Source organism: Passer domesticus, chromosome 4, assembly GCF_036417665.1.
Source record: "Passer domesticus isolate bPasDom1 chromosome 4, bPasDom1.hap1, whole genome shotgun sequence".
Lineage (NCBI taxonomy): Eukaryota > Metazoa > Chordata > Aves > Passeriformes > Passeridae > Passer > Passer domesticus.
Window position 1 is genome coordinate 38,255,481 of NC_087477.1, and position 144,179 is coordinate 38,399,659.

Genomic DNA, 144,179 nt, shown 5'->3' on the forward strand with positions numbered 1-144,179 from the left:
ATTCATTGCAAACTAATGATAGTCCCCGTGTTTATTTGAGTTGCTGTCATGTTTAGTCTCCATCAAGGCAGAGTGAGTGGCTGCATCACTGCCTCTCACTTACAAGCTTGTGTTAAATGTCATTTTCAGCATGTGTTATAAAACACCACATGGTGAAGGTAATCCATTTTGTTAGTTTTGAAACTTGAAACCCCTGTCACCAGATGCCAGAAGGAACCCCACATTGGTTGTATAAATGACTTTGTTATAGCCAGCCTGGATGCTGAACCCACAGATTTGTGCCATTGTTAACTGCTTAAGCAGAAGTGCCTGGCAGGAAAGTTCACACTGGCAACACAGCATAACTTGGTTTATTGTGAAGTCAGGTGGTAACAGCATTCCGTTTTGTCCAGCAAGCACCCACAGCTCTTCGCCCTCCTGCATGTTAAAAGGCTCTCCTGCTGTAGACAGCAGCTCATTGACAAAAGCCATATTGACTGATGTCCTAATGCATTATTGACCCTGGACAGGGTCATCCCTGGGTGCAGCTCAGATATTGGGCATGGCAATAGCAAGGAGAAGGGGCAGCTGGGAAGCTTTTGTTGGAGTCAAGATCAAGCTGAAAGTGGACAGCTCTCAATGATGGTGCTTATCCAAAGAGTCAGGTAGTCATAAGAATATATCAAAGGTAGCTGTGGAGTTCCTTTTTCTCCAGTGGCTCGTGAGTGAAGGGGACATAGACAACAGTCAGCTAAATTAGAGCAGGGAAGCCCGAGTGCAGCACATTCATTTCTTGCTCTCTCGGTACCGAGTAAAATTTATTTCTTTATCTCTTTAACACCATGTTCAGGAAAATAAAAATCTTTACTTTTGCTCCAGGACTTCTCTGATACTGAGTGATTTCAAGGTATCAGAGCAGTCTGCTCAATTCACTGGGACACTTCGGTTTCACTCTTCAACCTTCCAACATCTCTCCCAGTTTAGACGTTCCTCAGTATTAAGAGGATCCTCTCCATAAAGATGAAAGGATTGGCAGCACAAAACATCTCTTGGGGAATGGCATAAGGTAAGAGCTGCCTTGACAAGATATCAGGAAACAGTCTAAAGCTCAGGAGACCTCCACACTTGGGACAAAAGGCCTTCTGTGCACCTCACGTGTGGGACAGGTAAGGTGTGTGTTCATCCAGGCACGCTGTATTTTGGAAAACCACTCCTGTGACTGCACGGCATCAGCCAGGGAAAGGGCTCCCTGCAGGAGGGACAGCTGATGGAGAATTGCTTTGCTGACTGGCCCATTTCTGGGGAGGAAGTGGGATGATGAGGTGCTTTGATGCTGCACCGTTTCCAGCAGAGGGGGCTTTCACACAGAGGAGAGAGAGCCAACGCAGGGACCAGCGCTCCTGCCGCAGGACACAGCAGCCTGGCCAGAACCCACTTACAGTATCTCGGACGTAAACACAGCAGAGGGTTTTTTTTGCATTAAATTTGCCGTGCAGGAGACATTTCCCATTTTTATTTGTGCCTGGACCACTCACCCGGTGCAGTATTGTTATGTATGTAAACAAAATATTCCCCTGTCGTCACTCCACCTTCCCAGTCATAGGATGTTTCAAAAATTGCTATAAAATATGCTCACACTGATGAAAAGTAGGAGCAGTGATATGATCTTAGAAAAAGTAATTATATAAAACCTCAAAATGTTTTAGAATTACAGTCATGCAGCACCTAGAATTGAACCTTTATAACAAAACAAAAGCTGTATTTGTGGCTCTGACATGTCCTGTTTGATAGTTAAGTTAATTCCTACATATGGAAAATTAAAACCCCATGAAATAAAAGTTGGTTATTTCTGCAAGCAGGGCCTCAGTGAATAAACAAAACTTATGGCCTCATTTTTGACCACTAAGCCCCAGTCCTTGCTATTGAAAATCCATGTAAATTCTGCCATCATCACTGGCCAAGGGTGACCACTGGAAAAATACCAGTTGCTTTTAAAAGAGTTACAGTTTTTCTATCATTTGCTGTATATGACAGAAAGATTGATTATGCTTCTAATGCCATTTTGCCTAGTAGCTGCTTGAGGACTTCTTTTGTCCTTTTCCTGCAAGTTAAGTACAGTTTCTTGGCCATATATAATCCTCTGGAATAAAACCCATCTGTTTCTGTTTAGAAAGTGAACTCTTACAGCTTTACTACTGACCATACAACTTGGTAATTGTGAGTTTTATGTTTCTTAGCAAACACTTTGTACAGCTCTAGCTTGGAAAAAAATAATTGAGGAAAACCCATTGAGGATTGAATTAAAATCATAGCAGGACAGGGCTGAAAAGAAATCCAGTAGCTTGCCTGATTCTTTCTGCTCCAGGATAAGAACAACTACCTTTATAAAAATATTGTATTCTATTGTCATGTTGTATCTTCCTAATACATTCTTCAGTACTTCCAGTGATGGAAGCACCACAGCACAGCCATGCCTACAGTACACATTGCAGTACTCATCTCCTCTTCCCACTACCCTATGTCTCACCTTGAGACAGTGTGAGCTGTGAATCCTTCACTCAGCCTGTGGATGCTTTGAGATATTATAGATGAGCCCAAAGGTCAAGCCATGCATCTGTCTTAGAAAAGAACTTTCTTCCTCACAATGGTGGGTTTGCAAATCAGCATCACTGAAACTGTGGGGTTTTCTGATTTATGAAGAATCAGGATCAAGAAACATGATTTCATTTTAGCTTATGAGTGTGAGTGGAGAAAAATGTCCCCCCAAAAAGCCTTTGTACATGCCATGAAATGAACAGCCAAATAGCAACTTGCATATATGTGCATGTTTGTGTCTGAAAACAGGATTAGTTTCCTCCAGAGAAAGAGATGCTCTGTGGTTTGCATGCTTCAGAAAAAGCCATGTGAAGGATATTTCACAAGTTTTGAAATTATATGACAAAATGGACAAAGATGTTCTGCTGTGTCCAGTCATTTTCACTGAAAGACACTGAAATATTACAAGTTCTTGCTGCCCCTGAAAATTTCTGCTTATCCCCAGAACAAGTTTGTAAAGAATTAAAGGAAGTGGATCACTATTAAAAAAAAAATCAAATCTCAGCTGATACATAAGTAGTTAATCATTCAGAATTAATCTGTAACCTAGGGAGAGGAGCAAACCACTGATCCTTGTTTGCTCTTTATCACACTGAGTAGTGACTTTGCCAAGATTTCCTATAAGCTGTTTTTGTGGTTTGATACTCTAACGGAAAAATTATTCAGTGAATTAAGAGAAGAGCTCAGGCTGTGTTATGTCTTGGTGTGTTGACAAGGGGTAAAAAAAAAGGTGTTGAAAGGATGCAACTGTGAGAATGGCCTACCCTCAAAGTTTTATGTAAAACTACACAGCCTACATTTGGGCAACTAAAGACCTGACCACCTTGTAGCAAAGCCCAACCAACCCTACATCTTAGATGAGGCTTGCAAATGCTACTTCAATGCAGGCAGGAGGCATCTCCAGCACCTCAAGGTTTTCTGGCAGAGTGTGCCTAGGGCCAGAAAGTCCCTTTTGACTAAAGCCCCCACTGTGGCATTCACATTCTCTGAAAAATCCCTTCACCCAGGATTTTTCTCCTGAGAAGCCTCAGAGAAAAAGGAAAACAATTTTTATCTCATTTGTTTCTCCTCTGGTTTGCTCATGTGGAATGTGTTTGGAGATTGTTTGCCCATGGTGATTGTTTCATTGGATTCTGGTGTGAGTTGTTTGGACTCAATCGCCAATCAGTGCCAAGATGTGTCGGGACTCTGGAGAGAATCACGAGTTTTCATTATTATCTTTTTAGCATTCAGTAAGTATCCTTTCTGTATTCTTTAGTATAGTATTTTTTAGTATAATACAGTATTATAAAATAATAAATTAGCCTTCTGAGAACATGGAGTCTGACTCATCATTCTTCCCTGCCATGGGGATCCTGTAAATACAACACCCCCCTCCAGGCCTGCACTGAGAGCAAAGACACTGGCAGAGGAAGGATTGAGGAATACATGCCCAGAGCCTGGCTGAGCTGGTGCAGCCCTGCAGTGTGATGTTGCTCTGTGCTGCCTGGCTGGATTAAAATTGAAGCCCCCATTACCACTGCCCCAGATTACCCACCAAACTCCCACAGCAATGCACATCTGCTAGGAGTAATAGCAGGGAGTGGATAGCCCTTGGAGGCAGAGCTCCTCCTCTTTCTCACTCTTTCACTCTGCATTAAAAATAAAAGGATAACAAACCATTTAGTTTGCTGTGTTTTACACATAGATACTCTAGTTAATGCTGTGAATTTAGTTCTAGTAATGCTCTTTGATCTTTCTTGGCAAGATTTTTATAGTCTAAACTGCAATTGAGTGAATTGTCATAGGATTCTTTTGACAGTTTTTAGCATTGCCATTTAAAGCAATTTTTTGGATCAATAATGTAGTGCTTTGTTTTTTTTAGTGTAGATGCTGAAAATCCTTGTGGTAGTCAGGCTGTTAGGAAAGATATATTTGCTTCAATATACTTTATGTCAGATTCCTGGAAAATAAGTAACTGCATCATAAGAAAGAAAAAGAGGGCCTTCTATTCCCAAACAAGAGTCTGTCTTGTTGAAAGCTCTGAGCATCCACTTTGCTTTGATTGTGTATGTTCATTCTTTCTTTGATCACCTCATTAAAGACGAGGAAATGATTGATTTGCTCTACTTTGTTCTGGCCTTAACAACATTGCAAGATGTGTGAGACAAACAAAGACTCCTCAGAAAGGAGAAGAAGGAAAATGAGAAGGAAAGAAGATACTGAAAGGTCTCCTGGTTTTGTGAGTTGAAGCAAAAAAAAATTGATACTGACAGTTCTTCTTGGGGCAAAGCATAGACCTGCAGAAATTAAGTTTTTAACTTCTCAGGAGGTTGGTCTCCTGGCTGATGTATTGCCTAACAGCAATGCAAGCCATTCGTGCTAGTCCACGTGCTCACTGTGCTTGTACAGATCCTTTCTGCAGAGGGAAAGATCAAAGATCACTCTCCCAATTCAGAAAAAAATTATTTAATCCTGCTAAAATTCCTTACACCATTGCATAACTGCTCACCTCTGCTATAGAAAGCAAGGGAAACACAGGACAGCAATTTGTGCTAGCTGGTTCCCTGCTGCGAGATGAACTCATGCTCACTTGGAGGCCAAGTTCTAGTCAGAGCCTCTGTTTGCTCCTCACACTGCCCATCCCCACATTTATTCCAGCCTCAGTGGGTGTGCAGGATTACAGCCCCAGAGGATTAGACCACTTCTGTCTTCACCATTGCCTAAGGGCAACTCTGTCCCTTTGGGCTGCTGACTTTCTGGGTGGCTCCTTCAAGGACAAACCTTGACAAGCCCTTATTAACAGCTGTGTGTAACATTGATCAATGAAGTAATAAGAAGTCTAAAAAATTTTCTTAAGACACAAAGTGACACTGGAGCACTTAGTCCTAGTGAATGGAAACAAGATTAGCTTTTTGCCTCAATTTAATTTTGAGTCTTCTCGAGGGGATGCTGCCCATCTTTGCCAATTTGCATTGGGTGAGTAGTTCCCCACTGACTTTCTGGCCGGCCTGTATTATTTATGTGAACACCTCCTGCTGTGTCAAACATTCCCCCAAATCACATAAGCACCACATTTAATGTAGGTAAAACCCTGGGGCTAGTTCACAGTTTGTGGGTTAGGAAGATTAACTCAAAATCACAAGTGATGTCTGAAATGTTGTTTCACGCATCTGACAAAAGAAGAGAACTGCTGGGTTGACCCATCTACCATCCATGTGCAATCATCCCCTGCTCTGCTTGCCTGGGCCAGCGGGTAGGAGGAGTGAGAAGGGAGCAGGGAGGAAAGGGACAACAGGTGGGAGTGAGAATGTGCATCTGAAATGCACAGATTCAGCAGGAGTCACGGAGGGACCTGACTGACACACCTGAGACTGTTTCACCATGCTGCCAGCTCTAAGCTGATACAGCTTACCTTGGCTTGCAGTTGCTGGGGTCGGCTGCCAGTGGTCTCTGCCCAGCACGGGAAAAGGTGGTTCTGGGCAGGCCGCGCTTTGAAGAAGGAGTCTGGACTCTTGCTTTTGGTCTTCAGTTGAGTTTATTGTTCCTTATCTACAAAGTTTTTCTGTCTGTCCAGCCGAGGTCTGATCAGCAAGACAGCCAAGGGCACTCTCTCCCGCCCACGGGGCGGTTGTCTCTTTTATAGTAAAAACTACGTATAAGATATTTACCTTCTATTTCCAATACTTTTCACCCTTGTTGGCAAGTGCACTTTCTCTATGAACCAATCCACACATGCCAACATCATCCTGAACATGGATGCCAAGGAGAAGAAAGAAGAAGGACAGGGCACGCCCAAATCCCTCCATCTTGGGACTCGTGACCTATGCACAGAATTCTAGACCCCCCTGTACAACATATAAAACCCCCCTGTACAGTGCATTATAATTCAAATTTTATCAAGTGAATATTATCCCCTCACCATTCAGGCCTGAAATTCTCTCATTTCCTCACATTCAGGTGTCTTTGGCTTCCTGCCAGGGTCTCCGAGCCCCTGCCAGGGCTCTGAGACATCCAGGGCATCCAGAGATGTCCTGGGTCCCGACATGCAGTCATCCCTTTGGTGCTCTAAATGCTTGTGTTTGTCTCTGGAGAATGGTTTTATCAGCCCCCTTAGGGGCAAGCAGGCCACACTTTTTCCACGTCCTACTGCCCTTTTCCTTAATGGGCCAAGGATGCTGGCTGGGGTGGCACCAGGGGTGCTTCCCATGCCAGAGCTCTGCCAGGTGATCCATCTCCTCAGGGGCACCAGAGAGGAATTCTGGTACTCCCACCTGTCTGATCCATCTGTCAAAGAAAGGCAGCACAGGGCTGTTGGTGTGACTGAGCAGGGTGAGAGCATGGCTGTTGGGCTGGGCTTTCCCAAAGGTGTGGGAAATGCTGCTTCCACACCCTGCTCTCCTTGATTTATATCAGCATTGATAAGGGAAGGCCTCTCTTATCACCTGTTCATCAATCAGACCAGGTCTACTAATTGAAGAAACAGCAAACAGAGCAGGTTTTCTTCCCAGCTCCTGCCTTCCATTTTATATACAAAATATTTTTATGGGACCAGGAATGTGAACTATGGTCATTTACATGGGAAAACCAGATCCACCAGGCTCTCCATTGCAAATTCTCTCTAGTTTTCCTAGAATCAAATTAAACTATCCAGCAGGAAGCATCTAGTTAACATGTGTAAAAGAATGGAAATCAAAACTACTTAGGGGAACTGTGGGACAAGTAGCACTGAGCCAGCCCTCACCTGGTTCTGTTCTCTGAATTTGTCCTGTTCAGTGCTTGTCACCTTGTATTGTTACATGAAGATTTAGAGAGGGAAATCAGTTTAGTTACCCCTTTTTTTCCAGCAGAACATCTGATAACTCTGTTAAGAGAAGTCTGTAGACAGGAGGAGTAACATGACTTTTTTTTTTTAATTTGAAGGCTGTAAATTTTTATTCAAGGGACTGATGTTTTACTAGGTAGTGAAGCAGCCTGATTAGCAAATTCAGGAGTCTTGGACTTGTGGAAAACAACAACAGAGCAGCTGTGACTTTTCAGGCCCACATTACTTTTAGCAGGATCTCTACACACAGGCTGGTGTCCCACGGAGTATCCAAATTACTTTTGAGCTTTCTTTTGCATTTCAGACAGGTCAGACATGTGCTGCTGCGACAGAGCAGGGCTGTGGCTGCACTGCTGTTCAGATGGTGCTTCCCACCTTTCCTGGGGAGAGCCTTCAGGTGGCCACAAGGCTGTGTAAGGCAGGAGTCCAGAACTGCAGCGTACATCATCCATTGGTTTTCATTTTTAATTTCCATGGCAGGGTAAAATAAAGATTTTAAAGATCCTTTTCTCTTGAAATGTCCCCTGAGCTCATCTTGAGGGCTATGTATGTGGATGATTAAAGAAAGCTCCAGAGACATTCAGTTTCTTACCACGATATGTGTTTTGTCACGGATATTTGTTATTCACTCATTTGCAGTCATTTCCTAGTTCCAACCTGATCTCAGCTCTGTTGTTCAGAAAGCAGGAGTTTTTGGGACTGGGACGTTTTCCCCCTTATTAGAGTGACTGAGAGGGTTGTCAAACAGGTATTGTTACCCTGGAAGCTACACAGCATTAAGCAGCCAGGTACCCTGTCAGTCATTGTCTCTCCCAGTTTTTGCACATGCCTTACAGTGAGCTTTGCTCATGGGCCACAGGGAGCCATGGCTGCCTGGTGGACACCTGCTCAGAATTACACCTCACCCACACCCTCACAGGACAGCTTCATCAAATCCCAGTCCTGGTGGAAATTTGTTTCTTTTTCTTTCCTTCAGATTCTATGCAGAAAACCTCAGGTAGGCTTACATGTGAAGGAAGAAAAGGAACATATGAGAGAAAATACTCCTTCCCTGCTGTGCTCCCAGGGAGTATCCATATTTTCTTCCATCACGGCTGACTTTTCACACGAAAGTCCCTTTACCTACTTGAATGTTTGTACAAATGCAAACATATGACAATCTCTTTCCAGATCCTGAGGAAGTCTTTCCTCTGTCCTGTGACTGAGTATGATGAGACAGAGTAAGAAATTAGATCAGAGCAGACAAACTAAAGCCCATTTGATGCCTACTCCAGAGGCTTCTGCATGGGCTTGCTTGTCCCCCCTTGCAAGCTGGCCTGCTCAAGCCACTCCAATTCTCTCTCTATCTGCAAACCCTGACTCCTCCACGGCAACAACCCCCAGAGCTCAGCTGGATCTCCTCCTGAGCTGCAGCAGCGAAAACCCAGGCACAACGTGATTTTAGGATTGATGCTCTCTGCTTTTAGCCTGGCGTTTAGCAGCAAAATGCATTTCTAGGGAGAAGAAGCACTGGCTGATAAAACCAAGGGCTGCTATTCCAGCCCACAGTGACTCTCATGGCTGCGAGGGGCCCTGCTGCTGCTGCTGCTGCTGCCCTCCCTGCCCTGGGACTCAGTGACACAGGCTCTGCTTGCAGGCAGGGCACCAAGAAGCAAAGCTTCCAAGCACCAAGGCACATACTCGTGTTGACCTGCTCATCCAGGTCAGCACAATCCATGTGCTGCCAACAGGTGATGGAAGGCTGGCACAGGTTTCACCTTCATGCTGCCTGCCAAAAAGGAAGCTGAAGCTGGGAAGGGCATGGTATTTCTCAGTTGGAAAGCAACTCAGGAAAAAAAAAAGTCTTGGAGGCCAACTTCTTCCATGTATTTTTTGTTTGAAGTGAGTCCTTTGTCTACAGATCTGTCACCTCTCTGGTTATCCGATCACCCAGTCATGCTCTCTTTTGGCAAGAAAATCCCAGGAGCTACTTGATGGCTTCCTTCATGGGAATAAAGATTGTTCCAAGCAGGAGTAGAGACAGTTTTTCCTCGAATTTTAAACAAAGATTTTTTTTTCTAAGTTTCCTTTAAATTCTGATGCCAGAGGAAGGGGAAGAAGAGTTACCACAAAAACAAAAGTAAGCTTCTTGTAAACTTCAAGCTGAGAAAGTTGAAAACCTACTAGCTTAGGATCCAAGCTTGTGATGAAAGCTGGGAAGTATTTTTCCTGAAATGGCAGATTCCAGAAATTTTTAAGGTGAAAAAATTCTTTTACATACATTTTATTCTGTTATTCTTGTATTTTTCAGGTCCAGCTGGTAGGAGGACGGTAAATAATCCCTCATCCCTCAAAACACCTTCTCTGGAGAGAAGGAACTTGTGAAGAGCAACAGTCACTGGTCAGGCAGGTGCAATCCAAATGTGGGATCACAGGACATCGCAGCACCCACTGCCCTCTTGGCTAAGCATGTAAACAGGCAGATTGCAGCAGACACAGTGCCTTTGACCCTCCAATCCCATCCTTGGGAGGACTGGAAGAAACAGAGAAAGGCAGAGCAGTAGAGGGTCTGCAGATGGACAGTGCATCTGTGGTAATTTTGTATTTCAGAGCAGAGACTGCTAACACCAGCATGGCCTCTCATAAATCAGGAGAGGTTCTTTGAGGCATTTTTTGTGCACATCCTCTAACTTCTCTCCAATGGAGAGCTGTCAGCCTAAGTGAGGGCATTTGTATTCACATGAAACATGAGTAAAGTAATGAGTGCCAAGAACTTTGTTAAAAGATGGTTCATGCCTTGACAGTAGGTCACACAAATCCCCTGCCCTCTAATTATGACATCAAGATTTTCATTTTGTGTCTTTGAAAATATATTCAAGGGTCCTGATGCAATAATTACCCAAAAGCATAGAATTCATACCAGTCCTGCTGGTGAAATATCAATTTTTAAGAAAAACACTGGCTCCCATTCTACCATTGACATGACCAATGAGGAGATTAACTTCAGCTAAAATACAAAAGTATGTTTGCCTGGATCTTTCTTTATGTTTGTTTTGGAAGCTTTCCCATTTAATTATAGCAGCATTCAGCTCAAGCTGTAAATGTGGACATAAAGAAAGAACTGATGAGTCATTCTTTACTAATGCTACTCTCTAAATTTAAAGGTCTATAGTTTAACTTGATTTTTTAATTCTAACTATTCCACCCTCTACAGAGCTGTATTTATTGCTCAACAGCATAAATAGTCTTTGTGAATTCAAGAAGAACTATTTGTATTCCTCTTGCACAATTTATGACTATTGCTGTGGAACAGCTCAACCAAATAGCAAGCAGGCCTGGAAGGTTCACGTTTGCAGCTCTTGTGAAGGATTTTGAAAGGTGGTGGATAATATTATCTTACTTTTTGGAACCAGAGAAAGGGATCTAATTGGAGCATGCCAACAAAAAGAGTGACAAATGATGAAACAAAGAAATATCTTGTAGATACCTGGCCAGAACTTTGAGAAAGTTAAATAAGTAGCTTAAACTCTGGAGGCATGTGGAATGACTACCACTGCCTTACCCAGATAGTGTCTGTCTTATCTAGGCAATCTTAGCAAAAAATAGAAGTTTTGCCTGTCTAATTAACACTGATTGAGAGGGTAAAGATTGGGATCAGTACAAAACAGGACCATCAATGTTGCGAGCTCATCAGTAGCTGCACTTAAGCCCAGTGTAATCAGGGGGGAAATAGAAAGGAAAGAACTTATCAACAAACACAGTGTGGCTAACAGCAGGTTCACAACTGACCAGTCACGAGCACTTAGAGGCATCTCACCAAGCAGTCAGTCATTAAGCAATGGAAGGAAATAATCCTGAATGGAGAGTTTGGAAAAAGAACTGGTTCAGTACATCAGTACAATACCACAGTCACGTCTCCATAGGCTGCTGCATGTGCAAAGCCTGTCCTTGTTGTTATTCTTAGTGCTTCCATTTCTGTGGTTTGTTTGGGGACACACCTGAGACTCACATTTTCTAATTGCAGAAATTATGTCTTGCAGCAGAGAGGACACAAGTGCCCAGCCATCCCAAGCTTTTGGCAGACCTGGCATTGGTTGCAGCAAAGTGGCTGTGTTTCCTCAGACATGTGGTGAGTTAAAGTGACTCTTTCACCAGGCATCATTCTGGAAAAATAATTCATGTTCTTTCCCTCTTTTAGGCTTGCCAGTGTATTAGAGAGGAGCTACACAAGGAGAAGGATTTTCTCAGAGTAGTGGACTCAAAGCCAGAGTGACCGGTGTGCTTCACTCCAGCTCAGAAGGGGATGAGTCAGGAACAGGCTGCCCTGTGTGGAATTGCAGCAGGTAGGAATTTACAAAAACAAAGGTCCAAAATACATTACAGATCTTAAAGCCAGCGTGTCTACCATACTGAAGGACTGAGTTTATCAGTACAAGTAAAGAACAATTTGCTTCAAGCATTATTGCTTAATTTCAAAATGAAAAAGTGTCAGCTGCAGAATTACCAACTTGCTGGGGTCTGATATACACACTTCACTCTGCAGGCAGCTGTCAGCACTGTGGGCTTTTGACTGCTGAGAACTTTCCCACTGAAGAATGAATTCATGAAGAACTGGCAAGTGTACGCTGCATACAAAGTTATACAAGTCCTTTTTGAAGCCAGAATCAGGAACAAAACTGTATTCTCTGAACTTGCTTTATGGTTGGTTGCCATTTCACAGCACTGCTTGTAACACTGCAAGTTCAAAGTTTGCATGGGATACTTTCAAGCTGTGAGCTGTTATTCATAATGAAAGTTATATGTTCTTTTAAAAATCTCCTGATTTTAAGAAAAAAAGCTCAGTTGCTGTCTTTTAAGAAAATGACTCCAGGAAGTTCTATACATCAAATATTCACCTATGAGACCTTTGCAGTTAAAATGTTGGTATTTTATATATATAAATGCACACATACTTTTGCTGAGTTTTCTAGATTTCTACAGAATTTGAGCAGCAAAGTTAGCTCCTGGTTCCTCTTACTGCCACTATTATACACAGAGGGGTTTAAGAAAGAAAAAAAAAAAACAACCCCGCAAAAAAACAACCCCACAACAATTATAAAGACTCCACACAGTTGAGAGCAATAATTGAAAATTCAAGAGACACTTGTACAGTTTGGACTTACTGAAGCACATGTGTGGTGTTTGTGAGGGTCCCATGATGAGCGAAGAGATGAATCTGACTCCATCTTCTTAGAAGGCTGATTTATTATATTATTATATTATATTAAAAGAAATGTTATACTAAAACTATAATAAACTATAGAGAAAGGATACATCAGAAGGCTTAACAAGATTGAACAATAAAAACTCGTGACTGCTTGACACACAGCCTTGACACAACTGCTGTGATTGATCATTAAGAAAACACAATTCACATGGAACCAATCAAACATGCACCTGTTGCTAAACAATGTCCAGACAACATTCCAAAGTAGCAAACACAGGAGAAGAGAATTAGATAATTATTGTTTTCATTCTTTTCTGAGGCTTCTCAGCTTCCCAGGAGAAGAAATCCCAGTGAAGGGATTTTTCAGGAAATCTCATGGTGGCGTACATGGTTATAGTTCGCTTCTTTAAAAGAGTGGAAAGCTCTCCCTGCCAAGGAGCAATGCACATCCAGCAGCCCTGGGCAGGCAGAGAGCCCAGCTCAGGGACTGCCCAGCCTCTCTGGGACTCAGGTTTGAGCAGGTGGCTCTGGCTGTGCTGATGTACCAGAGACATCACGGCATGTCCTGGATTGCCAAGCTGTGGCAGAGGCTTTTGGTCATATGTGCAGTATCTGCAGTTATAAAAAACAGACCTGGGGAAATCTGGCTGGGTAATGATGATAACCAGCTTGTCCTGTTTCAAACGCCAGCAACTTTTTCTTTCTGTTTTACATCTGAAGTTAATTTTGTAGACATTAAGTGCTTTTATTTTCCAACCTAAGACCCTCCAGTCCATTAGCATTACCCTACTGAGGGAGGTGGAAGGGAAAGGAGCCTTTTTGTTGTCCAGTTTTTGCTGGCTCCTTCACCGAATCCTCCCTGTGGTGCTGTATGATTTTAGAAGACAGAGATGTCTTTGTTCCTGAGGATCCCAAGCAGAGTTGCCTTGCCAAGCTCGCTCTCTCTGAGCTATGCCATTTTGTGTGGTGGCCTGGAGCCCACACCAGTCCCATGGGCATCATGCAGGACCTGCCAGCGGCATTTCTGCTGCCCTCCAGGACAGTACACAGCCTTAAAACAGCAGCTACCTCCTCCCCTGCTAGAAATTAATAATTTCCTTTGCTCATGAAAAAGCCCTTTGCCTCATTTACTGATGCACACACCGAGGCCTCACCATGGGGTGGCAGAGCAGGGACTGAGAAGTATTTTGTCAAGGCAGTGCAAGAAGTGAGCAGCCCCTGAGTGTCAGAGTTTTGCTGTGTGTTGCACACCACCTCCCACAGCACCAGGAATGGACAATTAGTGAAGGGAGGTCAAAGTGGTTACAGAGTGGTTACCCAGTGCCAAGGCTGTGTAAGCCCATGGTAGCTGCCTGCTTGGGATTTCTGCATGGTTTCCTCACACGGAGCAAGCCAGGTGTTCCCAGCCTCTGGATGCAAATCTGTACAAGCCACCAACATTATGCATGCATGCAATGGTCCTGGCCAGCTGCCACACCTCATTTCTTGTGCTCTTCTTTTGCTTGAAGGAACAGGTGTCCTGATTTAATTCAAATAAGTCTGGGATAAAGCAGGGAAAAGAGCAGCTCAGAGGTGTTCTCTCAAAGAGGCATATATTGCATAGGAGCAGATATTCTGAAATTTTCATACTTAAAACCGGTGTAGTTCATACTTAAAACTCTCTAACTCATGCAAATTGTTCTCCTGGCCCACACAGCGTATTGCATTGGATGGCTTTGTACTGACAGGGCTGGCTGCAAAAGCAGGGTGGAAGTTCACAGAGGACCTCAGATAAGACCAAAACCTTAAGCTGGAGTCTTCTCTTGAATGTTCCATCAGCTAAAAGCAGCAGCTGTTTTTCAGAAGCCAAGTTTCCTGTGTGTTTTGTCCTTTTCTGATTTAAATTTGCCCTGTGAAGTTATTAGCGCTGTCCTTGTATGACTTTCATTAACAGCCACACACCCCAGACTGTATCTGCTAGCTCCAGGCACTGTGCATGGCTGGGCAAGGCCCTCTCCTGCCAACCTGAACCAGCAGCTGCCTGGGGCAAGCCGAGGGGCAGAAACCCCACCCAAGAGTAGCCCACAGACCGGGCCTTGTGGTCAGCCCATGGTCCAAGGCTGACTGGACCTTCTCCAAGCTCCCTGGGAGCACTGGCACCCCCTCTGTGGGAGACACTGCCCACAGACAGGGCCAGGAACCCCAAGGCGGGTATTTCTCACAGCTGGAGGATGCCAGGCCCAGCACACCTGCAGATTCACCCTCCAGCTTCTGTGTGTGGGTTCAAGCCCCATGCCTGCATCATGCTGATTGCCACATGGGACAAAGGAGTTCAGATCTGCTTGGGGCTTGCAAAAACTCCACCTGAAGCAACAGTTCCGTGAGATATGCTTGAAGCCTAAAACTCTATGGATGTCAATAGCTGTGAATTAAATACTGAAATGGTACAGAGTTGCCATCACAGAATGCACAAGTGATGGGTGTTATCACTCTGAAGTGATAACAGACCTGAACAGCTTTTATCTCCCTAGACAAAGACTCCATTACATAGCAGAAAAAACATTGCCAAACAGACAGTGCACCCCCAAACAGCCGTGACCTCACCTGTCCTACAGACAGATACCCTTAATGCTCATCAGCCTCTGTAGGCTAGTTTATCTTACATGGATAAAGCCATGTTGAAAGAAAAGCTGTAGTGAGAAAGCAGAAGAGGTGAACAGCAAAGTCTTTGTTAACTGTTTTTTTTTCTTTTTTTTTCTTGTTTTTTTTTTTTTTTTTTTTTTTTCTGGTTTTTTTTTGTTTTTTGCTGTCTCTAACAAATACTTAGGAAAAATGGTTTAAATGCTCTTATCAGTTCTATCAGTTCTTGTGGCACCATTTGTACCCAAGTGCCAGCATTGCATTGGACAAACCTCACATCCCTGGCACATCTAGTAAAATTTTTAAGGAAAAAATACTGACCAAAAAAATTCCTTTACACGTGACCTTTAAGGTCCTTTCAGCAAAAGTAAATTATTCTAATGTTCAAAAACCAGTATTTTCTATTACTGTTTCCTTTATTTTAACTTCACTGCCTGCCATTTCTGTGGTTAGATTTTCTTCACCACCCGCCCTGTGGAGGTGCCAGCCGTGCTGGGGGCAGCACCTGAGCTGCACTGGTGGTGCACGAAGAATATGAAGAAATACAGTGACCACCAGCAGCAGAAAGGATTTGAGCATTGGATTACAAACTGCAGCTGGCAACAATGGGATGGGGACTGGTGCAGGTGGACAGAAAATCCTCCTCTGTTATGCAAAGCAATGGATTTCAGCCTGGGCTGAACAGGCTGTCAAAATCGTTGAAGCATCAGGACCTGGAGCTGTGTAAAGCAGAGAGGAAATGTGAAGAGCAGCGTAGATGAGAGGCAAGACAGAGCACTGTGCCCCAGCAGAATTCATCTGGCTTCATCTGTCTCCCCCAGATCAGTAATTTAGGCAACAGAGCCTGCTCCATCGCTGTGAAAGCCAGTATAAATAGGCCCTTTTAAGCCTTCTCTGGTGAGCTTCTGACAGAGCAGCAGTGAGGGTTTGCTGCCTTACAAGTTCTCAGGCCTCCAAAGGGATGGAAGAGGGCAGAGCAAGCACAACTGAAGGCATTTATGTGGGGGTTTCTGGCAGGGATTTTCTGGGCACATCACTCTGAGGGAGCACAGAGGTCACCAAGCTACTTGGAGGAGAATGGATGAAGAATGTTTATTCAGCATCTTGACATTAAGCTATGTGGCAAAGACTCAAGAAGCTTCTTGGCCAAGTCCAGCATCACTGTAGAATCTGTGTTTGCTTGCATGGCCTTAATGTGAACTTTGTGAAGTGCTTCAGCCTTGTCTTCGAGGCAGTCACTGTGCACGAGGGACAGAGCATGGATCAGTGTGGGGCTGGACCCTGTTCCCTGCACAAGCTGTCAGGAGAGCATCAGCTACAGCTCCACGCTCCCCTCCACTGTGGCTGGCTCCTGCACGTGCTCAGCTTAGGAAAATGTTTCTTCTTGCTGGGATGACAATAAACAGAGCACTGCTAGAGCCATGTGGTGATGCATGCCTGCGTGTCCACTCAGTGCTGGACAAGCATGACACAATTTCTTTCATCCTGATATCATCTTTCTGGCTAAGCAGCAGCCCATGTTTAGTGGAATGTCAGGATGACTAATTCTGCTGGGGACTTCCAAGCACAAGCTCACTGTAAACCACAGCACCTTGACAGAAGAAAGGAAAGAAGAGCTGACTTTTGTGCTCGGGGGCACAGACACTGTCACAGGTACCTGTCAGAAGCACAGAGAGCTGGAGGAAAGAAAATGTAGTTTCTGCCATAAGCCTGAAGCAATCCTATACTGCTCAAATCCTGTTTTTTTTCTGCTTGGTTATTGAACCAGTTATTGAGCTGCACCTACCTTGTAAACCTCCTTCTGCTTTGCTACATGATTTGCCTTTTCACTCTCCCTGTGATAACACTGAAGATGGTGGGCAGCACTTCCCAGTCCATATGTGCAACTCCCTCTCCTTGCTGTTTCATTTTTAGACCCTCAGGAAGGTCACCAGGGTCTCTCACATCCCCACGTGTCCCCACTGTGGGCTTCCCACTTCACTCCACCTGCCTCCAACCTCTGCTCTCTTTACTCAGAAAGGTGCTGTGGGGCTGGAAGCCAGCAGGGAGTGGTGAGGGTTCAGCAGGGTGATGATGCAGCCCTAACATTTCTCCCTTTGGTTCTTGCCTCAGATTTTGGCTACTCCTGCAACAGATGTCAAGTCACTTCATTGATTTGTGTATACAGGACAACAAAGCTTTTCCTTTATAGCCTGCTTTAGCTTAAAGAGTAGGAGTAAAGCCCGCCATGAACTGCTCTTGCTGTGCAGAGCTGACTGTGTCCATCACTCAGCAGAGGTGCCTGTCTGCACAAGCTGGCAGAGGGATGGGGAACTGGGATGTTCAGGGAACATCAGACACAGGATTATCCAGAAAATGGCTGGTGAGAGCAGTCAGAGCTGCAGAGCAATCAGTGCCATCAGTGACAGCACAGTGCTGGCAGGGCTCACTGCAAGTGCTGCTCTGCTCCCATGGTCTCCCTGCACAGAAGGTACCATGGTGGACAGGGATTCTGTTTCTTACCACAGATGCAAAGATTAGGATTTCCAAAATGTAAGCATGTACAGTCAGGACATTTAAGCACCTGTATGTTATGCACTCTCATCACACGGATGCATGTGATGTACACAAAAAGAAAAAAAACCCAAGTGATACTTCTGTATCTTTGTGCACAAAAATATGAATTTGATAGGGATCTGCTGGGAGTGACACAGTAGTCATGCTGTAGTCTCATATCTGGAGAACCATTTCTCTTTTTCAATAGATGGATTTGGTGCCAGTAGAGAGAAAAAATGGATGTTACAGATTAATAAGACACAGAGACAGATTTTATTTTGAACCAAAAGTTAAAATTTATTTGGAATATCAATATACCCCCAAAAATAAAAATAAAAACTTCCTTTTATGTAATGAAATAGCCATTTGAAAATGGTAAAATAAAGATATTTATCATACTATTCTCTTCTAGTTATTGTACACATATTAAGGTTGTTTTTCTTTTTCTGAATATAAATCTAGCTTGAGCTTTAAGGCTCCAAAAAGCCTAAAGCATGTAGTGGCCCTTTTGAGAAAGCAGATAAGTCAATCAAAGCTGCATTTTTTCAGCAGACAGGCCTATTTGAAGCTGTCCAGGACTGGACAGAAGGGATATTTCTCAGTAAGGTCACTGTTTCAGGGAAGTATTATTTTATACGCATTGGGAAATACACTCTAACCCCTCTTCATGCAGCATTTTACATTATGATGTCCTGGGGAGGGCCCTGGTTACCCTTAGCTGTCAAGTTAATGTGCAGATCCAATCCTATTTGTGTTGGTACAGTTGATTCAATTTAAGAAATCAAATCCTACCCTGTGGTGTTTGCTCTGCTAGAAATTAAGTCAGTAACAAGATGCTGGTCCTGCCTTTACCCCTGTAAGCAAAAGCCTGTGTATGGTGCACTGGCTGCAATGGAGCATTCATGATAGCAGGATCAGGGACTCGTCCTTTAGCTTGCTTTTAATAAAATAAATGGAATGGAAAATGTATTGCAATAAAACAGTGGAAACCCACCGACAATTCTGAGTTACAATTCTTCCCTTCTAGAGGGCTCATTGATGCCAGGCTGGAAAATATGACTGAAGAGCCACGTCAGAGCTGAGTAATGCTCCAGATGGTTCATGTCAGCACTAAGGAAAAAGGGAATTTAGGTCTTACATCACCCTCTGCAACTGGGCTCCAGTGGGCTGAAGCAAAGCTGCCTGAAGTCATTGGACATCTCACCAACAATCTCACTTGAAGCAGGCATTGGAACAAGTCCTGAATTTATGCAGTATGATCTGAAATTGGTTTTGATTTCTTTCTTGATCAAAGCTATCTTCATTACTTTATGTCTGTGTTTATGGTTTCTATACAAAGATGCTATACTTCTGTTTCTGAAGTACACAATAGGCTACGCTACTGCAGGTGTTACTGCAGTGCCACTGCATTATATCTGGCAATGCTTACAAAGGCTGCTGTTTCACAATAATTGGTGTCTTATGCTCTTTGTTGCCTGAAGCCACCTGAATGTTGCCTGAACACTGAGGTACCATTGTTTTCAACTAAAATGTTCCCAGTTTTTACTTTCAGATGAAAAAAATAAAGTACACCCAGGACTCAAACAAGTTATCAAACTATGGATGTTCCTCCAAAAGAATCCACAGACCCATCTTTGCACTCAGGGAGTGACTGCCTAATTAACTTCTCCAGGAGGGACCCCTACATGGAAGCTTTATTCCACCAGCCACCCCATCCCGAGCACCTGGCACTGTGCAGCCCACCCTCCTTCCAGGTTGCCTCTCCTCATCTTGGAAAGGAGTGAGTGTTCACCCCGGGAATACTTTGTCCTGGGATATGGAATAGATCTCCCTCTGTGTCTCCTGCAACTTGTGTGCAGTATTTCATTCCTGCTACCATGCCTATTTCATTCCTGCCACCTTGCCTGACTCTTTTGAGTGATTCCTTTTGCACACCTCAGCCCTTATCTTGCAAAAAACTTGAATCATTTTACTGTGAGATGCTGGTGAGAGGTCTCTTTTGGAGCCAGGTGTTCCTAGCTGGGTGTGATCAGTGAGCCCAGACATAAATAATTTGTGACTGAGTTACAGAAGGTCTGTAAGAACCAGGGGTTTCCTTCTCATCACAGGCACAGTTTAAGGAGGCTGCAGAATTATCCAACCTTTTGTTCTTCCACAAATTAGTTTAAAATATTTTCCTTAATGTGTAGTACACAGAAGTAGTTTTAAGGAAAAGCCAAATTCTGCTGGCAGCTGCCTAAGCATAAATCCAAACCAACCTTTCTGGCTTTATTTCAGTACACTTCAGTACATCAAAACATAAAACGCAAGACTTTGACCCTGGGAGAGTGACCTCATCACCAGTGGAACGTTCCTGACTTTAACAGTGGATCCCATAACAGCATTTCTAGCATCTCTCACGGCTGTCACAGGTCCTATAAATTTATATAAAGTTTGAGTTCCCCATGGCATGTGTGAATGCAACAGAATTACAGCTTTCTTTAAAATAATTAGGGAAAAAAGAGTTCTGGCACTGGACAGAAAAATCTGAAAATATGACTCCAAGACTCAACCCAAGGGAAGTAATAGGAGACAATTAGATCTGTTTGTACCTTGTGGCTCAAAGGCTGGAGCAGCAGGAGTACTGTTGAGGTGTCACTGCATAAGAGTTGACAAGCTCAGTGTTTAAGAATATGCAAGTGGATTAAATGTGATGTTGAAATATGATGCATGTATGTTTTGGGGGAAGAAAAGAAGAACAGTGTCACCTGTATTTTGTCTTTTTGTCAAATTCTTTAATGCCATTTAGGCCATTTGGCCCCAGTGGAAAACCTCAGAGGAAAAGCCCAATGGTACAGTAGGGCCATAGGACCTGTATAAATGTGTGTGATGTTAGAATTTCCTGAAGCAAATGGCAGTGTCACAACCAGTTCCCAGCGTGACAACAAATGTTCCCTGTGCCTTACATGTCCGATCCTGCTGTCACATCCTTACAAGCATGCTTGCCTGCAGCCCAGTCACCAGCCAGGATGCCCCCTGCACTTGGTGCTCAGCTTCCCTGCACACCAGGGGTGCATCTGCACTGCCTGCTGAGGAGGTCACTGGAGCTGCTTCCCAGGCAGCAGGGAAGCTGCAGCAGGGAAGCTGCCTCCCCCACACCCAGCCTCGTGTGGGAGGGCAGTGGGCATGGTGAGGAGCAGATGCTGGGAACGCTGCAGAGGTACCCATGAGGGCTTTGGGAGATGGGGAAAGAGCAGGTGAATTTTTTGCTCTGCTGAAATCAGTGTTGGCATTGCCAGCATTGCCATCCAGGACCTAGGAATGTGGGGGCTTAATCCTATGCTCGGAAAACCGAGTATGAAACAGGGTAGATAGTTGTTGCTACCTACCCTGCTTCATGCCTGTGTTAAAGTTGGGCAGCAAGTTCTTGCCATGCTGTGATGTCACTCGCCATCAATAAAGGTTTTGAGTCATGAGCCATAAGCCCCAAATTAGCAGGAGTTAACGCAGGGCTCCTTCCCCTCTGCTCAGATAAAGGCAGTCAGGCACACTGGCTCTGTTCAAAGCACAGCAAAGCCTCCACTGACTTCAGAGAGTCCAAGAGGTCTGCTCCAGCTTCAACTCCAGACACTGGACTACTTCCAGCCCCTCTTGTTCTGTTTGACAGACTTAAGACACACGGGACTGAGGCTCTAAATGGCACAATGGTGGGCTTCTACTAACGCTTTATCAGCTAATTGCAGTTAACTTTAATTTTGCCTTTTCCACTCTTTACGGGTCACCTTAACCTGCTTTTCAGCCAGGGCAAAATTAAACATGAGGAAAAAGGCTTATTCAGCATTATAATTATCTACTCCCAAGCTGCATAACAAAATGGTTTACACATTTAATTGTTTTTGTCTAATATTTCCACGTATACAGTAGTCCTATTAATGAATATCATAGCTTCATTACTGCATATCACATTTTGCGATGGTTTGTACCATAAAATAATGTCAGCACATCAATAACTTAAATAACACAAATGTAAACTCATTTTCTGCTTGTTATAATTACGATTTGAGCCTGAAAAGGCCTTTGATTTGTAAGACCATTCACATAATATGGAATGTAACTTTATTTGTTTTTCTTCTGTATATAATGAGACACCGAAAGCCCTTGTCATCTCTTAACAGGATACTAAAGCAGCTCTGTTTCATGAATGACAGCACAATTAAAGCTAAAAATCATAATTAAAAAAACCCCTTTGTACTGTACAATCTCAAATTAAAGCAAGAAAGATAATGACAATCTTTTGCATTAGCCAGGAAATGTGATTCTCTGCCACTGGGCTGTTTTTTCTTGTTGACAATTCACAGAATGTGTATATGGGTGTAGTTATAGGTGTGTGTATATTCTATGCAGAACAGCAGTCCCTATTTTGTTGATCTAGTTCTTCTAATTGTTTAGTTAAACTACCTAGCTGTTACAATTTAGAATACTACATTAACACATTTAACATCAAGTTTACATACTTGCGTCTTTGAAATACTAGGAACTTTTACACATTTTATTTGGCTTTGTAAGGACTGGAATATCACAGATAATGCAATCTACTTGTCTTTGAAAGAATATGGCTGTTCTCAACTAACTCTCTAAGGTTCAGAGTGAAATACATTTCTCTTTATATCTGTAGCTGACTTCAGAGAAGAAAGAGTGTCTTCTTAAGCGGTCAGTCTGATGTTACAGTACAGATTCTGCAGAGATATATTTATTTAATGAAAGATTACTCTCTCTGGACTTTAGAGTCGAGCTGTTGCAGCAAAATTACTTCATTTAGACTAATTTTTTTTCTACACAAATCTCAAGAAAAGCCTATTCCAGGTATGTTTTGTAGTAGTATCTCCACATGACCAGAGGAGGGCACTTTGAACATCTTTGCACTGCCCAGGAGGCAGATGCAGAAGCACAGTGATACCCAATGTCACACAGCCCTGCCACCTCTCCCAACTCAGGCAGGCATCCTTGTGTCTGCAAAAACACTGAATCCAGACTGTACCACAGGGCTCTGTTCTGAAAACAGTGGGCAGATAAATCACTCTCTTCTCGCTAACTGCGATTTCTCCCGATTTCCCCCATTTGATTCGGCGTTGCTGCGGGCTAAATTAAGAGTAATGGATAATTCCTAAAAATCTTGCGAGGGGAGTTGTCTCCCTCTCCTTTCTGAACATCCCTCCGCTATTAGCCCCTGGTAATTTAGCAAATATTGATTGATTTAACCCTCTATGACTTATCCTGCTGCAGAAATTTCTTGCCTTTAACTGAAAAATGCACTTGGAAATGCACTCTCTGAGATATGTATTGCAACAGTGCATCTTTTCACATTAAACTCTTGTAAAAATACTGCTCCTTTCCACCTTCTGAGGGAGGTCACTCTGTATCCCAGATCTGCTCTCCTGGCAGAGTACATAGCAGAGAAATCAATCTCTTCTCTTTTCCATACATAACCACAGTGTGGAGTTCAGCCAGTTTCCATGCAGGAAACATCTTTTTGGGCTTCATTTTGGCTGAAGGTATTAACCTTCTATGGAAAAGATTTTAATTCTGCAATCTTGTTATTATAGACAGATTTTTTTGTCACCTCTGCTTTTTTCAGAGAAATTATTAGAAAGGATTTAGAAACCTTTTTTTTTTTTTTTTTTAAATAGAAGTCTCTCCTCCAACTTGGGGAAACACACTGCTTATTTAATGTACTTTTTTCTCCCCCCTTAACATTATTCCATTTCTCTTTTCTTCTCTCTTTTTTTCTTTCTTTTTCTTGATTTTTCTCTTCTTTTCTCCTTCTTTTCTAGAGCAGAGAGGTACAAGAAGGAAGTTGTCTTTCATCAGCAGTCCTTTGAGATAGAGTAGAATTCAGTGAGTCCTCACCATGATAGGATCATAAACTTACTGGGTTAAACCATGCTAACTTTCCCTAAGCTGCCAAGTTTTAGCTGCACCGTACATATATGTGTTTCCTTGTGCCTTTTTTTTTTTCTTATAATTTTGTTTTTCTTGATGACCCTGAGCTATGGCTTCTCGTTTCTACCACTACTCAACCTTCCTTTCTTTTCTGGTTTTGCCGATATAGGCCTCAAAGAAAAAATGGCAGAAGAGCACAAAGTAGCTGAGGTACATGAGAGAGGACCAGATGATGTTCTGCACGTGGGAATGGCACTGGCCGTGCTGCATCCAGGAGAAGACCAGGTAATTGATCACGCAACCGATCAACATCTGAGTGATCTGCGACAGGGTGATGAACATGGCAAACTTGCGCGAGACCCTGAAGCCAGCAGCCCGCAAGGCATAGTACGAGTACATGACGGCGTGTACTCCGTAGTTCATGGTCATGAACCAGCCACCGCCAGCCACCATGTCCTTGTAGGAGTACCAGGAGTAAAGTAACACAGTAATGTGATGGTACCAGTGTAAGAAGATGAGCTTCTGCTTCCTAAGAATAATGAATATTGTATCACCTGTAATGAAAACAAAACACAACAAAAAACAAAACAAGAAGAGGGGAGGAAATGAGAAATACATCAAACAATTCCATAATTAACACAGTGCCTTTGCTGTTGCTGGAGTATACACTGCTTTAGAGCATGAAATCCACCTCAGCTCTAGATCTGAGAGCCTGTCTGAAAGCCAGTTTGGCTCCTAATCTCTATGCAATCTTTAGCAAACCAATGCATCTACATTTTCCTGTATGGATAACCCCGTCTGGAAACTCCATAGGTTTACTTGGTAGCCCTTTGCTGCAAACATTATCCACAAAGTCTGGGGTGAAGTAGGTGGATGTACTTGTAGCGTCTCTTACTGTGAGACTACCCATTATATACTGTGACTGGAGAGAAATGCAGCTTGACAGAGAGCAGAAAACATAGAGGAAGCAGTACAGTGTCCTCTGAAATGTCTACGTGCAAATTGAACCTAGTAAAAATCTGTAGAGGTAATTTGCCTTTTGAGGTAATACACAAAAAAGCTGTTGCATATTCAACCTATCATACTGAAAGAGATGCTTCCAGAAACAAATCTGGGTTTTGTTGAAGCACACATCCCTTTTCTGCAAATCAATCTTACTATTGTAGGAAAGTAAGTATTATTCCTCTTTCTTGCTTTTTTTCTTCTGTCTGCTTGTTGTGATTGCAATGAGCATCTCAATTAGCTTTATGGATATATATGTATGCTACTTGTTTTGCACTGTTACAGACACAGTGTTTCCAAAAGGATCCCTGAGATTTGTACCTGGGGACTTAGTTTGATGTGTAAGTATCCCAGGAAATCTAAGCCCTGAATATTAGTCATGGATGGAAGAAAAACTGCACTGTCTTCACAAGGTCTATAATAAACCATAATGCTGCTGTTCACTTCATTAACTGCAAGATGTTGACTCATATTTTAATAAGTAATCATATGTTCAATTTATTGGTGCTCTGCAGCTCTAGCTGATGTTCCCTATTTTTAAGAACTAAATTTCTGTGGGTTTGCAGCAAATTAAGCAGCAGGAAATCCAGGGATTCTGACACAGCAAGGCAACTGGTGTTTGTCTCATTCTAGTTTTAATGCTGATGAATTGCTGTCCTCTAATTTGCCAAATTACATTACCTGCTGAAAGGTAAAGTCTCACTTTTGCTGTATACCTGAACACAGTGAGAGGTGCAGTCCTTTGGGGTTTAATAAGGGCATCCTCTGAAATGAAAGCTGGAGGGCTGCTCCTGTCCATTAAAACAATCCTTTCTTACACTAACAAGCCATGGATGAGAACATATGAAGCCTGACTTTCAAGTTGGCTTTCACATGGATATTGTAAGTACCCTTACCAAGAAACTGCTGGAGAGATATAAGTTCACAAAAATCAAGACTGGAAAATCTAGGGATATTATGGGAAATTGTTTCTACTTGGAGGAAGCAGGCAGCCACAGCTTTCATAGTCTAGGGAGGAAGCACCTTACTGCTCACAACTGTACACTTAAATGTGTATTAAAGAATGAAAGCTGCAGAATAGAGGCAGAGCCTGACTCAAAGCTTTCTGCTGACACAGCTGCTATAGCCCACCCTCCACTTCTGTAGCCACAGGGTGTGTGACTGCTGATTATGCCACTCCTATTTGCCTGCAAGTAGTTCAGGAAGAGCTATGGACCAGATTGCTTTTACTTCTTGACTGCCCTGCTGTGTATAATCACTGCAGTTTATTCCTGGGCTAAAATATGTAGTTTGGGCTTGGTTATGCTTACTCAGTTTTTCTGAGACTTAAATGGGATTTTGACAGTGATGAGACCCTTCTTGTGCTGTCTGCATGGACATTTCTTCTCTAAAAAACCACAAATGCATATGAGAGAAAGAGAGAGGGTACTCACCTAGTTCAGGTGCTTTGCTTAGCACAAATGCATATGCCCAGAATTTGCTGACAGGTCCAATGTAAAAACTCTGGTCACACACTGACTGTTTCAGGCCTTTGGTCATCAGAATGTACAGCATATAAGCACCAGTTCGAACAGCACCGAATATACTTTAAAACAAAAAGAGAAAATTAGGAAAGGTCAGTGCACATTTGAAATCACAATGCCATCACTTCAAATCATTACGAGGAAAAGGACATAACTGTGCTGAAATAGTAAGTTTGAGACAGCTTTCAAGTTGAAGAAGCTCTGCTGGCTTCTAGGAAGTTACTCTGAACTCAGACCTGTAAACTGGACTGCAGCCACATCCCCTGTGCAAGTCTGGAATGCTAACATCAGTGTTTTTTATTTCATTACCACAGGAATGATCCTTCAGCTCTCAGGAGCAGGGAAACATTCTATTTCAGCTCAAAACAACATGCAGAGTTTTGATGCTGATGGCTGGGAAACAACAAGGAATGGGTTCATAAAATGCTATATTAGCAATATAATCAGGACCAATTCACTCTTCTGGTTTCCTCAGAGTTTCCTCTCACTTCTCCCTGTATTTGTTACACCTACAGGAGCTCTGAACACAGCCATCCCCAGGTAGGGCACACAGATTTTGATGAGAAATCTCAGTCAGAGACAGTGTTTTGGTGCATATGCTTGACTTCATCCCTGAACAGGTCATTGCTAACAGAGGAAACGGGTAGTTAAATCAAGCTGTAAACAGCAGATTCACCTTCACCTCATCAAAGTGAGATGCAAGATAACAGTGTTCTGTAAATGAGAAACTTCAAGAGATTTGTAACACTATTAATTACTGCAATTACAGAGGGGATAGGTTGACATCCTGCTCATCTCAGGTACAAAGGCTTCTGTTTCACCAGCAAGGAGCTGTGCAGAAGGAGTTTTTTTCATTGTTTTATGGCAAGAACATGCCTGCCCATTGTTTACTACTGTAGCTTGGTGGCCCCGCATAAGCTGTGGTGAATACTGGGTGGAGGAAATAGCTTTCAAAAAGAAACTGAGCAAAGACAGACATAATCTATTTGGGGTTGAGTATATCTTACTTTATGTTCATCATACATCCTCATCCCCCTACCCAGCTCCATTGTATTTCCCCTCTAACTTCTTTGTGACCTTGACTAACCTGGTTCCCACTCTGCCTCACTGTCTTTCGTGACTACTGTTTTACAATCACCAAGGCAGCCTCAAAAGCTGAGTTTGGTGGCAATTTTTGTGCTTCTTGGTCAGACTAGATGGTTCTAGCAAGCCGACTGCACATAAAAACTGCTACCTAACTTATATATAATAAGCACAGAGTAGTCAGATTTCCAAATCTGCAGCATAGCTACCCCCAGTCAAATCTGCCTGCTGCTAAGGAACAATGCAGCCTGGTGTCCCCTGTCCATTGCGTGGAATCTGCAGCCCAGTGGAGTGCCAAAGTGCCTGCTGCTCTTTGGGCTCTCAGTGGCATCACAGATGGGGCTCTAAGCCAGGTCATACCCACAGAGGAGTGCTGCATCCTGGCTCCTGCACCACTGCCTTCTGATGCCTGAGGTTTCACTGCACCATGACTGTGAGCACTTACAAAGCCACTATTATTATCTGCTATTTGCACAGTGGTATTTGCTCATTGGCTCTGATGCCAGATGAGTCCTCTTGTGCTATGTGCAAGTAAAAAAACCACCCTGCTGTGGTTCTCAGGTGTGCTGAAGAAGTTTAGCTGAGTCTGTGTTTCCCATTAGCATTGCCCTAAGCAAAGCACATATTCCCAGGCTTAGGCAAGAGAGCCACTGCAGTCTCTCACCCACCCCTGCATGCAGAGGAGACAGTGCAGAGCTCTGAGCATCCACACAGCTCATAGTACATCCTCTCCATGTAGGTTGTTTCCTCCCAGAAATGTTCTCTCAACACACTTTTCTCACGTCTTTCAGGCATTGCTCATGTAAACTCAGCAGAGTGCCAAAACCTGCAGGAGGAGTTTTGAAATGAGGTGCAACTCATTCTGTGTCTTCTCTTTGGTGTTTAAAACATGCCCCCTTTTTTGTTTCTCAGAGCTGCATTTCTCATTCCCAAGAAGACAGGAGATCCTGACAGAGATGTGATCTGATCACTTCCTGAGGCAGTGAACTCCTCAGGCTAGCCAGGGCATGCTGCTGCCTGCTCCTATGTTTTGGGTGGTTGCAAAACTGGGTGGAGGAAGATCAGGCAGAATACCTAATGATACACTGGTTTTTCCCATTAGCAAGTATCTCAGCGCTGACATTAAAATGGGGGGAGAAAAGGAAATTTTAAATAATGAAATCAAATAGCTGCAAGCAATATGTCTTTCTCTATAAAGAAGCTGTATTGCTTTTCTAAAAAATTGTTTGCTACTAAGATTTTAAAACCAAAGCGAATTCTGTGCCATGAACACAAATGCAAATGAGAAGAACACTTGTTTGAACAACAGGCAAACAAGGATCCAACTGTGATTGGATCCTTGTTATGGACAGCCAGGGATCTAACCCAGACTGATAACAGAGCCACAGAGTCTGTGCCTCGGGGGATTACAGTGTCCCTGAGATTATATTGATGTAATTCTGCCTGTCTTTCCATTTAGCAGCTACTGCAGAGCTCTCCTTGGAGCACACACGCACTGATGCACACTCACACACTTTTCTGCAATTCCACAGGATGGTGGCTTACTCTAGTTCCATGACTCTAGAAGTGACCCCAATTACAGCTCTACACGGTGTGAGTCACACTAATCTGCATTTTTTTTCTCAACAGAAACCAAGTTACATTTTCACATAATTCACCAAGGAAAGCTTCATGCAAAAGAAGGATAGCAAACTCCAAGTAACTAATTCAATTACCTAAATAGACACCATGAGCAGGTAGAAGCTTATGAGAAGTGCTGCATGCCAAAACATTGCCTTGCCAACAAGTATGCACCACCCGAGACTGCAAAAGATCTAATGCATGCCTGCAAATGTGTCTTGGAGCCAGAGAAATAAGACTGCTTTCTGTGCCTCTGACACTTAATCTTGTTTGTTCTGTAAGGTAAAATCAACCAACAAATTTCTATTTTGCAAAGACATGATGTACAGCAGAGTGATGACATTGCTTACTCAGTAAATCACTTCTGCTTCATTCTGTCCTCGCCCTGCTCTCTGCTGTAGCTTTTGTGAGGTATTGAAATGAACTGCTTACTAAAGCAGTCTGTCTGGTGGGAATCATCTGCAGGGATTTTCAAAATAAGGTACCAGTGAATTACTGTACAATTACAGTCTTTTACAACTAGACAGACTGATCAGAAACTGCATCATCTAATGCAGCCCTCTTATCTATTCAGGCTCAAAATGCCCTACATTCTCCTCCCTTCAGGCAGTGACTTCTCTCTAAGTTGAAAAATGCCCAATTGATATTTTACTGTTTACAGTATTATCAAAATATCCATGAGTAAAATACAAACTAATATTTTTCCCTCTCCAGCTTGTTTTCAAACAGGGGCTGGTGGGTTCACCCTGGCTGCATGCCAGGTACCCACTAAAGCTGCTCTGGCAATCCCCTCCACAACTGGACAGGGGAGAGAAAATATATCAAAAGTTTCCTAGGCTGGAATAAAGGCACAGAGAGATCATTTACCAGTTACCATCAAGGGCAAAAGAGAGTCAACATGGGGAAATTACTTTATCACCAATCAAAAATAGGGTAGAATAATGAGAAATAAAAGCTAAATCTTAAAAACACCCCCTATCTTCTCTTCTTCCTGGGTTTAGCTTTACTCCTGAATCCTCTGCCACCTCTTCTCCAGTGGCGAGGGGAGGACTGGATGAGGAATGGTCCTCCTGCTACCAAAACCTGGCCACAGAAATCCAGTACTCAGAGGCCCTCAGAACACATCCCATGCATGGGTTAAGTGCAGAATTAAGAAGGGCTGGAGAGCTGGCTGATGGGAAGACAATGCAGGTGTTATTGTCTGAAGCCTATTGCTACTTTCTGCTGTCTCCATCCTACCTGCCAGTAGGGAGTGAAGTATGGTTTTGTCAAAAGTCCAAGTGAGTAGCAGGTACCTGAAGCCTTCACCTGCAATGTACCTGCAATGCCACAACCCCAGGTGGCATTGCAGCAGGCTCAGCTCCTCCTCACAGTGGAGGTCACTGCATATTTTTGCTAGGGCTGCTTTCTTTCCCTAGATAGACCCATCCCCACACTTGGCTCCTGACATCTCTGAACACCCCAGTCCCGGATGAACACTGCAGCAGGGAATGTGACTTCCAAATAAGAACACATTTAGAAGTGCAGCACAGAATATAGCAACATGTCCTAAAGGATAATCACAGAGGAAAGTCTCTGCTCTTGTTTTCACAAAAACGTAACCAAAGAAACCATGCAATCTGTATATGCAGTGCCCAGCTGGTTCAACCAGACTCTGAGGTGCTGCACTACAGTGTGCTGTGGGTGAGCTGGGCTAGTCCAGCAGTGAGCCAGCCGGCCACCCAGACAGAGCTCCCACAGCTCCAGCTCCCAGCCTGAGGCACAGCTGGAAAAGAGAAAAAATATTAATTCTGCCCTGACCTGCTTACATGGTGACTCACAGGAGTTCTGGCAGGTAAGTCTGTGCCCTGGAAGCACAAGGCTATGGCACAAAGCACAGCGTCCTCCTTTCTGGAAGCCACACTGAGCAGACAGTGGTCTGGGAAAGCAGCTGAGATGACCACACTGACTGCAGCCTGCTTGTACCATAACAGCAAGAAAAGCAGGGAAGCAGGTTCTTTAGTAGTTTGTTGACTCTTGTTCTTTTTTTTATTTTTTTTTTTTTTATTTTAGCATGTGAAATATTTACAGAGGGAACACTCTGAAATGTCTAAAGGGCAGCAGGTGAAGAATGCAGAGCTTCCCACACCCTCCTTCATGACAAATCAAACCATGTTCACCTTCCTGTTCTGGTCAGCAGCAGTACTTTGGCAGTCACTCCAAGCTTCCCTTCTGCTGCTGAAGAGCTAGTTATCTTGTAACACAATAAAATGGCCCTTCTGATTTAAATCCCACAGTCCTCAGGAAAGAGGAAGGGGTTACACTGCTTCAGCACAGGAGTGTGGGAAGTAGAGTGACCCCTCAGTCTGTCAGCTCCAAGCAGTAAGGCAGTCCTGAGAGCACACCTAGAGACAGCAGTACCTGTACAAAGGGCAGCAGAGTCCTTCTGTGATTAGCCAAGCAACAGAACACACACGAACTGTGAACTGATACTGAGAAAATGCAGGGAGGAAGCATGTGTCAGAAACAACTCTCAGAACTAATTTTCTTGACAAGTGCATCTTCATCAAACACTGCTGAACTCCCCAGCAGCACAGTAGTCAAAGGAGTAAAGAAACTCAGGAACTCCTGATATTACCAAGCACCACGTACCAAGGCGGGTGTTATCTCCATGTCAAAGAACACCTCACATCCTTCAGTAGTTCCCTTGCTGTGCTTTTAACTCATTCCTAAAAATAAGTTTGTAACAAAGCAATTTTTCAACATGAGTAGTAGGTTTGTTTTGCAGTTCTCTGGAAGTACTTAGAGTTTTTCTTCTCCACCTGGTAAGGGTGAGCTCTTTCCAATCACTCTCCTCTTCCATGGTCCCACAGCACCAGTCCATCAAAGATGTCCACCACAAAAATAACACAGCAGAGACAGGGCTAAGTGACAGATTTCTTATGAAACTGACAGATTTTGTTGCCGGAAATTAAGCTTTTTCTAGACGATTTCTATTGGTCTCCCATATGACCCTGCTTTGGCCATGTGAGAAATAACAGTAGTTTTGGCTGACTCCACAGACAGTGGGGTGCCTCCAGAGGATGCTGGCATTGAAGGGGGACTTTCCAACCAGCAGAGGAAAGGGTTTCTTGAAAGGGTTTTTTCCAAGTTTGTATTATTTTTTCCTAGGTGACTACAGATAAAGTGGGCAGACCAGTGCAGGGAAATTGCCTGTTCCAGGGAGGAAGGAGATGATGACGGGTCCTACCTAGCAAACAGAACAGGAGTTCTGGGAATGTGCATTTGTATGGCAGCCACATTCTAAATATATATTTACAGCTGTATTGTAGAAAGATAAACCTAAACTATTACCTGTGTAGACAGGTGAGGTAGTCAGATTACAGTGTGCTTGCTGTATTGCTATTTCTGTGGTGATTATACTATCAGCCCAGTGGGAAAGATGGAAGATTTAATGAACCATTGGCCTGCTCCCAATCTAAAATCTGTCTTTATATTTTGTGGTGGTTTCAGATCCCAGAGGAGCAGAGTACTCTGCAAAACTGCTAACCATAATGGCAAAAAGAGAAGGCAGTCAAACAAAATTTTAGCAGAATGCTTGTGGGAATCTGCCCTCATCATCTGAAAAAAAAAAAAAAAAGAAAAAAAAAAAAAGGAACTGCATTTTTTTTTTTTCAGTTCTCCCAGGATGTGGCTATAGAGAGGCTGGTTTCTTTTTAAAGTTGACCAATGCCAAAAGGGTTTAAGTGTTTATTTGGGTAACAACAAATGAGGAAAGGATACACTATGCCTTGGTTTCAGATGACCAGAATTATGGACCAACAGCCTACTGACTTTTACTGGTGCCTGGGTGCTTATTCAAGGACTATTGCTCCAAAACCTTTTGTGGGCAGATGTGCCAGCCTGTTTCAAGGCTGGGAAAGGAATTAAGACCACAAGAGTAGCCTCCTGAAGAGTTTGTCTGACAGAGACAGCATTCCTTCCTCCATTGATAAGGGATGGTGAAAAACCTGGTCACATACCAACCTTCCAGCATACTTAAGCAAAGGACAAGTGAGAAATATGTTTCCTGGCTAATTAAGTTTCCTTACACTTTTGTGTCCATGGGCACATGTTTACAGGGTATCACTGAGAGAGAATGTGGGTCCAGTGGGCCTAACTTTCTGGGGGGTTGATGTGTGCAGGAACATGGCAAAGGGGCAACACAACCCCTCAGAATTGAAACAATTGTAATTGTTTCAATCTGATTTCTGATACCCAGGTTGCTCCTGGGTGTTTGTGGATTGGTTAGATTTTATTGTAGCTGTTCCTCCACCTTTTTTTTTTTTTTAAATGAATTACATCTTAAGTCTTGTTGTTACTTTTTTCTACTGCTGGACATATTTGTCCGCATCTGGCCAGCTCTGCAGGGGGAAGGGAGGAGCAGCACCAACTTCACTGGACAATGTGCAATATGTGATGGTGCAGTACTAAAAAAAACCAAAAACCAAAAAACAAAAAAACAACCAAAAAAAAAAAGTTGGATTTTCCATATGGAACAAATCTTCTAAAAGAGAGAATGATTCAATTATGCCTATGAAAATCTTAATATATGAAAAGGTTGTCAGACCACCTAAAGGTTATCTCAGATGTGACTCCTGTCTTAGTTTGTCTTGAACGTATTCAATAAAATTTAGGTTACATAAATTCCATTAATTACCATAAGCCCTGGATCTTCCTGTATTTAAACTGGTGTAGAAACTATATGGTTTCTTTAGAATTACCTTTGATTGCAAAATATTGATATTTGTACTGTACGGTGAAAAGCCGATCATTAAGCACAAATTATATGTGACCAATGACTGAAAGCTATCATTTGACTGTTGTTCCATGTGATGACCTACACGGCTCTTATTTTGATTTCACGGAGTTAATGAGATCTGTTGTTAAGTCACTGCAAAATAATGGGTCCTCGAAACTCACAAAAAGCAGTCTGGAAATGGATCTGGCACCCAACATCCTAAAGGGTCAATGTGACACAAGGGCAGCCTATATGAAATATTCATTTGTATTAATAACTGACTAGAAGAACCAGCTTTGTAAGTCTGTGCCTAGTTATTAAATATATTTTGCTATGTTTGTGGGAGAGTGTTTAACTTTCCAAATTAAATTAATCAGTCTCTTGATCCATGAAGGATAAACAGCGATACTGTACTCACAAAAAAGTTTGAAAAATAATGGTACTAAATATGGATTTGGTCACTCTTAACTCTGAATGTAATATTTTTGAGGTATTTTAAAAGCATTTAAAAGACAGGACTTCTTAACAGTGATTTATGTTGGAATCCTAGAGAGACACTTGTTCAAATCACAGCTGATGAACTCAGCTCAACTGTTATTTTGTAAGAAAAATAACAAACAAAATGAATGCAATTAGACTGCTGTTTCAATGTCTTTCAACATTTCCAAAGTGCTTTCAAGCAATGCCAAGGTTAGTGATGAAGAGGGAGACCTGTTCCTGCAGAAAGACTGTTGTTTTAAGACATTTGTAAAGCACTTCTCTGTTTTACCTCCTAAAACTGATCCAGATACCTCTCCAGAAGGCTCTGCCTCCTTACTGAATTCACTTCAGATGAAAAGAGCATCTCCATTCTCTCCACAGAGCAGACCTTTCTCTGCCATTCGAAAAACTTGGTCTTCTCCACTTTCCAGCAGCCAAGACCTACCACCTCCAGCCTGGGTCATCCCAGAGTTACCAACCTAAATAATTTTCAGGCCACCAATTGCTTTAGGTCAGATGGTCCTGTGGAAGAACTGCTAGGTACAAAGCTGTTCATGAGCTGGGGTCTGTTCAGGCAACTTCCTTCAGACTTCTGTCTGTGTTGGCATCTCCAAGGCCTTTAACATTTTCCTCACAGAACTTTATGGCCTTTACTTATGTGATAGCCTTGTAAGGTGGTTAAGCATAAAACCCATTTCAAAGAGAGGTGAGGCAAACTGAATTTTAATTGTCCTGTCAAAAATCTGTATCCAAGTTGGGATGTGAGTCCAAGGTTGTGGGTTCAATCCCCATATGGGCCATTTACTTAAGAGTTAGACTTGATGATCCTTGTGGGTCCCTCCCAACTCAGGTTATGCTGTGAATCTGAGTTGTGGCGCAGTGCCCTACCCATGAGGTCTGTTTGATCTGACCTCACTCTGTATCACTGAAAACAGTACAGTTGAAATAACAGTAAACACACTCCAGTAGGAGGAATTTTCTTCAGAGTTCTTTGACCTATTGCAGATTTTCTTTTCATTTTTTGAAGTTGCTGTCTAAACCTTCAAGTCCAAAGTCCTTAATCTTAAATTACCCAAGGTACACCTATACCTTTCAAGATAAATAGTTTATAGACATAAAAGCTATTGGCACACCTCTTAACAACACTTCATTGCTTGTACATTTGATATTTTGGCAGCACACTTTCAAGATCTAAAAATACAGAGCGATGTGCAGAGACATACAGTGCATATTTACAAAGCTGTGCTGTCCTAGAAACACCAACAGCTGAAAACATTCTGACCTAGCCTGAACACCAGATGTGTCTTCCACAGAGGCAGTCAGACCCTTGCCTTCCCTGTTTTCCCTTAGGAAAGTATGTTAGGAAACACCAGGGTAGATTTGGCCTGACAGAGCCGGGCAGAAGTGAACCTACAAAATGAATTTCAAGGGCATCCATGCTTCTACCTCCTCCCCACAGTCACACCTCTTGAGTTTGCAAAGGAGCAGACTCAGCAACTGACCTTAACTGTAGCAGAAAATACTTAGATTTTCTCCCTTGTGGAAGTTCTGTATTTGTTTTAACTACTGTCATTGTTTTGCACCAGTCACCTCCTGAATAAAATCAGGTATGGATCAGAATCCATGATGGGGTGCTTAACTCCTTGTGACCCGAGCAGATACAAAAGTGAGGTGGAAAATTCAATGTCAATATTCTTAAAAACTCCTGTTCTCCTTTACTTATGCCTTCAATTGATAAAACTACAAAAATGGAGTTTTAATCCTATTCAGCAGCAATGGAGTATGTGGGAAATCCATTTTTATAAGGCTTCTATCCAGCCAAGTCTATGAAGGAAAAGCCTGAAGACACAAGCAGTGAGTCAACTATGGACAAAAACAAAATCCTAAATTTTCACTGTAAAATGAAAAAATCTGATTATTTCAATCTCAGTCTTTCAGAGGACTGCAACACTTCTTTTTGTATGTCTGGGATTTAGGACTATCATAACATTACTGAGCACCTAAGCCAAACTCCCCTCTGCTCTATATTATTTGCATTTCACTAGGGAAAAAAATCACACTGGCTATAATTTTCTCACATCTTCCTTTAAGAAAAATAATTTCAGGCACAGATGCGAAAAAATGTTACCAAGTTTTCTCTGCTGCTGATGAACTATGGTAACTATTTACATGCTCATTCTATATCTAGCAATTTTAGTGTAAAACTGTAAAAACAAAGAAGGAAGTTTTTGCCACCATATTTTAGCCCTTGTTAACCGTGTTTAGACAACACCTTATTAACTGTGTTTAAACAATGTACTCAGTTACTACAATTCAGTTGCAGCAGATAATTGAAAGCACAGGAACAACTCCCTCATCCCTGTGTCCTCCAAGGCCTTAGCCTATATATAAAATAATTTGGGACCATTATTTATTCTCTTACAACAAGGAGGAAAAAGAAAACAAAAACTGAATAAGCATCTTGGTTCCATGATACATTTTTCTCTTATGGTAACTGAACACCTTTAAAAGCACTTTTTCAAAAATTAACATAACAGTAATTTAAGAGCACTTATGTCAACCTCATTCTTTAAAAAGAACACAGTACTCATCCTCTTCATCCCATGTGTCTCAAAGGCTACAAGGTATCTATAAAATGACTAAACTATTGTAATTAAGAGCACTATTTTCACAAATGTTTCCGACTAGAAAATGTCTTTAACTTCCTAAACTGCCTAAAAGCTTGCAATGACTAATTCCTTTGTTCTCACTTGCAATTTTACCTCTCCAGCTGAGAGAGGAGAGGGAATGCACTATTTGGAAATGTTTGCTTTCTTTGGGGAGGTGAATGTGATTGCTAGCAATGGGCATTCTCTGTGGCTCTCCTCTGCTCTAAGCTCCTGTATCCATGCAGCCCACAGTGAGCTCCAGCCCTCTGCTTCTGGAGCTCTCCGACCCCTCCACCCATCGCTGCCCACCCCGCTGTGCTGCTCTGGCTGGCTCCATGGCCATGCCATTCACCTGGACTGGTGAATGATGCAGCTAAAATAGTCTCTCCTCACTTCTTAATGACATGACTTCATTGCTCTCACTGATCGTGGGGAGAACAAATATAGGGAAAGGCAGGAGCCTTTCCAGCCAGCCCTGGCACTAGAGTTCAAAATGTGGCGCCGTGCTCTGAGCAGCTCTCTGCTCTAGAAAGCCACTGAAAAGGAATTCAAGACAGTGGTTGGCATCTCTGCTGGATCTTGTTTCAAATATGCTCCTTTACAGGGTGACAGAAAATCCCAGGAGTGACTCAAAAGCTCAGAAATACACAGGCTACAGTTGAGAATGCAGCAGGAACTGTACCAGTGCTGTATTAGGTACCATTATGTTTATTACAGACTCATATCTCTATAATCCACTGCTCTGAAAAACAGAAATGGGTCCCTCCAAAACATACACGAATGCAAAGGCATGAGAACGCCAAGAATTTAGCAAGCCCCAACAGTGAAACCTTCCTTCTGATGTTTTGCAGCCCAGCTGCTCCTCAGCCTCTCCCCCTGACCACTTCCTAATTGGGAAGGAGAACAAATCAGTCTTGCAGTTCACCCACACAGTCCTCCTTTACCAGACTTGAAGGTGAAGGAGACTCATTCAGGGTGAAGTCCAAGCCAGAGTAATGTTAAGAAAAAAAAAAAAAAAAAAAAAAAAGAAAAGGTTGGAATAGGGGAAGATGGGGAATAACACTTTTTTTCAGTATAGTGCTTGCTTATCCTAAAACCTGCAGGTTAGCAGTACTGGAAGTACTTTATAATGAGCTTCTCTGGCTCTCAGGATCATGTGTGTGAGCACAACTTGTGCTGATCTTTGCAGTTATCATCAGTCTTTTTGGCAGAAAATTTCTAGTTGCATAAACTCACGCATACTTTGAGGTTTGGGCTCGGTCCTATCAAAATCCCAAAGCAAATTTGAGAGAATTCCCCTTCTATTTCTAAAAAAGACCCCTACCACTGAACCAAGCACACAAGCCTTGCTTTTCAGACCTGTCTACTGTAGTGATCCAGAAGCCTTTCTAGAAAGCTTTTCAATGAAAATCCATTCAGTTTTAAGTTGGGACCAAAACCTGAAGTCAGGCCAGCTCAGACTGATTTAGAAATTGTGCAAATATTTTGCACGGCTCCAAGAAATAATATATCATTTGTGCAGCTATATAGACCCATAAGCATATGCATGCATGCCTGGGTGGTGTTAGGATCCCATGTGATAAATTTTGAGAAGGTAATGAGGTCATCAAAGCGATGGCTCGCTCTGTGGTTTCCCAGTGAGGGCAGATACTGTGCATCTTGCATCAGCCTTTTTTTTCTTCTTGGCAGTAAATCCCTCAGTGTGGGGCCACTCCCTTCAGCCCTTCCCTCTTGTCGGCAGATTTCTTAGTCACAACTCACCTGGCTCCCCAATCCATTCTTTGTCCTTTTTATTGACAAACTGGAAGGAAAGCCAGACCTAACTTATTTCTTTCCCTCCCCAGGGACCTCATTAATCATACCCAAACAGTGACATCTCTGCAGGGCTCCCAATCAATGGACACAGTCATCTGGAGATTTTAATCACATTAACACTACAGCAGATGAAAATCCACCTGACTCTCCCCTGCTAAAGTGGCAACCTCAACAATTCTGCCAATTCTGCAACCATTACTTGTAAGGCTTATTTGTATTTGTGGAGAAAAATCAATCTACCACAGGTACTACCTTCTAGTCTCTCCTCATGGAGCCTGAATAAATGTAATTTGATTTTCCAGATCTGTCTTCCTTATGATTGGGAACAGCTATATTCAGGCAATCCCAAGAGCAGAGCACAAAACCAAAAAATCAATAAGTGAAGCTCTGTGAGTTGGTGGAAGAACTTGCGCTGCTTAAAAAACACAGTAGGAAAAAAAAAAAAGCTGGGTCCAGATCCCTACCAGTAGTCTGTGCAACAGAGGGGAAGATAACTGGTAAAAGTGAAGAGAGTTATTCTTGCATGGAGAGCCTTACCCAGAGCACTCGGCAGCTCTGCAAGGCCCGCTGGGTTTTGGCAGAGATAAGCAGGGAGCAATGGTCAGGCTGAAGGGCAGCTGCACTCAATCATCACATGAGTAACACCAGAGAGACACTCTTGTACCCATACACTGCCAAAAATCACATAACTCTTTTCTTACAAAGCATGAAAAATAATTTTACAGCTCTAACTATACATCCTTGCATCTCCTCTGATTTCCAAAGAGTCAGTTAGAAGCTAATCAATAGTAATTACCTATCACCTGATTTTACCCTGTTCAGTGTGCTGCTACCTGACATTGCTTCCTGGTGATCTAGCACATGGAGGGTGGGAACTTGCAGGAACAATATTTCTTGATGAAAGCTGTTACTTCTTGAGCAATGCCATCACAAAATAATAACTGGACCTTGCTGTAGCTGAAATTCTCTCACACCCTGTGAAGGCTGCATATTCAATGAGATATTTTTCTTTCAAGAAGTATTTCCTAATTCTTGGATATTTATTTCGACACGTTTGGACTGTGGCTCAACTGCTAAAAAGGAAAAAAAATCAATTTTCAACTTAAGTCTCATGTTTGGTGCAAAATCTCATAGGAATTAAGGAATCCATCTGAGGATTTCTAAAGTAGCCCATGAGGATTCATAAGCACAGTGTGCCTCTTAAGCAGTCCTTAATGAATGTGTCAGGGGCATTTGCACTTGTTCCTGTGTTGTTACTGAAATTATTCTCAGCATCCAACATCATCTCAAGGCAGTCTTAGAGTAAGTATAGAACTGCAGTGATTTAAATGACAATCCAAAAAAGTGGCATTATCTAGTTCTGCAGGATAAATTAAAGATACTTACAGGATCAAAAAGTATCAAGTTGGCAAAGTAACTGTCATGGGTAGCGCTGAAATTTATGTATTCAGGAGTTTGAAATTATCCTATGCAAATAAAGCCAAACAGTAATAAAGTAAAAGATTTAGCAAAGAATCAAGCCAGCCATCAGTAAAGCTTTAAAACTGGCAGATAACAAAGTAAGAAAAATCTAAGTTACAGGGAAGCATTAGCATTTGATAGAATAAAGGAGGCTTAAAGAAACTAGGAGTTATAATACAATTGTAATGAGCGGCTTGGATCCATAAATTTAATACCAACTGCTGGCCTGGAGCCACTGATCTTCTTTTGCATTCTGTCCTCAGTGGGTTGATGCTCCTGCAAGCACCTAAGGAAGTTCACACCTCAGGGATTCACCTACAGTTGGCAAATAATTTATTTTTCTTTTTTAATTCAGCAACCTGGGGGAAGGATACTGAACGGCACAGGCACAAGGAGACACATTTGTTTAGAAGAAGGTGAACTTGTGACAAAACCGTGACTCTGCCAAACCACGGGCCGACACCCGCGCGCAGCCAAGCCCCGCGTGCGAGCGCTGCTGGCTCTGGCGGTGTTTATTAACAGCCCGTCCGCACACAGAGCGCTGCCTTGGATGGGTCACGCAAGTTAACACCTCTCAGCGCTGCCTCCAACAAGCACAAGCTGTCAGGGACTTACTCAGAAGGAAATACATGGAGATACCAGTTCCACAGGGATTTCTGCATGCTCACGAGCCAAGTGTTGAGGCTGAGTAAAATGCAGAAGTGCTGCGACACGGGCAGAGAATTTGATTGATTGATTTGATTGATTCCTTTTGAATTAATTATACACTTTCTCTCTAGTACAGTTCCCTGCTTAAGCCACCAGACAGATGTTCTTTACTTCTCAAATGTGCACTTCAGTCTGATCCCTGTATAAAATTGAGAGTCAAGGTTTCACTCTCAGGGGCTTTGCTTTGGGTATTACTCATGCTGGGTGGTGGGTGACCTGTGAGGGCTCCTGTGGGCTGGGACAGGATGAGCTCACAAGACAGGTGTAATTCAAGGTGATACACTGAGTGTCAACACACTCATTAATTGTGAGAGAGGGGAAGGAACAGGGGAAAAATGAGCACAACAACAGTTTTTCAAGTGATGTACTGAATCCACTTTGCTAAGATGTTCATTTTCCAGCAATAAAGGCAAGCAAGCTAAGTCAGAGAAAAAGAAAAGGTCTTAAAGGAGGCCCAGCTTAGCACTGAGAAGAGAATTTTCACAATAGTTTTTAAACAGTCCTATACATATCTCCTGTAGAGTAGAATGACCCAGTTCTCACAGTTACTCCTTGGTTTACTTTTAATTAGGCCTGAGTAGGTAAAAACAGTAAAATCACCTTACATTCAAAATTACTTTGATGGACACAGGAGTCCACAGGAGTAACAGCAGAGTGAACAAAGGGGTGAGATTTTAGAAGATGGGCACAGCATTTTGTCATATGGCATCAGTTACAAATATGGGAATAAGGTTAGTTAGAATAAATAAGGTAGATATTGGAGATACATTTTCTTGACAGCTCCTTGTTTTGTGACAGTTTATTGTTCTTAGTCTGTATATTTTTATCACCCCTACACAGTTTTTTTAATGCCACCTATCATTTGTTGTGCACTGTATGAATTCGCTCTACACAATGCTGTTTCTCTTTTCCTACTGGAATTACAATGACTTATGGAAAAGAAAATTTTCTTCTTAAACTGTTAAATCTTATCCAATGGATTTTTGTCTTCTCTCCAATCATTCTGAATTTCTACTGTTCACCCAACATTCAACTTCATCTCCAAAGTGGTAACTAAAAAGATGTTTCTTTATCTGTCATGTGAGAAAATCAGGTAAGTACGTAAAGATGAACATGGTCCTATAAATTGTTAAGTAGGTGTATATTAAGCCTTTTACTGATTTGGGTTCTGAGAAATGTCCTGAGAATATGCATTACAAATGCTTTACAAATATAGGGAATGTTTCCCTTTGAATTAACTTCCTTTTAAATTTATACGTGTGAAGATTATTAATTCACCTTAAATGTGCTTATCAATTTTAATTTGGCAAACATTCCTCTTTTCAGTAATTAATTTTCTCTTTGAATGTACTGTCAGGACCTTATAAAATTTCAGAGTATTTTAAGATTTTGATGGGTTGCTCAGCAACATGTGAAATTAAGTTGTGTTTAAATCTCCACGGCAAGTATCTGTGAACAGCAGTTCTTATGATGGGACATAAATCTCAGTCATCTTTCATGGATTTTCCTACTTACAAGCATGATAACTAAAATGTATTTCGGAGTCACAAATCCAAGCAACGGAAATCTTTTCTTTAAATATATGTTTTGTCTTTTCTGTTTAATTCAGCTCAGAATTGAGCTCTTCACATAAAGGCATGTCTCAGACTCCCTTGTCAGGAGCCCTCTGTGGCTGCAAACCCCTCTACACGTGCTGCTGCGCCTTCAGTAGGAAATCAGTCAACACTCACTTCTGTAAAGTGAGTCACCTTCCTTTAGCATGTCTTTTTGGGTTTGTCTTTCAAGTATAACACCTGTTGCGGGAATTACTTTCCTTTTGAGGCTCTAGTTAGCTCTGTGGCAAGCAGGTAGCAACCTTTTAGCTACATTTGATACTATTTCTACTGCTTAGAGAAAGCGGAAGAAAGACATTTGGAAACCCTGTACTGACATTCACTCATTTCCACCACAGCTACAAAGCATACCTGGGTTTGGATTAGAATCTAAATGATCTCAGGAGATGATAAGAGAATTATTGTGGTGTAGCTTGGCTAGATGAAGAGATATTCTTCCTCTCACTGCACCCACCAGCCATAGCCAAGCTTAGCCTCTGCCTACAAATGATTGCATCACGTTAGATGTTTTAGTTTCTTTGCCTCCTGCATTGATGTGACAGCACTCCCTAGGGAAGACAACCTTTTACTATTATTAGTTAGAGCCTTGACCCTGAAACTTCTGTTGTCAGCCCCTTAAGGATGCATAGGAAAATGGTGCCATGCTGCTGTCCTCTGTGAAGACAAGGAGATCAAACACGTTTAAGCTCCTTTAAAGAAAAAATACCCATACACAGACTCCATGGCCTATAAAAGGAATTACAAAAATCCATCTGAGATGTAATGAAAACATGAACTAATGACTTTGTATCCTTCTGTGAGTCCTGGCCTCAGCTTTGATAGGCTCCAAGTAAAACATTCAACGAATGGTCCCGACTTTATGTTCAAAGTGTCATGAATATAAAACTGGCAATTCAGGTTTGATGTGTTCTGCCCCAAAAAAATATTCAAAAATACAGGACTGACTGTCACTTTAACTGTGTAGGTGAAACAGCAATGGTTTCCTTGGGGTCTTACAGGACTGAAAAAAGACCTTTTGTGTAGCTGCCTAACAGCAGGTTCCTGTTACCACAGAGCAACATGGTTCTGCTCCCGAATGACCTCAGTACACAACCAGGCTGGGTAAACACACTTAATTAAAGTGTAGAAAACAAATCAAAACAAAACAGAACAAATCTTCAACGACTGAAACAAGTCAACAAACCTGCTAGGGACCAAAAGACCAAACCAGCCCAGCAACCCCAGCATCTAAAAATGATTTCTCAGCAAAAGATTTCAGGAGATGATGGTTTCCAAACAAAACACAAGATTTACTGTCATTGCTCCTACTGAAGTTTTCAGTGACAAAATGTTCAAAACTAGGCAATGCTTTCAGAGAGAAATAAAGCTGCTTTTTCTCTCAGAAATCCTGCTGGCTGCCAATGTTGACACAAAACTCGCTCTTGACCAGGCTCCTGAATGCTCAGCAAGCTCAGCAGGATGGTGTAATTGTTTTGTTTATTTATAAGCGTGGCGAGTTTCCTACTGTAGCAGCTACCACATTTAAATGATCTTGGCAAGCACCAGGGCATACAGGATACCTTCTGAAGAAAGACCATGTGATTGTCTGGCAGGCAATTTCCTTTTCTTTTAAAGTCAAAAACACATATTTTCAGCCTCTGCTAAGTGTTACTATTTCTGAGGGTATTTGAAGCAGGTAAAATGGTAGGAGTGCTAAAAGGAAGATAAACAGGGAGTCCAGAAAAAAGCCTCACACTGACCTTGAGGCAGAATACTGAGGGCTCTCCAGGCAGGTTTTTCTTCCTCAGTACAACCACTCATGGCAGACAAATACATTACTTAGAATTTCTGCAAGGTATTGTAAAAGTCAGAGCATTTTAGCATCCCAGAAAAAGCCAAAGAGGAAGCCTTTTGAAATTTAAGGAGCATTTTCCTGGATTCATAGTAAGTCTACAGTCTTCTAAATATACCCGAATAGACCTTTGGAGGAAGCTGGAATGCCTTTCAGACCAAGCATATATAAATGCAACACCTAGTTACTACAGGAACCAGAAAAAAACCCAAATCCAAGTTACTTGGCAAGTTTACAGCATTTCAACAAGTGCTGCTTGCTAAGACAGTCAGTAAGGTTGTGACAGATGGCCCCAGAAAGGACACTGGTGCTGAAGCACCAGGTAATGGATGTACCAGTGAACACTTCTGTAAGTCTTTGTCTCATGTCTTCATGAATTCTTTGTCACCTCTCCTGTTTTCCAGGCAAGAAGTCACTTTTGTATGGGATTGCACGTTGCTATGGAAGCTACAAAGGTTTCACACTGTCTTACTGCAAACATTTGGGGTTGGTTTTCCCCTTTCCCTATTTTACTCTTCTGCACACTACTCAGCACCTCAGAAGAGCAAAACATAGTCATAATTTTCATAATCACCTGATGCCCATGGCAAATCCAGCAGGTTAAATGCACAGTGCTTCTGTGCAGGCCAAACATCTCACACACCCCCTCCGCTCTGCTGTCTCTTTTCCCAAAATACAGAGGAAAGGTGAGTTCTGCAGTGCTTTGGGAACCCTTGTCCCTGAATGCTGCTATTTGAGTTGACAGAGGAAGCAGACTGTGGAGTTGTGAATCCCTCTCCCAACTGTGTCCTGTCCAATGCTTCTCATCTGTACATGCAGAGCTCTCCTCAAGTGCCCGCCCTGAGGTGGTTCTGTGGCAGATTCGTCCTGGCAGCTTGCAGCTTCAAAACATGAAGTCCACAGTTTTATATCACCCAGCATCACTCAGCAGCTCATGCTGGCCATGAATTAGCTACTTCATATGATTATGATGGGAAACTCCAATCAGAAAGGAATATATCTGTTGATTTCAAAGTCCATCTAGGCAGTATAGTGTAAATTCATGCTATTCATTGATCAGTGCATTGATTACTTCAGATTTTGGGAGGAAATTAGCCAGTGAAATTGCTTTAAAACTCCACACTGTGAATGTCAGCCACATCTCAAAATAATTTGATTTTTAAATTCTCCCTAGACATCTTATGCAAAGGAGAGTTCCAAAATCATGCTTCCCCACCTCAGATTGAGAATTAACTACAAATGCTTTGTGTAAGCTATCCAGCTCCTACTGCCCGCATTCATTAAGAAAGTGCTAAGGACTGGGATCCTGCTGGCTGCAAACAACTTTACAAACTGATCCAAAACCAAAATGCCATCTAGGAACCAATTCAACAGCTGCTGAGATTCAGCCATTTGTGGAACAAACAATGACAATTGTTTACAGGGCCTTAAAGCAAAATGATTCTAGACATATAGCCAGAAATACAGCACCAAGTGCAATCAAATGGAAATTACAGATTTCCACAGTGTTAAACTTGCTTTCAAAGTTATCCAGACCACTGAAAGTTTTGTCTGCTCTGAGGTATTCTTTGATGTGTTGATGAACTATTAAAACCAAGCTAAATTAAAGTTCTTTTGTTAGCATGTATTACCTATTAGAAATACAATTTGTTTTCCCCTGCCAGAGTTTTGGAAAGTTTCAAGGTGATACAATCTTGGAGAACAAAAGGAAAAGCCATGAAAAAATCCAAACTTCCCCATTCCTGCTTTATTTGACTATAGAATCTCTCAGCAAAAACTATTCCCACCCTGTGAAAAGCAACGCACCATTCACACCTGCTCAGTAAGCAAATGTGTTTTATGTAGTTGTGAGTAATATAATCAGTAATTATTATATTGATATTAGAAAGGTACAAGTAGCAGTGTTTGATAATGGTTTGTGGATGGTGTGTATGTTGTTCAGTGAGCTCTGACTTACAGTCCCAATAGTCCCTGAAATGAAGGATACTCCTCAGGTCATCTGTGTGCTGTTACTAGTAATTTGTACCAAATCCATGTGTTGGTAAGGGCTATTTTTATAAGCATTTGTTTATTCATTCATTTATCTTCAGCCTCATTAAAAATTAGCATATTAAGCATATAAAGTGGAGTTCAGATTGGCCAATTTTACTTCTGACTTCAACAACTACCAACAATCCAAACATTACATTCCCCGTACTAAATATGGAGTCAACACACAGCCAAGAGATGTGTGCCACTAAAAACCAGCCCTTCCCTGTGGAGCCACCTTTTTGCTACAGTCACAAGCAATTTGTGATGGAATAACCAGAAGTCAGCTCCTGATGTCAGTTACAGTCATCTAATTTACCTGTCATCAAAGCAGTGACTTTTGTTTTACCTCACTGTAATGGAGATCAGAGTCCTGACTAAATATTCCATATATACACACCACATAAACATAACACTACTAGCAAGTGAGACAAGACTAACATCTTAATGTGTTTATTTCCATTTGTAGCTTGCATGGTAAATGTATTGCAATGGTAAGGGCTTTTTCTCATGTCTTTTCACCTTTGTTATTGATTTTTCCCCTCTTTAAAAGCTCTATAATCCGGTAAATCAAAGGGGATGATTTCAATATTAAGGAGTGGATCAGGACACAGCCCTAAGTAGCAGAAGCAAAGAAGTGACATTTCTGTGTGAGCCTGTTGTTGCATTAGCAGTGCTGCAGTAGGTGAAGAACCCCAAACCTCTTCAGGGCCTGGTGTCAAAGGCAGGTGGTGTGAAGAAGTGCCTACCTGAAGACGGCGAGGCTCAAAGACCAGAGCACTAGCGGCTTCCTCAGCTCAAATTTTGCTCGTTTGTTCATTAGGTGCCGACCACCAAATATAAAGGCAGCATATAGAGCTGAAAACAGGAATGATTTTTTCCTGCAAAACAAAACAAAAAAACACCTGTCAAATGTTTAATTAATATTAGATACACAGCAGAACCACATATGGACATCACTGCTAAGGGCTTGTGCGCTTCCTTGAAAGGAAACTCTTTTGGAGACATTCCTGCATCCCAGCTGAGCTTATCATTTCTGTATGAAACTACATGCCTGCACACACTCAGGGCTAGGTGCAGGCAAAACTGACCCTGGGGAAGTTCTGGAAAAGGACAGACAAATTTGCCTCCCATTCTCCACCAGTTTCAGAAGACTGAACTTCTGTGAGGAATAGAATAGAATAGATATGGCAGAGCCCAGACACACTTCTGCAAGCAAAACATGGCTGGTATTTGAACCAGCTGATCACATTCTGTGCCTCATTTATCTTTTTCATATAAATTTTTGTTTCCTGGAGGATCCTCCCTATGTGGCAATTTAGATTCCCACTGTTTCCCCTAAAAAGACACTTAAAGATCATCAGCACTGCAGCACACCATGATGAGCCTCACAAGAAGCAGAGAATCAGCAAGGAGAGGTCAACAGCCCCATTAAGCAGCAGGAAGGACCATGCTGGTTGGCACTGCCCTGTGGCATTGCCCTGCCTGTGAGTGCTGGTTCAGGAAATCCAGTGCATTTGCTGAAAGGTCAAGCAAAGCTCTCTAAAGGAACTTCAATTATACTCTTCAAATTGCAAATTTTATTTTTAAAACTGCCTGATCCTAGTCCAGCTCAGCAATAATCACCAAATATTTGAACTCTGCTACTGTAACTCATTTTAAATCAACCATTAGAGGTGAAAAATAGACTAAGCCTGGGATTCCTTCCCACACAGCACAACATTATATTGACTAAGGCTTAATGATGTACATCATTAATGGTGGCCTAACTGGAAGGGCATCTATTCAAGAATAGAATTTTCTCTACATAATTTATCATTACATTCACAAATATAGGGTGGACTACGGTTTTGAATCAGGAGTTTCTGGCTCCTATAGTACACCAAGAAAGAATGACAAATACTCTCAAGAAAGGTAACTACTTCATTAACATGACTGAAAAGACAGCAGCAGGCTACAAGACCTTTAGTTCTTTCTGACACTGGAGGGTAGCAGTAGCAGACAGCCCTATGATCAGGGCATGGCACACTGCCCAAGCTTCCCATTGGGAAAGAGGCTCACCCATATTGAGGTCTTCAGACTTTTCATAGGACTTTCAACTGGATGTTTAAATGACAGTATGCTGCTTCACCTCAAGATAAAAACAAGTATATGCCATGGTGTCACTACTGGTACCAAGTAGATGCCACCTCTGGGCTCTTCCATTGTGGCTGGCCAGCTGAGGTTACCCTGTGACAAGGAATCTGTCCAGCACAGCATGGTCCTGAGGCCCAAGCAGTGTGGCACAGCACAACATGTGCCTGTGTCTCCTCAGGGCAGCTCGTAATGGATCACGAGACCCTTGATGGCCAAGGGTCTTCCTTCCTGGAAGGTTCAGAAAAACTAAGAAAGCTGTAGCACATCTGACTGGAAATACAAAGAAAGCACATGCAACCTTCAATCAAGATAAATGAATTGAATTTTATGTAAGTTTGAAAGCTAAGTAAAAACTAACCCAAGAGAGACAGATGCATATCAGGAAGCATTCTGCAGCCAGCTATTTTCTGCCCACTGAGAAACTGTTTCTACTGATATATTTATAGCTCTGTGTTGTAAAATGCATGAAAATACACCTGATGCACTGAGAAGGGAGGACCCAGTGCCTGTAATCCATTGGGTGAGCTTTAGTATGCATGCTGAAAAAAGCCCCAGGAAGACCAGGATGACCACAGAGCCAGCACCCTCTCACATTGTGCACTGAGATGGTCTAATTGCCAGGGCAATGGTTATCATGACCAGGTTTTAAAAATGATAAAGTGTTGGCCCTTATTCATGTAATACAGAAAAAAAGCATTTATTTTTACTTCACTGGTCAGGGAAGGGACAGAATCACCAATTTGAAAGCATGACTGCACTTTAACTTGGCTGGAGATCAGTAAATATTTGTTAACCAGTCTGGGTAATGATGAACCACCTCAAGCTTGCTCGTCCTGAACCACCTACCTGTTTACACAAGATTTATGGGCTGAAAGATAGAAGCAGGCTCTCAGTGTGTCTGGACTACATTCCCATGTCCTCTCTCTGCAGCCTTTTCAGCAGCAGTATGAAGCCCAGCCCATTGCCACCCTGGGCATGGGTGAAGTCTGTCTTGCACTGATCTCCAAAGCAACTGAGAGCAGTGCAGGATGACATCCCAAGCAGTGCAGGGAAAAGACTGCCATGCAGTGCTGCCATGCAGCTGCCAACACAGCACAGGCCATGCAGGCTGGCACTGGAGGATGTCAGGATTCAAGAGCAGTAGCTAGAGACACTCTGCAGGAAGGCAAACTGAAAACAGTTCAGTTCTAGATCAAACACAGCCGAGATTTCAAAGTAATGGTTCAACTTCAGTTCCAGTTCAAGACAAAAAAAAGCAGTGTGGATGAGTTAGCAGTTCGGGTCTATGTTCTGTCTGTCTCCACCTCTTCCTGAGCCAGATAATCTACATATTTATATCAAGTAACATTTCATTTTGCTTCTTATTACTGAACCTATCTTTTGTGAGTTCAATCAATGTATTGAGGTCAATAATTATGTTACAGTAATTAGAATAGATAAATTTTAGGTCACTTTAAAGCTTTGTAATGAGTATAGCATTATTTACAATGATGGTAAATAGTACTCCCAGGGTATGCAGCTTTGTATCATGGCAACATTTGACTGCGCACATGAGGTGAACTGCAGAGAGCAGCTGTAAGACAAGGAGGGACACAGCAGTATTATCTCCTATCAGAGGTAAGCACAATACTGAATAATGATTAGGCTCATATTGAAATCATCCACTGTTTTGATCCCTGCTACTTTTTGCACTCAAAGGACTTTGAATTTCCCCCATTTTTTCAGCCTGACAATGGTTAAAAGAACTGGGCAGGCTAGGTGATAGAGTTACAAAGGGGTTGCAGAGGTATGTACTCTTAAGATAATCTGATAAACTCCATTAGACTGGTATTAACCAGTTTCCTACTGGTGTTTTTATGATAGATTTTTCCCAAAGGTTCATACAATAGTCTGGTCTTGGGCTAGTGACATAAAGGAATGTCAATCTGACAGAATTCAATTAGGTCTGGTATGATTTTAGCCAAAGGAGAGTAATATTGAACAAGCATTTTGAAAGACAGAGGTTTGGAGTTGTTCTGGAGCAATGTACCTTTTCAATACTATTACCTGAAGAGAAACTAAATAGAGCAGAATGGTGACTAAAAAAATTAACCTTGAAACTAAAAAAAATAAAATCCCTCAAAGTAATTCAGTAACAGGCTTGCATTCAATAACTTAAATGTTAGCACATTCATATGTTTGTCTTCAATTCTGTTCTGCAGGGTAACACAGTAGACATAAAGACAAGGCTGCCAAATCCTCCACATTTTTCCTGGCATTTCTGTTTCTCACAGTTGTCTCCCACCTTCCTACATTTTCAGACTTCAGGGACTAAGTACTATCTCTACTGAATACAACTCCATGTTCCTCTGACAAAAGTTGCCAGCTCTTTCCCCCTTTATAAGTTTCTGGAGAACCTATTAAAAGCTATATTTGGCTTACTACAAGAGAGGGAGGCAAGAGGGGCTATGGGATAAAGATGTGAGACAGATCTTCCAGAACAGTAGCAGAGAGATGGCTGTGTCAGGAGGCAAAGGGAGAGGAAAAAGCTGGGAGACATGATGTGAGAAAGAAAAAGGATGAACAGTAAGCATGGCAGCAAATGATGGGAGGTGGCAGCCATGAGATGGACATAAAGCTGGGACATCATGGAAGGCAAGGAGGCTTGAAGTCCTTTCAGTGCTGGAACGCCTGGAAGGATGCTTCCTGCATCCATGGGCATGCCTGTGCAGAGGCACAGAGACAGGAAAGAGGAAAAGTATAGTTGAGAAGAGGGAGGCAGAAACTGAGAATGATGAAGAAAGACAGAAACAAAGCTTCTCCTCATTTCCAGCCAGGGAGTCCCCCGCAGCAAAGCCCACTCAAGGCACCATGGAGTGACAAGAAGAGAACAGCCACCCAAGCCTCAGGCAGGAAAACACAACACTGGGAAGGGGCAGCAAATAATGCAAAGAGGAAAGCAGTTGTAAACAAATGGCTAAGGATTAAGAAATCCTGACTTCCACAGAAGCACTTTATGGATATTTATAAAATGCTGAAGATGTAAGAATTACCACAGTATTCTAAAATTAGGGACCAAAGCCTGAGGGTGAGCCTCATGTGCAACAGCGTGAGACGTCCCCCCTGTCTGCAATACAAAGTGAAATAGCCCTGAATATTGCAGTACTGCTGAAGGAGGTGGTTTCAAGCCCAGATGCACTGTTGCCATTTTCCCCGCTAAAAATAGCAGTCTGAGTCATTATTGTAGAGTTCTCTGATGTTAATGAGTAAACCGAAACAGATATATATATATATATATATATATATATATGTATGTGTGTGTGTGTGTGTGTGTGTTATAAAATTGACTATTTCCACAGGATTTTCCTTAAGGAAAGTCCTTACAGAAATGCCCAAAAGACAACCTTATCACAGATTGTTTAACTATCTTTTATCATGTAATACAGGATTATCTGCATAACAGCCTTCAGTAAAGGAGTAGTAAAGTGGTGTTAGCCCCCTCTTTCTACATTCCATAGGGTTTTAAAAGCTTTTTAAAATCAAGATGTATTTGCTTTGCACATTCAAGGCTCATTTTTAAATTCACTACCACTTCTTCATCTGTTTTAAAGGGAGCACAACAGATTAAAAACAAAAAAAAAACAAAACACTGCAGTTGCCAGAGCAGAGTGTTGCTGCAAAGTAAACAAGCATTTTCAGGTTCCTGACATTTTTCTCTTGGCCTCCTTCATCACCACTTTATTGATGTAAAAAAAAGACCCAACCAGATTTACTGGAAAAAAAACCAAACAACTGGCTACATGAAATATAAGGGAATTTTCCTACTGCTTTCTGCCAGCTTTCAACAGAAAATAACAACAATAACTTGTGTTTATAATTGAAGCTGCTAACTTGAGAGTCTAGCTCAAGTGCTTTAACCTGAACCCCTGCAAATCACACAACATACCATGTCCATGGATCAGGCAGCAGGGCTGGTAGTTACTTTCTCTCTGGTGCTTATTTAAAAATCACACATTTTGTATAAAAAAGGGTGTGAAAACGCTTCTCAGTCTCTGAGTGTTTCTACCTCAGGAATACTGTCAAAGCAAACCTTTCTCTCTCTTCACTGATACAATTTTGACAGAACCAGCAAGAAGAAATCCAATGTGTGGATATGACAGATCTGTGTATGAAAATATAACCTGTACTCCTGGCTTAGCTTTGAGTTCCTGCAGCTGCTTCCCATTGATAGCAGCCTTCATAACAGAGAGAGAAGGACACACACAAGAGGAAGGCCTGTCTGATACACACATGCCAAGAGAGTCTGATTTATTCCCGCAGCTCAATACTCTTTGACATTTATATTTAGCACAGCAATGATGGCAGTCACACACACACAGGTAGGTGATTCACTGATGACGGTCTTTGACGTAAAAAGCTATCAGAGAGTAACCACAGACGTATCTCATACCAGTCATCTGATCCCCGGATTTCTAAAGCCTGCGTCTCAGAGGCCATTCAGCCTCCTCGTGACAGGTACTCTTGGATGCACGAGTCTGTGCTTCCCCCAGGGCTGGAGCAACTCTCCAGGCACCTCTCTCTGGCCTGAGAGCAAGGGAAGAGGAGTCAGGGCCCTGGGAACACACATGGGCCAGGAACTGCTATTCCCCAACATGTGCCGTCTCTCTGCCATCACCCAGTTTGTGTCACTACTGCCACACAGTAGTTGTGTCACTGCACCGACTCCTTAATCCACACAAAGGAAAGAAACATAAGGCTGGGAGGCTGCCAGGAGGACTGCTGTGGGAACTGTCCCAAGCACAACATTGCTGAAAAGGATGGAAGATGAGGAAGACTTGTGTATGCGCTCTTGCTCTATGAGTGCCAGTGGCTGAGCTGAGGGGCAGCCTGAAGCCCAAGTCCCCACTGCCCAGATCACAGTGCCAAAGGTGAGAACTGCAGGGGCAGCAACCTCTGAAGAGCAGAGCCACTATTTTTTTGTGGTACATCACTGGTCCAGTGGAGGTAGCCCCAGTTCACCACCATCCAATTTGCAAGAGCGCTGTCCCAGGGAAGCAAGAGAGGCTGTGCCCAACTGAGCCTCTGCCCACACTGCATTCAGTCAGAGCCAGAGGCAGGAAACCACTCCTGCGTTGGCAGGGCAGCCAACAGCCCTAAAATTACAGAGAGGAGAAACAAGGGCACGGAAGTGTGGGGGCATGGGGGAAGGTGGCTCATGTCCTGCACCTCCCTGATGGTTGCATCCGTTTTGTTGAAATGTTTGCCAGTAATTTGTAACACTCATGTTTGTAAAACACACGTGTGACAGAGTATTAGCACACACTTAAAATGTGGGCAGCTAGGGACAAAAAAAAGCAGCAAACTTTTCTCTGTGAGTGGGAAAATGTAAGAAAAGCATAAGGGTGAGAAAACAAAGTTAAAATTCAGGAACAATTTGGGGTTTTTTTCAGATAGAAGGGGTAAACTCAGCTCTGAAGCATAGTCCACTGTTCTTTACAAGCCTCATATAAGCTTGATGGAACAAACTACAAATCTTTAAAAAACTCCTGTTACAATCCCAAATACAAGCCATGTGACAAGAGAAAATAACCTCACAAATAGAAAGCACTTCAGAAGAAGACGCCGAAACAAGTTCCAAAACTTTGGGTTTTGAAACCAATTTGCCAAAATTATCACTGAAGGAAAATCAGCTTCATCTCTGGCTCTGCCCCAGACAGAGCACTTCCTCCACTTAAGCTTTGAATGGGGACCCACCCAGCAGAGATGGCAGGTGAGTGTGCTTGCCATGACAACAGCCACTCCTGAAGTTGTCACCTGGCACAGACAGCAGTGGAAGTTGCAGCCCAGTGGGTTGGGTGACTGGGGTGAGCCACACCATACCCTCCTACCCAGTTGGCATCCCAAGTGACATGGTTCAGCCTAAGTCAAAGCCTGCGCCGCCCCATCCTCGGTGCCACCACTCATCCCAAGGATGGGCCACATCCCAGGGATGGCATCTGACCCCACTGTTACTGACACTGATCCTATGTAACAACCATTTTTGCACAACCCCCTGCAAGATTTACAGGGCCAGTGCTAAGATTTGAATCTAGCCCCACAGGACCCTCCTGGAAAAATGACGACCATCCCTGTCTCTGTAAAGAGCCTTTACAGAAGCTCAGGGTAGTCAGAGGAACTCCTTGACTGGGAGCCTCTGCTAAATCCATTGGCATCACTCTGACAACATACATAGTTCTTAAGATAAAGATTTGGGGTTATAACAGGTGACAAGTCAGGGTGTCCCAATTCCACTTGGTTTTTCCAGGCTTTGCTGAGACTTTCAGGCAGTTGGTGGAGAGATGGCAGAAAGCAGAGAAGCTAATGTAGGTCACAGGCACTGCAGTTCTGATGAAAAGCTACAATACTTTCACTTTTAATTTCATCAATGTAGATGTAAACCTCTGGCCTCCACCATAAAAACCTGGAGCTAGTAAACACAACTGCAAGTGAACTTGGGGACTACTAACCTACATCCTCCCAGTTGAAATCGTTCTGTTTGTTCCTACCTCTCACCTGAAAGCAGTTAATGAAGATGCCAAAGAGGTATGTCATACAGACATAGCATGAAAATAACTAGATTTCCAAACTGCCTTACTCCTTTGATCTGCTTTATCTGATCAAATTAATCAATGGTTATGACATTTCATCATTTTACACTTAAAGGAGTATGTCAATGTAAGTCCTTCAAATCCAGGAAGATCCCTGAAGAAACTCAAAATATTATTTACATAGACAGGTGCTGCTGTTTTAAACTGCTTAGAAGATAGATATTAGTTTATTAAACAGAACAAAACAGAATTCAACTAACAGATCAATAAGAATAATTAATTGAAGCTGCCTCTGCCCGTGCACCTGCAGAAAGCCTCAGCACCACAATGGCAAGTTCAGGTCCCTCCACCATTGCAAAAACAATTTGTAACTATTTTGGGAAAGTATCTGTTGGATCTCAAAAAACATTTAAATAAATAAAAGCAGTCATTCAAGATGAAGCATGGAAAATGGAGGGGTTGCAAGCAGTGTGTTATTTTTCTATCTATCCACCCTAAAAAACTTTCCAGCAGACATTGCTCACTTCCAGCCTTCTGCAATACAGCCTCAGAAAATGATGTTGCTACAACTGTCAGTGGATTGCAAAACACAAACAAATAAAACTGTTCTGATTTCCCTTAGAGCGTTCTCAGCCAAAGGAGTCATGCATGATTTTCCCATAGAGCAGAGAGCAATGGTAGAATCAGGACAGGAAAAAGTAATACACAATTAAGAACTTACAGCCAGGGCTTGTTGATCACCTTATAAAAAGCATCACCATATACTTTTTCAGTGCTAGAAAAAACATTAAATTATCCTGGAGGAAACCAAACTAAAGGGATGCCTGAAAAGCATAATAATTTAGAATACTGTCCTGGGTTTGGCCAGAAGAGGGTTAATTTTGCAGTAGCCAGGAGGGGGCATGGCTAGGACCCAGAGGTTATTCTGTACCACCACATGTCACTGCCAAGGTTGAAGGTAAGGGAGTCTCTTCTGGGAAGAAGGGATTCCTTTTGGTCAAGTGAGCATGGCAGGGGGAGCTGTCCAGTCCTGTTGGCTGCTGGGTGTGTGAATCCTTCCTTTCCTGTGCCCTCTGTCATTGCTGCTGCTATTGTTTGTTTTCTCTTCTCATTGCTCCTTCCAGCAAATTGTTCTTATTTCAACATGTGGTGCCTCCAATTCTCCTCTGAGTGGCCAGGAGTGAGTGAGAGGAGCATGGGTTTTAGCGGGAATTCTAAACTGGCACATACCATTCCTAAACCACATCAGATATACACTTACTCCGCTTTTCTTCCCAACCTAAAGACCTAAAGCCATACACACGGATGAGAGCAAGCCAGCAATATCATTTTGGGGCCTAGCTTTGATTAGAATGGGATACTGGTACCAGTGACATTGCAGTAATGGAACTGTGGAATAAAATGTCTTGCTTTCAAACTTTCTGAATGCCCAGGCAACCTGTGGAAGAGAAGGCAGTAAATGGAACTCATAAAAAAGGACATTTTGGTGGAGAAGCAAATGAAAGAATATCTTCCAGCATCCCCTACTGAAGAAAAATCAGGTCATCTTGAGAACAACTGACTGCTCTGACTGGTCCCACAGTACTTTTTGATGCATGATGTCAAGGACTGCTTGATGTGTATCTAATAGAATCTTCAAGGACATGTGATCTTTGTCTATGGGTGAGAGAACAAGTGACAAAGGATGCTATTGTACATGCTGCAGTGAAGCCAGACCTAACTCTTGACCAACTGGAAATTGGCAATATCCAGGAAAAAAAAAGGCGCAATCTTTTCATAATCTTTTCAATTGCCTCTCTAAAACAAAAAGCTCTGCCCAACAGCCATTCTGCTTCTTAATCAACTGGGAATCGGGTCAGAACAAACAAAAAGGTGTTTCAGCAGAGCTCAAAACTTGCAATAGAAAGCAGTTTGGAGTAGCTAGGAGGCAGGTTTACATGCTGCTACCTCCTTCCAGCACAATGCTTTGCCACTTGTCCAATGTGTCCACTGGCAGGGAAGGTAGCATTATCTGATTATGTTGTCACTACCAAATGGCATTTTCGTGAGCTAAACCTCACTACTACTTACTTAAGAGTTTCTTGCTTTTCATTCCCAGTGGAAGTGTTAATACCCAGAATAATCTGCTAATAAATTTCTGGGTACTTTGTTAATATCTGCTACTAAAAAATCTGCTAATACTCTGGATACTCAACCTGTCACAATTCCCATGTGATTGACTGTAACCTATAGCTTCTCCATTAAATCCAGAATTGTTTTACTTGAAATCAGTCAAGACAGTATCTTTAAAGCAGACCCTTTCAAATGCAAAGGTACAGGCAAACTGGCCTGAATCCAACTAATAAGTCTTTGAGGAGTATATTAAACACCATGAGAAATACTGCAAGCAATAAACCAGTGGAAATAATTTTCTAATTACTGTGAGAATTTTCAGGATCTGAGGTGCACAAAATTTAAGAAGCAGGAGGACATTCTGAAACCTGTAGTGGAAAAAATGGGACAAAGGAATGTAGCAAAAGCTGTACAATCATGAACACCTGTTCCTCAACTAAATATCACAGCCTGGCTGGTTTCTGGCCATTTCCCTCAGACAACCCACTTGCACTCCTGAACAAGTCCAAAACAATCGGCATAAACCAGCAGGAGTGGCACAAAGCAGTACAAAGTACAAGGCATTAATGTAGCTTATCTCCATCCTGTCAGCAATATAGTTGTGACAGCTTGTTCTGCCTTTCCACCTCTGCCTCCAGCATCATGCTTGGCACACGCCCCTCTGTCTCTCTCAACAGCTGGCAAGATACACTGGGTCTCCCAAACTAAAGAGTCTGAGTCTCTTTTTGCTTCCAGCCACGATGGTTTGACTGACTGCATTCTGCCCTTAGCCACCCCCTCACCTAATTAGATGGGATACTAAACTGCTTAGCCGTATTTCACTTTCCATCGCAGCACAAGAAGACCAGGTTACTGAAGGATTAGCAAGTATAACATGAAAGTGTTACATATACAAAGAGAGTTGCCTGTCCTAGTCTCTGCTAAATCTTGCTCAGAGGGGACCTGTTAAAAGACAGGAGATGTCAAAAGGAAAGAAATCACAAACAAGGTGATGAATCTGGACTAGGGTGGAAGTGGCTGACCCAAGAAAAGGAAAAGGAGCATTATGAGGAGAGAGCAGTGACTGATATCCAGCTCTTCTGGACAGGCAGACAAATGGAGCAAGCAAGGGCATAAATATGAATAAATTTTTAAACAATTCACATACATTAACAGTCAGAATTCAATGGCTGTGGTCACTAAGGGACAAAAAGCAGAACCAGATCATTGCAAATGAATAGCAGAGCTGTTAGCATGTCAGTGATCCTGCTTCAGATTCTTTTCAAACAGGAAGCAGCCTCCCATGAAAGTAAAGAACTTATTTAAGTTACCTGACCTTGGTTTGTTCTCAAAAGTCATATAACCAATATTTGTTTTACATCTCCTAACATATTCCATTTGCTGTTCTTTTCTTCATTGGATGGTACACCACTGTAACTTGTGGATGTTGCTCGAATTTCTCTCCATGTCAGGTTTACTAACTTATGGGTGGCCTATAAAGAGGTTAAAAAAAAATCTGTTCCAGTCAAAAGCCAGGCTAGTCCTACATTAATTTCTGTATCACACAGCTACCATAGTAGAATACTCTCCACTCTCATCACCTATGCTTACCACTTTTCTTTCGTGGGACTGTTGTAAAGTCAGCAGTAAATCTGCCTCCTGTATCTGCCCACTGTTTCCCTCATGCTATGATCAGATGACACACGAACCCATTTGCATCAGTATCTCATTCAAGGATGCTCTATTCCTTTTGCAAACAGAATACAAGAATCCCTTGGCTCCTGCATGCAGGATTTGGTGGGCAAGAGAAGGGGAAGAAAGTGATCTTCCCAAAGACATTGTTTTCTCAGAGGATGCCCTGAGTTGCCCCAGTGGTTTGCAACTCTTCCACCAGAGCCCACCAGCTGAACACAAGCAACACCCAGGCATTGGTCACCCTCACTGCCCCTGCACCTGGCGGCCCCATCACAAAACCCACACATGCAAGTGGGCAGTATCTGATGCTTTCTTGCTAAACCTGCACGATCCAAGCACCTACCACACTCTCCAGGGGTGGGGCACTCCAGTTTCTGGGCATTAAGTACACATTAACAGTAGCCTGCTTTTATGAGTCTCTCCTTGGGAAGGTAAATGCTATCTCTTTGAGGTTGGTAATGATCAACGCAACTGCACGTTTGCCACCCAGCTAACCTAACTGCCTAGGGAAAAAGTTGCACTGCTGTGTATTCAACAAGCCTTTCCACTTCCATGATACCCTAGAGCAAATGGCAGTTTGCTAATGTTTACTGCTTTTGGTTTTGCTTCTTCTGTTGCTGTAGCTTGCTTTGAGATTTATGAGTGTAAGCATGCTATAAATGTGTATTAGAGACTTACACAATTACTCTGCATCTAGACTGATACTTCACTCCAGCCTGTTTTCCAAAAGGCACATAGTCTTAGAATTGAAAGCACCAAGGGAAAAGAGTTCACTCACATTTTAGGGAGCTATGCCAATGATTCCTCTTGTGCCCCATTGCAAAGGGTTTTCTACTTTATCCAATTTCTCCAGACCACTGGGGCTCCAGCTCACTGAAAACAAAAACATTTGAGAGACCCCCGACCTGCACCACCACCAAGTGACCACCAACACAGACACGTGTCCCTGTGTTTGCCTGCATCCTGGCCATGGCTCTGCTGTGTTGCAGTCAGCCTGTACCTGCACTGCCAGCCAGCAGCAATGGTCTCAGGCACAAGCTCTGCTTTGCTTCTTTGGGGCTCCAGGCTGCTGCGTCCCCATGGTCAGTACAGGGGTGCACCAGCTCACGTGGACATGTCCAGTGCAGCCCTTCATTCTGGCCCTTCCCACTGGTCTGAATCACCAAGGTGACAGCAAGTACAGCAAGAGGGACAAGTGACAAAGAGAAACCTCTGAAGAAAAATATTCAAGTCCTCTATCTTTTGCCAAGAAGGAACAATATTCATGCTCAAAGTTTTGGTTTAGCAGTTTCAGTCCCATTGGTAGAACAGGTTGGGCCAAGCAACACAGTTAGTTTGTGATTCATTGCAAATTTTTTGATTTCAGCCGACAGTTTATGTTTTAGTTGCTCTACCTGTCGACTCTATCAGCAAAAACAATCAGCATCTCCCCGCCTTAGACATTTAGCAATCTCATGGGACCCTGGTGACTTGTTCAAAGATAAATCAAGCCTGTAGTTGCAGAAGTTTGTTATTTTGGGAACTGAATTCTCATAAATACAGCTTTGAGCTTTTCATCCACATTTCTGGAAAATGCTGGATGTGTGTTACAGTTGCCACTGCACCCATCCTGCCCCACCCCTGGTAGCTTTTGCTCTAAATAAAACAAGGATATTAGCATGGCTACAAAGCAGATAATGGACATAACTAGACTTTAGTCACAACTGTACCTGTTGTTAGTACTTAAATCAGACTGTGCTTCCTTGTTCTTCTATCTTGGTATTTAAACAATGTGCTGATATACACAAAATTCCCTATAGCACTATTACACACTATATTCATGTCTCAAATGCGCTTGTTTGCTTGGATGGTGGGAAGAATAAATCCCACTTCTACTCCTCACTCACTCTGGTTAAATAACACCAGCACTATGGAAAAAAATGAAATACTACTGATAATATTACTACTGGTAACATGCTAAATGAGCCTCTTAAATAATGATTAAAGAAAATGGATTTACTCACAGAAGAGGTAACTAGTTGAGAATGTGGCATCATGTAATTGAAATTTAACCCCATTTGCATTCACAGGACGACCATAAACTTTGAGTAAAACTGTATTCAAATAACTTGGCTAAATTTGGTGCTCACAGGCTGTGCTAGGCTGACACCTTTCTGAGAAGGCTCATGAATTGATTCCATTAGACCTTCTAAAACCTACTGATGACAGGATGTGTTAATAAGCAATGCTTTGGGAGCTCCTTGAGACCAAGAAAAAGCTGGTAATGTCTCTATGTGAATTTAGTGGTTGCATTGATCCAAAAGAGCAACAGTGCAAAAAACATTCTCAAGCAGCTGCGTCTCTTCCTCACCATTGTACATGAAGCACTCTAAACCATACAGTGTTTAAACTATAGGGGTGGCACATAAAGCACCTTTCTGGCATACATCCTGTAGCCAAAATGAAAATGTGAAAATCCTGGTACAAAACCTAATCATTCTGCAGCTAATGTAACTGGAAAGCAACAGAATGATGTCTAAATGTCCCTGCATGGCTTATTCTTATATGCTAATGCACACTGGAGAGAGTGAGCAGTCCTGGAAAAGTGTCTGCATCCAAAGCTCCATGAACCCACCAGGCCCAGGCCTCCTTCACAAAAGGGAGGCTCCTTCACTATTTAGTTGGTTTTCCAGCAAACTTTGTGAGGTTTCTGAATGCTGTCTCTGGGGGCAGAGTTTTAGACCTAGAGCTGCAGTTCTTTCCTTTCACTAGTCAAAAGCTTTTCATGAGATGTTCCAGTGACTTCAGGTCACCATTCTGCAAGGGCACTCATCCCAAGTGTTCCTACAGCCAGTGCCTCTTAGTCTGCCTGGAAAAAACACCTCTGCTTCCCCCAAATTAAGCATTTTACAGAGATATAAAATGGGCTGGGGAAGTGTTTGTCTCTGATGGGTCTGAGGAAGTCAGACAGGCAATGAGAAGGTTGGGAAATTCAAGTCCCTGCAGCTGCCTGCCAGCAATGGGCACGCATCGCTGCTCGCGTGGCTCCCTGGGCTGCAAGTGTGTGTCACAAGAAATAAATCCATACCTGACGATTAAATTTCTAAATCTGCATTTCCGTGTGGTGCCTGGGGACAAAATATAGGGCTGGGTCATCCTTCCTGGAGCTGTCAATACTGGATCAAAAACACTGGAGGAAAAATGTGGAAACAAAAAGCTGGAAGGAAACTAAATTCAGGTCATGGCTGTGAGTTGGATCAAGCAGCTACAGAGTGAAGGCAGGTCCTTTGCTTTCTTTCCCTGCTCAATGCCAGACTTGTTTAACAAGACTCTCCTTGGTGAATTTTCTTTTGTAAGTAACAAATGAAAAGGAAACATGCTTCTCTGCATTAAAAGAAAAAAGAAACAAACAATGTAGCTGCTTTTTGTAATCCATTTCCATTTTTAATACTAGGAAAAGGTTTTGCTGCCTCTCCTAAGCACAGTCTCACTTTTCAGCCTCCTTAGTTTGGGAGGGAGGGGGGAACAAGCGAGCATCTTAAATGATTGAGGATTTCTGCATACATATTAAATGATAAACACTAACAAAATAACAGTGAGAAACAGTTTCTAGCACAAAGGCTGGGCAAATCTATCACAATAGACATAGCTGGATGGCTGATCTCACAAGATCTAAAGGATTACCTTGCTCCTCGGCCTGCACTAACCACGCATGTTTTAATTTATTTATTTTTTAAATATCTTTTGATGCCTTACATAGGCTCACACAACTCTTCCCTGCTCCATGTCTATTAAAAATCCTGGCAGGTTGAGTTTGCTCTCATGCAAGAGGGAAGGTGAGGAAGGTATATAATCGCTTCAGTTTTCTTGGCAGCAGAACAAACCCACAGACGCCAGCCACCACTAAGTGTGGGCAGGAAGATGACTCCCAGTCATTAGAACATCCAGACTCTGGGAGACTCTGCTTTCCAAGTGCAAAAATGTTTGCATCTTCAAAGATGGGGCTTGGCAAGTTTGGGGAAAAAAATAATTAAAGACTAGGTGATGGGCTGCATGACCCTTCAGGTTCCTTACAAAATTAAACTGGGCTTGGGCACTCCTGCCTGCACCCAATCACCTCCTGCATGACTGTGCTGAAAGCGATCACTGGGAACACAGACACAGGAGAGGAAAAGCTCGGTGCTGCTGGGTACAGCTGGGTGTGACACACAAAGGTGGCAGCCAAGTCTCACCTCTACCCTACAACAGAGTCATTCTGCACACAGAAGCAGGCGAGCCTAGCACCTTTAATTTGCAAAAGCTTCTCCTTTGCCTTCCAGCACTTGCAGTGCCAACGCAAATCCCCCAGGCTGCAAGGCTGGGACTTGTTGAGCAAGATGTACACCGTGAAACTCTGACTGAGACTCCTGCACAGCACAGCAACATAAAAATTATATACAGCCCTCCTCTGGGCAGGAAACTACCTACAAGCCGCATACCTAGGCTGCAGAGATATCAGCAAGGAAGGCAAATCTAGAGAAGGAAAGAAGCAAAGGAAAAGTTAAGTTTGCAACATTAAGGGACACAAAGATCTGCTCTTGCACAGCCATATAGACTGCCAGCCTATCTGCTACATCACTCTTTGCATCCTTGTAGACCACTGACAAAGGATGGTCTCTATTTCCAGGGCCCCTGAAGACAAGTGCTGTCTAAACCACTCAGACACAGAGACCAGGACCTGGGATGAGGCTTGAGAAAATCTCATGACTCTGGACCTTGAGATAGGCTGGAGTGGCTGCAGTGGCAGTGGGATCAGCAAGGATCCCAAAGTGGTCCCTGTCATGGTATCAAGTCTGCCTCCAGCGCAGTGCTCTGCAGACCCAGGGGTTTTGGCTGCACCGATAATAGCTGGTAACTCAACCTAAAACTAATAAATTAAAATTAAGATTCCTTTGGGGCTGACTCATAGCAGAAATGTAGTCTTTTGCTGGCCTGTGCTTCCCTTCCCCCATGTGCTCGCCTCCTGCACAGCAGAACAGTGAAGAACTAAAATTTACCAGTGAACAGGCTCCCACAGTCCCCAGGCCAAGCCCAGCTTTGCTCAACACGCCAGATCCCTGCAGCTACACAAACAGTTTAAAGGGCTCCAGTTTAGAAGGCAACTCAGAGCCAAATGTTTAAACCCCTTACTCAAAAAAGCTCACTGAGCAGTACCCATGCAGAGATCCCTCCTCCTTCTATTTGTTTTGCCAAAACACTTTGCTGCATCAGTGCATTGACTGGGCTGACAACAGTGTGTTCTTGAGAACTAAACAGTACACTATTTGCTTGCCCATTCCTAGCAAATATGTCACTTGTAGTAAGACCATGTTTTTGTCTGGCTTGCTTTTGGATCAGTGGCATTTGTTATGTATCATCACCAAAAAGAAAGAGGATAAAGATTTCAGGGTTTGGCCCTAGACTGTGTGTGCAGAAAGGAGAGAGAAAGGGAGCCTGGCTCTTAGTGATAACAACATTTATCTGAGCTCATGACTTGGTAAGTCTTGGAAGTTTTTACCAACAGATGTTGACAAGTATTTTGTAGTTTCATCTCCTTTCCCAAGAGGCCTCCTTAAGGACTGCACAGCTCTGCACTGACAGCACTTGGCAGCTCAGCCATCGTGGCAGCCAGCGCCAAAAGGGCTGACAGGGAATTAACTGAGTCACTCTCTCACTTCAGTTCAGGTCAGCCCAGGTCACAGCTGAGGTGATGTAGAGACACCTGCACTGATCAGCCTGTAAGGGTGGACAAAGGACTGCCAAGCTGGTGTTTGTTCCCAGTGCTAAATGTGCTTTTACACATATTTTTCTAGCTGTAACTATGCATGTAACAAGAAAAAAAAGAATCATAGAACCTTTGAGACCAGAAAAGACATTTAAAATCATCAAGTCCAACCATTAACCCAGCACTGCCAAGTTCTCCTCTAAACCATGTCCCTAAGTGTGACATCTACATGACTTTTAAAAACACCACGGACAGTGACTCAACTATTCCCCAGGCAGCCTGCTCCAGTGCCTGTCAACCCTTCCTGTGAAGACATTTTCCCTAATATCCAATCTAAACCTCTCCTAGTGCAACTTGAGGCCATTTCCTCTTGTCTCATCACATGCTACTTGAAAAGGATGCAAAGATGATAGAGCCAGACTCCTCTTGGTGGTGCCAAGCAGCAGGATGAGAGGCAATGGGCAGAAACGGGAACATGGGAAATTCCATCTCAGAAAGAATTTCTTTACTATGAGGGTGACTCAGCACTGGAACAGGTTGCCCAGAGAGGTTCTGAAGTCTCTTCTCTGGAGATATTCAAAAGCCATCTGGACACAACTGAGTAACATGTGCTAAGGGACCCAGCTTGAGCAGGGAGGTTGGACTAGATGATGTCCAGGGGTCCCTTCCAACAAAAACCCACTCTGAAAAAAGACCACCCCACAACTCACTTCAGCCTCCTTTCACATACTTGTAGAGTGTGATAAGGTCACTCCTGAACCTCTTTTTCTCCAGGCTACACCACCCCAGCTCCCTCAGCCACTCCTCATGGGACTCACCCTCTAGACCCATCACCAGCTTCACTGTCTTTGGACACACTCATAAGTTAGTGCAACTTACTGGGCAGGGAGGGTAGGGAACAACCCTTACTTAAGGAACAAGCTGGCAGAAAGCACCTATTTCTATATCTGAGAAACACAACTCAGCAACTCCAAGCCAAACATAAATGCTGCAGGCAAAGCTGCTCTACTGCCTGTCAAAGAACAAACATGTTTGTATCCTGTCCTTTTTATCTGCACAGGCCCACTGGGAAATAACAGACAGAGGATGCCAAACATTGCCAAAATATGTGGTGAAACTGCACAGAAACTGGAAAAGATTTCACCTCTCTCTGACTGCCAAAGAAACACTTAGGTCGGGTGCAAGCTTAGGGGCATCGATGAGAAATTCCTTAAAATTTCAGAGCACTTTGAAAAAGTTGCATATTAATTGGTGGACCCTGTTTTTTGACATCCTTAAGTCAGACAGCAAAACTCAACAGCTTTTACAATCTTATTTTATTTCCTTGTCCCCCAAGTCCCTACCCTAGGCTTTTTCTTGGTTAAGCAAACTTTCTCAAGGGACTTAGCAGCTTTTAGTGATCTCTCTTTGTGTGTGACTTATTCACAGGCAAAAGTGTGTTGAACTCTATTCCCCTTCCCTGGGGTTCCTTGCAGTACCTCTGAAGTGTTTTATTCTGCCTTTTTCTGACTGGATTGGCAAGATTACCACTCCCTGTATGGGTGTGTTGACTGTATCAATATTGCTTAGTAAGTGAAAAAGAAACAATTCAAAAAGCTATTCCTCATCTAAAAAATTCACGCGGCCTGACTTTCAAGAGTGAATTAAGCAAAGGTATCACAAGGGCGGAACTACACATCTGACCATGTTCCTGCTGTGATCAACCACAGGAGCCAATCCAAGCCATTTACAGCCTCTGCACCCCTACAACAGGCATTAGCTGGGAGTCAGAAGGGGATAGACATCAATGCAGGCTTGCCTTCCTGCTTCCTTGCAAGACTCCATCTCACTGCATACAGGTGGCATCATCCCTGGTCCCACTAAAGCTTAGCTTCTTCCCAAGAAAAACTGGAAGTTCCCAGATTGCTGAAGAACATTCCATACAAAGTAGAACCAAGCTGCACCCTACTAAAGAAAAAAAACCCAGTTTTTCTCTTTCTATTAATCTTTGGCCCATACAACCCAGCTGCACCCATTAAAGTTCATTTCACTGGCATTTGTGGCAGTGCTACACTGTAATTTGCATTGGTGCCAGGTTGTCTGCATTGTGAATCTGCATTGTACAACTCTATTGTACACCTACACCAGTGGAGGTTTCTCTAGAGTAGGTCTGAAGAGCAGAAATAAAACCAGAACTTACCAGGAGCAAAAGTAACTGAATTTCATCTTTGGTTTACAATAGCTGACTGGATGCAGCATGTATATTACATATCAAAGTACCACCTCATGAACTTCACTGCAGGTCACTTGAAGTACCTCAGTTTAGTTACCCAGATGTAAAATAAATATTTAATTATATTTTCTATGTCTGCATCATCTTCTTAAAACTTCAGAGTCTCCCACCTCCTGCAATGTCCTGGAACACAACAGTTTGCTGAAGCCTGCTTGCAAGACAAAAATCAGAGACAATAGAGCCAAGAGGGAAAACCATCTTTTTCTGACAGTTTCTCATACCTGTGCAAAATGCCACAGCATTATGAGACACATAGAGACATGTTAATATGGACAAAATCATAGTAACAACTATGCATATATATTAGTTTTCCTAAGAGTGGACTGTTGGTAAATGCAGCTGACTTTTGGCCATAATTACTATATAAGGTGGTTCATCTACTCTAAATGCCTGTGTAACCTCGTTACTGCTCACAATATTCTCATATGCTTTTTTAGTTCAGCCCAGAACAGGCCAGTGCCATTTTGCAGACAGAAGACTGTGTTACAAAAATAGACCTGGCCACTCACTGTCTTACCTGTGTTTGAGTCTCTTCTTTGGAGAAATGCTGTCCAATGGCAAAACTTAGGAGGAACAGATGTAAGACTTCTTCCCTTTTCTCTCTCCTCCCTGACTCACTCTCATTATACCCAGGTCTCTCAATATCCAAACTAGCCTTGATACTGGGGTGCATTTGGTTTTACCAAATGTGAGGGTTGTCAGTAACAACACTCCTGCCCCATTACCCTTCTTAGCTTGCAGACTTTTTGGAGTCTGTGGGAGGAAATAAGGCACAAAATATTGCCCAAGACCCCGCCTCTACTGAAGTGCACTTCTGATTATTCACTTCATTAACTAACTGCATTAAGGAACTGCAGCATCAAGCACATCTACATGTAAGGCACATCTACATTCTCTTTTTTAATACATCTTCATGATTTGCCATGTGTTTATCTCATTTAGAAGCAGAATAACATTTCCTAACACAGACTGAATTTATTCAGATGCATAGAAGTCAGCTGTCTTTACCACTGACAGATGCACTTCAATGTAATTAGTTTCATGACTATTAATGAAATAACTCATTTGAACTTTTGCCACTAAAATGTTAATGAGTAAGACCAGATAGTGGCTTGGTAATGGGATATAGATCCTTTTACAGTTCGCTAGTTTAGATCTGGCCCATGTCCACCATGACCAAAGGTCATTACTACCTGAAGACTATTTGATAATCTGCATGAGTCGAGCTGGTAGCATTAAGCCCATGCTTAGCAAGAAACAGCCTTATCATTTCCTCTCAGCAGAAGTGCAAAGCTGAGCAAGGTCACTGCTACTTTTACACAGCTGTAGTCAGAATATTTCAGACATTAGGACTGTTCACCCAGCATCTTTCAACCAGCAATGAATTCAATGAAGGTGAAAGAGAAATAATTGGAGTTGAAAAAGCCTGTGGATTTTCTGTGCAAGACACCATTAGCCTCTCTGACTCACCGTCACAGATTGTTTGCTTTTAGCACACTTGTAAAGAGAACAGGAAAAATAAATAAATACTAAACCCATAAAACATCATACTGCGTCTAAGGTTTAGCTAGTCACTCATTAGGTTCAGAAGTGCATTCAGGGATGTGACCCATGTTAATCCTGGTATATTGTGCCCTCTTGACAGTCCAGCAAACCAAAATACACATATACCAATGTAACAAAATACACAAATACCAATATACCACATAAATCAAAATACAACCAAAATACACACAATACACTGCTAGCTCAGCAGTAGCCAACACATACTGCATCCACCCCTTTAAAAATTTATACTCTTTTGTTTGGTACTGATACAATTCAGCCCACACATAAGCACATACCAAAATTAATAAATCCACCCTGACAGCATTCCAGTGCAAGCCTTAAAAGATATTGCTGCCTCTTTACAGACAGTAAAATGTGACATGGACATGCAACAAAATTATTTGCTCAAGGATTTAAATGAACTGGGACTTATTATATTTTCATGGGGAACTTTAGGATGGGTAGGCACACCAGAATTACTCAAACAGAAATTCTAAGCACTCAAGCTGGCAACCCTTCTCTTGTGACGGCACACGGGCTCGACCGAGGTTATGTGTCTCACTAACAGGATGACACCTCCAGCACCATGTTCCTTCACCTTGCCATCTAACTCTTGCTTTTACATGGAGTCACAACAGACACCAACGAATCCTGAACAAGCACCCTCCTCCAGCACTGATTTTGACAAAATAGGCAATGTATGCAATAAATGCAATTCCCTAGCTTACCTTAGTTTTCCCCTTCTTTAGTCTCCTAAGAACAGTTTTATTTGGACTGGATTATTTGCTGCAAGAGATTACTGGTGGGAGATCTCATAAACCCTCACCTTTGCTCTGCCCACGGAAATTGAAATTCAAACTGCTGAGTGGGACCCAGCCCTCTGTGGCTTTGACATTATGATCAGAGCACTCTTTCAAATGTAGTTACAGGCTATCCCTTCCAATGTCCATGTGTGCAGATGCAGGATAAATTAAATGCTTGCAGGGTGTTGTTATTTCGTGAATTTTTAAAAAGTAATGATCAATACTTAGTCATGTCATATAGGATACTAATTCTAGCTTAGCTTTTTTCTAAAAGAAAAAGGATTGCAGCTTGGGTAAAAACCATTCACTGACCTAACTGGGAAGTTGCCATATATTTACATTTACATATATATAACTGAGCCTCAGCAAAGTCATAAAATGACTGAGCCTCAAAAAAGAGCCAAGAACAACTTTTTGAGCAGTGTTGTCTTAGATGTCACAGGGAATAGTGACTGTAAACGCTTGTGGCCAAGGTCTTGGCAGCCAGTCTGGCTTTCAGAGCACAGCTCCTCAGTACCTTTTGCAGACTCTCATAACATGTTTCTGACTAGGAAACTCGTGGGGAGATATTATAACCATTGTCACTTTGAAACCTTGAGACACAGTAGATCCAAGAGTAAGCATGTCACTTCATGCACATTTCAAAGGGAAACTTTCACATTATATGGTGCAGCCCTAACTCCATAGACACTGGCCCGCTCACAGTCACTCTCTGCCCACCATTTCCAGATTTCACACAAATACTGCAGCAGAGTAATGAATGCCATGTGTTAAGATTCAAGAAAACAATTCTTCAATTAGTTAAGAACCCTCCAAATCTGACACCACATAAACAAACATAGCTTTTGCCTAAATTACACATGCACCCTTCAGTAACAACCCAGCTGCTCCGTGCTTTCACGTGCTCGTCTCCAGCTGGGTTATGAAGTCACCCCTGCAGTCCTTGCATAAACACCTATTCGTGCACAGACAACCTTCCTGGATAAAACCCTCAACACTGAAAAAGGCTCCAACCAAAAGAACCTTTGACACACTAGAGTGTCTTGATGAGTGGCTAGTGCTTTACTTAGGAAGCCACACCATCAGTCAGTGTTGTCATCTTAACTACAGCCACATTCAAATGATTTGTTTATTGACTTTAATAGTTATTCTAAACAGATTGGATGGCAGATTCCAAAACATATTGATGTTACAAGGCAAAGGCAACAGAAGAATTACCTCAATGTATCAAAACCAAATCTGTCTGAATTCAGAGACCTGACAGGAAGAATGTGCACTTTTAACAGCATTGCTTGAACACAAAGCTTTGATTCTCTAGAAATGGAGCACTTTATTCTGTATTTCTATTTTTCCTCAAACAGTAAGGTATGGCACTGTTGTACTACTGACAGATCTTTTTATTGTTTGCAATGATAATTTCTTTTTTTCCCAAATATTTGGGATTCTTCTGAAGTGGGATCTTCTGCACTTCACAGTGACATTCCTGAAATAACTTTGAATAAGAAATAATGAGCCTCCCCTTACTTTACAGGTTCTCTAATACAACATAAGCAGCTTTACAAGGCTTAGCTAGTCTCTGCTGACCTAACTGCATATTTTACTCCTACAATAAACTAAAATAAGCAGCCTGATTCCACAACAATTGACTTATTGACATAGCGCTTTTGTTAGTTTCTTAATAAAAAACAATGCTAGTCTTTCAAAAAGCAGGCATACCAAGTGACAGTGGAGAAGATTACTAGAAAGAGAGAGAGAAGGACAGACACACACATATCTCAATAAGCAGATCAGTGCACTATGGTTGTTATATGGGGTTTGGTTTTGGTTGCTGGGTTTTTTTTAATTTCCATCCATTTAGGGTGGAATTGCCTCTGAATCATTTTCTCAAGCACAGACACTGTTCAAATCCCTGCTGGCTGCTGTGTTTGAGCACTCTCCCATCAGCGCTACGGTGTTGGTATGGGATCTGTCTGCTCCTGAGCCACTGTGTCCCTGCAGAGAGCATGAGGTCACTTGCTGCCAGAGCAGAGCACCCACAGGGACCGCCCGGAGCTCAGCTGGACTGGGAAAACATCTTGTACATAAGAGACAGGCTCCTCTCTGCTGCCCACCACCAACTGTCCTGCCTCTCCTCCAGAAGCAGCTAATAATTATTATTATTAGCTTTTCATTAACACAAACATTTAGGAAAGACAAGCTTGCAAAATCTACTATCTGGAACATCTCTGTCTCTTGCACTGAGCAAAAGCAATACTACACACACCCTATATACACACTGTGTGCATACTGATATTGGGAGGTATGGGGAGGAGAGGGAATTTAATTGGAACAAATCCAAAACTGCTTTCTCAGACCCAGCCCATTACACCTGTGATGGCAGACAGCCTTCAGATGTCATGTCCCCAGTCCATTTCTTTTATGTTTGCCCACAAAGGAATCAGCAAAGAATGCTTTTAAATTGTTATCATTAAACTCTCAGAACCAGTGCCTTACGGAAAAAAAAAAAAATAGACAGCATTCAATTCAGTTCCAGCAATGGGGCAGAAAATTACATGTTGATACAAACTTAATTCACATGGGTTTAATAATTTTTTTCCAAGTACTTAGTTCTATTTTATCTGAAAATTTGGTTTCTGAAACCCAAGTGGCAGTTATGAGCAGCAGTATTTGATCAAAAATTCTGTCATCCCTTGGCTTTACCCACTGCAAACACTTTTTGCTTTCAGAAAAAAAAAAATTTTGCTACCCATACCAAAGCTCAGTGGCCTCAGTATTTTTAGTTTCCTCATTTTCCTCATTTTAGCTTCATCTTCTGGCTGAATAATTTGGTCAAAGGTACAAGTAAATAAATGTGATAATTCAGTGGAAAATTAAAGGCAACAGTATCTCTAAATATTGTTACATCCACAGCAACAAATAAATAAAACTAATCTAATGAAACTATACAAGTAACAGACTGAACGTACATTTAAGTTGACCCTGTGAACAACAGTGAGCAAGAGTAAAGAAAGGGATGCATCTCATCTCCAGAAACTGCTTATGTGGCAACAAACCCAGAATGCCACCATCAACACTGGGAACGCATGAAATGGTACACACAAAGAACTATGTATGGCAGGTAAAGTAATACAATTTCTGAACATTCTTTCACTAATGAAATTCTAGAAATTCTATATCAAAGACTTCCTCCTAGGGACTGATAAGAATATATGCTTTTTCTGAAGATGTGATTATCACAAGAAGAACTGACAGGAAACACTTAAGGAAAGGACAACATTTTCTTAGGTACCATAACATTTTACAGCAGTCTCCTTATGTAGGTTACTAATTTGCTCCAATGCATAATCAGGCTTATTACCAGACACAAATGCTGTGCATAGGACTTCACCTCTCAGGCACAGACCCTTGCTCATCCACCCTTTACAAGACGGAAGAAGTCTTCAGTGCTCAGTATTTTCTTTCTTTTCTGCTGCTAACATGACAATTTTGGATAAAACCATAAGATAAATGCTGAAATACTTTCTCAGAGGGCATCTTCTGCAGACCTTGAATCATCTGAGAGCTCCTTCAAATCTTTTCCATCTTTGCAATAACACTGTCAATGCTGGATACATACAATTTTTTTTTTTCTATATCCAAAACGATTTTTTTACTTTATTCCATGTTCGCCTCTTTGGACATTGGCTTGAGCATGTTCTGTGGAAGGAAAAACCTAACCAGTCTATAACAAAAACTGCCAATGCACTGGCACATCCTCCAAAAGAGCTGCTTGAAATCAGAAGACCCCCAAGCATACTGGATGTACCATTAAACATGGGCTTGTGTGCTTGATTTCTCTACAAGGCACTTCACCAAAGATTAAAAACAATCAAGAAAAGCAGGGATTTCCTCCTTCTTGCTATAAAAAATGAATACCAAAGCACTCAGAGGCCGAGAGGCTCAAGACAAACTGAAAAATGGTTAAGCTACCCACAAATGTTTCACTGGAGGTTATTCTCAGCCCTTGGGAAGAAATATGAAAGCAGACAAACTCAGGATGACTACAACTAAAAGCACCACCTGACACCTTAAGCACTACCTCATCAGAAGCAAGCACCACAGCCCAGAAGAGCTCCAAACAAAGTGCAGATCAGCACCTGTTTGACACATGTTTTACGTTATCTTTCTTGGAATAAGATGGCTGAAGACTCAAAGGAAATGCTTTGTAAACAACTCACTATGCAATTTGAGGTGAAATTTTAATTGCACGAAAATAAAAGCCTTTGGCATTATCATTACAAAACGAAGTTTATCTTTGTCCTCTTGCCTTGTTTGAATTGCTCTGGATTGTGCAAGTGAACACATCACCCGGTTGTGCAAGTTCCAGCAAGGTGACATTTATTCAGCAAATAGATTTAAGAAACTGAACTTCTAAACCATCAGATGCACCAATGTAATTGTTTGTTTTCCTGTAATTATTCTAGGCTGTAATTTAAATACCATCCCTCCAAATACAACTATGTAAAAAGAGTAATTCTGCATCATGTGCATAGATTCAAAAGGTATTCTTTTCTACAGCTATGGATATATTATCAATCCAATCTCATATTTCATGTTGGATGATCATAAGATGCTTTTAAATGAAAACTTAGGGGGCAGAAGCCAAATGGCATTTCACACAGAAACTTCTAATCCAACCAGTGATCTTTACATACACATCTCAATCACACCAAGGAAAATCATCTTACCAGAGAGTGCATGTATCATCAGCCAGCCAAACAAACAAACCAACATAAAACAATTTATTTTAAGTTCAACCACGCATTTATTTTTTATTTACCTTTCTGTGGCTTAAAGCATTTTTGGCAGTAATCCCCATGCTGTATTGTTTCATAGTTTTTTCATTTAAAATTGCCTTTCAAAAGTTTACATGTATGTGTGTATCCATCCCTACAGCACAGCTACATCTTCTGGATAATCCAGATAAATAATCCAGCAAGTACCATAAAATCCTATAGATTTTAATTGCAGACTTACAGGAGGAGTTTGAGAACAACTGCCTGCATCTTCCTTTGTATCAGCACTACAGAAATCTGGAAAGGTCTTAGTCATCTTCGGCAAATCTAGAAGCTTTTACTGTATATGCAGCCAAATTCATCCTTTGGAAACCTCAGAACGAATGCATCTCTGAAGGCAAATGAAAGAATAACACAATTCTGAGATCTTCAGCAGTGATAAAGCTTGTCAGTGGCATCGAGTTGAGTTTGATAGCAATGAAACCTGCCTCTAGTCTTGCTCATTCTGAGTCAAGAAAATGGACATACCAAGCAGTTGCCAAAACAAAGCCAATGTTCAACTGCTGCTCTGCTTTGGTTACTGCTATTAATCATGCACAAATTTCTTGAACTTTCAAGGGGTTATGGATACCCTGATGTCCTAGTTTCATTTTGCTGGCACTCACTAAATTTCAAAGGACTTGCCTACCTCAGATGGTCTCCTCCTCTTCTGATTTGAAGTTATGCCATTACTATTACTACGGCAACATGGCAACAAACAGGAAGCCCCAAGGCAAGCAGTGCAGCTCATCCCAGAGAGCTCAGATGCCGGGGTCGGCTGTTACTCGTCTCTGCCCCAGCACGGGAAAAAGTGGTTCTGGGCAGGCCGTGCTCTCGAAGAAGGAGTCTGGACTCTTGCTTTTCGGTCTTCAGTTGAGTTTATTATTTCTTATCTACAAAGTTTTTCTGTCTGTCCAGCTGAGGTCTGATCAGCAAGACAGCCAAGGGCACTCTCTCCCGCCCACGGGGCGGTTGTCTCTTTTATAGTGAAAACTACACATTAGATATTTACCTTTAATTCCCAATACTTTCTGCCCTTGTTGGCAAGTGCACTTTCTCTATGAACCAATCCACACGTGCCAACATCATCCTGAACATGGATGCCAAGGAGAAGAAAGAAGAAGGACAGGGCACGCCCAAATTCCTCCATCTTGGAACTCCTGATCCATGCACAGAATTCTAGACCCCCCTGTACAACACATAAAACCCCCCTGTACAGTGCATTCTAACTTAAGTTCTAGCAAGTGAATAACATCCCCTCACCATTCAGGCCTAAAACTCTCTCATTTCCTCACATTCAGGTGTCATTTCTTTAGAAGGATCAAAGTCAAGCCACCAGGTACTTCTGGCAACATTCCAGGACCTCCGAGCCCCCCAAGGGTTGTCTCGGTGGCTCTGGACATCCGGAGTGATGTACTGAGTTCCCACACTCAGAGGAGTATATATGGCAAGGTTTATGTGTGCAACACACACAACTTCATTGTGACCAAAGGGCAGGGGCGCATTCCCCAACCACACAGTATGGCTACCTGCAACCAGCAGAAGCCATAATCATGAGGATACTTCTCTGGGAATGCTTGAAGGGAGGATGGTGCCAAGCTCATACCATGCTGTCCTCCTCCCACGGCTGGGAAGAGGGTCACAATCTCTCTGCAACTCGTCTTGCATAACTGAGGACTGAATTCAGCCCCCAGTTTTTAGACAGCAAACTGAGCTGAAACACCTTTCATTACACACGGCAATTTGCCCTAATCACTTCCAAGCAGGTGCGTGTGTAGGCAGGTGTGTGAAGTAAAATCAGCCACAGAATCACAGAGTCAGTTAGGTTGAGAAAAACCTCCAGGATCATGAAGTCCAGCCTTAGACCACCACCACGTCAACTAGACCATGGCAAGAAGGACCTCTTGTCCTGTCACTTGTTGCCTGGGAGAAGCGGCCAACCCCCACGAGGGCATACCCTCTGTTCAGGTAATTGTACCAGAGAGTGATAAGGTTCCCCTGAGCTTCCTTTTCTCCAGGCTAAATAATCTCAGCTCCCTCAGTTGCTCCTCACAGGATTTAACTCTCCAGACCCTTCACCAACCCCATTGTCTTTCTCTGGACTCTAGCACTTTAATACCTTTCTTGTAGTGAGGGGTCCAGAACTAGACACAGCACCTGAGGAGCACCTCACCACTGCCCTGGTCCCACTGGCCACACTTACTGCTGATACAAGCCAGGATGCCACTGGCCTTCTTGGCCACTGGGCACACACTGCCTCATATTCAGCTGGCTGTTCACCAGGATCTCCAGGTCATTTTCCATGGGGCCACTTTCCAACCTCTCTTTCCCCCCAGCCTATAGGGGTTGTTGTGGATGAAGTCTAGGACTCAGAACCTGGATCTTGTTGAAGCTCAATCAAGGGTGCAATTAAGGGGAAATTACCAAATGGCTCAGCCCATAATGTTGCACAGGAAATGGATTGGAAATAGAGCACTGTATTTCTTCTCCAATTGTTTCCTGTTTACATAGCCCAGCACTGAAGAGACCCTATAAAGACAAACCCCACAATTGCTAAGAGCTTCCCAGATTAATCAGGTCTGCAAAGAAAGGTCCAGACCATGCTTCATAGGCTGTTATCTTCTTCTCTAATTCTCTCCATCCTGGACTGAAAGAACAGGTTAAAAAATACATAGCCCTTTTCAACATTAAGCAAATTTAGTTTTAGCCACCTTTACACTTTGGAGCCATAAGGAGTGACCCAAAAAGATCAGACAGAATACAGCAAATTCCTTTTGGCCTTACAGGAAATAGCTTGAAGTTCTTTGCAAATAAGCTAATTTTTTAAACCTTTGAGATGCTGACAAGGTTTTGGTGATTTTTTTTTCCCCCTGGACTCATTTTCCAGTCTTACTGCTTATTTCCCTGCTATTTTAACTATCTAAACTACACTAAATTGAACTAAATCTAATATAGAATTATGTAATCATTCTAACAACTGAAAAGTACAGGGCTAGCTGATTCATTCATTATGATCTTCTAAAATGACTTCAGAATTTGCCTTCTGTGAAGACTGGGACTGAGCCTAAAAACATTGCAAACCTGTGATTTTTCTCTCCCCACATAGACACTGAAGTGCAGAGAAGAACAGATGGATCTCTGCACAGTTCTGCAAGCATGGGAATGGGGAAAGAGCATGCAGTGTCTACATGAGTTTGCAGTTTGGGCTGTCCATCATTCTTCTACTGATAACAGATAGTAAAGGAACAGCATTATTGTTATTCTGTATTGGACACTCTAGTCACGCCAACCTGTGCAGGTTCCTGCATCTCCTTTTGTTACTGAGGAAGAGCTTATGTAAATGTTAAGATACTATTTTATCACCTTCTGAAAGATCACCATTTAAATACAGAGTCTGTCTCCATAGGTAACTCCAATGTGAAGTCCTGTGCAGAGCACCAGATTCCCACACATCACATGTTGAAGTTGCAATGCTTTCAGGAATTTGGCTACCTGATTTTGCCTTATCTGATCTGTCAGAAAATTGGCAAAACACTGCTGTGCCTGTATTTGGTCTGCTACGTCTGTTGTACAGCAGGACAGTTACTATGTTCCCACGTATGGAGAGCAAAAACAAGAAACACTAAATAAGAGATGAGAGCCTTTGTGTCTCAAGGAAAATTATTTTATAACTGAAAAGCAATTGTATTAGAGATTAGCTGTTAGTAGAAAAATATATGACCCTAGATAATAACATAAAGACAACAGTGATCTTTCTCTAGAGTGCTTTTGCTGCAAGGTAAGAACATTACACCTCATTAAAGCCAGTGCTTTTTTTTTTTCTCCTTAAACCTCTGTGCTTTTTGATTCTGGAAGTCTGTATTTGATACTTTACTTCTTACTTACTTGATTTAGAACTTTGTTCTGACTTATGAATCTATTTGCAGAAGATGACAAATTTATAATGCTGAAAACTCTGCTAATATATTCCAGACCACACTGCTAAAATGACAGAAGTTTAAGAATTAGGTCTTCTAAATTAACCTCTTATCAGACTTAGGAGTGTTACCCAAGTAACACCAAAAATGTACTGTACATAACTGAAGAAGTCACAGAACAGAATTATATACAAAAGAACAGCAACAGCATTGTTCTCTATTCCACTTGAAAAAGTAACCCTAAAAGGTTTTAAATCTTCTCTGAATTCAATGAAATGAACTTATATGAACTTTAAAATGTACAGCATGTTGCAACTTTAGACCTAGTTCACATTCACTATAGGAAATTAATAAGAATGAAAATCAAAGATTTTCAATATTCAAAAACTCTAATATGATTGAAACCTGGGCCTGAATGTTTCACTTTTTGCAGATTTGCTGTATCTTCACCCTGAGGTGAACTGGAAGCAGCTCCCAGAGTGAGACAAAGGGCACTACCTCATGCAGGACCACAGTCCAGGCTGGTACCAAGCAAAATGCCATGATGTAAAACACAAGAGTACACACCATGCATAGAGAAATGGAAACAGGTCATGTGTCAGTGACTGCGGGTCCAATGAAAACAAAACAATGCACATTACATCTGCTTTTGAGTGGCGCTGTAAAATTGAGACACGGCATGATGCTACTGAAGGATGCCACTATTTTCTACTCAAGGGTGATAAAACAATGTCTGACATTAGTGTGACTGCAGCCTACTGGATAACACACTAACCTTTGGTGAGGAGTCCAAAAGCAGTTATTTGCCTGAGTTAGAAATAGGATTATCATTGAAATGCATTTCAGTGTCTAGTGGGATAAGCTATTTCACTAAACACTTTTACTAAAATTTCACTAAGCTGTTTTACTAAACAGTTACTAAATGGCACAACAGACTCCTCTCAATACAAAGCCCTTGACACATTACAGAAGTGTTTATTGCTTCTGCTTACAAGCCAAAGATCAAAAGATATCTTAAGCTGAACAGATCATAACATGAAAAAGTGAGAGGCAAGCCATGAAAGTCATATGGACAAAGCACTGACACCAGGAACCAAAGACTACAGGTTTGGTTAGATGGGTTTCTTCATACATGCTTAATCACTGAATTTAACCAGTGAAAGTGCTTTGTAGCCCTTTATGAACTAATAGCCAGGAAGAATTTAGATGAATACTAATTATGGTATATTTATGGAAAACCATAGAATCATGGCATGGCTGATGTTGGAAGAGATCTTAAAGATTATCTATTTCCAACCTCCTTGGCTGTGGGCAGGGACATGTTCCACTTGACCACATTACCCAAAGCCCCCATCAAGCTGGCCTTAAACACTTCCAGGCATGGAGCATCTACAGCTTCTCCAGGCAACCTGTTCCAGTGCCTCATCACCCCCAGAGTAAAGAATTTCTTCCTTATATCCCATCTAAATCTACACTCAGTTTAAAGCCATTGCCCCTCTTCCTATCACTATATGACTTTGGAAACTGTCCCTCTCCAGCTCTCCTATAGCCCCCCCCTTTGGCTACTGGAAAGTTGCTCAAAGGTCTCCCCAGAAACTCCTCCAGGAAGAAAAAAAATCAAACTTTCTCAAATCTGTTTTCACAGGAGAGGTGTTCCAGTCCTCTGGTCATCTTCATGGCCTCATTTGGGCTCACTCCAATAGGTCCACGTCATGTACCCCAATTAACACTCCCACTTGGTAATTTGTTGTAATTAAACAAAATTTGTCATGTGCAAGTACCTGCAATACATTCATAGGGTATCAACATCCTCACCGCTTAAGAAAAAGCAGATTTATACAAACACTGAGATGGATTTACTCATAAACCAGTCAACTAAATAAATTCCAGGATTTGCACACATTACCTGAAGTTATTAAACAATGAAGGCTGATCCAAAAAAGCCAGCAGACATGTAGCGCCAGCATATGCTAAAGAAAACAAGAGACAGAAAAACTCGACAAATTATTTAGGAAAGTCCCATTGGGATAATCTCTGTAAGAGAAACAAGTATTCACATGGGCTCAAGTCTCATCTCTTTTTGAGCTAGCATTCTTTAATGGTTGCTCATGGTACAGACAACACTTGTCCTTATGGCATTAGTGAAAGCTTTGCCTGGGTGTGCTTCCTGAAACACAACAGCACAAGCATAGTAGCCACAGGTAAAGACTAATAAACTGTTGTTGTACTTTTCTGATACCAGCCACAGTCAAATGAAATGTACTCTCTCATTGTGGGGCTACAGTTATACAATTCTGAGTAAATCAGAAAACCATCAATAGTCCTTTCATTAAAAATGAAACTCTGATTCTATTTTTTTTTAATAAGGTGTACATGTAAATTACATTTAGTTTAAAATCTGACTTAAAAGATCAAAATGCCTGAATCCTGGAGTACCACCAAATCCTACCTAGATTACTTTTTAATCACTGTAAATCAGGTTAGAAATTGCCAGCTAGTAGAAGGCAGATTAAATGCTAGTCTAGAAACTTTGAAACTTAAAACTGAATTAGAGGAGAAGCACTTTTAAGCCTAAAGAAAAGATGTTTAACTAACACAGAAAAAAGTGTTTGATACACAGAAAAAGTGGTTGATACTTATTCTGTTGTGCTTTAGCCAGCAGGATGTTTCTCCCAGGGAATCTGAAGAGGGCTGAAAGCATCTTGTGCTAGGCTTCACTTCAGTGAACAAGGTTGCATGGTCTGCTGGGCAGCTTCTTAGGTCTCCCTGGCTGGTACAATATTTTATGCCTCATTTGAACCAAACCAAATCTTTTTCCTTCTCTCTCAATCAGCCTTCCACCCAATGCCTCTGCCTGGCAGACACATACAGGCACCATTTTCAAAATCAGCCAGTGATGCTGCTTACAACAGCATCAGGCTTCTTTCTGCAGATGGCTTTTAATTTTAGTTCAAATGCAGCTATGAAGTCTATGTTGGTTAACAGCAGCAGAAAGAAATTCATCCAAGTATCTGGGAAATACAGATACTCTTTCAGAGAGCTGCCAAATCTGACACTTTAAAAAAGTATCAACATACAACATAAGCCAATAAGTAGTACTGGATCAAACAGGAATGCTACAGGTCTATTAAAATCATTAAAATTAACAACTTGGACTTAATAACCTCTAACTGCATTACGATGTCGCAACAGGCTTGTAAAATAAACAGCTGGAAAATCTGATCTAACTATCCATATAACTAATACACGGATATTTCCTTGACGCTGCCTGCAGCCTAAAGCACCTTCCAGAGCTACAAACCTCTTTCTTTATCTTATAGAAAAAGCCAAGTCACCAGCGAAAGGCATATGGCAAAAAACTGAAGGGTCAGCAGTTTGGAGGCCAACCACGGTGGGATCAGTCTTAGGGTTCCAGGCTAGTGGGTACTCTGGTAAGGCAACAAAGCCCTCTCCTCAACTCTCTAAAAGAGGGGATTTGAAAGCTGGGTGGCAAAGTTCTGGTTTCCATTTTAAACTCTGCACTGAAGCAGCTTTTCATCCCAGAAATTCATTGTCCAGCTGCACAAAGGAACATAAAACATTACTAGGAGCAGGTGCTGCAGTTTGGAGGTGGTTCATCTGCTCCAGCACCACTGCTCACCCAGTCCTGTGAGAGCGTGTCACACTGAAGAAAATGCTTACTGCTCACCTTAGGCAACAGAAATGAAGAAATATTTCCGTAGAGCAGACCTTATCAGGATATGCACTACCATTAACTGATAAAGATAAGGCATCATTATTAAAGCCCTTGTATTATTGTCTTTTCTGAACTGGCTTCGGTTCACTTGGGCAAAATAAATCTAAATATATGACTTACAAATGGGTCATGCTAGATGCTCTTGGCCAGTAAGTATAACACAAATTCAGAGGAAGCTGGGATAGAGAAGATGGGCTAATTTAACGTAAAACAAAAGCTCTGCTCATCTTTTAGTTCTAACTGTACAGGTTCAAGGTCCCAGGCACTGCTTTTGAGACTCAAAAACAAGTGGCTTTCAGAAGGATTTGGACTATTTTCTTCCCTTTTTCAAAAACTTCTGCTTTATTGCCCCACACAATGATATCAGCAACATACTGCAGGTGTTCCAAAGCTTTATCCCACTCCAGTGCAGTCTGGGTAATTCCATGGCAGATAATAGGACTGCATTTCTTCTGCTGGGGCAGTGGATTTCAGGTGTACTGCATGCCCCTCCAAGTGAAAGCAGACTGTAGCCTGCATTCTGCTGTCAAAGGGATTGAGAAAAATGCATTAACATGTATACAAAATTATGTGTACAAGCACACACTGTCCTGATATTGTTTGAATATATACTCAGTCCATTATGTATTCAGAATCAATGACAAAAATGTAAATGCTGAAGTGAGTAAAGCTGGGCACAAGTCCTTAGCATTGCCACTGAAATGCCTAGAGGGCTTTCAGAGCTTGATTCAAGAAGCTGACAGTCATTTCCACTATGAATAAACAGATAACAGAAGACACCAGAGAAGCTGCATGTTTAACTCCTTCCAGCACTTAAAAGTCACAATCAAAAATGCCAAGATTTTTCTGAAGTTTCTGTTTGCAAATGCTAAATATCACTGATCTCACTGAATCTGGAATACTGAAACCTGCAAAAAGAAATCCTATAAATACTGTTTAACTTGAGAAAAACAATCATGCCTAAGAAGAACCAAAAAGGCAGCCCTTTCCAGGCTGAAGCTCCTCCAAGTGTCCAGACACTCAGAAGGCTGGCTCTGCTCAGCTGCTGATGTGCAGAACCAGCAGAGAGAGGCTGCAGCTCCACCTCAGGGAAGGTTTTGAAGGCACCATGGAAGCTGGATTCCTCTTGGTGATGTTGGGGAGCGCTGTCTGTCTGCACCTAGACTGCCACAAAGTGGTGAGCAGGAAGGAGAAGGCAGAGAGGCAAACAGCATGTTTTGTTTACAGCAATGCTGCTGCAAGGTGATGCTGTGTGGTATGATCTTATGGGAACTCATACATAGTGTTCTTTGAACCATGAGGAAGAAGCTACTAATTAATTCCCTGGTAATTGGCCATGCATGAGGACTACATGAATACACTGGACATCATCTGATTAAAACAAGAGAAAGGAGCATCATGTGATGGCAACTTTATGAGATGGGCTTCAAAACTAGACCTAAACAAGCTGGACAAGAAAAATAAATGGTGGCTTGTTTAGAAGCCATTGAGAAGGCAAGATAGTTGCAATCATCTATGCTACTCATACAAAAAGTTTAGGAGCCTGGGATTTAAAGGGAAAGAACTTGAAGACATAATGTCCTTGCATACTAACCTGGACCCTCAAATATTTTATGACCATCTCTTAGGATCACTGGTATTTGAAAAGACATGTCAGAAATGAGCTGTATCTCCAGAAGTGTATGGACATTGCATATCAGAAACAGGCATTCTTTGAAGTGGCAAGAGACACGGACACTAAATGGCTCTGGGAGAGATCAAAGTGGGAAGAAAGCACGCTGGGATGTGAGGAGGCAGGGCTGCTGCAGCACAGCTGCTGAAGAGCAGCCAGATGAAGCCCTTCCAGGAGCAACCTACAACCAGAGCAGGGCCTCTGATCACTCATACCTGTCCTAGAAAAGCAGGACAGTGGGGACCCAGAAGCTCTGCCAAGGCTCTTAGCCATGCCTGTGTGGCTCCCACTTAGAAAGTGCTTTCAGACACAGGCTGCTTGTGTTAGTCTCTTCTTCAGGTTGGACTTGATGACTCTTGTGGGTCCACTCCAGCTCAGAATATTCTGTGATTCTGAATTTAAATTCATTGTCCGAAACAGTCTGGGTGAGCAGGGCTTAAGAGACAGCAAGACTGCAGATGGTAGTGTGAAATGCCAGGCAGTGATGCTGGGGATGGCCCTGCTGAAGAGCAGAGTGTCCCTGCACTCCTTTCCATCCCAGGGGTCTTCAGACCCCATATTTCATTGCTGTTATTCTCTTGTGGGTGAATGATATTAACGTTTGTATCCAAATGTAAATACCTCCCACCGACACAGGAGCCAAACATAAACACGATGATTATACGGTGTCTGGGACACAGCCCTAGTAACAGAGATAAAAATCAACACATCCAGGGAACAAGAAAGAAAAGGCAGTGCAAGAGTGAGTCAGCAAATGTAAGCAATATGTTAGTCAGGCAAGCATTTCTGAATGCACCACCAGGCTGCTCACGCTGCAAAGTCACAGCCCTGATAATCTGGAAGAGCATCCTGCTGTGAGGGCCCCCATCCTTTTGCAGGGGGACCTCTAAATTTTCATACTGGTTTTGGGAAGGTTTTAATATAGATTTTTTCCACTGCCCCCACCCTCCCCCCCTCCTTAAGCCTGAGAAAGGAAAAAATCTGTGCCATGTTTAGAAAGACAGAGATGTGAGCATGGAAATCTGGTAAAGCAGAGGAGGCTGGCTGTGCTGCTGTGTCAGGTGTCACGATAAAGGCTGCAGGTTTCCAGGATTGGCCTGGTCACTTTGCAGGCCATGAAATGCTCCACCAAGCCTGTTTAGCCTGTGGTTTGGCTCTTCCTCCTGCCAGCCTGCTTTTTCTGCAAAAGAAGTGACTGAGTGCCTCAGAGTACTGCTGTGACATGTCCCCATCTGCGCTGAACCTGCGCAACAGCCACGGGGAATGGGATGCACCACTCCTCTCTGGGGCCACACACATCACAACCCACTGCACAGAGTCCAAGGGACACAGCTACAGAAAGCAGTGAGGGGGAAGAAAAAGCAAGGCACAAAGCCAGGAAGTTTTACAGAAGTCACTGGATTTCACGTCATCAGCAAACTTATTTGCAGTTTTTCTGATCTAAATCCTGTTGTTCTGCCACTTTGAAAATGCAGGCTCTAATTAGCTCACATGCTTATATACTCTGGTGCCTGAAGGATACTTGCTTTTGTAAATGATATTTATAAAGCAAGAGCTATTTAATACCTGCTTAACATATATCCATAACCTTCAGAATGTCTCCTATGAGTCAACACAGCCTGACTTAAAATGACGTATTTCCCCTTTCTGTTCTGTAAGGCTTTCTGCAGTGTACAGCCACTACCCCAGAGCACAGCAGAAGGCAGCCTGAGCCATTGCTCATATTAACTCGTTCAACACTGGGTAGTTTTATGCTGGAGGAGGAGCACTTGCACAGAGAAAACTGCCTCTAAGCCTGTCTCTGGGAAACAAGCTCTTTCCAGTTTAGTTTCATACTTTCTAGTGATCTCCCATATTTAATCATTTATTCCACAGCCAGATCCTGCATTTAAAACTCTTCGTCGTTATTTCTCCAGGAAGCCTGTGGGACGGTGGCTCAGTCAAACTTCAGCAGCTCTCAGATTTCTGTCTGCTCCAAAGCTACAGGTAATGGTAGAGACATCTCATTACTCATCCAAAAAAATTTACATCCTCTTCCCATTCCCATCACAGATATGTCTCCCACTGACTTGGATGAATCCCAGGCCCCAATTTTAATAATGAAGGTCCTTGACAGTCTCTAGCTCTCCGGATGGGTGCCTTACCCACTCTTTGAATGAAGCAGGTCAAGCAGGATAGTCTAGGAGCCACACCACAGGGCATTATCACAGCAGACCATGGGATCCAGTTAGAGAGGGGTGTTTGTTCAGTTCACAACTTAAACAGTGTTTATCCCCACTCACGCAGCCATAAGGAAACAGCTCAGACTGCATGGGTACAACTGCATTTGGGCACACAAGCACCTGAGCATAGATGCCACCATGGGTACTACCTAGGACACATCACCTCCATGCCGTGCTTCTTCCAGAACTGCTTTCAGGACAGCTACACAGGCAGCCTCCAGGCAAGGCAGCTGGAGCAGTGTGGTAGCTTACTGCCTCTGCTGGTCCCTTCCACTCTGCCACAGGAGATCACAGTCCCAGGAGGAGTCATGAAAGGCAGCTCAGTTTACCCAGCTGTGGCACTGCTTCCACGTGTGCAGCATGGGGCCAAAGTTCAGCCCTGGGAAACTGCTCCACTGCCAGCAAACCCAAGGCATCCCACCCTGATATCATCCCATTGTGCAACCTGGCTGACTGTGAGGCAGTCCCTGCTGCCTCACAGACTGGTTGACATCCAAGAGGGAGCATTTGATCCAGCAGCCAGGAAAAATGCATGATGGTACCAAGTTTACGTCTGTACACGCAATGGGAGACTCTCCAAAGTTTTGAGAACCAAAGTCTTGCATTCTTTTAATGTCACACAGGACTTGGGAGCTAAGATGAGAGACCTCTGCTGAAAGGCAGTGGAAATGGTCATTTTCATTTGGGAAGACTTCCAGCTCCAATGACTTCAGGCAGCTCTCAGAGAAGCCCTTGTGGCTTTGTGGATCCACAGCTTCCAAGGCATCCTTCCTGTTCTTAGAAATGCTACATTATAGAACTTTCAGTCATTAAAGCACCTAACACATCAGGAATGCGACTGTAGGATTCTGTCTTGATCTTAGCAAAGGGAAAAAGGAATCTTAAAATACCGTAACTGTTCATAATAATACAGTGAACACAAGTGTCCCTCTTTCAAGATGTACAGCTATTCTACAACACAAGAACTACCTGAAACTCCATCAAGTAAAGACTCATTCTTGAAAATTTAAACCAGGAAAGTACGTTAAAGATGTCTGAAGCCAAATTCATATCCCCTGTAAACAGATACAACACTATCTAGTTTAATGGAATGGAGTCTAACTCTGCCAGCAATAAATAGTAACTATGGTCATCAGGACACAGCCTGTAAAGACAAAATGCTGGACCACAATCATAAAAGCATGGGCAAGACACCTGTGGTCTGTCAGAAAGGTCCCTCAATCCTATATGCCATTTTATTGGAAGCAATGAAAACTGCCCACAGTACTTGCAACGGTTCATTGAGGCACAGCAAAGGACCACCCTCAGTATCTTATATACCTAGCATGCCTACCCCAGAGGCACCAGAATCCATATGGCACCCCCAGATCTGAAGTCACAAGAACTGCTAAGCCAAGAACACTTGGAAAGCCTGAGGTCAATATCTGCATTCCCAGCTTTAATGCTGATACACGATCAATGCAACAGATCCTGTTTTGTTACCCTCATCCAATTTTCCTCTCCATCAATGGCATGCCACTACAGAAAGCAGAGGAAGGAGCTCTGCTTATTCACCCCACAATAAAAAGCTGTGGTAGTTCTTCAAGTTACGATTTCTCTCTAATCTCTGGATTGCCCATATTATCAGTCTGGTGTATTTTTTTCTAAATGTAGGCACAACTTCTTTTCTCTTCATTTTCTCCTAAAATCTTTTCAAATTATTCCATTTACAGTAATGACCATTTCAAAAGATGTGAATTGTCATAATTGTTTTACATACCAGATGCTACATTACATTTAGCCAACACACATAAACTTAGGAACTAAATCTTATACAATGAAGCCAACTGCTGTTTTACCATGGACTGACTTCAGTATTTTTCCACTTAGTGACTGGGAAGTGGCTTTTAAAAGAGAGGGCCCTTTTATACCAGTATATGATGGGGCTGTGGAAAGGTACAAGCAAGCACTCTTCCATGGTTATTACTGCCTTATTCCAGAAACCAAGTGATTTTATCAGAAGATGGCAGTGGGACTACCCTGATGCGGTGCTTTTTACATTCAGCCAGAGACAGCTCAAGGTCAGGCCTGTGCTGCCCAGCTCCACCAGCCCAACACCAAAATATGTGCCAGGTGTTTCCCACCGTGCAGGGTGTTCTGCAGAAACATCCAGGGCTTCCCCAACCACCTGTACTGCTAACTTAACTGCTCCTAAAAGGGAAAAAGATATACAGAAAATGAAAGAGGAATGGGAAAGGGTGGGAGAAAGTAAAAACCAAATCAGTATCTCAAAAAAGAAAAAAATGCATTATGGGGGAGAAGAAGGATCAGGATAAATAACTTCGGTCTAGTTTGCTCCCTGAGTCTCTACATTTGGTAAGAGAGGGAGCGGTTTTACAATAAAACTTATTTCTCTCAGCTGCCCACTTCCTGATGACTCAGACACCTCACATAGCAGGCATCTGTGGTCAGACAAATGCCATCACCAGTGCCTGCAAGGTGCTCCTAGGACCCGACTGAGTGAACAGTAATATAAACTGTCTGTAATCATCAAATACCAGAATCTCGGACATTGAACAACACATCCTGAGCAAACATCACAAGCAGGATCAAAAGACATCATGTGTGGAAGGATCTGGGAAGCACATCCACTGTAACTACCATCTTGATGCAGGGTCACCATTACACAAGGAGCACCTCTCACCCTATCACAAACATCAGGGGACTGGTTTTCAGAATCTTTCTTTCAGTAAAATGTCTTCCTTTATTTCCTAACAAGAGTGAGCATCCTGGCAACAACGGCCTTGAGACAGTTGGGCTCCAAGAGTTACAATAGGAATAGCTGGTGTTGATCCTATCTTTCAAAAAAAATTTTGAAATTTGTCCATGATCTAAGCACTGATGTAGGAGAGGAGCTCTTGGAAAATGCTGGAAAGCTTATGTGAATTTCTTAAAACTGAAATTTGCATTTCAATCCTGATATTAGAAGTTAGTGAACAAGGACACTGAGGATTCCTTTCAGTGCTATAACATTACTTTTCTTCATGGTCTTAGGCTGTTTGGAGCCATTCTCTCCCCAGTGCAACAGAAGCAAAACTCCCCACTGGGTCACAGAGATGGTGGCACAGACCTGGCTGTCACAGTCTAAGTAATAATTTACCTAAATTTCTAAAAAATAGTGAGTTTTGTCTGCTTGGGGTACTAGTCTTAAACTAAACCCAAAGTTAGGGGCAAGACAAGAGTTTTTCCTTGCATCTATGGGTACTGCCTTGCACAGAAGGAATCTTGCCTAGCATGAGACTCCCAAGCAAGATTTTTAAAAAAATTATTTAACTCCGCAGTATTTACAGAGTTCTAAAACAACAAATAATGGCATAACAAAATAATCTGATCATCTGTGTACACTGCCATTTCAAGAGGCAATGTCACTTCCAGACAGTTGTTATGTGACCAAAAATAGTATTTTCTTTATCAGACATGTGATCAAAATAGGATATTTAAGCACACAAGAGCAGTCAGGTCAGATCAAAGGTTGAATTAGGCAGTATCTTGTTTCAGACAGTGCCAACAGCAGTATTTTATGAAAGCCTATAATGGGGAAATGGCCTCACAAAATAATGTAAAGACAACATTATGCATCCTGAAATACTTCTACCTGCTAAACAACCTGTTTCATCATGAGTCTGAAATGAATGCTGCACACCCTCAGCAGGAGTTCCACTTAGCACACCCTCACAGCTTCTGCTTTTACCTCGGAAAGGCAGTGAACTCACCCACGGGTTTGGTTGGGTTTGGGCTGGATGCTCATGACCATGGAAGATGCCATGCACACATGGAACAGGATGGATCCTTGTCCACAGCCAGGACCGGGGCTGAGGTGCAACAGGTCCAGGGCAGCCAGCAGCCCCAGAGCTAATGTGCCAGCAGAGCAAAAGCCTTTGTGAAAGTCGAGGTAGACAAGAGCATCCAGACATCCATGTGGTGGACAAAACAGCTTGGAGTTTTCCGCTTGGCTGTCAAGCCAAGGTAAGTGAGGAAACAAGAAGGAATTGAAATGTAAGGTGTCTCTACATAACTCTACATAATTTCCTGCTAATAACTAACGTTTCTTTCGCATGTGACCTGCAAAGACATGGGAAAGGAGTTGGACAGCCAACAATAACAGGAAGAACAAAAAGGAAGAAAAGCCACGGCTTTCAGCTGCCTGGAGATGATGTATGTTGGCAACAACAAAATTCCCAATTGTGTTTACAGAGGACCTGCATTCAGAAGAATCACATCAGGGGACCTAGAGGGTAAATTCCCAATTATAGCTAAAAAGAAAATTACATAAGGAAAAAGACAGACTTTGTTAACATTTGTTCATAAACTGAATGGCACAGTGCAATAACTTTGGCACCCACTTTTGTTTACACTTAGGGGATTTTACTGCTATCTTAAGTAGCTCTTAATGGCTCTAAATAACTTTAAAAAAAAAAGAACTGAAACCCAGGAAATTTTATTAGTCAAAAGATAAGAGTCCTCTTTTTTCAAAAATTAACTTGGCCCATTGTTTCTTCCCCTTAAAACATTAATTGGCACTCCCTGGGATTGCTCTTTCCAGGTGTATTTATATTACTTATGGCTCAAGACATATAGAGCAGACATTTGGCCTCAATAACACTCTTGACTGACCTCAAGTTTTCTGTCCAGGGCTAACTGAGGCCATCAGATATCAAAATCAACACACTCAATCTGACGAGCTCACAACCTGGATGGCGTCCAATTAATTTTTTACTCAGTTTGCAGACTTCACATACTGAAATTAATTACTGACAAATTTTAAAAATTCTATTTTAAAGTTATCATCAGATGTTGAAAAGTCTGAAGTTTTATTGGACTATTTGAAGGACAGTTCCTTTCATAAATTTGCAATTAAAAATAGTCTGGACTTTTGCAGTTTAATACTATGATAAACTGTCTTGCCTCTAATATTACAGCATCTCTTCTCAGTACTCAGTTACCACAATCAAGGAGACAAACTTTGCCCCACATCCTTGGCAAGAATAAAGTATTCTTTGCTGCTAGTACAAGTGTAAAAGTGCACAGCAATGGTGTAAGACCATTATGTTTTCTGTACTGCTTTATTGTAGTTATATACAGATCTTACCACCTTAGGATCACCTTTGCGACATGGCAGAAAACCAACTTTGAATATGTCCAGAAAGGAATTGTTCCCTATTTCACAGCAGAGGAACTAAGGCACAAAAAGAAATTTTCAGAGATGACACAGGTCCTTGATTTCCATTGAAATGACAGGACTCAGGCACCTGACTGATGCCCACCTTCTGAAAAGTAGCTATGGCTGCCTTCAGTTTGAAGTCAGGCTCTCCATATACTCAGAGATATCATTCCCTGCAGACCATGCACCACATAAACCACTGCCTGTGCTCTGCAAGGTCCCAACTCCCCTGGCATGAGGTAAACCACTGACTTGCATCTCCCCCTCTTCTTCCCCAGTCTGAATACCAGCTCTTCCCACAGGAGCTCAAGGACTGCTCAGCAGATGCAAGCTCTGCCCATCATTCTCTGTGGAACCTGGGTCCCTTCTCCAGGCAAACTGAGGTCATGTTGCTTTTGGAGTCCTTCCACTTGCTCCCAGTATGTAAATAAAATTCACACCAAAAAAAGTTTGTGTCCTCACAAAAGTCAACAAGTCTTGCAACTGATGGTTTGCAACAGAGCACACAGTACAAGGCACACCGTGAAGGGCAGTATCAGGTACCACTGCCACTTTGGCTCTGAAAGCAATCATAATATTTGCAAACCTTGCACACAAACTGATACAACTTTCTCCTTCTATTAGCCCGGGTGCAGCCACAGCCTTGCTGTTTTCAGCTCTGTTGACAGCTTGCAAAATGTTAACCTGGCTGTGTCTGCAGAGCTCCCCATGGGGCTGTGCCAGCCTTCCCCAGCGAATTCAGGAAGCCCCAGGAGATGTGATGCTGGGATGCACACAGGAACAGCACAGCTTGTAGTAGCAGCAGTTTGGGACACTTTGGTGATGGGACAGCACAGCAGAAGACAAAACCCTACCACTCCAACCCAGGACAAGGCTCAAGTGGGCTGACAAAACTGTTGGTAAGAAAAAATTTACCGGGTAGCACTACGCAGGTAATGTGGTTACGCAAACATCTCACATGTTGGTATAGTCTAAGCCAGTGAAAAATTTAGTTTATATTTCAAACTAATTTACAGTTAAAAATAATGTTTTAATCTTTGCTCTTTTCCATTAAAAAAAAAGCACTTAAATTCTTAACAAAGCTTTCCAAAAAGTGTTTTGGAACGTCCACGCTCCTGAATGCCATATTCACTTCTGAAGATGATGGCAAGCTCCTAAACTACTCCTGGCTCCACTCCTCTAAGTTTATTATTCCCAGAAGTATGTGGTGTTTCACGAAGTAGAAGTCACCACTCTCAGGAGGTTTAAAATCATGGAAGCAATATGATGACAGATACGTTCATACTCTAGGAACAGAGTAAACAAAAGGCCAATGCCTCTGTTTCAGTGGCAGGCTGAATCAAGACACTGATGTTTTTATCTTCAGGATAACATTTTGGTGTCTACCATATTTTAAAATTCTTTCTTCCCCAAACCCACACAGACAGAAAACACCTGAACTCTGAAAGGAATAACTACTGTTACTCCACATAGAGTATGTCCTTTTATTTTCAAAGAGCCAAAACCCTGTGACACTCCAAAACATCAGTCTTTGGCTCAGAAAGGCCTGCAGGATGAAAGAAAGGCAAAGAAATGAGATCCTCTAACCTCTGGCATGCACTGGTAGCTCTGTCAGCTTTATGGCCAGTTTGCACAAGAGAGCAGAAAAAATCCTGTCTGAAGAATGACATGTGGAGGAGGTAGGCTAAATTTTGGGCCAACTGAATTCTGCTCAAGTAAAACAATCTCTCCGTTGCAAAGAACGAATTCACACCTTCCCTGTGAGTCCTTGCTGCAGCACAGAGGAAAGTACAGGGTGACTGCAGCATCCCTCTCTACATCCTTCACTTGGCATCTAGCAAGAACTTGGGGGGGGGAAGTAATTTACATCAGTTTTTGGCTGCTACGCACATATGCCTGGAGAGATACGCTCACAGCCTCTCACTCTTGATTTCTGCATGAGGTAAGAGCAGCTTAAGTGGATGAGGAGAGCTTGTTCTGCATTTAGGAAACAAACCTGTCTAGGATGATGGTGCTTGTGTGAATTATTAAAAGGCAAGTGCATTTACAAATCCAAATTAGCTGACCCTCTGCCCTTCCACATTTATCTGTAGTTGTGACTTGAAAGAAAATCACACCAAAGGACAAATTTCTCACAGCACTGGCTCCATTTTCTGCCTGTCACATAAAAGTTTTGGTAACAAAAGGCTAAAAAATAACTTCCTGCATAGATGTTTTCTTTCAAATACATAAACAGTTATCCTCATCCAAGGTCCACTAAGTTGATTTCAGAATTGAGTAGTCAGATACCAAAAAATTTCCAGCAATCCTTCTCTCTACTGAATCATTACTTCAGGTAATGATAACAAAACCAGCCAGTTTCTGCAGCACAGCCCAACAGCATGTTTAGGGAATAACCAGTTTCACTTTCATCCTGCTCCCCAGTACTACCTGCGAGCATGCTGCCGGCTGCCAAGGGTTAAACCTTGGCTTTTTAGGAAGCAAAACAGGAGAGGAAGGAGAGGGAGAGGACTGAGGAGAGCTTGCCCAGGGCAGCAGCTGGCAGGAGGACATCAGGCTGGGGCAGGGATGTCCGGAGCGCTGCAGCAGCTGGCGGAGCAGCACAGGAAAAGTTTCTGTGATTTTAGGCAAGCCCTGGTGTGACGTCAGCGCTCCCAGATAATCTCAGTGCAGTCAGCACAGGCCTCCTGCCTCCCCATTGGCGAGCCCCTCGTCAGCAGACATCTGAAGATAATTATTATTGGCCAGACAATTATAACAGGAACGACTGTCACTTCGTGCTGCTGCCTGAACCCGGTGTTCTGCAGCACGATGGAGGAGGACGCCAGCGGTCACTACTCCATCCAGGCATGTCTGTCACTTTGCCTTTCCTGAGCACCAGCCAGCTTTTTGCTGCCTCACAGGCTGCAGCTGGGAATCGGGAGCTCAGTGCTACAACAGTTTTGCTGCATGTCTGACAGAGCATTTGTGAATTTTCTCCACAAATATTAATATACTTACCTATAAGAAATGAAGGATTAGAGTTGCATTAATTCTCATGCAGCAGCTTAAAGGAAAAAAATCCTTTGCAGACTATTTACTTCATATCACTTCCCTCTTTGAAGAAGTTTGGGAGGAGTTGCTGAGAGAACTTGATTTGAGAAATCATTTGAAGCAATTATTTTAATAAACATTTAATCCTGAACATACTGAAATCACATCTCCCATGGTTTGAGCACAATATGACAATATCTTAAAGTGATACTGTATTTTATATTCAAAGCTACTCCACAGCACTATACTTAAACATGTATCAACAACAGCTTTCCCACAACATAAAGTATAAGGAGTTTCATGAGAGTAAATGGACCTGCTATTCTTTAACCTCCTGAAATCCTGCCACTGTTAATTTAGGGAAGGCAAATAATTGGCAGCTCCTATCATCAGAGACCAGGAGGCTGCATGTCCATCTTTGCAGTCTCCAACCTGCCTACCTGAATGAGAACCAGGTAGTCTGGGGGCTGTACCATAAACGTGTGCATAAACATAAAGCCAGGCATTCAGGGAGGCATGAAACCCATCTGCTCATAAGTATCATGCAACAGACTATTCATTTCTCCTCAAAAACAGCACCGTCTTTACAGCACTGCTAATCCATGCCCAAGCTTTAAAGAGGTCTCAGTGCCATGCATGTTTCCTCCATATAATGAAGCAAGAACACCTGGAATGAAGCAAGGAAGAGCTCATTCACTGTCATTAGACCAATATGCCCTCAGATGGGATTTTCAGGGGCAAATGGCAGTAAGGAAACAAGCCCTGGGATGGGAAAGAAAAGACTGGGTGCCAGCTACCGGTGAGGGCAGAGGACATGCACTTGCCCCAGGCAGTGATGAAGCTTGGAGCAGGCTCAAAGGACCAAGGCAAAGAGGGGCAAGCCTTGGCTGAACAGAACCAGAGCTTGCACCATGATCCTTCCTGACCAACCATACCAGTACCTAGGGGTGTATGCCACTACCCCTAGGCTTTCAGTTCAAGCTTTTCCAGTTTTAGGCTTACACAGTTTTAATTAAAAGGGCATGATGGTGCTTTAACCAGCTCAGAACTCAGGATATGTAAAAGGATTCACATCCATCCAACTAGGCTACATCTTCATATGCAACCTAGTCAGACATTTCAAAATCCAAAAGTCAGGGTCAACTCCTTAAAGCCAATTCATGCCCCCTAACACCCTACAGCCTTTTTTTGTGTGTGTGTGCATGCTGTAAGGTAACAAGACATAGTTCTGAGATGAGGTAAAATAGCAAATGCCACACCTATAGAATTTGTTTACCTTCTTGTTATACATTGTAATAGTATTTTACCCTAATTTAAATAACAATTACAGTATAAAAGCCTGCCAGTTTTTTCCTCAAGCAAGTCCCCCTAGTCTGTCTTCCTGCTCAAAGAGCAAATCCCTACACACCTGACAACTTCATCTTGGATGGCTCTTATGCTAAGGATGTGTACATTAAGGCTACACCTACAAAGTGCAGGAGCCATGTACTCTGCCATTGATGTCTGCATACACAAACCTATTGACTCATCCTGATAAGAAGCAAAAAAGCTGCTATATTTTACCAGTTCAGCTCCCTGCAAAACTCAAGCACTTGAACAGGACCTGCTTCATTAAGCAAGAACATTTCTTCAAGATAAAAATGCACAATTTAACCTGAAACTTGGAAGAGTCTTCAGCAGCATTTTAAAGAAAAGCCTGCCACAACAGAGATCTCAGAGGCCACAGCTCTATTTAATTTCCAAAAATATTCCCAAGACACAGGAAAATCATTCTCCTTTACTTTCACAAGAATCAAAGACATTAATTCATCAGTTCCCTCAGAGAAGGCAAAACTAGACTGAAAAGCATGTGGACATGTATGATTGTTCCTCATTAGCTGTACAGCAGCAGTGTAACCCTGAGAGTCTCCTCCTCTGAACCTGGAAAGTGGGAGCCCGGTGTTTCGGAATCCCAGCTGACAACCTCTGCAGCACATGAAACTGCCAGAGAGATTTCAATAACACTGCTTGGTATTTATGTAGTACCTGACATCTTCAAGGCACTCGGCAAACATTACTTAAGTCATTAAAGCACCTCAGAAGGGCATTTCAGCATTATTATCCCCTGCTCCCCTGGTCTTTCTTTGCTGGGGAAACTGAGGCCTAGGAGAGGTTATGTAATGTTCCCAAGGTCACATCATGAAGCACAGGAGAGTCAAGGAGAAGATGCAGGAGTGCTAGTTGCTAGGCATGTTATTTTAAATAAACTATTGCTCCTGGGTTATTTGGTTATTATATATACTCATCTATCACCCCCTCCATCCTCTTTCACCAGCATGTCCTATTCTGATGCCAATTTTCTTCTGGAACATGGACAGAATGGGAAGCATCCAATACTCCCAGCCCAAGAATATCTATGCGGTCTCCTTTCTCCTGAAACATGAGTGACACCAGGCACCCTTCAAGAGGTGATGAGCTTACCTGCAGAACAGAGGGAGACATACATGCACTTAAATGGTCATTTTAATTATATTGCCCTTAAAATTCTCCAGACAAATCTCTAAAGGATTCTAGTACATCCCTGGCTGAGATCCACCTAGGATCCTGGACCATTCTGCCCTACAAATGTAGACACCAAAGCCTGGGTCCAGAGGCAGTCCCGTACTACCACTGTCCCATAAGGGTGGCATGGGGAAGGTCCTCACTCAGGAGCTCAAAAGGGCACACAGCCCTGCCATGGGAGGGCATGCAGGCAGTGTGAAAGCTGGGGGCTAGCTGGAGAGAGAGACCACAGGAGGAGCAGGAGAAAGGGCAAGATTGGGCACTAGGAGAGGGTGGTCAGGGATACTGCACCAGTAAGGCACAGGTGAGTGGGGCTGTGAACACAAGGCCCGTGCAGGCGGACAAAGCCAGGACAAGGACTGGGGCAAGGTGGTTAAGTGTCATCGAGAGAGGGCTCCCGGCCCGAGGACAGCTCAGAGGGCCCCGCGGAGGGGGGAAGAGCACAGGGGCGCTCTCTCCATCCTCGTCTCCCTGCTACCGGCCAAGGCCCAGGGATGCCCCCGGGGCAGTGCCTGGCAGAGAGCAGCCTCCCGGCACAGCCACTCCCCTTCGGCGGGCCAGGCAGTGTTCCCTTGCGGGGCCGGCAGGCTCCGGCTCGCCGCGACCCGGGGAGCCCCGACGGGTCCATGCGCAGCCCCGGTCCCGCCGCGGCTCGGCTCGCCCCGGCTCCCCGGCCGCACGCACACGCCGGGAAAGTTAATAACCGCATGGCTGCAAATGAAGTTTAATACCAGCTGGGGGAGGGGAGGGGGAAGGCAAAGGGGCTCCGCGGGGAGCGCGGGCAAACGCGCAACTTGTTTGAACGAGGCTGCAGCGCCGGGAGCGGTAGGGTCGGGCAAGGATGGAGGCAAGGGAGGCCGAGGGCAGAGCCGGGGCACGTGTGCGCTCCGCGCCGCCGGGCCAGCCGGAGGGCCGGGGCGCGGCGGGAGGGGGCGGCGGTGGGGCTCGGGCCCCGCAGCGCTCCGCGCCCGCGGCGGGATGCTCCGGCCTTGTGTAACCCGGCGGCGTGGACCCCGCCCGGGCGCGCAGGTAGCCCCGGCGGCAGCGCCCGTGTGCCCGCGCACGGCGGCGCAGAGCCGAGCCGAGCCGAGCCGAGCCGCACCGCGCCGCGCCGCCCGGGCGCGACCCGCGCACCCGGATGGGCTCAGCGCCTCCGCGATGCGGGCGGGCGGCGGGGCCCGGGGGCGGCACTCACCAGTTTTCCTGCATCCACTGGATGGCCGCATGCTCGTTGAACTGCTTCTCGAATTCGTATTCCTGCAAAGTCAACACTGACATGTTCATTGGCCCGGTGGCTGCGGAGCCGCTCCCCGCGCCGAGATGCTGCCTGCCGCCGCCTCGGGAGCCGGGCCCCTGCGCGCCCGCCGCCGGAGAGCCCCCGCCTCTGGCCTGGCCCGCCCCGCCTCAGCGGTACCCCGGGTTTAGCATAGCTCCGCTCCCCTCCGCGCCTTTCCTCCCGGGCCCGCCGGTCTCCTCCTCTTCTGCGGCCGCCGCGCAGCGCCCGGGGGCGGCGCGGTCTTAGTGCCCGCCCGCCGCCGCCGCCCGGGACACCCGCCCCCCGCCGCCCCTCGCACGGCCCTGGCGCTCCTCCGCCGACCGCGCCGGGGCTGCGCTCCCGGCAGGAAGGAACCCCCCTACACACACTGCAGGCTGTCAAAAATAGCTACAAAAATAGGAAGCCCCCACCCCTGTGTTGAATCCATGCCGCAGCGCCCTGCGTGCCCTTGCCGGCCAACCGGGAACCTAAAAACACAAGCTCGAATTTAGCCAGAAGGGCAGACTCATACCTTTCCCCAGAAGAAGCCTACACACCCCGAACTCGTCCTTTATTGCATTTAGATCCCAGCGCACCTGCTGCGATTGCCTCCATCCCGAGGGAGTGGGCTCTCGGCCCCCCTGCCCAGCCGGTCCAGCTTGCTGCGGGGACAGGGGCTGCGGCTGGGTGTCCCCATGCCGGGGGCACCGTCCTGCAGCCAGGCTGCCCCGAGCTCCCTGCTGCACACAGACACGCTTTTGGATGTTACAGTGTGCATGGGGCAGAGACCCTAAGTCTAACCATCACCTGCTGAGCCACTCTCGCAGTTGGTTCACACGGGGTTTATGTAGCCTTGATTTTCCTTCCCGTCTCATCTGCCACTTGCTGATGTTTCCAGCTGAGCTCTTCCGACTCCAGCAGCATCCTGGATGTGCATTGCAGTACGAGCCGAGCTAAAAGAGTGGTCCCAGCCCCCACTAAACTAGAAGTCTTAAGGCAGGAGGAAAACAGGGTCAAAGAAGCCAGCATAAGCCAGCAGGTCCAGCAAGGTCAGCACGCTCTTGACCTTCCTGGACTTCAGTTCTCATTGACATTGAAGTTTTTACTATCATTAAACCCAAGCAATGAAAAAATTAAAAAAGAGAGCCCTCAAGTATTGAGACATCAACAGCTAACCAATCTGATGATCCTGCTTGCAGCTGGACTACCATGCTCTTCAGAGTCATGTTTTTCAGCACATTAGCCCAAAGGTCTGAAGACCTGCTCCCTTACACTGGCAGCTTCCTAAAGTTGGTGTCAGAGCTGATGGAGTGCACAGGATGAAGCTGAAGGTTATAAAATGTTATGTCAAGGGCTCCTTTAGGGTTAGGATGGCCATGGGGCTTCAGATAAGGTTGACCATTACCTCTGCAGAGTTTCTGTCTATCTGTGAGCTCAGCTGCCAACCAGACTTGCAAAGCATCCAATGACATTCAGCCTTCATTGCAGAGTGCAAGACATCAGGTAGAGAGTAATTCACAGCAAGACTTGAAAATTTACTGTAACAGTTTCAGGAAATACATAAACAGTCTGGAAATACAAAACCCTACTGAGATTCATGTGAGTCTCAAAAACTCACTGGGGACTTTTCCAAGTTTTCTGTAGCTCTCACGATTTCTGCATAGGTTAAACAATCTGCAGTGAATCTTACTTCCTTTCCTGTCCTGCCCTACCTGAAAATTTCCCCTAGCACATTACTATCTACAAGTTAATCCTCAAGCTTGGGGTCACTTGCAAAATCTGTGTGAACAATGGAAGAGCATGAAAACCGTCTTAGCCTTGAGGAGTTTGTAAGACCTGCTTCTCGTTGATTAAACTGATCACAGTCAAGAACAGTAAACAAAAAAATATAGTCTATTTAAAGGAAAATAACATTCATGTAACCATTTTTGAAGCAATTTAATTAGTTCTCACATAAAAGCATAAACTTGAAGTGAAAGTAGGAAATGTCTCTCAGGAGAAAGGATGTGGGGAGAATTACGTGGTCTCAAGAGACAGGGAGTACAATGTTAGTCCCTCTGTGCTTGTTCATGCGCATACCCCTATATTGTTGTGGTTTTTTATAGGGTGCCCATTTCGTTCAGTAAGTGGATAGTTATTGTGCATTACTTTTTATTCCCTTTATTTAGCATGTCTCCTAAGGCTGTGTAGAAGGTGTAGCAGGTAAATGATACATACAGATATATGTTTATGCAGTTTCAGTTTACCCAAGACCTTTTGGTTGAATAATGCAAGCAACTTCATTCAGGATTTACAGACAGCTCTCTGATCAGGTTGGGCACCTTACCATTATCATTTCTGCTACTAAGCAAATACTTTTCCCTTCATGTCATAGAGTTAATTTATTGCAAAAACCATTAGGCTTCTATTGCTGTAAGAAGTAATTTTGAATAGTTTGTCTTGCTGATGTATACCTAGGTCTCAACTAAACTCTTAGCAGCTGCTGGGAAATGAGATGCTATACTGCTGACAAGTCAACATAAGGTATAGTAAGTGGCAATGAGAGTTGACACTGTGATTTAAATGTGACATCGATTACTAAAACACACAAAGACTTGAAGGAGGCTGGTGTGCTCAAGAGCTTATTTCCAGCTGTATCAATTAATGCATCAAAAGATTTAATCTCTCTGTGTGTGATTCGGCATACCTGAAATGAAAGCTGCATGCAATAATGGAAGCCATGGAAAACTGGGTTCTTCTATATACCCCATAATTTAGAAACAGTTTGGTGATGCTCGTGGATAAGGTAGTGGGAGTTAGTATCAATAATGAATGGTTCTAACATAGAGAAAGATTTCATCAGGTGCCAAGCAATGAATCAAAAATGGACAAAGGGCATTTATGTCCAGCCCAAGTCTACCTGGCAATTCAGGCCTGCGAATTGTTTGTGCCAGTGCATTTCTCCTGATCTCAGCCATGGGCTGCTGGGAAGCTGCTTGAATGGATTCCATGCAAAGTCTAAGCAACCCTATGAACCAACTGTTGTACATAGGAACGGTTAGCACATAATAAATTAATAGTAAACATTAAGCTGAATTACAGTGTTACAAGGATATTTAAAGCAGGATTATTGTGTCATCTTTAAGGCCTGTAAAAAAGCCTATGTCTCAATGTACTCCCTTCTGTAATGCCGCAGAACCCAGGGATTTCAGCTTGATCACATGCTTAGAAGTCACCTGTGTGCTCTGAAGCCACCTAGATCTGAGCTCTTCTAAAATATTTTTAGTGCAGCTCATGACAGTTACCACAGAAAAGATGATGGGCAGGGGCAAGTTGCAGAGTGCATGCTGGGCCTGGGCAGCAGCTCCAGGGTGCAGCCCTTGTGGGTAGCTCAGATCTGCCCCTCCTCGTTGTCAGGGCTATGGTTTAGATTGGCTTAATAAAAGCTTACTGTTGAAAGTGGAGTAATTTTATCTTTGTCTTCACATGGTTCACTTCTCAGCCCCTCTCAGTATTTCCTTCACAGCCATAAGAACCAGAAGCATTCTTCACTTTGAGCTGAAGCTCTAGCCTGTGGTTTGTGGCAAGAAGTAGAAAATATCTGTGGGTTTAGATCACATGACATCTTGTATATAAAGCACAATCCAACAGCAAGATCTCCCTCCTTACAGCCATTTCCATATAAATCACCAAATTTGTATTTGCTATCTTTGCACACACTAGTAGCAGTTCTCAGCATATCCCAGATGGTATTCATTCATAGGCAAAAGACACGAGTCTTTCTCTGCATTATCTGCAAACCTGTGGAGTGCTGCATCCGTACAAGCTGGGGAAAGCACACCACCAACAGTGTCCTTCCTTCCCTACAACCTTGTGTAGGATGATATCAGTAAATGGGAGAGAAAATAAATTGACTTTCATTGTTCAGAACTCAACAAAAAGAATCTGTTTTGTAAGGCAAGGGGCAAGATGCAGAAGCAAAAGGCGAAAAAGCTCAAATATGGACACATAATTTTGCAGCTGGATGCCTGTGCTGAACTACCTGTTTGCATGCTGAGGTCACGATAAAGATCTATGGCAGAGATTGGAATAGGAACTGACTTATGGTATTTGATGTTAATCCATATATTTTCTTGCCATGCCTATGTATTACTTTTTAATTTAATTAAGTTTAAAATGGAAAATATGGTTGAAGTAATGGGGTCTGTGCAATCACATTCTACAGACCATTTAAATTTTACATTACAGTACAAGAGACATAGAAGCAGAAAACATGGCTTCAGATGCCTAGTGCTGTTATTACCAGTGTCTGAGTAGATATGCCTGTATTTTGTGGAAAGAGTGAAAATATGTAAACATAGCAACAAATGTGTGTACTTCGACCTTTACTTCCCATGCTTTTTTATAGTTAGGATTTCTTCAAAGCCTGTTCCTGCATATTTCATGATCTTGGAAAGTGAGCAAAAAGCTGACAGGTGCTTTGATAAAGTGGCCGCAGAGCAAAATACTGGGCACCCTGAAAATCTTGTGGTTGGGTTTTTTTCTTCATGATTTCACCCTCTAGCAGTGAGATTGCCTGCCAGCTGTGATTAGGAAAGTGTCATGAAACAGGCCTGGACTTTTCACCTGCTTCTGCTCTGTGCAGGTCTAACTGCTTCCAGAGCCAACGCAACTGATACTGCTATCACTCCTGAACAAATCAGTTCACTCCCTTCCGTAAAAAAACCCTGATAATGCAACAGTGGCATTGCCAAATGGCTTACAGGCTCCATCCCAACTGTTTCAGCTTGCAGTGCAAACAGATTGCAATTCTGCTGCAGAGCTTTGTGCTGTATCTTGCTCTGGAAAGACCTGCTGGTCTCAGCAGGGACTAGATGTGGTGGCACACTTGCTGTCTGAGGTAATGGAGTCAGCAATAGGATTTGGAAATGGTGCCCACTTGCTGCCTACTTTAAGATGAAAATTATCACTTAGACTCCTTCACAGCAAGAACAGGATTAATTCCTGTTAATTATTGCTTAGCTGTTAAGGTTATGATTACTTACTGCTGTTATTAGATCAAATGTGAATGTGCTACACAAGTGCCATGTAGAGATTACCAAAATGAAGGACAGGACTAAGTCATAGGTATGCTGCGTAATCTTCCTGCTGCTGCTGAGATCATACAGGTATGCACAAAGGCTCACTGATTAGAAAGAGGACAAATAAGGTCTTGCTCTTCCATGTAATAATGAGACATTTAACCATACAAATATTTGATCATATTCACTTTTAGGGAATTATCAAAAAAGTAATGGTGCCTTAAATAATGCTTAGGCTGATTCTTGAAGACTGAAAATGGGAAATGATTGCTGAGCTTTTCTCTTGTTCTTTCACATCATTAGTCAGATTAAACCCCACAGTCAATGAGGAAGGGGGGGCAAAAGATAAAGAAATCTTTATAGTCACCTCCTCTAAAACCTTTAGTTCTCAATAGCAAAGTTACTTGTTCTGTGCCATCTGGAATCTGTGGAAAAATATTATAGAAAAGAACTTTACTTTGCATTTTAGAGATGCATGCACTTCAAAGTACAAGAAAGAAATGCTTTATGGAAACAGTTGCACAGTTGCACAGATAAGCTGTTTTTAAAGGGCTTCTTTTAATTTTTAAACACATCTTTGAACATCTTCTGCACATGCATTTTTTGGCTTAATAAGTACTTTTTGTTGGCATAAAAAAGTGGTCTATGATAGCATTGGATTGAATACATGAAGAAAGGAGAACAAATTATGATGCTAATAAAACTACAAATATTTTTGTAGGAAGTCAATGGGGTCAAGGGTAAGTTTTTGTACCCAGCTGTATGTTAAATCTGCTGTCACTGTTTCAGAGGTTTGGGGAAGTCTGTGGGCAGGCTCTGCCCCTGCTACTCAAGCCTTGTAGTATCCTATATCCCAGCAGTTTTTTCAGTGTAGCTGGAGCTGTGTTACATCATGGCTGAGGACCCTTAACATAAGTTGCTTCAGTCTCAACTCATTTTCAGAGAGATAGGTGTCTGGTACTGCTATTTGAGATGTCCTCCAGTATTCTTCTTGGCCTCCAGGAGCTGTTCCCCTAAATCTCATGTCCTCTGTAGCAGCCCCAGAAATGTGCTGGATGCCCTAGCCTACCTACCCGTGGATGCAATCACCTGCAGTTGAGCACATAACCATGCCTGTGTGCCTCAAGCTGTTTGCATTCCAACACAAGAGCCACAGGAATTACAGCTGTTTGGAGGATGAATGTTATTTGGGGAGTGTTCCAAAATAACATGTCATCTTGCTCTCTGCACTCCAACCGATTGCCACACTGGCAGGAAGGCCTGGGTGGAAGGCCAGGTTGGAATTCTGGTTGCCACAGAAGGGGAGTTTCTGCTCCTTGCTCTCCTGTTGGTCATGCATTCTCCCTGCTTCTGCGACCCTGGCATTCCCTTGGCCCCTCCATCAGCTGATGTTGCTCATTACAGTGGGTGGGTAATTCATCTAAAAAAAAGAAAGGTAAATAGCTTGTGCAATGAATTGTGCTGGCTCCCTGAAAGGTCAGGTCTGGCCCATAGATAGGGTGAGCTTGGTGGTACAGCTGGAACTGAGATGCTCCCTTGCACTCTTTCAAAGAGGCCAAGTGGGCCAGCAAGTTGTAGTGGCCAACTCTTGAAACATCTCTAGGGGCTGTGGGATGGGCAGGGAAGAAAGACCACCTGCTACGTATGGCAAGGGTGCTAGAGTGTGTGAGGTGTCAGCTCTCTCTGGGTTTTATACATTACTGAGCAGACAGGTTGTTCCTCAGTTCCAGCTATCTGCTTGTTTTAATCTTGTTTTCCTGCTTCAGTGGTCATCTATCTACCAATCTGTAAACTGGGAAATGCATATTGCTACAGCCAGGTGCTGTCCAAGGATAAGCCTGCAGCATTGAAAGCTTACAGCAGACACAACTTCTCACTCAGAGAAGCAGAGTGCTTGAAATAAATTAGCCTTGGGCCGGCTACTCTGATCAGAAAGGGATAGGTTCAGGTTTGCTCAGCTTAGTTAACTTGTGCTCAGTGTGCAAGAGGGCTCTGTTTAAAGTTTGGCTCTCAATTGGAAATGAGGGGTTTCAGAGTTCTGGTATGAGGGCCATATATAAGTTGTCACATGGACATAAGGTAGGACATTATTATGTAAGTTTAAGTAATTTTGAATATGAAAAAAGGATGATAAAATCTGGAACTGTGGGGCTTTTTCTCCAGCATTTTCAAAAGTACAGATATTGGGAAAGATCCTTCTAGGGATAAGAATTGCCTTCACATAGGAAGATACAGAAATATACCACTGTCTTTGATCCCAAGACCCTTTTCCCTTTCATTTCACTCTCCCTTATCCAGGACAGTCCAAAGAAGAGAAAATAATTTTCCAGCATGCTTAAATGACTATTGGATGAAGGTTTGAATACACATAGGTCAGATATGAGCCCTGATCAGCATGAGGAACTGACCAGAGGAAGATTCTTTGCCTTTCCATATGGGGGTCTTCACTAGCTTCCTTAGGAAGGACAGCAAATCAATGTATTTCCTATCTGAACCCCTCATCTGTTCAAATCAACACCCTGAAGACAGGAAATTTCATCACTCGCTTCTTATAACCTGTGTCATGGCATGCTCTCTGAAGGTCAAAGTGCTGATTCTTTATTACAGGAATCAACAGAATATTTGTTGGGTTTCAGTCAGGCCCCAGAAGCAGGCATGTGCAACCACAATTTATGGTTGCACGCCAAACCTGTGAACTTTATGGGTTTTATTCATTAAGCCTAAATGGGTCAATGGCAGAGTTTCCAAGATGCTTCTGAAAAGTCACTTCTGTGCTTCATTTTGTCTCTAAAGAGCAAAACTCTCTGCTTCATTTTCTCTCTAAAGAGCAAAACTCTCCCATCACAGCTGATTCAGAAGGCTAAATTCATTACTGAGTTTTAAATGTAGGGAGAGCCTTAGAAGGAAAGTGCTTATATACAAAGCATAATTATTACATTGAATATCTGTTACATATGTTGCCCACATAATTGAAATGTACCCTATTCATACTGTTCATAGTGTAAATTCTTGTCTGTGATTTGTGGTCATCAGTGAAGAAAGACCTAGATGCCATAGTGCTGTAGCTAGGTGTTAATTGCTGTCATGTTGTATAATATGACAATTGCACTTGCCATGGTGCTCTGCAGAGACGAACAGAAAGCTCAAGTGTACTTTCAATCATGCCGCAGAGGGAGAGCCCTGGCTGGGGAGAACACAGCTAAAATGAGCACTGGGAGGCATCATAGGAAGAAGTGGTCCCTGAGCTCTCCTTTGCACAAGGAAGGCACATCTCCTGATTTGTAACTCCCTGAAGGATGTTTATCACTTTCTCCTCACACGTTGGCTGAAAAGGAGGAATGCCTTTGCTTGGTCCATTTGAAATGCTGAATAGGCTAACAGACAGGAAAGGAAGCAGAGCTGTCCCAGCTGAGAGAGGAAGGCCCTCCATGCTCCACTACACCTCAGGTCCATGGCTCCCTGTTGAACTAGGCAGAAAAGCTAGTTACAGGTTACAGCTGGTAGGTTTTCTGTTTCTTGCAAGGCAAGCACATTTCTAACCAGGTGACTCAAAAATACTCCTGAATCTAGAACCTGAGTTTAGTGGGAAGAAATGGTAAAGCTCAGCTGCCAGCTTAGGAAGCCTGCCTGATACACATAACCAAAATAAGATCAAACATAACATTGAGAAAAAACCAAAACCAAAACCAACCAACCAACAACAACAACAACCACCCTAAAAAACCAACAAAAAACCCACCAACATTCTGGCTATGCTACCTTCCTTTAACCTGCCCAGACCAGGTGCTGATATGCTCTGGTGCTAAAAGCAGATGCTGCACCTCTCTTGGAAGTGGCAGAGACCAGGGTGTTTTTAGAAAAGGGCCCCAGCTCCTCTTAGGGTGCATCTGGGGTCCGCAGGACCAGTTCTTCTGGGCATTGTGACTTCACCATATGAAGTTCAACAAGGGAAAGCGCCAGATTTGGCACTTGGGATGTACATACAGACTGGGGAATGAGAGGCTGGAGCAGCGCTGCAGAAAGGGAGCTGGGGGCCCTGGTCCATGGCACTGAATGTGAGTCACTGAGCCCTGGCAGCCAGGAGGGCCAGCCCTGCCCTGGGGGACATCAGGCACAGCTGGGCAAGGGAGGGGATTGTCCCACTTTGCTCTGCAGTGGGGTGTCTTCACCTTGAGTGCTGGGGGCAGTTTTGGGCACTACAATATAAGAAAGACACTGAGCTGTTAGAGAGTGTCCAGAGGAGGGCAATGGAAATGGTGAGGGACCTTCAGGGGAAGCCTTAGAAGGAACAGACTTGGTCTATTCAGCATCGAGAACAGGACAGTGAGGGGAGACCTCATTGCAGTCTACAGCTTCCTCATGAGGGGAAGAGCAGGGACAGACACTGATCTCTTCTCTGTGGTGACCAGTGACAGGGCCTGAGGGAATGGCCTGAAGTTGTGTCAGGAGAGGTTTATGTTGGATGCTAGGAAAAGGTTCTTCACCCAGGGTGGCTGGGCACTGGAACAGCTCCCCAGGGAAGTGGCCACAGCACCAAGCCTGACAGAGCTCAAGAAGCCTTTGGACAATGCTCTCAGGCACACAGTGTGATTCTTGGGGATAACCCTGTGCAGAGCTGTGAGATGGTCTCGATGATCCTTGTGGGTATTTTCCAACTCAGCAGATTCTGTGATTGTGTGATCTCTGCTCCCAGGAACATCCTGCTGCTGGCACTGCCTCTGCTGCTGCCCCAGCTCCCTGCTTCTGCTGGGTGGCTGTGCCCTCTGCTGGAGCCTGTGTTTGGACACTGCTGGGTAACGACCAGACCCAAAACCAGGCTTGGGCAAAAGGGCCAGTCAGTGCTAAAATCCATCTAAGCCCTCCACAGTGCCCCCTCCCAAGAGCAGGTGTTCCTGAGGGCTTTCCCAGGCTGCTGATTCAAGGGGTGGGGTCAGTAACAGTTCTCCCCTGCTGGTTTTAAGGTCCTGTTCCTTCAATGGTGTTGGGTTTGGGATAGACACTGAATAAACCCTAGAGCCAGGCACCTGAGCTCTGGTGTTCTGCTCCCGGGTAAATTTTAGTTGCAGAGCACAAGATCTCTCACTATTGGCTTCTCTCTGCTCCAGTGGAAGTTTAATTAATTCCTGCAGTCTATACAGCAATTTCCAGCCTGTTAGAAGGCTTTCTTCCCCAGTGCCAGCTCCATTTCTCTCCACTGAATAGAAGGATGGTAAGCACCAGCCTTAGGACTGAGAAACCCTGATAAGTGGGTCCAGCTGCTGAACTAGCTTTTAGTGTTGCTTCCTCCTCTATTTTGCAGGGAGAATCAAGACTCTTGCACCAAGAGGTAATTTGGAGGTTGGCTCTGTAAGTTGTGGTCTGTGAGAGGCTTTTGTCACAGCTTCACTGGATGTTTGAGCTGTGCTGAGCTCATTACTCAGTACAATCTTTTGTACTGTCTTGAGTATTGTTAGGTACTTGCAGGCTGTTTCCTGCTGCTTCCATGCAGGGAAATACAACTGAATTGTATTGAAATTAATGAAGCAGATACAGCAAATAAGATGCTCTGCTTATGTGACTTCTTATTTATAAACCTCAGGGGAATTAACCTAGTGAAATGTATTCTACTGAAGGATGTCTTACTCTGGAAAATATTAGATAGGAAGAAGAGCACAAGATGGATGAAGGTACTTCAGGAAACTCATTTGCTAATAAGAGACAGATTTGGAGAAGGACCAGAATTACTGGGGCAGATTTTTAATGAGGGTCAACCACATTAGCTGTGTGGAAGTCAGTGGAGGTAGGACAGTTGACATCAGCTGGTTCAAGTCTACTATGAATTCCATCACAGCTTTTTCCTCTGCCAACAGAAATGTAGAGAAGGACTTTATATTACCTCCACATCCAGTGCAAACATTCCAAATCACATTTTCATTAAATGATTTTGCAAAGACCCTGAGAGATCAGAATGAATAATAACATGTGTAACTGACTTACTCTTTCTGACATGCCTTCATTGACACCTTCATTGATCTGCATTTTGGGGACAGTTTCTACCTTCACATTCAAGAAGGGTTGTGGGTTCACCTTGAATTTACCTTAGAATAATTAGGTATTTTTGAAGGACCTCCTTGGTAGGGAGATTGTGCTCCAACAAAGCTAATATTCATGCACCCACAGAGTTACTATGGTCTCTGCATAGTGATGGGAGAGATTTTGCTCCAATTGCAGAGCAAAACTGGAAAACTTTCCAATATTACTGGCATTCTTTCATCTGTAAATGAAAGCTTCTAGACTGGCTTGTTGTGGACAGGCTAAGGTGTTCCCTCAGGAGCCTTGAAGAAAGTGCTATATGTGTCCATGTTGTGGTGGGGGTCTAGACAAACAGACCTTGTCCTGTCCACAACTTCTGTAGGTCACAGTCACTGTTTTGCTCAGATAAATAGGAGACACAGGCATATTTTTTCTGTATTTGTTCTTCAATGCTCTGATAATAGCAGTCCTTTAGGAGTTTTTCCTTGTGGTTTACTTCTACAGGCTTTCCAGTTTCATTTAATTTCCCAGTTTAGTGACCTGAAACATGCCACCCAAAACTGGTAAGCCTCGATTTTGGAATAGTTGAAGGAATAAGGATGACAAATAGCACTACATGCTGCATAGAATAAATTACTACTCCAAAAATTTAATAAAATAAAAAACCAAATACCAAACAGAGCAGAAAGAAATCACATCTTTCTACCCATCTGCACACACATGCCCCAAAACCTTTCAACTGAGCTTGGCATTTTGTACTTCTACACCACAGATTTCTCTCAGCATAAATGCATCCCTGCTATAACTCCAGTGACATTAATGACTGCCTTTCAATACATTTAACCTCAAAGGCCTGATGCACTTATTGGGATCAGCCCTGCTCAAAGGAAATCCTCATGATTTTCAGTCTCAGGCAAAGTGGTCAGACTGGCTGTGAGACTGTACTTTTGATTTCTATCATCTGGCTGAACCTTTGGAAATTTCCTGTGAAACGCTGCACCTGAGTGGATTCAGAATAAAGCCTTGAATTTCCATAAAAGCTCCTAGACTGTGTGTTTCAGCCCTTACTATTTTTTGTGATGGCCAGGAAGACGATCTGGAGTCAAATCAAGTCCCTTTTGAAATCAACGGCTAAACTCCTTTCATTTGTTTTCTCTGCAGGGAAGCCATGCTTTGAGCTAGAGGAAAAATAGCACGGACAAAAACTACTGAGGGTCTATGAAGAGTGAAGAGAAAGGAAACTGAAATAGAAGGGGAATTATTTTTGGGAAAGTGTTAGATAATTATATGCATTCAATGTTGTCACTACTGATTTTTTATTTTTTTTTTGTGTAGAAATAATGAAAAAGAAACTTCTTTTTTTGTGCCTGTGTTTTAAGTTACTATGCACCTTTCTTTACCATACGTATTATTGAAGGAAAACAACGTTGACCCTCAATGTAAAATATCTCTTAGGTATTTTGTAAAATGCAATGTAACATGCAACAAAATAGCATTTTGTGTACTGTAACCTGTTTGTAACTCTTAAGTAGGACCAGAGATCAATTCAGAACTGTGTGTGCCTATATGTACCATGACTGACATAGACCTGCCTTTCATTTCTGACAGCTGAAATTAAGGACAGTTTTCCTGCTGCCTTTCCAAAGGCATTCATCTGTAATTCCAGCCTGGAAGGTCACCACCCTCTTTTTCTAACAGAACAAACTCTGTCTGCAAAAAGCTGCATTGTAGCTCTAGCAGCAGGGAAGACTGAGTCAAAGTACAAGCATGATGATGAAAATGCAGCTTTCAGGCTTAGTAGCACATCTGTAGCCCCTGTCCTCCTGCTGGCCATAATAATCACCTCCTTGCTCCAACATCTGTTTCTTCACTATCTTCATATTTTCAGAGCCTGGCTGGCAAATGTTCCCCTAAGTCACATGTTAAGGAACTGGTTGATTTCCCCTCCATCCTAATAATTCATAAATACAGGTGACATAAGAACCTTAACTGTAAAAGACATTTTAAGGGCAAGTCCTACTATATAAATTATAAGCATCTCTCACCACCAAGATAAAAAAATATTTAATGGATCTTCTGGTAAGATTTGTTTCATTTGTCCAAACTCATGTGTATTTACTGAAATCAAATCTTCAAACATCCAATATGTCATTTTTAGCACCTTTTCTTCAACATCTATAACTATTTCATATCAGAAATAATTTTCATTTAAATAGTAAGAAATGAAAAACAAAAAGGAGTCCAAATTTATTAGAAATAGCATTACAGCCAGACATCCACATGTGGGAACTATCTGGGTTACAGCATGAGTATAGTTATACCATAAACTGTAATTATTAAACAAAAAAGAAAAAACAAGACTGGATTAAACTTTGTTAGCAAATGCAGCTAAATGTAATAGAGAATTCAGTCTCAAGTGATCACACATGAATTCAGCTGAAATAGGTTGGATCCCATGTTTTCCTCTGCCCCTATAACATATTTTAGGATGAGCCAAAATTTCATCTCACTGCCTTTGAAACCTAAAGGTTCAGATTTTCATTATGAGTTGTTTTTTTTTTATTGCTTTTTCAGTTTATGAGTAAAATTAAAGACCTCAGTTTCCAGAAAACTAGAGAAATATTAATTTGTTCTCCCATTCTTTAACTGGGGAAGAGATGTAAGGAAAAAAAAACCCAGACAGATGATTATAAAGCAACTTCAAGCTTATTGCTTCTATTCCCGACCTCTCTCTGGCCCTAGAGGTCTGGCTTGGGTTCCCCACGATATCACTGGTGCTCCTTCCCTGCTTTCCCAGTGGCCTGTGCACATCCCAGGCCCTTGCTCCTACCCTGGATCTTTCTGCTCTGTAGATAATACAATGGGAAGCAGTGACCGGTGTTATTGCAGGTCTCCTTTCTGGTTTTTCTGCTCTCTCTTGTGAAAAGGACTCTTTATTCTTTCTTTCCACGTCAGAGTGTTGGGAATAGGCACTGGCAGAGGCAGCGCTGAAATGTCTCAGCTGCCCTGTACACAAACGAACCTAATTGAGCCTGCATACAGGTACAGCTATAATTTGTGAGATGTGCACTGAAGTGTGCAGGCAATGATCCCAGCGTCATAGCTGACAAGCAGAACAATAAGGTGTTCTGTGCAGCTTGGATGCCAATAACTTCCTCAGCTCTGCCAGAAAAACAGCAACTCAGATCTTACAAAGCAGGGTTTTACTGCTGAAGGTGCCAGGCTTTTAAGAGCTACATGAACACACCTGGGAACTGACAGAGTTGAAGTACTGTTCTCCTCCTACTGCATTATTACGAGGTACTCAGTCTGTAAGGGTTGTGTTTGTGTGGAGTCAGAGAGTTGAAAGTGTGTGTGGGAAAACATGCTTTTCTACTGCATGAGGCATTCCCTTCCAGCAAGGCAGTGAGGTGTCTTTGAGAGCCTCAAATAGGACTGAAGGCAAATCATCTGCCTCTAGAAAAGAAATATCAAAGGCAGTATGCATGATCATGCTGGCCTCCATAAGTGGAAATGCAGATCTCTTTCCAGCTACATCCCTTCCTTGCAAATGCAAGTAAAGCCAGTCATGGTGACCTCTGGGACCTGGACATTTATCTCACCAGAGCCTGGATGCCAGCAGGCAGAATTCTGGCCACTAGCAACTGGGATTATATTTAAACCAACAACTTACAATGGCAAGATTTTCACTTCTATTGTCCCCTAAAAAAAAACCTAAAGTTTCATAAGTAAGTTCAGGGAGATACTAAAGCTCATCAAAGATGAGGTCAAGGACAAAACCTTCATCTATAGGTGTTATTACTTATGGAAGCTGGCCACTGTGGTAGGCCCTTCCTCCTCCTGTACTTTGCACTGCACACTAACTGTTATGTGTGACTTTGTAAGGGACAATTAGTGTGCTGCTGAATTGCTTTTCTAAAATTTTAATTTCATTACAGTATTCTGGTAACATTTCCAATCCATTTTCTGTATTCATTATCTTTCCATTCCCAAGTAATTTAGTTAGTTACAGCAATGCCACTAAGAAGAAAAAGATCAACACTTTGATCTCAGCTTCTTTTATCAGGCTCAGAAATACATACTCTATCTAATCTACCTCTAAGGACAAAACAGTAGCAATTAAAGGTAGAAATCACAGTCCAAAATGTCCTCTGCCCCACCCTCTGCTCAAAGGGAAGAGAGGAGGTCTATTCCCCACAGCCACTCAGTACAAATAACATTGTTATGTGATGCTTTTAGCAACAACAACAACAAAACAAAAAGCATAGCATTCCTGTTATGCAAATACCGTATCCACACAACTTTGGCAATAAAATTCTCAAGACTAGCATGTGCTCCTCAGGCTAATTATGGCTGATCCGTGATAAATTATGTAAATTGATGTCTGCTGCCTCATAGGCATAAGATATTATTTCTTCTGAAGGACAGTTCTGTGTGTCTTAACATACTTAGTGTCAACATTTGACTGGCTACTACATGTACCTGACTGCAGGCAAGAAATTGTGTCTGCACTCTTAGGCAAAACCAGGACTTTGCCTCTTCCTGAATTGAGCCTGTCCCATGCCTAGTAAACAGCAGAATGGAAATGTTTGGCAAAGGAGGATATCTGCCAAGATATGTGAAGAATGGAAGCCCTGTTAATTTTGCAAAAGTTCATGTTCCAGATTCAGTATGTCTGAATTTTGCACAAGCCTCACTCATGTCTTTAATTATATTATCTAAAAAGCAAGCTAACGGGATGCACTTCTCTGGGAGCAATGGTAGCTGCAACTTCCCAGACACAATTTATGCACTTATGCATTTGCAAAAGCCTTCCAGTGATTCTGACAGGAGGCAGGCACTTGCATTCCATAACGAGGTGGCAGCTGACGAACATTTATTTTTTCCTTAGGTACATATCTTGTCTGCTTTAACTGGCTGCTTGGGAATGCACTTGGAAACCCAGCACAGGGCACTGACACTGTGATGCTCTGAGAGGGTGGTGCATGCCATCAAAAACATTTCCTTTTCCTGTGATTTCCTTTTTAAACTCGAGTGGCAGTGGGGGAAAGTTAGAAGATGACTGATAAGAAACAGTAAGGCCTGTACATGTGATCCCATGGGGAAACTGCAATTTTTCTCTCTTCTTTCCTTTCTTTTCCTTGCTTTGCTTTTTCTTCCTGAGTTCTATCTTCTTTGAGGTAAGGAGCACTTTTTATTTTATATTGCATAACATGGTGGAACTGCCATACTGAATTAACAGAAACAACACCACTACCAATAATAGTAACAACAACAGAAGTTTTCCTGGAAAAAAGCCACTGACTTCCCAGAAAACTAAATTCTCCTGTAATAAATACAATTACTTCCTCCCAAGCTGAATTTGGCTTATTTTGAAAGATACTGAAACAGTAAAATAACCTAATTTCTTCAAGCATGTGCACTCCAGTGGGAAAGTTTGCAGTCATTACCTTTTAAAAATCAGGCCATGAATTTTTGTCTTTGACAGTTTCTAATGAAAGTTAATACTCAGTAATTTTAGGTATCTTCTGGTAAGATTAGAACCACTGTGGGGAGGGCAGAACAGAGAAGTCTCTCTGTCACTACAAGCTGCTGAATTAACTGGACCTGAAATGCTTTGCAAATGTGGGTCTGTGCCAGTGAAATTTAGAGAGAAGGAAAACAAACAAGGTCTCTTCAGCAGGTTTCTTGCCTGTCCCATTTCCCAGTCAGTTGGCAGCCCTCTTCAAAAGGAAAATATGCCAGGTAAGCTAGTCTGCCTGGTGCACAGATCTCTGGCAGGCACAAATTTTGGGTACTTTTAGGACTGAAGGCTCTAGCGATCTCTGCTGTGCAGTCAACATAAGTCAAGAGTAAGGATGCCTTCAAGTGCTGACATAAAGGACTCCAAACATTTTGTTTTTCCACTTGAATTAGGACAAAAGCAAACTGTGTAATCTCCAAATCCTCAAAGGCATAGCATTACATTTCTGTGCATACATTTGTAGCTTTGGACAAGTCATGCATTAGATTAATAAGGGATTTCTGAGTGATGGTCAGAAAGACAGGAATGTTCTCTAATGGAAAAAGCTTGACTTTCACTATGAACGCTTCCCTTGCTTGTCAGCAACCCCCTACATTCAGCTTATTGTATATGAAAACACAAGAATACTTGTATAGGCCTGATTTTCCCCCTGATTTAAAGGTTATTCAACCACAGCGAAACAGAATTTCACCTCTATAACAATGGCAACAAGATGACAATAGAAGTTCATTCTCCCTTGTTATTGTCTTCCAGTGGCAATGCTGTCAGCACTGCTGGGACAATAAAATATCAGGGTTCATTAAACCAGTACTAAACCTAATAGTTACAGGAAAATTGCTCAGTGAGTTGCAAGACCATGCAAATATTACTGTTAATGGAATATTCTAACTGTTGGAGAATTTGAGAAAAAAGATTTACAATTGCTTTATGCTGCCTCTGGGCAATGGCTACTTGACAAGCATGTCTTTTTAGCAAGTCTAGAGTGTCGGTGGATCAGGAATGTTAACTCAGCACAACAAGTGTGCCACCTCTTTCTGTTTCGAGGACAGTGGCATCTCTCAGTCGATGGCTGCGCAAACGGCATTGCCCCTGGTCCAGCCTCAGCAGCTGCAAACAACACAGGGGCAGCACAGAGAGGCCTGTGTGACTGTGAATATTGCAGTGCTGGGGATGGATCTCTGAATAATAGCTACTCTAACTGCTCGTGGCAGAGCTGCAAACTGAAGAAATTGTGACTGATGATGCTGTAGAAGTTACTGCTATGGAGGGAGCAGCAATTCAGCCTTGTGGTCCCAGGACAAGCTTTGGCCTCATCAGTATGTAGGGCACAGCAGCTGCTGTAATCGCGAATGATGGCTGGGGATTCCTGGGCTCCTGAGCTCTCTGAGAAGACTTGCAATCACAGGCTGGCCTAGTTTCCCCTCTACCAGAAAGGTGGAGCTCATACACCAGTGCTTGCCGCAGCGATAGATGGAAATATCAATCCTGGAGCCCCATAAGTGATGAGGAAACTCCTTCCAATGCCTGCTGGCCCAGGCAGGAGTTATCAGGGTGATCCATGAGTGATGCTCAGAAGCTGTGGACCAGTGCCTGTGCTGCTGTGCATCACGTTTGCAGCAAACCAGCACAGGCAGCCTGCACCTCTCCCAAGAGGAAACAGTGCTCCTCACTGTGTGCTACATCTGCCTTGGTTAGCGCCAACCGGTTCAAACCTGTCCAGACCACTTTAAACCAGTTCAAATTGTTTCAACCCGGTTCAAACCGGTCTCAACCAGCTCAAACTGGTTCAAACTGGTCCAGACCGGTTTACACAGGTTCAAACCAGTCCAAACCAGTCCAGACCGGTTCAAACCAGTTCAAATCAGTCCAGACTGGTCCAAACTGGTTCAAACTGGTCCAAATCAGTCTGAACCTGTTCAAACCAGTTCAAACTGGTTCAAACCAAGTCCAAACTGGTTCAAACCGGTTCAAACCAGTCCAGACAGGTTCAAACCAGATCACACTGCTTTAAACGCCTCCTGACCAGTTTAAACCTGTTCAAACCCTCCCTCGAGCCAATTTATGTATCATATAATTTTTTTTAAATACTAAAAATTGTGACTAGTTTGAAAATGTCTACTTAATCTGTTTTGTCTGCATTTTCTCCCATGTATTAGCCAGGCATTAGGTGGCAGTGTGGGCTGGAAACTTCAGCATGGGGCAAGATATTCATATTCCTGATTCCCGTTGGAAGCTGGAAAGATTCTCTAATCTTTCTCTTCTGCCTAAAAAAGAAAAGTGTGAGTAATGGTCCCCTGACATCCTGTGAAGATTAATTAGCTAATGTCTTCACAGAGCTCTGTGTATGAAAAATGTACTCTATGAGTACAGAAATAGTCAAGTAAAGAGTTTTTCTTTTACATCAGTTTAATGTCACACATTTTGTCCTTGATTTCTGCAGTGACACATTTGATCCATAATTCAGCCCATACATTCTCAACTATTCTATTTTTAGATTTCAGAGAGACAGATTGGAATTTATAGCTAAATCTAACTTCCCAAACCATAGACTGACAGGACAGATCAGAGCTAAGTGCACAGTAGTTAGTGAAGAGCTGACAAAGTGCTTTCATAAAGTCATCACAAAGGTGGAAAAAACCCAGTGAGTATTCTATTCCATCTCCTTGCCTCTGAAACTTTTTTTCTTTATAGTACAGTTGTACATGTGCTGTATCTAAGGTAGTGAAAATGTTGTTAGAAGTTTTCTAAGGAAATGCCCTGTCTGACAACCAAGGAAGACTCAGATTTCCAGATCAGTTTCAGAACTAATTTTCTCCAAGTTTTCAGCCTGTAGTTTCCTGAGCAACATGCCTCAATCCAATCTGTGTCATTTTTCAATGCACAAATGGGAGTTTGGCTAGAGCCTGTCCAATATCAAAATACCTCAGCTAAATTCTGATCCAAATGTACTTTGACTTGTGTCTGGATCCTTATTTCAGTTACTCCAAAATTGCCTTGTATTATTGATATTTCAACTCACAGCATGGTATTTTTCTTCCCAAGAAAACAACAGTAGGAAGAGATCTTTACCTTGTACTGTGCTTAGGGCCTGGTAACAGTCTTCCTACAGGTCTAGACTCCAAACTTGTGTTTTTACATGTGAAATTCAGAACTAATGTGATCTTTTAAGCTACCATATCACATTGCAGACTCATTTCACTGGCTCTGTATTTCCATCTTTGCACATTTCTTATCTTTCAGCATAGCTGCTCTGTACAATTTTCCCTTCCTTTGGATTAATTCCATCTTTTCCTCTGCCTCAATGAGTTAATTTACATATTTTCACTCTGAATCTCACACTGTTATTCTGTGCCTGTGTTATTATCCTCTACCACTTTTTTGTATCTTCTTTTATATTTCCTCCAGGGCAGTAACTTGTACTTTCACATCATCTGCAGTTCCCCTTACTCTAACATTAATGAGAACACCTGCATAAAAACTGAGCCTAACACAACTCCCTACCTCATCCATTTTCCTTTCAGGATCAATTTCACCCTCATGTGCTTGTATAAAACCCACTCTTCTCAGACCTCCTTTTGTGGCAAAGAGTTACTTGGCTTCTCTGCTGCTCTTGTTGCCCCACATCTTACACATGTTATTTGCCCAACCAACCCTTTTCCCTTGTACTATTGGTTTCCTTTTTCAGTCTCAAACACTGGAACTTTCTTACCTCTTGACAGTCAGTGTGACGTATGGTGCCTGTTTTCTATGTACATGTGAACAGTCTAGAACAGTTTTCTCAATGTTCAAAGCATTTGGTTTTAGGTAAGACCCTGACCTCATGCTTGCATTTATGGCTCTGTGTGGATGCTCATGCAATTTTAACTCACTTTTTGTTTGAGATACTCTTAGTAGTTTTTTTAGGTTTGTGGCTCCCGAGGCCAACGGAGAGGCCAGCGGCACTTTCCTGTGTTGACTCTCAATAAATAGCTGTAAGAAGCAAACAAGAAAAAAATGTTTTACAATTGCTACCATAACTTATAATGAGAGCCTTACTGTGCCATGCTTCTAGTCCCATTTTTTCTGGCTTCAAGGCTGCAGGATGCCATCACCAAAGCTTTCCTCCCTCGTAAACTCATGGATTGCAAATTAGGCACCCTTTAACCTTCTTTTTATAAAATACAAACTAGATCATGGCTTGTGGGTTTTCTGCCCATAATAAGTATTTTCCAGCTTCTTAATTGTTCTCTAACCCATTTCAGTTTGCCAGTACTCTTCTCAAATGACTGAATTGGACACAGATTCCATTAGTGCTCTCTCCAGTGCCAAACACAAATATCATTGCTCCATTGCTATTTGAACTACCTCTGTTTATACATCCAAGGACTGCATTAGACCCTATCCTGTCAAGGAGAAGCTTATTACCCCAGCAGCTCAAATTACCCTCCCCATTCTTTGCAGAGATGCTGCTTTTGGGATGCAGGATGATTTCCTCCCCTCATTTTTATTATTATAAATTGCACCCAGACCATGTATTTGAGTAATAAACTTCATTTTAAGACCTACACTGTTTAGCTTATTCTCAGTTTATTCAGAGAACCACGTTGTTCTGTCTGGCTTTTAAGCTCAACATTGCTGTCATTGTAAACCTCTTTGGTTTCTGGCAGTTAGTCAATGATGAAGAAGCAGCCACCAGCTGACCACTGACCACTCTGGAAGCACATATGCTTGCTCATGGTTACCTGCTTATATGTACTGAAGACTTGTCATCTATCTTATTTTTTTAAGATGTGCTTTGGTAATTTTGTGGCAGTCTTATTTAGTGTCAAAATATTATGTAAGATCTAATAAAACTCTTACCAGATGTCTGAACATATTATATCCCCCAATGCTAGCCAAATTTATCCTTTTATCTAGCAATCTATTTCAAATATGAAAGCATCCATTTAAGCTCTTTAATAAATAGCAAGAAGTAATAATTATAAACTCATTAATTCTCTCCTCTATTTTATTATTATATCCCATTTAAAATATTTTACACAGAATGAATGTCAGAATGAGAAATAGCAGTTGAAAGCATCTGAATCATGCCATCTTCTGATTGTAAACATTGGCATAGAGCTGAAGATGCCTCTGCCTCTAAATAGTCATTTGAAATTCATGCTAGAAACACTGAGGTCCTCAACCATCTCATTTAAAACTCCTGGCTGTTGAGAAAGCAAAATACTATCTTTCTCTCATTTTAGTGGCTATTTTAACAAAGTTTTTGTCCAACATGTCCCAGGCTTCTCTGGGAACACAGTCAGGCTCTCTAACAAAACTATCAGTGATGGCTCCATGTTTCAGGCAGGTGCCCTCAAGATTTCTCTCAGTTGCCACCTACCCCTGGAAGCAGTAGTATCCTAATTGCATCTGTATTTCTGAATCTGAAACTAATCCCTTCTGAATATTCAAACTGGTACTTTTGCTTGTGTATCATACTTGCAAAAGCAGCTCTCACTGGTGTCATCTTGGCAAATACTCCGGGCATCTCCCAGCAGCCCTTTGAGCCTGCTTCTTGCACAAAGCTCAGTGGGGCCTCTGAGCCCTCACATGTCCTTTCCAGGAGGTGACCTGCAGGGTGAGAGGCAGAGGCACCTGCTCCTTGGGGCTTTTCAGTTTGATTTGAGGAGATGGGAGCTAGCTGTTGCCCTTATCCTCAGAGGACATTCTTACTTTGACTAAGAATGTCGAGTGTCCCTAGCAAATTACCACCAGCCTGGATTTAAAATGAACTGAAGGCTTCAAGCTGCACTCCCTAAAGCATTTGTCCACACAGCTGGAGCCAAGGTCTAGCAAGGACACTCTTCCAGGAATTGCTTATGGCCCAGCTGTCCCCACAGCTAAGGGTGTGTGGAGCCCCACCAGCAGCATGCTCTAGGCAGAGCCCATAAAACACCTCTTAGAAATTCAACCTCTTAGAAATTCAACCTCAGGGAAAGCACATTTCCCCTCCTGAACTGCCCCATTTAGTGCATGTCTTCTGGTGGGAAGTGAAGGATGAAAGAGAGATATAGACTTCTAAGTTTATATCTCCTGTTAAGAAAAAAATATGTTCAGATCCTGTTTCATACATGACCTGGCCTCTAGCTTTATTCAGCAACTTCTATGTTAAGAAAATATTCAGCAGGAAGAAGAAGGGAAGAAGAGGGTTAAAATCTTAAAGCTATTCTACTGCTACACAAAATATGGGTGTGAATAAATTATATAAAAATAATCCACCTAAAAAATAAGAAAAATCATGCTAATCCTATTTAGATGTGGTAATTCTCACTATATGTTTTATTTATGAAACTGTAATCCTAGAACAGTAAATAGTGCTATTCTTTATCCTCCCATGAAGATAATGTGGTAGCAAGAAAAGCATGTAGCATGCAAGAAAAGCACACTAAAGGAAGAAATTGATCATGTAATTAAAAGAGTTTTTTTTTCATGGAGCTTATGAACGTTTTAAGACAGCATTACATAATGGAGATTTCTAAGTGATTGCTTTCACAAAACATATAGATGGGGGAGAAAAACCCCAAACCTGTTATGTTTCAACTATTTGACACTGCACAAACACCCTTTGTCAAGTATAAAACCGATAGTTTCAGCTGAGACTTGTTAGTAGGCACAACTTCAGCTACTGCAACTGAGAGCAGGCTTGTGTATGCCTGTGTGAACAGGCTGCACACAAACTCCTCATCTGCTCCTCAATTATTCTTTCTGCACTAGTTCCCAAGAACTATTTAGCAGTCCTGGTTGCTAGCAATCTCCTGTGGTTTCCACACTGAGGTAAACACTGTCATGTAGGGCCCGAGTCTTTGCTCTCAATGCGCTAATTGAAACTTGGCTTTGGGAAGGAAACGAAATGAGGAGAACTCTGGCAGGTCAGAAACCAAAAGTGAATTTTTCTGGCTGGCCAAAAAAGTGAATTTTTCTGGCTGAATGAGCTATGTCCTGATTTTGTGCCAAAACAGGGCTCCAAGCTGAGCTGGAAAAAAATGTAAACATCTCCTACAGTTTTGGTCTGCCACCCAGCAAAAAGCACATGATTAGCTTATACAAGTAAGACCCCTGTTTGTGGCTTTGTTCATTCAAAGCTTGATTGCACCCTGTGAAGCAACAATTAGTGATGGCACAGAATTAAGCAGATTTTATCTGTGAATTCAGCAATTATAATAGCTTCTGCTCAGGATTCCCACTCTTATCAATTTAATAGTTGTGATTTCCTTTTGACATCATAACCTGTGTGGTAAGGAATACTGTAAAAGCACTTTCTCTCATAAGATGCACCACAACCCTCTCCTTTGCTGTGACAGTGGTATTTCTGGGAGAAGAATTTCTTGCACTCTTCCTGGTTCTGTGGGAGTCCACTGGCAGCTCCTCCATAGCCTTCTGCCCTCACTTTTTTTTTGGAGGGTATATTCAATGAGAACACCACCCATGACATCCTTACTTGATCTGCTGTGCCACTTAGAAACTCACACATCTCTGGGGCCAGATGGGGTTCACATGAAGGTACTGGGGGAGCTGGTGGAAGAGCTGGCCAGGCCACTCTCCATCATTTATCATCAGTCCTGGCTAACTGTGGGGGTCCCAGATGACTGGAGGTTGACCAGGTGACACCCAAGAAGAATGGTTAGAGGAGGATCGAGAGAACTACGGGCCTGTCAGCCTGACCTCAGTGCCAGGAAAATTACGGAACAGATCATCTTGAGTGGGATCATGCAGCATGTACTGGACAACTGGGGGATTGGGCTCAGCCAGCATGGGTTTAGGAAAGGCAAGTCCTGCTTGGCCAACCTGCTTTTTTGTGACCAGGTGACCTGCCTAGTGGATGAGGGAAAAGCTGTGGATATGTCTAGCTGGACTTAGAAAAGCCTTTGATACTGTGTCCCATGGCACTTTCCAGGAGGAGCTGGCAGGCCATGGCTTACACAGGGGCACTCTTTTCTGAGCTAAAAACTGGCCAAATGGCTGGAACTAAAGAGTGGGGGAGAATGGATTTCATCCAGTTGGTGGCTGGTGACTAGGGGGCTTCTCCAGCTCTAAGTGTTGGGGCCAGTTCTGTTTAATATTTATTTGGATAAGGGGATTGAGGGCACCCTCAGTCTGTTCACAGATGACACCAAGTTGTGTGGCAGTGTTGATCTGCTGGAGGTTAGTAATGCTTTGCAGAGGGATCTGGACAGGCTGCATCCATGGACCGAGGCCAACAGTTTGCGGTTCAATAAGGTGAAGTTCCCTCTCCTACACTTAAGTCACAACAACCCCAGGCAGCACTACAGGCTGGGAACAGAGTGGCTGGAAATCTGCCTAGAGGAAAAGGACCTGGGCACAGCTGGCTGACATTGGCTGAACATGAGCCAGCTGGGCCCAGGTAGCCAAGAAGGCCAATGGCATCCTGCCCTGTATTGCCAAGTGTGTGTCCAGCAGGACCAGGGCAGTGACTGTCCCCCTGTACTTGGCACTGGTGAGGCCACACCTCGGATGCTGTGTTCAGTTCTGGGCCCCTCACAACAAGAAGAACATTGGAGTGCTGGAGCACGTCCAGGGAAGGACAATAGAGCTGGTGAAGGGTCTAGAGAGTAACTCACAAGAGGAGCAGCTGAGGAAGTTGGGAGTTATTCAGCCTGGAGAAAGGGGGCTCAGAGAAGACCTTATTGTTCTCTACAACTACCTGAGAGGATGCTGTGGCCAGGTGAGTGTTGGTCTCTTCTCCCAGGCAACCAGTGATAGGATGAGAGGAAATGGTCTCAAGCTGCACCAGGGGAGATTCATATTAGACATCAGAATGAATTTGATGAATTCATTCTGATGTCTAATATGAATAATTCATTCATTCACCTGAAAGGGTGGTTAAGTATTGGAACAGAAAATTGCCCAGGGAAACGTGGGACTGATCACCACCGGAAGTGTTCAAGAAACAACTGGACATGGCATTTAGTGCTATGGTCTGAACAACATGGTGGTGTTTGGTCCAAGACTTGGTCTTGGATATCTTTTCCAACCCTGATGCTTCCGTGATTCTATATGTAGAAGTTCACAAGCAGTCCTACTCAGGCACACTTCGTGGAATATGTCTGGCAATGACAAGAAATAGGTGGTGATTTACTTCAATAAACTTGCAGTCACAGGACATACAAGAGCATTTCATAAATCTATATTGATTGTGAAAGGCAGAACTTATCAGTATTTTAGTTGGACTTTTCCTTGAACCTAGAAGAACCTGGAAGAGGGTATGAAGACTATTCCAGCCATTAAATTTAAAAACAATGATTCAATCTAATTCCTTTGTGTATTTTCAAGCCCACCCTTTGCTATGGATCTCTCAAGGCTTTAAGGTGATTACTAACCCATCAGCAAAGGGAAGATAGTTCTGGGAACTCTAGGCATCCTAATTTTTCATAACCAGAAATGCCATGTTCATCCCTCAGCAGCACCCTGTGCAATACAAACACAGAGTCACAAGCATCCTTTGCCTCACCTCAAATGAGAAAGAAGGAAATAGTCCTTGAGAAAACTGAATAATGAAATATTCACCTAGACTACCTGGGACTGCTGTGAGAGGCAATGCTGCACACTCACACACCATACACACAGACTGATGGCGTGGAGCTGCAGCAGAAGAAAAAGTGAGATGGGAACAGAGAATTGTTTGGGATTCTGTAGACCTGAGGGGACATGTGGAAGGAGGAGTGGGAGCTTTGTGTCAGTTTGGCACAGGAAGGGCAATTTCTAACTGGGACTGAAATCACTTGGAAATGCTTTTCAGCATCCAATTCCCTGAAAACAGATATAACTTATTCCAGTGCAGTCCTGTGTACACTCCTATTTTCCATTTACACCAGATGTAAAGGTTGAGATGCAGATTCATTATTGTTACCAATGCTGAAAGTTGCACAGCTCAGTGTTTAGCTTCCTGACAGTGACTCTGCTGCCACAATGACAGAATACAGCAGATGTACCTAAGTTAAACACTCTTTAGCTATTGCTGCAACTGTAAAACTCAGTGTTGAAATATCCACCCTACTGCTCATTCAGTTTCTCCAACCCATTTTGCAGCATTTTCAGCAGTCCTTGATGTTGTGGGTACAACAGACAGATGTGACCCACTCTGTTGCAAACTAAGCCCTCCTGAGCCAGCTGGAGGCACCACAACCCTGCAATGCCTGTTGGGAGTGAATGGAGAACCTGTGTGATTAACAATTCATGTCTCTATCCTGCCTCTCTGCAAGAAGGATACTAAGCATTGTTGCTTACCTTTGTAGTGCTTTGGGAAAAATGTAAGCAATTTTCTACCCATCTAAATACATTATGCCTTAGGAAATTAGCTGGTGCACAGAGAATCTGTTTATACAGGACTGGAAATGGTATACTGGCAAACTGGAAATAAAAATCTTGACCTTAACTTCTCGCTTCTGCAAAGGCCATCTGGTGGTCAATTGGGCACTGGTTATGCAAGTGATGAAGTGCACACACTACAGAGAGGCTTTACAGACGAGCACAGCACTGCAGCAGAGCTCCTCCAGCCCCTGCTTCTCAGCTTCTGAGAGAGTAGAGCAGAAGTCTGCCCCCCAGGCAGCAGTGAAGAGGATGCTGGCAATATTTCCAAACCAGCAATATCTGCTCACTGCCCTTGCATGAATACATATGAACTTCAATCAGCTGTTTTCTAAAATTATCTGTTCTATTACTTGAAAATTTGTACTTTAACAGAAGCCAAAATACTGCCTGCAGTCATTAGAGGGATTGCAAGCAGAAAGGAAAGGGCCTGGTATTTGCTTCTAGACTGGCCCTGGCATACATGATGCTGGGATTAGAGAATTGAAAGGAGAAAACATCTCTCTCTCTCTCTCTCTATCTCTGTATATATACATATATATGTATATATATATATATATATATATATATATATATGTATATATATATATGTGTGTGTGTATATATATATATATATATATATAATTGAAATAAACTGTTTGGCTTAATTCCAAGCAATCCAAGTTTCCATGAATTTTTTTCATATTATAACCAACCATTTAGATGCAGCATAGCATAGTTTGCAATCAGCACTAAGCTATCAGAGAAATTTTGAAACTCCTGAGGCTGATTTCCAGTTTTCAGTTTGAAAAACCAGCAAGCCATCCTACACTAGGGAAATTTGGATTTCATGATGCACATGCTGTCCACATTTAAACTACTGCACATTTCAGTGCAGAAACCCCATCAGCACTTTACCATTGTCAGTGGGTTGCCTGGCTAAGAATTAGTTCCTGATTTAGTTGGCTCCTTCTCATATGCCTTTATGGCAATCAACTTCTTCTCTCACAGCCAGTGACAACATCAGTATCCGTCCCAGCTGATAAAACTTCCTTTTGTACTTGCTGGGCTGTAGCTCCTGGCTGGAACTCTGCACTGCAGAAGAGACATTAAAAAACATTTTTCTGGAAACTGGGTAGCTCAGGGAAATGTCAATGAGTGGCTGCCTTTGCTTTTCAAGCACTAGTAAGACTCCAGCTGGTCCCTTCATCTCCTGGTTAAAGGCAGCTGAAAGCAGCTACCATCTGCTTGCATAATGTTTCTCTCTGAAGACTTGGTATCACCAGTCAGTCATAAATGCCTGTGTCCATACAGACTGCACATTTCATTTTCAGCAAGCAGTTTAAGGAGTCTAAGGGGCATGAAGATCTATGAGTTAGAGTTTTAGCCCATGGATAAGTAGCAATTTTACCTTGGCAGTAGCTGTATGGGAAAAATATGTTGACAGTTATACAGCATAATGCCGACAGCATTCCATCTGCTGTGTGAGCAGGTAGGGAGAGAGAACTGTGGTCTGGGCAGAAAGCTGCATGTACCACCAAACTGAATTTGTCTTTGGAGCTGTCTAGGCACAGAGAGAATAACACTTTAGATCTACCAAGGACTTGTCCTATCTTTTCAGCAGAACAAGGAAGCTGAGTCATGGAGCTCCATCTGTGCTTTGCCAAGAGCAGTATGCCAAGGGAGATCCCAGCCCCTTCTTACATGCTCTTTCAAGCACAGTTCCTTATCTATTTAAAAATATATATGCCCAGTACTTTACACCTCCATTTATAGCAATTTCTTAAACAAAAATCTGATTTTTGCTGTTATTGGCCCAGTTCAATTCCAATTTCCAGAAAAAAAATTGAAGTGAATATCACAGGGTATATATTGTGCTCCAGCTTCCACTCAAAGATTATGGGTTTTTTTCCCAGTTAATGCTGACAGCTGAACTTAACAATCAGAACTGGGGCTGGAACTGAATTAGCTGCTCTTGTAGGACAGTGCCCATAGCTGTCCTGATAGTGATAGTACTGGTTATGCCTGACTCCTTTTCATATAATGAAAGGGAAATTACATTGCTAGAATTGTTTCTCCTACCAAAGTGAAATTAAAAATCCCAATTTGTGGTTGGATGCTGTATACAGCTGAAAGATATTGTATTAGATCACTGCCTATTGGGTATAGCTCCATGCCAATGTCTCCTACAGTGTTTTAAGTGGGCTGTAATTAACTATTAACTATTGGTTAGTTAAATACTTTTAGCTGAAATTAAATTAATTACACTTCTTCTCCCAGAGTGAACATGCTCTGTGGTATGAGTACCTTCTTTGCTTTAGGTCAGTTGGATATTTATTATTTATTCAAGTATGCAAAGAGCCCTTTTGCTCCTAAAATTCCTACTCCACCATCCTGACAAAACCACATCTTGAGTCCTATTATATAGTCCTGATGGGAAACATGGATTTCACCCATGTGCACAGTGTTGTCAATTTAGGAATAAAGTTGTAATACTTTGGAACAGATAGTATCTTCTCCTTCCATTATAGAACTTGGCATCAAAGCTGGTCTGACTCAGCCAGCTCTTTCCATTTAAAAGTTGACCATCAATCTTACTCTTAAAAAAAAAAAAAAAAAAACACAGAGATGCTTATCATACCATTTTTTCCATAATCAGTTAGAAGGTGCATTTGCTTTTTCCAGTTCATTAAGATATTTGAGGCTAAGCAGCTTCCAGGTTTCATTAAAAAAAAGTCTACAAAGTATGATGGAAATTTGAACCAGGGTTAATTCCTTGCACACTTCCATTGGTGTGACTGACAGGGAGCCTGGGAGGTCAATGGTCTCAGAAAAATGCAAACACCTCACACGTTTTCCCCTTGGTATAGCTGCTTGTTTCAAAACCTTATCTGAGAAACAAACCCTACTGCCCTGGCAGAAATGATGGGATTAAAAGTAACATAAAATTAATTTTGTGTTCAAAGCACCTTGACCGACAGTCTGAGCAAGTCACTGGAAATGCACAAACTTCCTCCCGCACTTTCCCATAAATATGCCTCAACACTTGACAGACCTCACAAGTAAATGGTGGATTTGTGACCTTGACTATCTAAGCTTTAAATCAGTGCCTAGCAGTACTACCAAGCTCAGTTTATATAATCAGATAAAAATAGGTGGCAAATCCTATTTACTATTAGGCAACTAAGTGCAAAAGGTATGAAAAAATACATCTGGTCTACTCTGTTTCCTTGAACAGGTTTATAGGACTGGCTTAAATGCCTGGGTGATTTCAGCAGCCATACTATAGCAAACCTATGGAGATCTGTTAAAAAAGCAGTGGGAAATAGTGTGGTAAAATATTTGGCTTTGTTTATTTCTGCCTTCTGCTAACACAGAACTGCAGCCCTGCCTGGTGACCTGCTGTCTGAATGGAGCATAATCAGAATTGAAAGATTATTTTCTGATCAAAACAGCAGGGCTGCGTTTTGCATATTTCAATTGTGGGGATTACATTTCTTCCCAGCAGCATCTCATGACTGCTAACTAACTTACTGCTCTTTCAGATTGCCGTAGCTTCTCATGAGACTGTCTCCCACTTGAAAAACCAACTCAAAATAGAAAGGTACTGCAGCTAAAAATGGATGTAGGCAGGTAGCAAAGACCTGCTGGTACAATCACTGGGCACAATATACAGGAGCAGACTTGAATTATATGAATTTATTTGAGTGAAGCAGGAAGGTAGTGCTAAAGGACTTGCAGAAGCATTTCCATTACAGGTTCAATGTTTCAAAACCATCTTAGCAATTTCTACTATTGTACTTGCCTGGCAGACATGCTGCCTTTCTGCTAAGTCACTGGAAGGAAGAGGATGGCATTTACAGCTACCACTGTCTGCCTGCAACACACAGAGACAGAGAAAAGATAGTTTATTACCTAAAATAAACCATTTTCTCCAGTAAAGCAACTTCATAAAAAGAAGGGCTAGTAATATGATGTCTGTAGTCTTTTTATGCCTGTATTTCTTCAGATTTTATCCGACAGCCTGCCTATAAACCTTGCCAGAATATCTGGACTCCCTTTTTATTTGGCAGCAGATAAGGCAGAGAGGCCCTTAGATTTAATATAGCTTAGAGATAAGAGGTGATAATACCCCTAAATGAAAGTGCTGGAGTTGAAGTTTGCTTACCTACCCTGACTTCCTCCAAAACTCCAGATGTAGCACAGTTATATCTCTAACAGTCCCATGATATGAAGTTCAAAAAAGGAAAGCTGGATTTTGCGCCTGGGATGGGGCAACTCTGGGTGTTTGGACAGACTGGGAATGAGATGATGGAAAGCAGCACTGTGGAAAGGGACCTGGGGATCCTGGTGGATGCCAAACCGAATGTGAGTCAGCACTGCCCTGGCAGCCAGGATGCCCTGTCCTGGGGGGCATCAGGCACAGCATCACCAGCCAGGCAAGGGAGGGATTGTCCCACTCTGCTCTGAGCTGGGGTGGGCTCACCTCGAGTGCTGGGGGCAGTTTTGGGCAGCACAATATAAAAAAGACATTAAGCTGTTACAGAGCATCCAAAGGATGGCAGTGAAGATGGTGAAGGGCCTTGAGGAGAAGCGTTATGAAGAGCAGCTGAGGTCACTTGGTTTGTTCAGCCTGAAGAATAGGAGACTGAGGGGAGACCTTATTGCAGTCTACAACTCCCTCATGAGGGGAAGAGGAGGGGTAGGCACTGATCTCTGTGGTGACCAATGACAGGACCTGAGGGAATGGCCTGAAATTGTGTCAGAAGAGGTTTAGTTTATTAGATACTAGAAAACTGAAATTGAAATGAGAAAAAAGGTTATTGGATATCAGAAAAAGGTGCTTCCCCCAGAGGTCTGTTAGGCACTGGAACAGGCTCTCCAGGGAAGTGGTCACAGCAGCAAGGCTGACAGAGTTCAAGAAGCTCTTGAACAATACATTCAGACATGATGTGACTCTTGGTGTGTCCTGTGCAGGGCCAGGAGTAGGACTCCATGATCCTTGTGGGTCCCTTCCAACTCAGGCTATTCTGAGGTTCTGTGACTCTGGGATCTCACAGGATTCCAGAAGCACATGACAAAGGACAGCCACTGCCCCAAACGAGGCAGGACAGAGTGGATAGGAGGAGCAACTGGCAGACTTGCTCAAAGAAGGTTCAGAGCATGCTAGCAGGATCTTCTCTGGTCAGCTCTGCCTGATACTGCTACATCTGCCTTTGCAGAGCCTACAAAAGGCCCAATATGTGTGTTGAATATCTGCTTTCTGGCACTTGACTTGAACCTTTGACGTTAACACTTGAAAAGTAGCTGCAAATCTGCTAAAAAAAGTAGTGCTTTGTACTGCAATTCAAACCATACACTGAACATTTACTACTACTTTGTAAGTAAGTTTACCAAAGACATTAATAAGAAAAAAGTTGTGTGATGACAAAATTGATCATATCCTGCAGGAGCAGGATGTTCTTCTGCTTCTCCATCCCCTGTTTGAAAAGTAACTCTGAGAGAAACAGCATCACAGAGCTGACATAGTAGCTGTTCCCTACAATGACCTATTTTCTCCTCGAGCTTCAAAACCCTCCCCACTTGCATGAGCCTGGTTAAACGCAGGAGAAGGTAACTTTGCTCTCAGTGAAAAGGAAGTTCCTTCTTCCAGCACACCCGGGGTCACACAGTCACTGTTGCACAGCTCCTTTTGCCAGCCTTGAGGGGCAGAGGCATAAGGCAGCACCTCTTCACCACCAAGGCAGCTGCCACTGCCAGCTGGGCTGTCCTCAGCAGCAGATATGAATTGGTACAGCACAGGATGATGCATGACAGCTTTTCTGCTTTCTCCCTCATGTCTTCAAAGGACACTGATGATGCCAGTAACAGGCAGCCAGTAACAGCTTGAGTTTATTTTTTCAAGCTGCTGTGTAGTTGGATGAATGGGTGGAGGCCTCCTTCCTTTGTCTTGCTGCTGCATAACTCATTTTTCTCTCCTATCTCTTTTCACCCTTACTCTTTTCTGTCAACCTTCTGATCCTATGTCACTTCTCTTTGCCTTGCTGATAATGAAACAACAATTTAAATAGTTGACAATTGCAAAGATATTCCAGAATACACTGTATCCTTGCCAGACGTGTTGCTAATTTAATGTTGTATATTACACTTGGAACTTCCTTCTTTGTTTTATTTAATTAAAGTTTAATCACACTATTTGGAAGATATTCTATTTTCTAACTCAGCTTGTGTTCTAGCTCGAGACAATATTTTCAGGTACAATTTTATTCCATTTGAAGAAATCCCAAATCTCTCTATGTCTGTCCAAAAGAATCCAGCTTAGAAAGGAGCATAAATTTCATTTGCATAAATGCACTGCACTGTCATAGTTTAAGAGAAATATAACAGTTTTTTATGGACAAAAGTACAGTCAGTACCTTTTTAGGTATTTTTAATTTTAATTTAGTCGCAGCTGAATAAATTACTATTCAAGAGACTGAATTAAATTAAAATTCCCAACACCAAGGTTAGTGGTATGGTTGACATGCCTGAGGGATGAAATGTCATCCAGAGGGACATGGATCCATATGAATTCCATGAGATTCAACAAGGCCAAGAGCAAGCTGCTGCACCTGGGCTGAGGCAACCCCCAGCACCAGCACAGGCTGGGGGAGGAACAGATCAGAGCAGCCCTGCTGAGAAGGACTTGGGGTGCTGATAGGTGACAGGATGGACATGACCCAGCAATGTGCACTCACAGCCCAGAGAGCCAAACCTGTCCTGGGCTGCATCCAGAGCAGCGTGGGCAGCAGGGGAGGGAGGGGATTCTGCTCCTCTGCTCTGCTCTGGTGAGACCCCACCTGCAGGGCTGCATCAGCTCTGGGGTGCCCAGCACAGGAAGGACATGGACCTGGTGGGGTGAGCTCTGAGGAGGCCAGAGAGCTGATCAGAGGGCTGAAGCACCTCTCTATAAAGACAGGCTGAGAGTTGAAGCAGACACAGATGTTCTCAGTAAACAAGCAGGAGCTGTCACTGCACAACAGCAATGACCTCCTCTCTCTCAGTTGTCCCCTTGGCTAAGACCAGTTATGGACTCTGAAATGCCTCAAAACTTCTCTTAATGGAACACAAGTCAGACAAAACTAAGATCTGTATTCAGGGCTATAGTTGCCCATCCTGCAGATTCTACCTGATCTTCTCTGCTTCTGACCTGTCTCACGTAGGATATCTTCATTCAAAGCATCTTTTTCTCCTCAACAGAACTAGGGTGCTCAGCTAATAGAATGATGTGTTTCTAGGGTCTTGTTTCAGACTCCCAATACACTTTACTATGTGCCCCAAAGAAGCTAAAGAAAGAGTACGTAAAGAAAATCAAACTTCCTGCAAATGTAACACCTAGGGAGGTAAGCCAACACAATATCAGCACTCCCTGAGACCCCTTGAAACTCTAGATATGCTTGAAGTTTATTGCCTTTGGGACAGGGCAGCTTGACTGTATGCAGCACTCAATATGCTTTAGTGGTGAACATAGTGGTGCTAGATTAATGGCTGGACTTGATGAGCATAGAGGTGTCTTCCAACCTTAATAATTTTGTGATTCTATTGAGAGGTACTGACAGAGCTTAACCCACTGCACCAAACACTTAAACTACATTTGCCACTAGGGAGTTGGATGTGGAAAAGCAAAAAAGCTCAGTAGTATGCAGGCTCACATTTTGTTTCACACAAGTAAAAAAAGAAGAATTTTGCTGTATTTGTCTTTAGAGAAAATCGATTTGGAATGGCCTCCTATATGGCACAGTTTGCTCTTTGCTTCCTTGGAATTCATTTTTCTTTTGCCTGTTTCAGACAGATGATCACACTGTGCATTCACTACTAAAAATACAGAGTAAGTAATACTTAAATCTACAGTCAGCTTTTGCTTTGCACTGAACCACCCGTAGGCAGACTCCTACAAAACTGAAGGGAGAACAGTGCAAAAACTATCAAAATGCTGCCAATCTCTTTGTATTAGCTACTCCCACAAACACAGATATCCACAACAAGAGAAACACATGTGGATAAAAAAAGCAATTTGAAATCCTGCCCCAATACTGCACATAGGACATGACTATGAAGTTGTTAAAATGATGACAGCACCATTTATCTGGCAGGGAGTGACTGCTTCCATAAACAAGTATACTACTGAAAGAAGAGATGTGCCTCAAGATACTACAGTGGAAATGGCAACTAAGAGTACATAGCACACTGCCCTCTTTATGATATACACAATTACATAATAATCAGTTATTATGCATTGATATTTTTCGCTGTCTGGGTTTCCATGTGTGCCATTTTAGAAAAAACAATAAAGAACTGGAGATGTTCTTCCCAATAGATTGGACTGCCTGAGGTTATTTACACACTAGAGATTCAATGCTCAGAAAGTTTTAAATAAACTGAGGCTAAATAAAGGAAATCAAATGCACCATTAGAGGAATAGAAGAGGATTTATTTTCTCAAGGCAATGCTCTACAGGATCTGTGCATCAATTGCAGATGTAAGTACAAAATGAACACAGTGCATTCCAAGCTGAAAAGTGCTGGTAAATGGGAACAGTAGCCTGGATACATAATGCTTCACACCTGCTACTCTCTCCTTCACCAAGCAAAAAGGGACAGCTTTTCTTCTCAGTTCCTCCTAGTCTCACAATCCATTTGCTTTTCCATGCAAAGGATAGAAACAAGGACAATGTAAAGAAAGGCATAATAATCACTCACACTGAACTTCTTTCCCTCAGGTCTGTTTAAATTTATTTCCCTCAGTTCTGTTCTGCTATCTGCTGACAGGAAAACAAAAGGTGTGGGTAGATTTATAAAGGGGATTGATTAGTTTTGATGCAGGAATCAGAATTAAAATGCTGGCAACTATTGATGAAAGTTTCCACCCTGAGCTGTAAACTAATGAAAGGATGAAAAGTCATGAAAAACTTGCAAGACTTGCAAGTGTGTTGATCTAGTCAACTATACTGAGTCAAAACATTATAGGTCTTCACAGAGAAAAGGAAAATACACGTGTTGTTCCTTCAAAACAGACATTTTCAACAGGATGTTTGAGATAAAAGTTCACAATTAACATCAGATTCTTCATCTCCATGAATCCTATATGAGACTTCCAGTTTAGAGTGTGAACACTTCACCAGTTTTCAGGAAACTGTTATTTTCTATACAAACTCTAAAGCTGTGTTCCTTAAACCTTTTGCAGATGAATCTCCTTTTGCAGTTTACACAAGCCATGATAAGAACTACTTTTAACTGGTGACAGGACATCAGTCGCACCAAGGTGGATAATAGACTCAATGTGAAGATTTCTGACTCCTCCTCTTTGATCCCCAGTGACCACAACATACTGCCTGAGAAATATTGACTTGGAAAATAAGAAATAAGGGGGTGATTAGTGCAGCTGCTGTTTTTTTCTGCCATTCATAGAACAATATTGTTCACATGAAAGCTATAATTCCAAGAACTATAAACCTTTAGAAAGTCAAATATTTTTGGGGCTACTATGAAGAAGCCTGAACTCCCAGACAGTTCTGCTGTTGGAAGAATTCTACACAGGTTTATGGTGCCTCATTAGATTCAGTTATCTTCAGTGCCAATGCTAGCCCAGTCAGGGTCCTGTTTAGCAGGAAAGCAGGAGAGAGATTCTGTGATCTAGTGAAAAGTATTGAAGAAAACAGTCCTAGCCCTTGCACGAGCTTTCACAATAGAACCAGTCCAGAGAGTAGTGCTTAGAGGGAAGACCCTGCAGTGTTTAAAGGGTGTTATTGTACAGTTCACCCTGGACTGTAGATAAGATCTACAATTGGATGCATTATAACTGGGAATTTTAAAGCAAGAAGCAAATGTTTACAAATGCGGAAAAAGTGTCACTGAACTACTCTCCACTATGGAGGTTGTTTAATGAACTGGGTGAAAGGATTTTCAGCTTTATACAAGACATTTTTATAGTTGGACTGTGTTTGTTAAACTTGCATTAAATTCATCACTGGTGTAATCCAAATTACATTAGGCACTAAAATCAACCATTGGCTGGGGCTTTCCAGTTACTGCAACTTAAGTTAGACTAATTTCCCCACCCTGAGACTAATCAAGGATGCACACAATCTCAAACAGGGAAAAGAATGGATAAAATGGACTTAGGGTTGGAGGCACTGCTTTTCCATAGGTATTTCACTGCTGGTCTTGACATAGATGAGAAAACCAGCTCTATAGAGTGCCCAAGCAAAATAAGGGTTCAGAAACAAGCAGTTTTCTAGCTAAAATTTTGTGCAGTAGATATTTTTAGATTGCTGTAGAAGTCCTGAAATCAGCCTCCATAACAGAATCTGACTGAAGAATATATTCCAACCCATTAAAAGAGCAGGAAAAAAGCATCTGTGGGTGGATCATATGGTGAATGACAGGGTTGGAACACCTTGTTATGCCCTGGTCTGCTCAGTAGGTTTAGGGGAAGGTTGTTTGATTCACTCTGGGTGGTGTGTGGGAGAAACAACAACATTCTCAGAAGCTTCAGTGACAAACGTTTACTTGCAGACTTTAGAACAATAAGGTAGAATAATGTACTTGGCAAATTTTAAAACAATATACAGACAAAGTAAGGTATTTCATAAACTTTAAAACGTAAACTTTAACTTATTCAGACATAAGGCACTTACTGAGGCATTGATTGGGATCTTTTAATCTGGCTTACAATATATTTGGAGAAGAAGTTAGAAGAAGACAGAGTGAAAGAAGGAAAGAGAAAGAAAGGATGACAGTAGAAAAATATCCTCACGTATCTTTACCTAGATTTCACTTGTGTTCAATCTATTGATTGCATCTACCTTTTACCCAGAAGCTTATTACGTAAAATGTAGCATGGTATTTCCTTGTACTGTATTTAAAAAGATTTACAATTTAAAATAAATATTTTATTGGAAAGACTGACTATATGAAATTCACCTGAAGTTAATGGATACTCAGCTGGGACAAAAGAGAGAGGTGGGGGTTTTTTCCAGCTTAGGTAGCTAGGAAAAATACAATCCCAAAACAAATATTAAAATTTATATCTTTATAGAGGAGCAAAAATCTTTTTGTAAACTAGTTGCAATGATGTTAAGAGATCTGGTTTTATTTCTATTCTGTATAATAGAAAAATTCACAGCCTGACAGATATGATACCAAATCTAACGTAAAATTCCCATTCTGGAATCAAATCCTGATTTCATCACTTTAAAAGAGCCTCAGTAACTTCAAGAAAATCTTAAATTGTCTTCACAAGACTCTCTTAATTTCTTTGATCATACTTCAGTCAGTTATATTATGAGAAATGGTGAAGTATGCACCGTGTAAATTCAGACTTGGCCTTTTGTACAGATTTATAATTGGAGATGAACATTCCAGAGTGATATAAATAGCCATCACAACCTAATTGAGGACAGCCTCAGTGTAAAGCACTGAGAGATAAGAATGAGACTACACAGAGATACTCAAACTTATGATTTAAAAACTAATTAATAGAATTTTTTTTGAAATAAAGAAGTGAGTGATAAGAAAGAAAAAGCTCTTCTGACATGGTTTGCAGCTGAGAGAGCTCTGTCACCCAGATGTAACAAATGGGATTCTACAGCAAGGAGAGGAATTCAGTAAACAGGAGGAGGGTGTCACTTGGCCAATTAAATCAGCCAAAACTGTAAAATCTCAAAGGTCGTGCCCAATATAAAGACAGTGCTAGGATAATTAATTTAAAAAATTGAGAATTGATTTCCTCAAAGAAGCAAAAAGTGAAGAAAAGACAAGGAAGAAATTACAATCAGCAGATAAAGATGTACAAAGTTTTAGGGAAGAGAAAAAAGAGGACACATGAAATATAAAATGCGGACATAAATTGATAAAAATTAGGAAAACCCCAAAGAGTTCTGGAAATTACTTTTCAAGAGAGATTAATGATTTAATTCTTTGACATCAAAGCCTTATCTGTCCTGAGGATGATACACTCATGAGTTAATCTGTGGGTAAATGAAAACTTAGTTATTTTGAAAGACAGAACACTTGGTGGATAAGAATTTAATTCCAGCTCTTCACAAGCAAAATTCAGAGTCAGAAAGGGAGAAATTCCTCGTAACTATTAAGGATGACACACTTGGTTGTTGCTATTTATGTGGAAAGTGATGACACTAAGATGAAATGTTGAGATGCAGAAGTGTGAGACTGGAGGATTTGATCTAATAGATTTGCAAGGGGAACTTTTTTTAAATGACCATTATTTTTTTAATTAAAACTATGTCTGTTAGTTCTCTGCATCTTTAATGACTTTTAAGATACTCCAAACTATTTGTACTTGTGAGGAAGAGGAAAAGACACAGTGTGATATTTTATGTGCTGGTGCTATAAATGTTCGCTAGTTCCATATACAAACATCAATCTGGTACAGCTATTCAGGGTGTTTGGGTGTTGAACTCTGGCAGCAACCAGGGGATGAACTCTGGAGATCTACATCACTGCTCGTCTTCTAAGAAACTGACAAGTAGGTTTTTAGATATTTGAATGATATTTTCAGGACAATCAATGTTTTCAGAAGGAAATCACACTCACTCTGAGAGCACGCTGAGGTTATGGGGCAAATTCAGCTCTGGGAATCCTAGTGGAAGGCAGTACTTCTATTGCAAAAAGAGAATTCTATGTAAGCTTAGGAGGTGACAATGAGAATGCTAAGCGCAACAACAAGGAGACACAAAACAGGAGTAGTTTAAAGACAGTTTTACCACAGCCCTGCTGTGCCACTGAAAAAACTTTTCACTGGTTTCAGTAAGTCATGGTCAAAATTTACTGGAATAAATGCTCCAGGACAAGGTTTGCAAGGAGAAGGGGAGATCCCGACTGTAGGCATGAAAGAAATATTACTATTATTTACTACACGTAGTTTTAGATTGTAGAGAATCTCCTAGAATTTCCTGTTCAAAGTAAATCCTACATAGCCCTAGTTGAAGAAATTCCTACTGAAGGTACCATACATCCATAACACATGCATTAAACTCCAACATTTTTTGTAAGATGAAACAAAGAACTGAGCAGTATCAAAACTCAGAAGTAATTTTAACTTCTTAAATACATCAGCTCAATAGAATCAATACAATTGTAAGGGGTTGAGAAGGGAAACAGAAACCTGGCAAATGAGATAATATTTTTCTCAGTTTCATGATTTTCAGTTTTTCTATCAGAACAAACAGAACAAACTAAAGGTAATATGTCTCTAGCCAGACAGAAATGCAGAAGAACATGCCATCATATTTTTCTATACCTGACCTAACACTGTTCTACATCTTCCTAAAGTTAAGCAACAACCATAAATACTTCAGAGATTTACTTTCAGATAGAACATTCCCAAAGTAAGCAAACGCACCATAATGGTATAACTGGGAGGTGAACTTTCCTAGTATGGACTCTCATTAAAATTTCCTAGTGAGGCATGAGACTGAGCTTCACTGACTGCTTCTATGTCAATGAAGATAAAAGGTTCCTATTTCTTGCAGAAAACCAGAAATCCTAAAGGCCTCTAACAAGGGCAACAAGTTGTGACAGTCCATAAATGCACCATTCTGACATGTGGGCAAAGCTATTGACTGAAGGTGAAAAAACCCAAGATTCTGTGTTCATTTTCACTGAAAAGATCCACTGTGAGTTCTTCTTTTTCAAGAACAGTAGGTGCTTCTGGAGTTTTCTTTCTCCCCTAATAAACCTTATGGAGGAAGAAGAAAAGGTCATGAGCACTGGTGTAGAAAAGACTACTGCAGCAATCTAAAAAAAGATCACTGAAGAATGGGCATGAGAGTAGCCTTGGAATATGTAAATGCTCTTCATCTACTCCTGGTTCCTCAGAGGCTGCACAAAAGGCACTGAGCTTACACTGATTTAGGAGGATGGACTAGATAACCTTTCAACCTTCAGCCCTATTATTTTCCATGAATCAGCAGAAAGAGAAACTCCCTCAGTTCTTGAGGTTCCAAACTCCCATTTTTCTTTTCAGGTGTCTAAATTATATAAACACAGGAATCTTATCACTGGACAAAAACCAGACCCAGCATAATTACAACACACATCAGTTATCAGTAGATTCTTGGTCCTGCCCCTATTGACTGTGTTAGTAGTGCAAACATATAAAATATACAATGCAAATCTTGTCATACACACAAAAATTCAGGAATAATGACTGTGGTGATTCTGCTTGTTGGATTTGATCATTGGTAATTTTGTCAATTTTTGTCATCAAGGAAAGTCTTTTTTGTTAATACATTACCAATGTGAACTAAGATGCTTTTGAGGTGTCTTAACTGCCGCAAGCATCTAAAATACCATTTATTTCATGCCTAACTTCATCTTTATTTATCACAGAGTACCCTATAATTACGCATGTTCAGAAACTTTAATAAACAGATTTTTACTGCCACAGACATCTTCACCATAAAAAAAGATGTCTAGCTGTCAGGCTGGCAAGATTCTCTTTCCTTACAACTGTTTTTATTGCATATTGAAAATGAGATTGTAGGACAGCAAAGACAGGTGAAAGGGACTCTTGCTCAACACATACTGAACAGAAGGGTTTGCTCCATTTTTCCTGACATTACCAGCTTTCTTCAGGCTGCACTGTTTGATCTTTTATGAAAGTCACTTTGTGATCATTTCTGGCAGTGCCAAATTAGTGCTGTTTGGTGATGGAAGACAACCTGTTACTTCCTTGGAGAGGCAAACCAGCACCATAAATGATAAACTTCCTGAAATCAAACATATACATATTTCTCATTTCACCCTTGTCAGACAAGCTACAGAGATTTTAACTTCAATTATTTGTAACTGCCTGGCAATCAGCATAAACTGTCCATATGGGAAACTTGACAAAGCTGTCAATAATGCCTGCTTCACTGCAAATCTATGCCAAAGAACCTTCTGCTGGTACAAAATTAGACAATTATTTTAATTTTTCATTTCAGTTCCCTTCTCCGTATTTTGGGAAGAAAGGAATGGGCCTACCATTAGGTAAAAATGTAAATCAAGGCTGTATGCATGAGGAAGGCACAGACAGCATGTCTGTGTAACATGGTATCCATTACTGAACCCCAGGCACGTACTTGACTGAAGCTACTTCCAGTCATCTTGCACATTTTTGCACACAATTTGTATTTGAATTATGTGTCACTACTTTGGGAGTTTAGGCAGATTAAGTCTGGCATCTGATTTTCAATAACAAGTAGCAAACACTGGAATAATTTACGCTCCCACAGCACAACTATACACTCAGAGTAGGAAAATTTAAACAGTAAAATGTATGCGTTTGTGTCTGGGATGCTGAATTAATTTATTGCACAGCTCTGCAGTTTATTTCTGAAGTAAAACCTAGGCTCTCTTGAAATCAATAGGAATTTTACCACCTGGTTCTGCACAGCCCAGACTTATTCTTATGATGTGGGCTTGCACAGCAGAGGAAAAGAGACAAAAAAGACATACATAACATTTTTTCTTTCATTCTCTTGGCCTAAATGGTCAGAACTTGAAGAAGAAGCCTGTATTACACACTGCCAGTTTTTAAGTTTGGTCTACTTTGGTCCCTCGTGGCTTGGGCTACAAAGGGAGATCCTCTGTGGCTTAGGAAAGCTCCAGCAGCATAGGAAAAGCATTTCCCTCCTGGGAGCAGCTGCTGCAAGGGCCCCTTCAGGGTGTGAAGAGCACACTACACACTACCAAAAGAGGGAGAAAGGAGGCATTGCCAGACCAGACAGTTCATCCCAGGCATCTGCAAGCCTGGAAGTGGCAGGCTGTGGAGCTTTCCAAGTGGGCTGAGGTCTGTTTCTCACAGCCCAGATTTGGCACCAATTGAGTGTTGTTCCTTGGCAGTGTCCATACTGATTAAGAACACTGAAGTGAACAGGGAAAATAGTCCTCTCATTCCTGAAAGCAGGTTAAGCAATGCAGAGAAGATGGATCTTATGTAGTTTTTTTTGGGAATTACCAGCACAGCTGCCTGAGTCCTGTTCCTGTTTGTGACTTCTCAGCAACACACAGCTAGTGTAAATGATGTGGAAATGTTCCTCTCCATGCAATTACAGGCCTTTTAATTACTGTGATATAAGCACTTCCACACAGAAAGCACTGGAAAAGCTGGTACTACTCATAAATTTCCCCCAGGAAAAATCAGCCGTGAAAACTAAGCCATTTACATATTTTTCCCAGAACTCTATGTGTTCTCCTTCTAGGACATTTCACATCCACTTTAAGACTATAGAACACATGCAGTTATTCTAACTGGACTATTGTATTCCAAAGAGCTTGTGATCCATGAGCAGGCACAGGGCACATGCTGAGCTGTGCCACACTGTGCTGCACATATTTCTTGGCCTTCTGGATTGTGCTGTGCTCTACGTAAACCTAAACTCAACTGGTTAATCATAGTGGAAAAGCTTGATGGTCACTATCACTTGGAATCAGTCACGATGCCTCAACATATCCTTGTCTTTATCTTGAAAGGAAGCAGCTTATTTTACTTTTAAGAAAGCCCTATCAAAACTTGAAGACCTCCATGCCAGTGAATCTCACTCCCAAAGGGAAGTCTGCACAGTGTGCCATGCCCTCACCATTGGTCAGTCTGAAGCCACATTTGTCTCGAGGTTCCCAGTATCAGAAGGGACACAAGATTTTATAACTTGCTATCACCTTTGGTGCTGAACAAGCACCCCTGGTGCAAGACAATGTAGAGAAGGGTTTTCCTTTAGTACCTAAATACTCCTGGAGGCATATTAAGGAAGCTAATTAAGGCTATTCAGCAGAAGCAAAGATAGGATTTAACCCTAAACACTGCAAAATAGCTGACTTGCCAGACATTTTTTTTTCTTTACATCACACTTCCATCTGCTTCTTTGAAAACTCATATGCTTATACCCAACCAGCCAATAATCCCACCCTGCACTTTGAAAGCCAAAGTCACCCAGTAACTCAGGTACTCAGGTTGCTCATAGTTCACCGAGATCAGGTTTGATACCAAAGCTTTTCATAGAGTCAGATTTCAGGCTGCAGCTGTGAGAGCTATCCTCTTCTGAAATACATCCCACTGAACTTAGCAATTATACAGAAAGATATACAATGTGAAATTATAAACTCCTAGTCAATCCCAAACTTGTGTGGGATTTGCCACTCCAGTTGCCTCTATGTAAATCTGATCAGATTCATCCAAGGGTATGCAAAAAGCAGGCTGATGCCATCACAAGACCTCTCTCAATGATTTTTGAAGTCTTGGGAATCTGGACACATCCTAGTGGACTGGAACCTAGCAAACATTTTCCCAATTTTCAAGAAGGCCAGAAGGGATGGCCTGGAAACTACAGGCCTGTCAGTCTCATTTCAGTGACTGGTAAAATTATAGAGAATATTCTGGGAGCTACTGAAGAGACAGGCACTGATCTCTTCTCTCTGGTGACCAGTGAAAGGACCCAAGGGAATGGCCTGAAGTTGTGTCAGTGGAGGCTTAAGTTAGAGATTAGGAAAAAGCTCTTCACCCAGAGGGGGATTAGGCAATGGAACAGGTTCCCCAGGGAAGTGGTCACAGCATTGAATCTGACAGAGTTCAAGAAGCTTTTGGAAATGGTGGTGGGATTTCTGGGGTTGTCCTGCACAGGGCCAGGAGCTGACTGGATGACTCTTCCACCTCAGGATATTCTATAATATTTTATGATTCTACAAAAGAAGCCTTTGCTTGCTGAGGAAAACAGACAGAATCATCTGTGTTCATTGAAGCTGTCTCAATATGGAGGAAAAATAGCTGTAAGCTCCTAATGAGAAAGAAAATCAGAGAAAAATACATCAGCACATGGAAAATTAACAGCAGATATCTTGCTATATAAACATATATTTTAGAATCATAAAATATCCTGAGTTAGAAGGACTTCCTGGAAATCTCATGTCAGCCTAGTTGCAGTTCACTTTAGTATGTTGCATTTAAAGTGCTTCTCTTGTATTTGTAAACGTTGTCTGAGTCCCTGGTTCAGAAAACTGAAATATCTTGAGAAGTTCTTGATTCCTCAGCCAGGCAGCTGGAACTCAGGCATTTGTAAATGAATTTCCTGGGCTGTGCCATCCCTCCAGTCCCTGCAGGCTGTGATCTGGGGAGCTGGCAGGATAGTGCAGCTGGCAGAGCTCCTGCTCCCTGAGCATGGGAGCGAGGAAGGCACCCACTGTCAGCTTCAACACCTGCTAGCTGGAAACAGAGCTCTCTGCAGTGATGCAATATCCATCCTATCACTTGCAAAAATACCACATCTATATCTGTGATAAAGTTGAAGTCTTGGGTTTCTTCTAGTTGGTTTTCTGGTGACAGCTAATGCTGCTTATCATCCCTGTACACCTCATGCCCTAAAAGTTCTCTGAACAGCAGTTGGTATGAACTGCAAATTCTCTTTTGCAAATGCATTGGGAATAACTTGCTGAAGACCCTATTAAAGAATATTACCTGTGGTGAGAGAGGTACTAATTTGGAGAAATCTGCTTTGCCATAACAGGTTCTCAGAGCTGCTTTAAAGCAGAGTCTAAGATTATTGTTTTCAAACATATAGAGTTTATATATTACTACCTGTTTTTTATTTATGCTTTTGGCATAGAAGTGCTAATGCACAAATTGCAAGAAATCCTATTTTTGTCAAAAACGAGTCTGAGCAACAGTTAACACTTCTCAGCAAATAGGACTATACATGATTCCTGACTATAAAAAACAGTGAGGAGCAGCAAGCAGTTTGCCTTAGTCTATTCTTCAAGAGATTGTATCTGGGAACAAATGGCTTTTCAAAAAGCAGGAGTTTCAGGAAGCTTAAAAGTCTTAAAAGCAGGCTTTTCTATTTTCCATCTTAAACACAGCACTGCGTTCCCGCTCAAAAACTTGTTAGTACAGCTGAGAAAACACGCTTGATAAAAAGGCATAACCCATCAACTCTAAAGATGGGATCAGGCATATGGAACTGAATTAAAGAAAAAAAGCTTCCAAAAATATTTGTGAGAGACACTGGCTTTCTGTTCCTAATCTTTCAAGGCTTATCATGAATCTCTTCTTTCTTGCTTATTTGCATGTCTTTCAGTAATTACCTCTTTCCACCATTCATTTTACTGCTAAGCTCCATAGTATTTGATATAATTTCCCCCTATTATTCGACATAATTTTCCCTGATTATTAATCTAGGGGTTTGTGGTTTTTTTTGTTTTTGGTGGGGTTTTTTTTCCACTTTGTGCTTGCATTTTTAAGTGTTCTTACAACTCCTTGCAAGTTTATTCTTCCAGGCTGCTCACACCCTGAAATGTTAGACCTGACAGTTCAATGTGCCTATGATCATTCTTCTCCAAGACAAAATATCTTTTCTTATCCTCCCACCTTCCCCAGAGGTGCAGAACATTGTGGGTCTTTTCTTATTCCCCTTCAGAGAAGAGGTAAAACAGGTTGCGTCTTTTTGTTTTGCCTCTTTTTTGAAAGAGAGAGCACGAGCTAACAGATACTGCTTGTGTTTCTTCAGATACCTCTGCTTCTGCTGAAGTGATGAGCATCCCAGCAGGACCCAAGTCCTTATCATTTCTTCTGTAGTCTCTACTGCTGGTAAATCTTCCCTTGTTTCAGCACTGAGGGAAGAAACACTTCTGTTCACAGATGGTCAGAGGGAAAAAAAACCAAACCACAGTAGGATTAAATCTACTGCTTCTTACTTAATTATTTTAAGATTTGAGCAGTTGGTGCTGCAAGAAATCAGCCACATGACCTCTTGCCTCCAAAAGAGCCTTTTGCTTCCAAAAGAGCTTCTGCTTG

General features: G+C 42.5%; 1 protein-coding gene and 4 long non-coding RNA genes across 7 annotated transcripts; 2 read left to right on the forward strand and 3 right to left on the reverse strand.

The window, feature by feature from the left end:
• The first annotated feature begins 11,354 nt into the window (after positions 1–11,354).
• Positions 11,355–17,309, forward strand: LOC135299973 (uncharacterized). Its single transcript, XR_010361821.1, has 3 exons — positions 11,355–11,486; positions 11,556–11,700; positions 15,636–17,309. It is a non-coding gene; the product is annotated as an uncharacterized LOC135299973 (long non-coding RNA).
• On the reverse strand, positions 11,597–12,703 carry LOC135299974 (uncharacterized). Its single transcript, XR_010361822.1, has 2 exons — positions 12,520–12,703; positions 11,597–11,681 (listed from the first exon to the last, which is right to left on the reverse strand). It is a non-coding gene; the product is annotated as an uncharacterized LOC135299974 (long non-coding RNA).
• A 679-nt stretch (positions 17,310–17,988) lies between the features above and the next one.
• Positions 17,989–97,710, reverse strand: ELOVL6 (ELOVL fatty acid elongase 6). Of its 2 annotated transcripts, XM_064417211.1 has the most exons (5): positions 97,590–97,710; positions 97,371–97,432; positions 46,957–47,088; positions 26,072–26,223; positions 17,989–24,190 (listed from the first exon to the last, which is right to left on the reverse strand). In XM_064417211.1, exons 2-5 carry the CDS (start codon positions 97,382–97,384, stop codon positions 23,766–23,768), a joined length of 723 nt encoding a protein of 240 aa, XP_064273281.1. In that variant the 5' UTR covers positions 97,385–97,432; positions 97,590–97,710; the 3' UTR covers positions 17,989–23,765. The 2 variants fall into 2 exon arrangements, with proteins under 2 accessions (XP_064273281.1, XP_064273280.1); XM_064417210.1 differs by having other exon boundaries at positions 97,371–97,672.
• Positions 27,609–29,787, forward strand: LOC135298977 (uncharacterized). The gene is made up of 3 exons (XR_010361013.1): positions 27,609–27,677; positions 28,777–28,837; positions 29,579–29,787. It is a non-coding gene; the product is annotated as an uncharacterized LOC135298977 (long non-coding RNA).
• Positions 97,711–100,862: 3,152 nt separating the features above from the next.
• Positions 100,863–106,509, reverse strand: LOC135299975 (uncharacterized). 2 transcript variants are annotated; one of them, XR_010361823.1, is made up of 3 exons: positions 106,250–106,509; positions 102,858–102,915; positions 100,863–100,980 (listed from the first exon to the last, which is right to left on the reverse strand). It is a non-coding gene; the product is annotated as an uncharacterized LOC135299975 (long non-coding RNA). The 2 variants fall into 2 exon arrangements; XR_010361824.1 differs by having other exon boundaries at positions 106,230–106,509.
• Positions 106,510–144,179: the final 37,670 nt, after the last annotated feature.

Coding starts and splice junctions, on each gene's coding strand:
- ELOVL6 (XM_064417210.1), bottom strand. CDS start 97,459: ATGAACATGTCAGTGTTGACTTTGCAGGAATACGAATTCGAGAAGCAG. Junction 47,089..97,370: donor CAGTGGATGCAGGAAAACTG/GTGAGTGCCGCC, acceptor TTTGTTTTGCAG/GAAAAAATCATTCCTGTTTT. Junction 26,224..46,956: donor TTGAGCCTCGCCGTCTTCAG/GTAGGCACTTCT, acceptor TTTGTTTTAAAG/TATATTCGGTGCTGTTCGAA.